The sequence below is a fragment of the Leptopilina heterotoma genome, unplaced genomic scaffold (assembly GCF_015476425.1).
Source record: "Leptopilina heterotoma isolate Lh14 unplaced genomic scaffold, ASM1547642v1 Lhet_47, whole genome shotgun sequence".
Classification (NCBI taxonomy): domain Eukaryota; kingdom Metazoa; phylum Arthropoda; class Insecta; order Hymenoptera; family Figitidae; genus Leptopilina; species Leptopilina heterotoma.
This window is the reverse complement of record NW_025111098.1, coordinates 589,419-704,085: the sequence shown is the minus strand read 5'-3', so window position 1 is coordinate 704,085 and position 114,667 is coordinate 589,419. Positions and strand designations below refer to the sequence as shown.

The following is a 114,667-nucleotide window of genomic DNA, read 5'->3' as shown; positions in this document are numbered from 1 at the left end:
GAGTGAGTTAGGTCTGACCACAGCGGGAGAAATGATAATTGAACTCACCTCTAGTGAACCAATTTATCGCAAACCTTATCGCATGGGAATGGACGAGCGTACAGAAGTTAAGGCAATAACAACAGATTTGGAGAAAAATAATATAATTAGGCCAAGTAACTCAAACTACGCAAGCTCCGCAGTACCAGTGCGTAAGAAGAATGGGAAAATACGGCTAGCAGTAGACTATAGGGGAGTAAATGGTGTAACGAAGAATACATTTTCCGATACCAATGATAGACGATCAAATTGATCAATTGTCGGGAAAATGCGTCTTTATAGTCCTTGATCTTAAATCGGGATTTCACCAAATCCCGATGATACAAAGGTATCATTCTTATGATCTAGAAACACTTGCCGTGGTCGTTGGACTAAAGGTCTTTCGGGTATACCTGCTCGGGATTAAGTTTATTGTAGTGACAGACTGCAGTGCCGTCCGAGCTACAATGAATAAAAAGGATATACAACCGCGCGTGGCTCGATGGTGGGTATACCTGCAAGACTACAATTTCGAAATTGTCTACCGTCCAGGGACTCAAGTGTCTCATGTCGATTATCTTTCGCGTAATCCAGTTGAATGTTTTTCTGTAAATATAACAGAGGTAGAATGTATAGAAGTTGCTCAAGCTCAGGATGGCGATATTGAAATAATTCGAAAAATTCTCGAAGCGGGCGACTTAAAGCCGGAAACAAAACAGTACTTTGACAAATATGACCTGAAGGGCGGAGTGGTATTTCGACGAACAGAGGAAGGAAACAGGTGACTGGTTCCTAAATTTGCTCGTTTTAACATTGTCAAATTATGTCACGACGATCAAGGCCATTTCGCGGTAGAAAAAACTTTAGAGAAAGTTCGTTTGAATTATTGGTTTAAGGGCATGAGAAAGATTGTTAATAAATATGTTAATTCTTGTCTCAATTGTTTGTATTATAAGTCAACTTCGGGAAGAAAACCAGGGATGTTGCACCCTATCGAGAAAGTGGCCATGCCCTTTCATACATTACACCTAGATCATGTTGGGCCCTTTATAAAAAGTAGGCATAAAAACACACAGCTCATCTCGATAATTGACGGTTTTACAAAATTTTGTATTCTCGAGCCTACTCGTAATACTTCTGTAAGAGGAGTGTTGAAAGCACTATGTCAGATCGTCGCAATATTCGGTGTACCAGCTCGAGTCATAACAGACAGAGGTACAGCATTCACATCTAATCGGTTTAAAGAATTCTGCACAGAGTATGGGATAAAACACGTACTAAATGCAGTAGCAACACCAAGGGCGAATGGTCAGTGCGAGAGACTGAACCGTACAGTCCTTAGCTCGCTGGCGACTACCTGCGCCGGTGAACCAGAGGACAGGTGGGACGAGAAGGTAAAAGTTGTTCAGAGCGCGATCAACTCAGCTGTCAATAGAACAACACGGATGTGCCCAACTCAACTTTTATTCGGGTATATACCTAGAAGTCCAGCTGATTCAAAGTTGCTGTCTGAAATTTAGGACAATTTGGACCAACTCAACTTGACTGAGTTAAGGAGGGCGGCGAAAAACGCTATTAAGAAGGAACAAAGCTCTCAAAAGCGTAATTATGATGCTCGTCGATTCAAGGCTCCAGCGTATGCAGTAGGCGATGTGGTTATGGTCAGTTCTAACCCTCCTGCGACTGGGGAGAGTAAGAAACTGGTGGCTGTGTTGCCTAATGACAGGTACGAGGTTCAGGACCTGCGGGATACCAAGGGAGCGAGGAATCGCAAAACTGTGGTAGCAGTGGACAGTCTCAGGAAGTGGGTCACGTTCGATGCCACTGAGTAACCTGGGTGAGTTGAGTCAGGCGGTAAGCCGGCTAAATTAGGGCCAAGTCTTGAGATCTCTAGTAAAGGAAATGGTCACCGATACATTTTGAGATCTTAAGGCGGGGGTCGGGACCAAGTTGCCAAGTCGAAGGTTCTCTTGCACCAGAAAATGGTCAGTCTGGTACAAAAGAGGAGACCTTAGGCGGAAGCAGGGACCAGGCCAAGTCAACGGGTCTGGCGCGAGGGAAGTAGTCAACCTTCGCGTGGGAAAGACCTTAGGCGGAGGCCAGGACTGAGTTAAAATTTTAGTTATTTATTTATTTATTTATTTAGATATAAGCTCCTAGGGCTAATAAGCCCTTCAAGGAACAAGATACAAATTAATTTCAATTACAAATTAAGGAAATTAACTTATAATTAAAGAAATTGCACTTAAAAATTTAAAATATAAAAATTGTATAACATATAGTAATTAAATCACGGCCAACCATGCTTGAATATAAAATAAGCAGTGGTATATCGCAGACAAGAAGTTTTCAACTCTATATCAAAGTAATGAAGAAAAATAATAAATTAATTATGTAAATATGTATATATGTTTCGGCTTCTCAACAATAGTGTCCCTACCAGTAGGTAACATCAAATAATGTGTTGTTGGTTCTAAATAATAAATCAAAAAATATTCTCTTAAAAATACATAACTTTGACGCATCTCTTATTGTAGAAGGGAGTTTATTCCACAGTCTAGAACCTCTGACTATAAATGACCTCTGCATCTTACAAGTTCTATGGGATGGAATTTTGAGAACAGATCCTCTCTCACGGAGTCTATAAAAGTCCGGATTATTATTAATTTTAAACTCAAAAAAGTCAAAAAGATAAGAGGGAACCTTATTTTGAAATATATTATAAAGTAAGTTACCCATGAAAAACTGTCTCCTCCCAGCAACATTTAGAAGTTTCAATTTAGACCTATATTGTGAGATATGTTCGTACTTTGGTAGATCAAAAACAAAACGAATGCAAGCATTTAAGGCTCTTTCAAGTTTATAGTTTAATTCATTCGTAATATCGTCATAAGCCACACAACAATAATCAAAAAAGGGCAAGATCAAAGTTTTTACTAATAGAGTGCGAGTTGAGGTTGGAAGAGAACCCTTGTTTCTATTTAGTTGTTGAAGAACCCTGAATGTCTTACGTGATATCCCAGAAATATGATCCCCCCATGAGAGGGTTGAATCCAATGTCAGACCAAGATCCCTAACAGTTTTACTAAATGTAATAGGTGACCCTTCAACCTTAAGTGGAGTGAGAGATGATAACGAATCCAAAGAGTAATTAGCTGAAGAAAAAACCATGGCTTGCGTCTTATCCGGATTAAGGCGTAGTCCGTTTCTGTTAGTCCACTGTTCCACAATCTTAATGTCAATTTGAATATGTTGTAATAAATTTGAAATATCAGAAAGAGGACCAGAAAGATAAAGTTTAAAATCGTCTGCGTATTTATGAAATTTACAATACTTAAAATCTTTTCCAAGATCAGAAACAAATAAATTAAATAAAAGAGAAGAAAGTGATGCACCCTGAGGGACCCCACACTTAAGTTCATCCCAATTAGAGATATTGCCATTAGCATCTATAACTCTTTGAGATCTAAACGTGAGATAAGACAAATATCATCAGATTTACTTTTATTTTTAATTATATTATAGTTATATTTATTATAGGCGTCTCTGATTTTTGTTTTAACTAAATTTCGAATTTTTTTAAACTGAAGTTGATCAGACTGATTTCTAGTTCTTTTAAAAATATTTCGTAATTTATTGCGCTTTTTAATAAGAATTTTAATTTCTTCATTCATCCAAGGAGAAAATCTTTTTTTGATATTAGATAGATGCAGAGGTGCAAAGACGTCAAACGCAGAAGTAATATAAGATGTGAGTTTATAAACTTTGACATTAATATCTGATTCAGAATAAATACTATGCCAATCATAATTCGCTAAATGTGACAAGAATTCAGTTTCAGGTAAATTGCGAACAAGATTTGTTTGACGTATAATACGTGGCTGACTACCAAGAAATTCGAATTTTACGTTTATTAGATCGTGATTAGAAAGAAAAGGCACGGCGTGTTGATGAGATGAAAGAACTTTATCTAAGCTGTCTACAAAGATTATATCAATACGAGTGCTTGAGGTGTTTACATGGTGTGTTGAGCTATGAGGGACAACACACATTCCCGCCGAATAAAACATAGATGTTAAGTAAGAGGTAATTGAAGAAGGGATATTTAAGTTGCAATTAAAATCACCTAAGATTATGATATTAAAATACTGAATCAATGAAAAAATCTGGGATTCTAGTGCGGTACCAAAAGACGCATTTGGGGGTTTATACACAACTCCCACTAACGCACTGTCATATTGCGACTGAATTTTAACAAACAAAAATTCAGCGGAAGGGTACGGTCCCTCAAAGCTCACAGATACTAGAGAACAAGTAAAATTTTTATGTATATATAAACATACACCTCCACCTCGACGATTTTCTCTATCACGACGAAAAAGAACATAATTATCTAATTTAACGAGGTTATTAGTGACATTAGGAGTCAGCCACGTTTCAGAAACGGCAATAACATGATAGTAGCCTGAATCGAAAAATTTCTTAAATTCTATAAAATGTGCACAGAGAGACTGTGCATTAACATGGCAAATGTTTATGCTCTCTTCTGATTCTTATAATAGCAAGTCATTATCAAAGTAGTATTTACAGTAAAATAATAAAAAACCAACAAATAAAGAGAAGGAAAAAAAGAAAAAACCAACAAACAACAAAAAACCAACAATAATGTGCTAATTTTATCTATTATAAAACTTTGTAAGGGAAAACAATAAACATATATAATAAATGTAAAAAATATGAAAAATAGTAAAATTAAAAAATAGGTTAAAATGAAATTCATTATGAATTGAAAGGAAATCAGATTATGCATTGCAAAAAGAAATAAGTAATTCAAATTAAAGTATGCAAACCAATTCCAAGTCATACAGAAAAATAGATTTACGACTTTTAACAATTTCATTATTTAATTTTCTTCAGGTCATCCAATCCTAGCAGTTGATAACGTTGTTCCCCATCATCCTTGCGGTAGAAGATTTTCCCTTTCGAAATCCAAACGTATTAGTTATAATAAAATATTTTATTAGTTATATTTTATTAGTTATAATAAAATTGATAGGGATATTACGACAAGAGCGGATGATCTCGGAATTGATCACTCCGAAATCTTCCCGACGGTCATTTGAACCCCGATCAATCACAGCAAGTGAACTGATTCTTTAATATATGTATGTTTTTACAGGAAATTGTTCGTCGAGGACGCCTCAATTGCAGTATGGCCGAATGTGGGAGTTATTCTTAGCTTGATGGTTGTTTAACGACATTTGCGCATCAGGCTAATTTCTTAAGGGGTTGTGCGCACGATGCGCACTGCAAGGGCCTGACAGGGTTGTTTTGGGTCCTTGCTGTCAAGGGACCACACTGTCGTTGAGACCCCCTGCTAGAGCGGATCGTTTTTAGTTTCATTGATCGTGATCTTGTAACAGTACAATAAATTGTGAACAGTTAAATTAAAATTGAAAGTTAATAATAATTATTTATAACCTTATCATCTCTACATTAGAATAATTTTTTTTGGATTCTGTATCGAAAAAAAATGAGTACATATTTTTTATATTGTGATTTGATGAAAATTACGGAAGTTATTAATTTTTGAAATTTAATGTTTTTGAAAACAGTGACTTTTCAAAACCGTTTTTCTCCCTCAATATTTCAAGTTAGAAAATAATATGGTACATGAAATTTGTCGGAAATTTCATGAACTTTTCAAATATGCTATTATTAATAATGAATATGTAAAGGGAGTACCTAAAAACTTGAAATTAAACTTAAGAAGTGTTATTTCTCAAAGATGGACACTTTCAATTTTTTTCTCTCCACTTAATCTTTAAAAAATGAGAAATTTTTTTCCTACTTATGAGAATGTATGGTGTTATTTCATTTAGTTATTATTTACAATATTCTTAAATCTAAATGCATGCATTTTTGAGGTACATTCTATGATTATGTAACTACACTCGAATCTCGCTATAACGAGAAGTTCGGGAGTCAAGTCTCCCTCTACTATTACGAGCGCAAGCGGAGAAATGAAAAATCCCCACTTTTAAGATTCTCCATTCATTTTGTTTTGTGTTTTAAATTTACGTAATGTCAAAATTACAAACGTAACCTAGTTTAATTTGAACTTCAACGTACAGAAAATTTATATAAGCTAAAATTTTGAAGATGTTCGACTCATTGATATAATTTAAAAAAAGAAGTGACTTTTTAGGCTCATTATGATATAAATAAAATTGATTTTAACCAAATTTAAATCAACAGAATGTGCATTTGTTTATGAATAGTGGGGGTAATGGGAAGAAAATTTTTCTTGTTATACCGAGAGACAGAGCCCTCGTTATAGAGAGCGCTCGTTAGAGAGAAGGTCGATCGTTATAGCGAGATTTGAGTGTAGTTTTATTCAATTTCTGTTGAATGTCATTTGTTTACTTTTTGTAGTGAAGTTTCAAAATTATTTGCAAATTATATAATTTATGATTATTTTTTTAATAATTCAAAAGGATAGCAAGAGCGTTTAATAAAACACTTTATTTATAATAAATAATTATATTTTATACAATTTGCAAATTATTTTGCACTTCTATGAAAATAAATAATATTATTATTCTACAAAAAAATGACATTCAATAGAAATTTAACAAAACTAAGATTTATTTATATAATGCAACTCCAAAATGCATGCATTTAGATTTAAGAATATTGTAAATAATAACTAAATGAAATAACACCATACATTCTCATAAGTAGGAAAAAAATTTCTCATTTTTTAAAGATTAAGTGGAGAGAAAAAAATTGAAAGTGTCCATCTTTAAGAAATAACACTTTTAAGTTTAATTTTAAGTTTTTAGGTATTCCCTTTGCAGATTCGTTATTAATAATTGCATATTTGAAAAGTTCATGAAATTTCCGACAAATTTCATGTGCCATATTATTTTCTAACTTGAAATATTGAGGGAGAAAAACGGTTTTGAAAAGTCACTGTTTTCAAAAATATTAAATTTCAAAAATTAATTTTAAAAATTCAAATTTAAATTTGAACGTAACTTTACAACATTTTAATTGTGAATCAAAATCTTGTATATCAAAAGGACACTTTACTTCAAGGTCACAAAATAGGCAAAATTTAACCTAAAATTTTCATGTATATTAACGAACGATCATTTTGACACATAGGTCAACAATAGGTCTAATGCATCCTAAATTTTAACGTAAAGTTTCTAGCCATGATGTAAAAAGAGTATGTCAAATTTCACCTATATTGTGACGTAAAAAAAATCATTTGAAAAAAAAGAATCATTTGGTGATGAAGATACATCGTCATTTGGTTCTATTTTGATACCAAAAATCAGCTCTAATTTAGAACCATTTATGAAAAAGTTCTCGGGAATAATACTATAATAAATTATCAAGTACATGAAATTATAACAATAGTTAAAAATAATTAAAAATCAAAGAGATATAAATTACATTTTTAAAAAATGAGAATCAATAAACAAACACAAAATACAATTCAATTAATATAATATTTTGCAAAATTGCAAATTTTTTAACCCTCTATCCGTCGCATGGTGAGAATTTCCCTCACCCAGCTTCTTTTTTTATTTATAACTTTTAAAATACAAAAAATTATAATTTCATATTCTCCTTTTACAGCACTCTTCTTCTTTACATTAAAAAAATTTTTGTGTTTTTTTATATTTTAATTTTTTTGTTATTGAATTTGAAAGCAGTTATAATGTCGGGTATTTTTGACGCGAAGTGCGGAAACTTCTCACCATGCGACTGACCGCGTATCATTAATTTACAAGAATAAAAAATTATAAAGCAAACGAGAACATTGTTTTAAATCATGAAACACTTGAAGCATTTAAAATCGAGTTTAATGTACATAGTAACTTAAAATTATTTTCCTCTATTTGAGAGCGTGGTACTGTACAAATATAATTTTTAATATCACTAGCTCCTCCGACGGCCGCAAGCGGCCGTCTACGGTGCTAGTTTTAATATGTCCATTGTCCAAGTCCATTATTTCATTAATAATAGTATTCAAATTTTTTCAATTAATAATTTGCTTATTTATATTTGAAATGTTGACGTTTTTTTTGACAATGCAAAATAAGATTTATTATGAGTACTTTCTCTTAACAAAAATAAAATTTATATATTCGCGCTCTTTTTAAATAACATACGACTGCAGCGCCACCTTCACATGTACAAACAATTTTAAAAACACCCTTCTATTAAGATTTTACATTCTCATTGCCCATTCTTTACTTCGATACTTTTATATGGCATTTTCAAAATTTTTGTCTTTTTTTTAAAGTGCTATAACTTTAGTTCTAATTAACCGATTTTGGATTTTAAAAAAGGATTTCTTTGGTTTTAAGTATATTTTAAGATAAAATTAATATAAAAAAAAATTCAAAAAAATTTTTTTTTTTTTGAAATTTTGAAAAATTAAAAATCTGTTTTTGAAAAAACATCATCTTCGATTTTTTCAAAATTTTACTAAATGTTATGGCAAATATGCTTTACATGTCCTGTAAATTTCATTTTGGGATCTCAAAGGGATTCAGAGTAAAAAAATAAAACGTAACCACAAATTATGAACATATGGGGCAGAATTCCTCAACTGCCCAGGTAGAACAATAAATTTTCTCTAAACTTTGCTAAAATGTTACTATTATTAGTAGAAGTGTAAATATTAATTTTTTTGAATTTGATAAAATATTTTTTGAGTTATGGAGTTTCAAAATTTTGATTTTTTTGAAAATATCTTTTTTCGATTTAATATATTGATAAGTACCCTGTAAAAAAAAGTATTGGGAGGTACGGGATTCCGTAATGCAAGTGCCAACCTGCCAATGCGGTATTCGCGAAATACCGCATTGGGTGTCGTGGTGAATACGGAAATCAAGGGGTCCCAATGCGGTGCAAGTTTTAAGCTTTAAAACAAACGAAAATACGTGACAGGAGGAAATAATTAGTGTCAGTGGAGAAATATGCGAGTTAAAGGAATGAGAAAATAATAATAGTGAGTGTAAAAATGAAACTTTAAGAAAAAAGGTAAGTTGAACTGTCAAATATGAGTCCAATGCGGCGTAGGCTGCTTTCAATGCGGTACACAATCGGTACATAGTGCAAGTCGCCAGTAGAGGGCAGAAGCAAGCAGAGCGAATCGAGCGAACACAGTGGCCCAGCTGACATATGATTTGCATTACATTACTTTCCAATTTTTTATTTTATAACCACGTTTCTGCATGAATCTAAACAATATTTTCGATTATTGTAATTTAGAAGATGCTTACCAATTGTACGTTGGCAGATTTAGTGAAAAGTGTCTGTGTACGGAGACAAATGTGTTAGAAAATGTTTGTTTACCTATTTCAAGCCATTTAAACCAGTCAAAGTTGCTTTTGCTGTGGCGCATTGAAATCAGCCTATGCCGCATTGGGCCCATATTTGACAGTTCAACTTACCTTTTTTTCTTAAAATTTCATATTTACACTCACTATTATTATTTTCTCATTCCTTTAACTCGCATATTTCTCCACTGACACTAATTATTTCCTCCTGTCACGTATTTTCGTTTTTTTAAAGCTTAAAACTGGCACCGCATTGGGACCCCTTGATTTCCGTATTCACCACGACACCCAATGCGGTAATTCGCGAATACCGCATTGGCAGGTTGGCACTTGCAATACGGAATCCCGTACCTCCCAATACTTTTTTTTTACAGGGTAAAATTAATCAAATTTAAAGTATGAATAGTGATTTTTAAATGGGTTTTCACGGGCTATAAGCTGGTGACCTTTTTTCTATGCGCCATGTAAAAATCAGAGTGGGACCATGAGAATTTTTGAGGAAAATAATAATTTATCATTATTTTACATAGAAAATGATGATTTATAATTAATTTCTTCAAAAAGTTCCATGGTCCCACTATGATTTTTACATGGCTCATATGAAAAAAGGTAAGCTTTCGATTGGGGTAGGTTACAAAAAAATAAAAAACACCAATTTTGAGATACAGTAGAACTTGGTTAATGCGATTCTGCAGGGACCGCACTAAGAATGCGTCTTATGCGGGAAAACGTATTAGGTGGGATATAAAATGTATGTCTTTAATTGCAGGGACCACCATAAATGAGCGTCTTAACCCTGTAAAAAAAGAAGAATTGGGTGGTCCGGGATTTCGAATTGGGATGTCGTTTCTTGAATTCGAGAAAACGACTTTTTCGAATTGGACTGATTTCTGAATTCAGAAATGTATGGTTCCGCGATCAACCCAATTCGACAGATATTTTAAAGATGAAAATAAAGAGTTTAACACTTCACTGGACATTGAACAGTAGTTAATTGAGACGGTGCACGTTATTCACGTAGGTGAATACATTTCTTTAAGCAATAATGTTAATTTTCAATAAAATAGAGAGAATTAAAAATTTGATGTGGTCTTTGTTTACAATAGAAAAAGTTTTCTACTTTTAGGGTTATTATAACAGCTTACTTACCGACAGCTGAGAAGTATTATGATAACAAATCAAATGATGATTTCTATACGAAAGTATCATTTACGTCGGTAATTGAATATTAATAAATTAATTTCAAATTTTTGTTTTTTAAATGTATTTAAAAGTAAATCGTAGAGAATTACAATAAAATTTTATAAAATATAATTAAAAACTTGATTTCAGTTTTTAATGATTTTAAGTATATATAATTTTGTAATCAAACTTGGAATTAATTTCATTTCCAGTTTTAGTATTTTAAAACATAGTTGATATTAAATTGAAAGTAGGATTTAAAAATGTTAAAAGGAGTTACAATATTTGTTTTTTAATTATAATTTAACAAATTAATGTTAAAATTTTATTAATTTTGTAATGTTATTAATAAATGTGTAAAACATTAGTTACCAATTTTTATTTACATATTTTTTCAAAACAAGACAAAAAAATATATGAATAATTAATTTGTAATTAGAAATAAAGAAAATTAAATTCATTTAATTAAATTCATTTACTTTTATTTATTTATTATCTTACACGGGAATTATAATAAATAAATAAAAGTAAATGAATTACAATATTTGTTTTTTAATTATAATTTAACAAATTAATGTTAAAATTTTATTAATTTTGTAATGTTATTAATAAATGTGTAAAACATTAGTTACCAATTTTTATTTACATATTTTTTCAAAACAAGACAAAAAAATATATGAATAATTAATTTGTAATTAGAAATAAAGAAAATTAAATTCATTTAATTAAATTCATTTACTTTTAGTTTAAGATTTTTTAAATTTATTAAATTTGTTTAAACATTTACAATACAATATTTTTTTATCATTATAAAATATATTTATATAAATATTTACAATATAAGCAAATCGTTTACGAACTTTCATCTTACAATTTTAACCGAAAAGTGACAGTGTTAAGTGAATATTTTTAAAATGGTGAATTTCCTGGTAGATTTCTAAAAACTTTAAAAATTCTTTTAGAAATTGTCAACAAGTTTGCTATGCAAGTTTTAAAAAAGTCTATTTTACTTTACGAGGAATTTTCCTTTCAACATTTTTAGTTTTGTTTCTGAATATCTAATGAAAAAATATTTACTTCCGTGAAGGTCTGTTGTTCTAGGACATTTCGATTTCAACTTTGGTGCTCATTTTAGTCTCCATAAGTTTTTTTAAATTTGATTAACAAAAAGTTATTCTTTAAAAAGAATTTGCTTTATTGTACAGCTTGATTTGATTTTTTTATGTTAATCAAGAAATGTTAAATTAAATATATAAATTTCTCTTTAGGGGCCATTCAAGTATTACGTAAGCATATTTTTCAGGTTTTTAGACCCCCCCCCCACCCCCATGTAAGATTTTTTATATGCATTAGCGCCATTTTTTCTAATGGAAATAAGCAATAGCTAGACCCCCCTCACCCTTAAATGCTTACGTAATACTTGAATGGTCCCTTAGTTCAAATGGAGCAAATTACAATAATAGTATCGTGAAAATAAATGAGGCTAAAACAGAATTATTTTTCTTTACTCTTTATTTCTCTTGTGAATATTTTCATTTAGGAATCATCCCCAGTAAGAAGCGAGGAATTGAAAAGAATTCAGAATTTCATTTCCTTTGAATGGGCGAATTTCCAAAATAATCCAATTCCTCGGTGGAGCAAGGAAAAGTAGCAAAATCTATTATTCTTAATTGACTTTACCAAAATATGAAACGCGCATTCAAAATTTCAAAAGAGTGAGAGTACAACAAATCAGTAGAAATTTCTATTCCACTGAATTGCTTTTACTATCACTCAATATTTCACTTGAAAAAAAGGTTAGGTTTTGAAAACTTGACGTTAAACATTGAACACTTGAAAATTTCTTTTATTTATTTCAATAAGAGAATTTTTTATTTTATCGTAAATATTTTTGGTGATTTTTAAAATTTTGTAAAAATATTTGGTGAAGTTGTTTATCACTATAAAAGTAATAAATTTACAAAAGTACAGCTAAATCCCAACAAGTCATGAAAATAAGTGTGTTGAACTGACGTGGAATCCACCAGCTATTACTCGGTAATACGCTATATTACTGACTGTTACGCACCATTACGCACTATTACGGGTATTACATAGCTATTACCAGGAATGTGTATGTACACTCCAATACGCAAAAATACCCCCTCGCCGCGTATATTCGATTTCATTTGTCATTAATTTTTTATTTAAATAATTAACAGAAAATAAAAGTTAATTTTACTGCCAATAGGTTGTTCAGAAATTCTAATGAACATTCAAAAAAAATTTGGCATTTTAGAACAAGTTTGAATCCGAATCCAGCAGCGTTTCCCCGAATTGTATTAATATCTCCAAAATTTCACGAGAGTCCAACAATTGTCAATTTACAGGCGCACCATTTTCTTGACCCCTTAATATAGGCAAATAATTTTCCTACATACCGTGAATTTCTCAGTAATGACTCGGTTCATATTATAAAATATGAAGGTAATGTAAAGATGGTTATCCTCATATTTTATAATAATGTTTTTTAAGTTTAACATTTTTTCAAATATAATTAACCACTTCACTGGCGGGGCGTTCCAAATGGCGTTCCACGCGCCGAGGCCCAGACTGGCAAAAACACCGAAATGGCGTTCCTAATAAAACTTTATTTTTAAAGAGTGTACACTACTTTTAACTTATACAAAGCAATATTTCTATAGTTTAGACATCAGGGAACAAGATTATCACAATGAAAATTTCAGTTTTTGGGATTTTCAATGTTTTTTCATACGTTGAAATAGTCCATTTTTACCACTTTTCACCAAATGGCGTTCCACTTTTTTTTAATTTTTACACAGTAAAACTAATATTTTTTATTTAAAAAATATATTTACATACAAAACATTATAATATAATAATGTAATAAGTAAAAAATAAATATAAATAATTAATAAATAAAATTTAATAATTATTAATAATAACAAAAGTGGAACGCCATTTGTTAAAAAGTGTTAAAAATCGACTATTTCAACGTTCGAAGAAACATTGAAAATCTCAAAAACTGAAATTTTCATTGTGATAATCTTGTTCCCTGATGTCTAAACTATAGAAATATTGCTTTGTAGTAGTAAAAAGTAGTGTACACTCTTTAAAAATAAAGTTTTATTAGGAACGCCATTTCGGTGTTTTTGCCAGTCTGGGCCTCGGCGCGTGGAACGCCATTTGGAACGCCCCGCCAGTGAAGTGGTTAAGCTTTTATCATACCTTGTAGCTTATTTGATAAAATATTTTATCTTCAATTGACAGAAATATTATGAACCAGTAAGATTTTAGAAAGTCAATTTTTGCTTTATAAAAATTTTCATTGAAAATCAGTAAATTTTTAAAACAAAAAATACTCACATTTCAAAATAGAAAAAATTTGGGTATTTCTTATTAATAAATTAAAACGCAGTATATTTGATTATTTTCATTTAGGTTATTGGTTAAAATGTTGCCTGTTTGAATTGATACCTTTTGCACTCTTAATCTTCGATATTTATAACATTTATTATAGGGTAGGGTGGGGCATTACTATTCCTGTTTGTATTATTGAGTATAAAAAATGTATTTAAAATTTTTTTTTTAAATTCTTCCCAGAGGGCACAGGGACGTCTAAAAAACGTCCCCAGTAAAAAAAAAGTATTCAGAATAGAGAAAAAGTATTGGTGGAGACGTTCGGTGAATGCGTTTTCGCGACAAAACCGTATTGGTGGGTTACGGTGAATAAATTTTGCTTACCGTGAATACATTTTATTTAAACTCTCGATTTAAAGATTTCTAAGCAAAGTTGAGAATATTTATAAAGAGCGTAAGTGACCTGAAGTATAAAAATGACGATTGCGAGAAGGAAATAAGAAATTTTGAGAAAAAACGAAAAATTAAATGTGACAAACCTACAACGTATGATGATGAAAAGGAACATTGACGATACCTACAAAAACTTGAGAAATCCAAGTATGTATGTGAAACAGGTGAAACAGTAAGTTCCGCCGGTAACGTCAAAGTTCCTTTTAATCATCATACGTTATAGGCACAGAAAAGCATTTGGTAATTGATCAACATTTGACAATCTGTTTGTCACATTTAATTTTTCGTTTTTTCTCAAAATTTCTTATTTCCTTCTCGCAATAGTCATTTTTATACTTCAGGTCACTTACGCTCTTTATAAATATTCTCAACTTTGCTTAGGAATCTTTAAATCGAAAGTTTAAAAAAAAAAGTATTCACGGTAAGCAAAATGTATTCACCGTAACCCACCAATACGGTTTTGTCGCGAAAACGCATTCACCGAACGTCTCCACCAATACTTTTTCTCTATTCTGAATACTTTTTTCTTACTGGGTCCCTTTTTGTCCACGGACAATTCGGGGACAATGATGGTAATGTCTCTGAGTCATCAAAAAGACAACTAAAAGACGATCTATATTTGGTCCAAAAGACGTCTAAAAGACATAAAAGGGACGTCTAGAAGACGTCTTTTTTACATTCCTTCAGATCTTAAATAGACATTTCTTTTATAACATTGTCTAAGTTGAAACACAGTAATATTACATTAAATTTATTTTAAGTTTAAGGAACCTGAATCTTCCTTCTCCATCCTTTGTAGATCCGGATCTATCCTTTGTGCCATCTCTAGTTCCTTAAGGTCCAATGCTGGTTCGATTTCGTGGACGCGGGATAAAGTATCAGCGACGACATTTTATTCCCCTGCAACATGTTGAATGTCAGTTGACAATTGTCCGATGAAGTCTAAATATCGGAACTGACGCAGGGTGCATTGTTTATGCTTCTTCTTAAACGCATACGTTATTGGCTTATGATCAGTGAAAATTGCAGTTGCTTCGAGCATGTGTCGAAAGTATTTCACAGCTTGGTAAATTGTGAGCAATTCTCTATCATAAGCAGCGTATTTGCGTTCAAAAGAACTCAATTTTTTTGAGAAAAACGCTAGCGGTTTCCAAGATCCATCCACCTATTGCTGAAGTGATGCTCCTATCGAAAAGTCGGACGCATCACAAAAAATCGCAAGCAAAGCAGCTTGCGCTAAGTCGATTTTAGTTTCGTCAAAAGAAAGTTCAGCTTCTTTAGTCCATGAAACTGGTGTTTTGCCTTTCACGTTAGCGCGGAGAAGTTCATTCAAAGGAGCTTGAATTTTTGCAGCTTTTGGTATGAACCTTCGATAGAAATTAATCATGCCCAAAAATTGCCGAAGTTGTTTCACTGTCTCTGGACGCGGGAAGTTTCTAATCGCCTCAACCTTTCCCGGTAAAGGTTGAGTACCACTTGCACTTACAGTATATTCGAGGAATTTAACACTGTTTTGTCCAAATACAATAGAATATCAAAAATCCATTATGATATTCGTGTTCAGCATTAAATTTGACTTTAGAAATAATTTTTCCGACCGTTTATCACTATTTACAATGGCAGACTAAATGAGTCAAAACAAGCAAGCGAGTATATCAAAATCACATTTGAGTACCTAACTCCTACGATAGGTGGCGCCAGAAGCTCAAATGTGGCGTACAATGTTCATTTCACATGACAAGTATACAGTGTAAAAGGGACTTTAATCGGATGAATAGTTTTCTCGCCAGGACTAAAGAATAATTTCGCCCCGCGAATAGTAATGCCCCACCCTACCCTACTATTGCTTATATTATTATTACCTTATTATTTCTATTACAACAATAAATATTAATAAACAGAATACTTTTAATTGAGTCAATTTTATTAATTAATTTTTAAATAAAATTTTAATAAACCTAAACATTTATCTCGACTAAAAATATCATTTTTTTTCTATGAGAAATAATTTCGGAATTTCATTGAAAAAATGAAAAAATTAAGAGAAATGGCACGAATATGTATGTCAATGGTGTATTTAAATATTTAGATTGTTTTCCAATAGTCAACTCTCAAATATGAACGATTAGTCCCTCCAAATGTTTAGTCCAATCCTCCAGTTTTCTCAGTGTAAAGTTTAGTATTTTTTATATCAAAATTTCGCTTATATTTGTAACATTTTTCCACAAATTGTAAAATACTTTTGTAAAATTTAATATATATTCTCTCACAACTCAAAAATAAATTTATTTATTGTTTAATTAAATTATAGAAAAATTCATGTCAAACTTTGCGAAAATCAACTATTTTCTTACCGTAAATTAAAAAAATTACCTTATTACAAATATAAGTTTTTTAAAACTGTAGATTTTTAAAGCAAAATATTTCTATAATATATTATGTATATTGTGCATTATAATTATGTAGAAATAATTAGATTTAATTAGAATGTAAGATTTTTTAAAAAAATAATATTTTAGACAACTGCGACCTGAATTTTCGTGTTGACCATATAATTACAAATAAGCCTCGAAAAGTAACCTAAATTTTCTTCAAGCGACATATAATAAATTTTTAATTAATTTCTAAACTTATTTTATTATAAAAAATTTTAAAAATTTAATGTTTCAGTTTGATACATAGAAACAAATTAAAAGAAAACTTAGCTTTCTCTGACAAACAGTTATTTAGAAATTTTTTTAAAAACTTGGAGAACTTTAAATACCTATATCGGGAATTGGGACATTGACCCTATGATTTTTAATGAAATTCAAAACAAATTCTATAATAGCAGTAACAAGCGGATTTTTAAGATTAAAAGTCGATTTTCGCCTGCATTTTGGCAAAAAAATCTACATAATTTCTATATAATATTGGAGGCTACTGATTTTTCTTTTTTTTAATTTAATCCTTGGAGTTTTGCGCATCAATACATCGTAATTTAATCTTTCAACAACATTGAGAACATTCTTCAATTTGCAATTGTTTAAAAGAATTGTTAATAACAATTATAAATTTTCATTTTTTAGCAATCGCTTTATTTAATCCTTAAAGTATAGACTTTAAGCTTTAATTTAAAAAAAAATTCACTTAACTATCTTTATTTGTTTCAAAGTAATAATAAAATGAAAATAAAATGACCCAAAACTTCAACACCTGATTACTTCAAAAATAAATTTTTTTTTTTTGAATAAATCATAGATAACTTGAAAATTGGAGACAAAAATTTTTCAAGTAGCCGATTTCACTTATTTTGGCCCAACTCTAAGACAAATATATAATATTCTAATACACCCAGTTGATGTCAAAGTACCTACGCTGCCAAGTCATTTCTATCAGTTGTCTCATTCTATCAACAAAGTATCTGTAAAAATTTATATGAAATCAAAGACTACAATAATTATACGCAGTTTTATAAGAAAATCTTAAGTATTTTTGAGGAAATAAAAAAAATTAATACGCCTAGAAATTGAAACAGAAATTTTATAAGAAAAAAACACGTCCTTGATATGAAACTGATATGTATTATGGATCTCAACATTCTCAATAGAACACCGGCACGTACGGCACCGGTTACTATATGTGTTTCCATTTCCTCCACACGCCCTTCCCTCCTCTACGATTCATTTCAGTTATGCTCGCAACTCCAAACATTTAGGAGGTTTCTTCGTCGCAGTAAAGTTCGACTTGTTTTGAACTTTCATCACTTTCCCCTACACACTATAATATATCGAAAAATCATGACACAAACAAAAATATCTTGTGGAATGTGAAGAGTTACGCTCTGTTCTATTTTTTTTAAAATGTAAGTACAATTCACTGAAATATCAATACAACTGTGTTCACAGTAATTTCTGAATATATAACAAATATATTTTTCACAAAGTTCACTTATTTATACATTCTGTATTATTGTCATGTCATATATATGAGAAAGTAATGACTTTTTAAAATGCGAAAGCGGTATCTTTCAGTTTCACTCAGAAAAGTATTCTTCTGGAATTTAATTAAGAAGTCTTAATTTTTTCATAAATTTTTCATATTAAAAACCCTTGCTTTTTAATTAGGAAATTTTAGAAAAAATTCTCTTTATAGTGTGAAAAATGAGAATAATTAAAAACATGAATTAACATTTATGAGCGCAGTATGTTAACTTATACTTCAACAAACGTTTTTACAAAATGGAGAATTAGTTTTATAATTAATCTGAACAATATATTCGTATATTTTTTTCTATTTATTCTATTTATTAAATTAATAATAAATTTATAGTTTCGTTAAAAAATTCATTTTTAAAAAAAGACTAGACGCATTTCTACTTTTATTTAAAATCAGTTATCTGAACTTCAGCTTTAAATAATATTTTCAGGGTCACATATATTGAAAGATTGCATATTTAAATTTATTACACTATAATCGTTTGCGTTGGAAAATGTACTGTTTCAATAGCTTTGATAATATGTAATTGTCTGATAAGTAAACTTTTTTATTTTAGCTAGAAACTGAGTTTCTTAATAATAATTAGAAACTTATGAACTTTGTATCAGTAATAAATTTTCAATTTTCTTTGTAAAAAAAATTAAATTATTACAAGGCAAATAAAAAAGTTGTTTGACTCAAATAGTCAGTATTATTATGTGGGCAATTCTCCTTAGAAGGATCCGTTTTCTTTGAAAAAATAAAATTTTTAATTTTCAAAAATAAATATATAAGTTACGCGCAAAAATTTATTTTCTAACTTCAACATTTTTTAAACGAATTTTTTTATTTTATTATCTTAATAGTTTTTAGATTTTTAATAAGTTTTTTTGTAAAATAGTTTTTAATTATATTAACTATATCAATACACAATATAAAAAAGTCCTCGTAAATGAGTTTTGTAAAAAAAAATATCTACACGTTTTTTTAAGATATTTTTTAAATATTTGTATTTTTTATAATGAAAATACACTGAGGGGGGGGGGAGTCAACTCTCTATATAATATGTAAATCACTAATGCCTTAATTTCTATAAAAAGTTGAATAAAGCCATTCATATAGTAACTAAAACTGGTTTCAGTTTGTTTATACACGCAAATTTTACAAAAGGTTAAAGTGCAATACGCTTTAAATATTTAATATATTGTGTAAAGTAATTTACATAAATGTCCAGTTTATATTTACATCTGAAATGCACTGTCAAGAAATTATTGTTTTGAACATTTTTTACTTTAATTAAATTTTAAATAAATTTCGAGCTACTCTAAAGATTTGATTAAATTTTTAAGTGGAAATGCAGTTTCCTTTTCAAGAAATGTAAAGAGTTGATGAATAGCTTATAGGTTATATTGTACCTCTTGTTTATAAATCTACAAAATATTAAATAAATATGTTGTAAAAGACACACTTCTGACTTCAATTAAAAAAAAAAGAGTAAATAATTACAAACTACACTGAAAAAAAAATTTTATTAGATTCAAATAACCGATTACTTGACTATTATCAATATTAAATATTTATAATTGAATGAAATAATGTTTAAGAGTCAATTAAATTGTATTTTCTTCAAATATACTGAAGTTATTGATTCAAATACCTTTTAATTGACTCCAATAAATATTATTTGATCCCAGTGAATATTTAATTATATAATAATTTTTTATGAGGAATTCAATGGTAAAAAAATAAACGAAATGGGAAAATATTTTGACGCTTTTTAAATTTCTATTTATCTTAAAAATTGATAGATTTTGAAATCCATGTTTAATTTTGTAGAATATATGTTTTTGAATTTACAAGAAAATGGACAAATGAAAAAATTTATTTTCATAATTTTTGAGGCATTTTTAAAAAAAAATCTTTGTTTTTAAGCTGAAAAAAACTAAAAAATACCATTATTATTCAATTTTTCAACAAAATTCATTTGTTTATTTTTCTAACTTATTTCAGACCTTAATTTAATCAGATTTTTTAAAAATATTTAAAAAATTTTTTTCTCTGAAATTCAATTATTTTCAAAAATTTTAATAAAATTCTTGGCAAAATTTTGATTATTTTCAAAAAAAAAAAAACTAAAACTTGTTTTAGTTTGTTTATACACGCAATTTTTAAAAAAAAAAAAATTTTTTTTTTCCTAAATTCAATAATTTTTAATATCTACCATTTTAATAAAATTTTCCAAAAGATTTCAATTATTTAAAAAAAATTTAAGAAAATTCTATACAAACCATTAATTATTTTTATAAAATAATAAAAATTTCACAGGAATTCCATTATTTACAAATTTTTTTTATAAATTCCTTCACAATCATTCAATTATTTTTATAAATAATAAAATTTTTACAGGGATTTAATTATTTTTTCAAATAATAAAATTTTTTTTTAGGAATTCAATTATTTTCATAAATAATAAAACTCATTGCAGAATTTCAATTATTTTTAAAACAATTTTAACCGAGTTTCTCGAAAAATGTAACTTAAAATTTTTATTAAAATTCATCGAAAAAATTCAATTATTTAAAAATTTGTTGATAAAATTCTTTATGAAAATTCAATTTTAAAAATATTCAATTATTCAATAAATTTATTTATTTTTATTCTTAAATACCTAATTGAATTCTAGTAGAATTTTCAAATAAAAATTGATAAAAAAACGAATCTCAGTTAAAATCTTAAATAATAATTGAATTTTAAAGGCCATCAATTTTCAGAAATAATTGAATTTTAAAAATTCCATTATTTTCTGAAGTAATAAAATTCTTCGCAATAATGCAATTATTTTCAAAAATAGTAACATTTGTTACAGGGATTCAATATTATTTTTATTAATAACAAAATTCATTTTTGTAATTCAATTATTTTCACAAATAATAAAATTTTTTTACAGAATTTCAATTATTTTTTATATAATTTTAATTGAATTTCTTGAAAAATGTAATTATTATTAAAAATTTTATTAAAATTTGTCGAAAGAACTCAATTATTCAATAAATTATTTATTTTTGTATTTAAATAATTGAATTTTAGTAGAATTTTCTAATAAAAATTGATTTAAAAATTAATTTCAGTTAAAATTTTAGATAGTAATTGAATTGATAATGATTTTATCACTGGGTCATCTTTAATTATTATAAAACATGAAGATATCGATCACTCCGAGTCGAAGACTCGGAGTTATGGATTTATTCATGTTTTATAGTTATAAAAAATTTAATTTAATATTCAAGTAATCAATTTGATGAAATTGATGAAATCATCAAATTGATGAACCATTTCTCTTTGGATTGATGCAATTTTTGTATGCAAGTTTGCAGAAACCTACCTCACTTGTTTGCAATAAGATTTTGATTGTGTAAACTTTGTATACTAGAAATGAAAAAAAATATTGATAGAATCATCGTGATAGTAATCTCTTGCCTTGCCGTAAGAAAACAAGAATTTTAAAAGACGTAAAACCCGCTAAAAAGATAATTATATTTTCAAAAGATTTTATCCATAATTTTTCTACAATCTGATAAGATAAGTACTTAATCACACTTGTGGTTATATTTGCGTTCTGCACGTGAAACGCGACCATTCACGTGCACAACATGCACGTTTTTGGACAAAATTAAAATTCCTTAAAAAAATTGAGAAAAAATCTTCAAAATATATTTTTCACCAAAAAAAAAATAATAATAATTTAATTATTTGTTACAGTTTTTTTCGTTAATTTTCGTCAACGAGAAGTCAATTAAAAATGTCTCTAGCAAGTAAAATTAAAGTTACATCTATTTTCAATAATTTGACAATGGTATCGATTCGAGCCTTCTCGGCAAAGCCAATGCTCAGTACAAAAGACGAAACTAAAGAAGTGATAATAAAATACCTCGATGGAAAGGACAATGGAATTGCAGTCATAGGATTAAATCGTCCAGAAGCTCGGAATGCATTTGGAAAAACCCTCGTGTCACAATTGAGCGAAGCGATTTCAACAATTCGTCAAGACAATAAAGTTCGAGTCCTGATTGTACGGAGCTTGGTACCAAAAATCTTCTGTGCTGGCGCAGATTTAAAGGAGAGATTGAAAATGGACAATTCCGAAGTAAATCCGTTCGTTTCTTCATTGAGGAGTCTCATGAACAATGTGGAATCATTACCGGCGCCTGTTATATCGGCAATAGATGGCTCTGCACTCGGAGGAGGCTTAGAACTTGCCCTCGCCACTGACATAAGAACGGCGGCGTCTGAAGCAAAAATGGGTCTAGTCGAAACCAAATTGGCCATTATTCCTGGCGCAGGTGGAACCCAGAGACTGCCCAGAGTTGTGGGACCTGCGAAAGCCAAAGAACTTATTTTTGCAGCAAAAGTCCTCGATGGCGAAGAAGCTCACAAAATTGGACTGGTGAATCAAGTCGTTCCACAAAATAAGGATGGTGATGCTGCCTATCAAGCTGCTCTGTCCATAGCCAGAGAAATTCTACCAAATGGGCCTATTGGAGTGAAGTAAGCAATAATTAATGTATTATAGTTATTGCAAAAATTCCTTTTGGATATTGTTACATATTCACACTTCGCACATCATCTGCTAAAACATACTATTTACTACCTTTTTTACGTTGGGCCACTACTGTAAATTCGCTAATACTAGAATTCAAAAAACTATTCTCAAAAAATATAATCAAATTCTTTAAAAAGATTCAATTACTTTAAAAAAATATTCGACATTCAATTATTTCCAATATCTAGTATTTTCATAAAATTTCGCAAAAGAATAGAATTATTTAAAAAAAAATTTATAAAATTCATCCAAAATTCAATTATTTTCATAAATAATAAAATTTCCAAAGCAATTCAATTTGCTCATCGAAGAATTTCAAATATTTTTAATACTATGTGTTTTTAATTAATTAATCAACAAATTCAATTATTTTCACAAATAAAGTTTTCCACAAGACTTAAATTATTTTAAAAAAAATTTTTTATTCGCAATTATTTTCAAAAAAATGTAAATAAAATACCACACAGACATTCAATTATTGATCCAAAAATTTGAATAGAATATTCTTTGTAAAATTTAACTATTTTTAAAAACTTTTCGCAAATCAATAATTTTCAGTCTACTATTTTCATAAAATTTCCAATCAGAATTCAATTATTTAAAAATTTTTTTTTTAATCTTTGTAAGAATTCAATTATTATCATAAATAATAAAATTCTTTACAGGAATTCAATTATTTTAAAAAATTTTAATAAAATTCTTAGCAACTATTCAAATATTTTCGTAAATAACAATATTCATCACAAGAATTCAATTATTTTTAATATATTATTATTTTAAATTAATTAATAAAAAATTTCAATTATTTTGACATAAAAATTTTTCATAACAATTAAATTATTTAAAATAAAATTTTCATAATATTTATTATATTTCGAAAAAATTATTTATTTAAAACAATGTTTATAAAATTTTCAAGGAAAATTCAATTCATTTCAAAAATTACAAAATTTTTTACAGAAATTCAATTCTTTTTAAACATTACAATAAAATTTTTCGCAATAATTCAATTTATTATTATCATAAATAACAATATTCGTCACAGGAATTCAATTATTTTTAATATTATTTTAAATTAATTAATAAAAAATTTCAATTATTTTCACAAATAAAATTTTTTATAAGAATTCAATTACTAAAAATAAAATTTTCATAATATTTATTATATTTCGAAAAAATTATTTATTTAAAACAATGTTTATAAAATTTTTAAGAAGAATTCAATTAATTTCAAAAATTACAAAATTTTTTACAGAAATTCAATTCTTTTTAAACATTTCAATCAAATTTTTCGCAATAATTCAATTATTTTCATAAATAATAAAATTCTTCTCAGGTATTCAATTATTTTTGAAAATTTTACAGTAATTGATCAAAAAATTTAATTATTCTTAACAATTTGATTTCAATTCCTCGAAAAAATCAATTATTTAAAAATAATGTTTTTTTAAATTATTTGGAAGAATTCAATTATTTACAAAAATATTATAATTTTTCACAGGAATTCAATTCTTTTCAATTATTTTAATAAAATTGTTCGAAAGAAATAAATTATTTTAAATCCAATTTGAATAAATTTTTTTCGAAGTAATTGAATTATTCTTTTAGATTTTAATAAAATTCTTCCCAAGAATTCAATTATTTACATAAATAATTCTTCAAAAGAATTCAATTATGTCGATAAATAACAAAATTATTCCTGAAAATTCAATTATTTTGAAGCATTTTAATAAAATTCTTTGCAAAATTAAATTATCTTTAAAAATAACAAAATTTTTAGCAATAATTCTATTATTTTTAAAAGTAATAAATTTCTTCTTGGAAATTTAATTATTTAAAAATAATTAATAGGTAATTAAAAGAATTCAATTATTTTCACAAATAATAAAATGCTTTTTAGGAATTCAATTATTGTGAAAAATTTCAATAGAATTCTTTGTATTTTTAATTTTTAAATTAAATTTAATTAATTTTTGCAATTTAATGATTTTCAATATCTACTATTTTCATAAAATTTATAAACAGAATTCGATTATTTAAAAAATTTTTTGGAAAAATCTTCTTAAGAATTGAATTCTTTTCATATATGTAACTCTTCTAATATTCTATTATTATCTAAAATTTTAACTGATAATTATTTGTAAATTTTATTTTGTAAGTAAATAAATTTTATTACCTATACAAATTTTATTAAAAATTTTTGAAATCCTAATATTGAATTGTTGTGAAAAATTTAAATTTTTTGTGAAGAAAATTTAATTCTTGCAAAGAATTTTATTAAAATTTATTTAAATATTCAAAAGTTTTGAAAAATTTTTTTAAATTTTGAAAATATTTCAATTTTTTTCAGGAATTAAATTATAATTGTATTAAAACTAGATGAATTCAGATAAATATTAGCAAATCGTTAAAATAAATAGTGAATAGTAGATTTTAGTAGATGAGTGTACGATGCCTGCAATTTTTACATTTCTGACAAATTAATGATGTCGCTAAAGTTTTGAACGTTTCAAATGAATGAAATTTTTTTGTTTCTTCCTCAAATTGAAATTTTATTGCAATTATATTGTGTCACGTATTAAAAACTAAATTTTAAAGATTCTAAATGTTTAATTTTTTTTTAATTTTTTTGCTTTTGATAATATAACGCATGCAGTCAGTAATTTTTGAAAATATTTGCAACAGGCAAAAAATTCCGTTCATTTAAACCATAAATTATTATTTAAACCATTTAAATCATAAATTATGAGGAATATATGTGACGCACTTCCAAGAAACAAACAAATTATTGGTTATGTTTATATTAGATTCATTATGATTAAAAGTTTCTTTTTAATTATGTAAATTTGAAACCAGTTTTCATTGAATATTTTGGATACAAGGAAGAATTGAGCATCAATAATTTCCAATAATAATTGATTCTCTTTCTGTATTTTTACTCCAAAAATTATAAACATAACCTCAAATTTTTTGCTGCTTTTTTTCTTGGGAGCGCGTCACATTTTTTGATAAGAAACATTAAATTTATCAATAGCATGAAACTTTATTGAAAGAATTCTCAGGACTATGACACAGCCTTAAATTCAGAGAATGTATTTGAAAAAAAATTTTCAAATTAAAAAATTGAATTCTAAAACTAAATTTTAAAATTAAATTCTAAAAAATTAAATGTTTTTAAGATAAGTAAAAACTATAAAAGAGAATCAAGTTTTTCCCATATACCTCATTATATAATTCGTTTTGCGGTTAATTTTATCACTTATTAAAAAGAAAATGTTTAGAAAATGCCAGTAATTGTTGTATATTTATTACGACACCCAAGGTCTGTCTAAAACTCATCGATTAACTTATGACAATGTATTCATTAGCATAAATTAATGACTCAAGTAGTTATTTTTAATCAACAACTCTGTGGCTTACGTTTCTCAGGGTTGAAATCGAAGGAAAAGCTTTGTTCTCTCTTTGCTATTATTATTTCAATAATACTATAATAACTCTGAAATTAATAAATTATTTTTTATTTCAGATTATCAAAAGTTGCCATCAGCAAAGGAATTGAAGTTCCAATTGAAGATGGATTTGAAATTGAAAAGCAATGTGTTTCTCAGCTTTTGGAAACGCAGGATCGACTCGAAGGTCTCGCGGCATTTACTGCTAAACGAGTTCCCATTTACAGGGGTTTGTAAAAGTGGACCAAAAGGAAAAATTCGTTAATTATTTGGAACCGACTTTTGTCCACGCAAAGAGTAATTTTTCAAGAACCAAAGTTCCAAGATTTATAATATCGCACAAACGTACTTTTTATTAACGAGGGAGTTGGTAATTATTGTAATATTTGTAAAAATTGTTTTCTACGCTGTACTTTTTATCGCAGAATATCATTGTTGTTGATTCGTAAAATTTTTAATTCTTTATAAATTGTTAATAATATTTTTAAACTGTAAATTTTATGACCTGTCTTTATAAGAATAAATCTTTATATTATTTTTTATTAAATAAAATGCGTTATTTTTACTACAATCGTTATTTTATGAATAAAAAAAGATTAAAAAACGATTTTGTCCAACAAATTTTTGGACAAAATATTTTTTATCTTTAAATAAAAAAAAATAAATAAAAAAAAATTTTAATTTAATTTTTTTAATTTAAATTTATTTTTTATCTTTCTTTTTCTTTAATTTTAATTTTTTTTTAATTTCAGTTTCAACGATTTGAAATTTGTAAAAATATTTACTGACTTTAAATTGAAAATGAAAAAGAGAAAAATTACTTTAATTTGGTTTTATTCATTTCATTTGAGGTATATTTAGACTATAAATAAATCAACACTATTTACATAAAAATTGAATTTAGAGAAAAATACTCTCTAGAATATACAAATTAAACGCAGTGCATTGGTGCGTTTGGACACTCTTTGTTTTGAGTGTCTTGCACCAAAATTTGCAGAACTTTTAATTGATTAACCGAATCTTCGGGACCGGTCACGCGATGTCCTATTGTAAGATCACTTTCATAAATTTCATAATCGTTTCCACCTTCTCTCACTTTATCTCCGAAAAAGTGTATTTCGTCGTAACCCTCAATATGCTTTAGGCAATAGGTTTTGTCCCATCCATTAGGAAAGACATCAAATGAGATTTGTCCACCTAGAAGTGAAATAAAAAAATTTAGTGATATTTCAATTTAACACTCGGTGGTTAATTATTAAGTAAAATTAAAAATAATTTTTATTTTTATAAATTAATTTATAATATTTATCGCAAAATTGAAAATTTAATTCAGTAGCAATATTTACTGTCGGAATAAAAATTTTCGGTACAAAAAATTTGAAATCCACTTTCATTTTCAGGATTGCCACAAAAATGGGATTTTGTTTCTCCCTGATTTCCAGGGAAAATTTTAACTTTTTCTCTGACCCTAAAGAATATTCTGATTCACTCAAAAAATGATTAGATACTCAAAAAAATGTTCTATTACTTATTTACGAATTTCTTTAATTGTAAAATTATTCGAAAACACCAATAACTAAATTTTTAAATAAGTATTTAAATATTATTTTTCCATAGGAATTAAAATTCTTCAAAAATTTGAAATTCAAAACCTTTTTGAAATTTAACAAATTTTAATAATTAAAGATGACCGAGTGATAAAATCATTATTTTATATTATAGAAATATTGTTACTACTGTTATTTCTTCAAAATTATTTTCATCATTTCAATTCAATTATATTAATTTCTAGAATTTTTAACTAAAATTATCCTTTAAATTAATTATTCATTCATTTTTAATAATTTTTGCAAAAATTTCTTTGAAAATTTTCAAATTCTTTTGTTTACAATTGAGCTCCCGCGGGCAATAACTCGATCTGCGCTCGGACGCAAGCGCTAGTACCAGTCGGGGAGCAGTGAGCGCCTCTGCGCCACTCACTGCCACCCGACTGGTATTAGAGAGTGCGTCCGAGCGCAGATCGAGTTATTGCCCGCGGGAGCTCAATTCAATTTTACGAAATTTCTATTATTCTGCAATTCTTTAATTAAACATATAATAGAAAATAAAAACTTCAAATAATTTCAAAACCAATTTCAATTAAACTTTTTCAAAAAAATTAAATCAACAGAATTGATGATTAAAAATATGCAGAGTTCCAATTTTCAAAGATTTTAATTTGAAACCATTGAAAATTAAAATTATTTCTAAAAATTCACGCTATAATGCTTTTAATATTCAATTATTATCAAAAATTTTAACTGAAATTAATTTTTAAATCAATTTTTATTAGAAAATTCAAAAATTCTACGAGAATTCAATTATTTAAATGCAGAGAAGAAAATTTATTAAATAAATAAATGTTTCTTAAAATTGAATTCTCATAGAGAATTTTATCAACAAATTTTTAAATAATTCAATTTTTTCGACGAATTTTAATAAATATTTAAAGAATAATTATGTTTTTCGAGGAATTCGATTAAAATTGTATTAAAAATAAAATTAAAATTCTGCGATGAATTTCATTATTTTTTAAAATAATTGAATTCCTAAAAAGAATTTTATTATTTATGGAAATAATTGAATCCCTGCGTAAAAAAATGTATTATTTATGAAAATAATTGAATTATATTGCGAAAAAAAATTTATAAACAATTTGTAAATAATTGAAGTTCTGTGAAATTTTTATTATATATGAAAATAATTAAATGTCAGTATAGAATTTTATTAAATTTTTTTTTTAAATAATTGAATTCCATTGAAAAATGTTATTAAAATATTAGATATTAAAAATCATTAAATTCAGGAGAATTTTTGAAAATAATTGTTTATAAAGATAATGGAAATTTTGATAAGAATTTTTAAAAATTTTTGAATATAATTGAATATCTGGAAAGAATTTTTTACTTTTGAAAATAATTGAATTTTTACTATCATTTGTACCTTCTCCAAAATTCAATTTTTTTTCGTTACTTTTAAAAATAATTGAATTCTTGTGATGAATATTGTTATTTAAGAAAATAATTGAATTTTGGAAAGAATTTTATTAGAATTTTTAAAAATAATTTAATTGTTTTGAAAAATACTAATATTTTTGTAAATAATTGAATTCTTCTAAAGAATTTTAAAAAACCATTTTTTTAAATAATTGATTTTTTTCGCGGAATTGAAATCAAATTTTTAAGAATAATTTCATTTTTTGAGCAATTCCTGTAAAATTATATTAAAAATAATTGAAATCCTGTGATGAATTTTATTATGTATGAAAATAATTGAATAGTTGCTCAGAACTTTATAAAAATTTTCAAAACTAATTAAATTCCTGAGATGAATTTTATTATTTATGAAAGTAATTGAATTATTGCGAAAAATTTTATTAAATTGTTTCAAAAAGAATTGAATTTCTGTACAAAATTTTGTTATTTTTGAAAATAATTGAATTCTTCATAACAATTTTATGAACATTGTGTTAAATAATTGATTTTTTTAAAATATAATAAATATTATAAAAATTCTTTTTTAAATAATTGAATTCTTGTTAAAAATTTTATTTGTGAAAATAATTGAATTTTCGATTAATTAATTAAAAATAGTATTAAAAATAATTGAAATTCTTCGATGAGTTTTATTATTTATGAAAGTAAATTGAATTTTTGCTTAGAATTTAATCATTTTATTAATTTTGCGAAATTTCATGAAAATACTAGATATTGAAAATAATTGAATTTCGAATACTTTTTGACAATAATTGAATCGTTTTAAAGTCTGGATAGTTCTTTAAGAATTAAGTAATTCTAAATGAAATTATTGCCAGAAATAGAAAAAATTGAAGGTTTTGTATTAGAATTCGTGGTAATTTCATAGTTTTATGAGACAAACAAAAAAAACACCAAAATTCAGAATTTTCTTATAAATTCTAAAAATTTAATATTTTCCTGTACTTTGAATAAAAATCCCTGACTTTTCCCCAAATTCCCTGACCTGTGGCAACCCTGATTTAAAAAAGGAAATTTATATTTTAAACTACAAAATCAGAGGGAAAATTAGTTTACAATTAAAATTTAATTTTAAAATTTTAATAATTTCATTTCTTGTTAAAAAAAGTATCAAAATATAAGAAATTATTATATTAGAAACATTGTATAATAGAGAAATGAAAATTATAGTTAAAAAGTTAAAACGTTAAAAAATCTTTTTAACTATTTTTAATTTTCTGAAACATTTTAGTTTTCTTCAATTTTTATAGACGTTTGCTTTGACTTATTTTCAAAATTTTATTTTGAGAATTTTACGGTCTGGCAAGACGAATGTTTATCTTGAATAAATGATTCTTATGCTTCTGATTGTACAAAGATAAATGAAATAAACTTACCAATACTGTACGTCAATGCTAAATCTGGAAATTCTTTTTTCAAGGCTTGAATGAATTTTTGGCGAATTTGATGTTCGTTATCATATTCATAGAATTGAAGGCGCTCTTCGTGTGAACAATTTCTTCCAACAGGAGAAATATTTAACATCCCCGTTCTAAATTCCACAAATGTTCCTCGCTTAAATGGCAACTTCAATTCGGAAATATATTTCAAAGCAAAATTTATAAAATCCTGTAGAACCTCTTCTCCAATCTTACTTTGGATGGACTAAAAAAATTCAAAAATACCATTTCATTTTCATAAATTGCAAATAATTTAAATTAGAGAATGAATTTATTTATTTATTTTTTTTTAATTTTGTAAAAAAAACATCAAAAATAAGTCTAAAATAGTTTCAAAAATAAAATATGACTTTGCAAAATTTAAACAATATTTTTTTACAATATTGCAAAATATAACTCAGGTAAAAAAATTCAAAAAAAATAAAAATAAAAAATAAAAAAAATAAAAAAATAAAAAATCGAAATAAATTTTCTGTTTGAAAAAAGAGAAAAACTAAAGGAGAAATTTTTTTAAGATTCAAAAAATGTTATGTCTAAAGTTTGAAAAAAGAGAAAATTTGTTTTTTCCACATAAACTGAAAATTCTGATGACTTAATAAAAGTGACAATTTTTAAAAAGTTTTGAAGGATTTTGTTAATTTCAGAGGAGAAAAAGGCAGATCAGATAAAAGAAGAGACGAAAAGTTATCCTTTCAATATTATTAAAAATAATTTTTTAATTAATATTTATATAGTTTTAAGAATAAAGTTCAATAAACAAAAAGTGAAAAATGAATACTTACTTCTGATGACAATTGTTTGCCATCTCTGAAAGACACTAATCCATTTTCAGAAAAAATATATTTATATTTCTTGAAAATCTCCTCGCCACCTAATTGTTTCTTAATTTTGTTAAGATCAGAACCACCAATAACAGCGATGTCGAACATTTTTTTCACTGACTCTTGCAAGAATTTATCAACACTAGGCTTAATTACCTGTAAAATTTTCAGTTCTATAAATAAGTTTCTAAATAATTATAAAATAGTGTAACGACAATAGCAAACGAACATTCTACATTTTGTACTTCCATATCAGACAAATTATAAAAAATTATTTTCATTTTAAAGTTCTTTAATTATTTTTCAAAATGTATTTTTTTTATTTTTTTATTTTAAAATTTATTTTGGTATTTTCAATGACCTTAATTTTTGTCAAATACTAAGGCCACAATTAACAAACAGTAGGTACCTACTTTCAAAATTAATAAAATTCAAAATATTTAATTTATGTTTTTGAAATACATACTTTAACATTTCATATTAAACTTTTCAAGAAAAATATATATAAATAATTTTTCTTCGAGCACATTATTGACACTATTTTTATATAAACATTAAGAACCACATGCTTTCAAAATTATATAAGGGGACAAATAAAAAGTATTGGCTTTAGAAAGTTATTAATTATTTAAAATTGCAAATTATTTTTAACCTATAACAAAAACAATGTTCAAAAGGTGGTCATAAAATAAAAGAGGACGGGAAATATTTTTTAACCCTTTTTAAATTTTTATTTTGTACAAAAATTGATAAATTTTGAAATCCATCCGTAATTTTGTAGAAAATATTTCTTTGAACCCAAAAAAATTGACAAATGAAAAAATTGATTTTCATAATTTTTGAAGCATTTTTTTTTAAACTTTATTTTTAGGTTGAAAATGTTATAAAAATATTATTATTCAATTTTTTTATTTCAAAATTCATTTAAGTTTCATTTTCTAACTTATTTCAAATGGCATAAGTTGTTAATTCACAGAAATTTTTTTGGCGGAATTTTTTTCACGGAAAAACAAAAGACGGTTGAATTGTAATTATTTTAGAAAAAATTGTGAAAATAGCTTTAAAGTCTATTCTTGTGAGTTTATAATTGTTAATTAATTTTTTAATTCCATATTTTTTTATTGATAATGTGTAAATCATGTAAATTTAATTTTTTAAAAAAATTTTTCATAAAATTCTAAGCAAGAATTCAATTATTTTCATAAATAATAAAACTCATCGAAGAATTGCAATTATTTTTAATACTATTTTCAATTAATTAATCGAAAAATTAAATTATTTTCACAAATAAAGATTTCCACAACAATTCAATAATTTAAAATAAAATTTTCATAATATTTATTTCATTTCGAAAAAATTAATTATTTAAAACAATGTTTATGAAATTCTTATAAAAAATTCAATTATTTTCTAAAATAATAAAATTTTTTCACAGAAATTCAATTATTTTTAACCATTTTAATACAATTTTTCGCAATAATTCAATTATTTTTATAAATAATAAAATCTTTCTCAGGAGTTCAATATTATTTTTGAAAATTTTAATAAAATTCTTGGCAACTATTCAATTATTTTCATAAATAATAAAATGCTTTTCAGGAATTCAATTATTTTTGAAAATTTAAATAAAATTCTTGACAACTATTAAAATATTTTTATAAATAATAAAATTCACCGCAGGATTTCAATTATTTTTAATACAATTTTACAGGAATTGCTCAAAAAATTTAATTATTCTTAAAAATTTAATTTCAATTCTTCGAAAAAATCAATTATTTAAAAAAATGTTTTTTTTAATTCTTTGGAAGAATTCAATTACTTACAAAAATATTAGTATTTTTTACAACAATTTAATTATTTTAAAATATTTTAATAAAATTGTTGGAAAGAAATCAATTATTTTAAATACAATTTTAATTACATTTTTTAAAAATAATTCAATTATTCTTCTTGATTTTAATAAAATTCTTCTCAAGAATTCAAATATTTACATAAATAATTCTTCGAAAGAATTCAATTATTAAAGATAAATAATAAAATTATTCATGAAAATTCAATTATTTTGAGGAATTTTAATAAAATTCTTTGCAAAATTCAATTTTTTTCATAAATGACAATATTCATCGCAAGAATTGGATTATTTTTAAAAGAAATAAAATTCTTCTTGGAAATTCAATTATTTAAAAAAATTATAATAAAATTTATCGCAGGATTTCAATTATGTATTTTTAATGCAATTGTACAGGAATTGCTCGAAAAATTTAATTATTCTTAAATATTTTATTTCAATTCCTCAAAAATCAATTATTTTAAAAAAATATTTTTAAACATTTATTGGAAGAATTCAATTATTTACAAAAATATTAGAATTTTTCACAGGGATTCAATTATTTCAAATACAATTTTAATTACATTTTTTTGGAAATAATTCAGTTATTCTTTTAAATTTTAATTAAATTCTTCCCAAGAATTCAATTATTTACATAAATAATTGTTCCAAAGAATTCAATTATTTCGATAAATAACCAAATTATTCCCGAAAATTCAATTATTTTGAGACACTTTAATAAAATTCTTTGCAAGAATTCAATTATTTTCATAAATAATAAAATGCTTTTTAGGAATTCAATTATTTTTAAAAAAAAGTTAATAAAATACCACACAGACATTCAATTATTGTCAAAAATTGTAATAGAATTCTTTATAAAATTTAATTATTTAATTAAAAACTTTTCGCAATTTCAATGATTTTCTATATTTACTATTTTCATAAAATTTCCAAACAGAATTCAATTATATAAAAAACATTTTGTAAAAATCTTTGTAAGAATTCAATTTTTTTCATGAATAATAAAAATTCATTGCAGGAATTGAATTTATTAGCAGGATAAGAAAGAAGTAAATATTTTTGATGAAAATTAAGAAAAAGTGAGGGAAAAAAATAAACACTTCACAAAACTGACAAAAATTATTTTTGTCAGTTTTGTGAAATATTTAAAACGAGTTTTGTTGATCAAGTTTTATTTTTCTATAGCTACTTTTTTTTTAGTTTGAAAGCTACTTTTTTTTATAATTAATTATCGAGTGTGAAGTCTGAGATTGAAAATAATTCGAAATTTTTTTCCTAAAATGTAATCTTTTTTCTTAATCATTCGTAATTTTACGGATTTAATTTTTTTATAGCCATTAAGAAATTTGTATAGACGAATAGTTATAAATGTTCCATAGATATTCCCATTTACATCAATAAGTAAATATCGATATTTGAATCACAGAAAATAATATTAATAAAATAAAATACCTGTTGAGGTGTTGTAAGAGTTCCATCGACATCGAAAAGGCAAATAATCTTTTTCGCCATAGTTACCTGAAACATCAATGTTACAATAAGAATTCAGAAAAATGCATTTTTATATCAAAATTTGAAAAATATTTCATAAACAAAAATCCCTTTTTTACTTTAATGAATGAAAAGCTTTGAATGACACGTTTCAAAAGCGTTTTATTGAACGAAAAAATCGAATTAAAAGGATTAAAAGCATTAAAAGATTCTAAATAACCAATCGGTTGACTAATGGGTACAGGATCACGTGCTTATCCCAGTTGTATGGTCATTTATAAACCCCTCCTATTTTTTATCAATCATCTCAACTGAGATATTCTTTTTGTTAAAAATTGTATGACAACTAAAATATGTTTCAATATATTTTCACCTTACCTCTATTCTGGACTATTATATGAAATAAAAAAAATTGTTTCACAATTTTTTAAATACTGAGACAAAATCAGAAAATGTCAATAATCTAGCCCCACGTCATTGACAACAGAACCACCTGTGGTGAATTAACGCTAAAAGAATTTTTTTCTACAAATCTCTATGAATTGAAAATCTATTTCCAAATTCAAGAACAAGAATTTGATACTTTTTGACGAAATTCTAAAAGTTTCAGAAATTTACCTTACTTTATTTTTTTTTAGAGAAAAAATCAATCTTAGAGATTTAGAATGACAGGAGACGACGTGGCCTATAACTTTCAGTTGCCGGTACTAATACAAACGAAATCTACTGAGCAAGGTATTGTGTCGTTCTCTCTTCCATCAGGAACGTAATTTAGAGGGGTTAACGAATTCTTCATTTTTCAACTCCACTACCAAAAAAAAAAAAAATTTATCCACCATTTTCGAAAATATTCAACATTTTACATGGATTTGAAAAAATTTTCCATTCGGAGTAGAATCCATTTTTTTTTATATTCAAATAATTTTCAGCTTTTTCAGGTACGTTAGTGATGAGTTTCACTTTTAATTCCAGCTTCACTGCTTCAGTGCAGCAACAACAGTTAGAAAGTTTTAAGATGTTGAAGAACTTTAGTTTCATTTTAATTTTAATTTTATTACTGGAATTCAGAAATTCTATTGGAAAGAAATCTCAAACACAACGAAATGTTGTTTTGCTCTTGGGTAAAATTCTTTTTTTCAACAAGTGGATATTTATCTTCAAAAAATATATTTCTTTCTCTTGGAATGTTTAAATGAAGAATTTTTAAATTTGTGTATTTTAAGCGAGTATACCAACAAATTTTGTTTCCGTATACCTTTTGAAAATATAGTTTATATTTAAAATTACAGCTGACGATGGAGGCTTTGAAATGCGATCCTATTTAAATAATATTTGCCAAACTCCCAATTTAGACAAATTAGCAAAAGAGAGTTTAATATTCAATAATGCTTATACTTCTGTTAGCAGTTGTTCCCCAAGGTTGGTAATGATTCTAATTTTTAAAGGAATATTCATCTTTCTAATAATATTTTATACTATAATTTCATTATTTTTTGCATCAATTTATTTTTTTTTTTTTGACATTATATAATTATAAAGATATTTTATTTAAATGACAAATTTTAAAAACTAAAATTAAAAGTGCAAAAATATTTTTTATAATTTTTCATAATCCTATAGTATTTTTTATTGGTTGAAAATTTTACTGGTGATTTTTTTCAATTCAATTTTTATTATTTTTCATCTATGTAGAATAAAGGAATCAATTACTGTGGATTCTTCAGTTACTGCATTTTTGTGATTATTTTCTATTATAAAATTATTTACTATATTTATAAATGTATTTCAAAATGTTGGTGAAATGACTTTAAAACTTACTAAATACAATTGTTTATGAAAATGTACTGTTAAAAAAAATATATATATATATATATATATATATATATATATATATATTTTTGGACAATTTAAAAAACTAAACAATAATAATTATTATTTAAAAAACTCTAAAAAATTTTTTGAAAATTATTCTTTTCTCCAATATTTGAAGAATAATTCTAAAAACTTTTATTTTTAAACAATTTGAAATAATTTAATTAAAAATAATTCTAAGAATTATAAGTGTTTTGTTATAAAAAAATAAAAAAAAATAAAAATATAATAAAATAATAATAATAATAATAATATAATAATTTTTTTTTTTAATATTTTTTTTTTATTTTACTAAAATCGATTAAAATTTTTAACAAAATCAAATTACTCTTAATAAAATTACTTTTATAAATTTTAAATTTTGAATTCAGTCGTGCTTCGCTATTGACGGGATTACCAAGTCACCAAAATGGAATGTACGGTTTACACCAAGGAGTACATCACTTTAATTCATTTGACGATGTTCCCAGTTTATCTAAAATATTGAAGCGTAAAAAAATACGAACTGGTAAGTTTCAGAAATTTCGTTGCCATTATTAAATTTTACAAGTTAATGAAAAAATGCATAACTTTTTTTTTTCTTTCAGGTATCATTGGGAAAAAACACGTGGGACCAAATAAAGTCTATCCCTTTGATTTTTCCCATACAGAAGAAAATGAATCGACACTCCAAGTAGGACGCAATATTACCAAGATCAAATTGCTTGTTAGGGAATTTTTATCGCAAAATAAATCACAGTATGTAACTCTTAACTTTTCTTATTAACTGCGAGAGGTTTATAAAAAAAATTCTGATGCAAAGTTCCCAATTTTACTAAAATAGAAATTTTAAATGAAATATTTTACTTTTTTCCCGCACGATATACATGAATCAGACTTCGAACTCGATAATTAATTTTAAAAAAAGTAGCAAAAAAGAGTTTTTAAACTTAAAAAAGTAGTCAAAAATAGCTATCGAAAAATTAAACTCCACGACCAAAAAAACTCGATTTAATTACAGGATTCCTACAGAAATCCGAATTTAAAATTCCATACCTTTTCCATGATTTCCAGGTCAAATTTTTACGAAATTCCAGTGGAATTTATAATCTAATTTCAATATTTTTGGGCTCTTTAAAAACACTTTACTTATTTAATAGTCTCTACCCTTTGGTAAAAATTCTAAAATTATCGAAAATTATCAAAAATTCAAAAATCCGAATTTCTTAAAATTCAACATTTTTTCCTCTCTTTTATGGGATTTAGCTTCATTATTTTTTTGCTCTTGGAAAATACTTTACTTATTTAATAGTCTTGACTCTTTGGTAAAAATCTAAAATTATCGAAAATTATTAAAAATTATCAAAAATCCGAAAAATCGAATTTCTTAAAATTTAACGTTTTTTCTTCTCTTTTATGCCATTTAGCTTTATTATTATTTGAATTTCTATTCAAGAGAAAAAATGAAAAAGAGAAAAAATTTAGAAACTTTTAAAAATTCTAGGCATTTTCCATGATTTCCCTGATTTCCAGAAGCCTTTTAAAAATTCCATACCATTTCCATGATTTCCATGATTTCCAGATTCTGTAGGAACCTTGAAATTTAGACACTTCACAAAACTGACAAAAATTTCATTCTATATTTTATTTTCCTGACTTTTTCCTAATTTTCATCAAAAATATTTACTTCTTTCTTATCCTGCTAATAAATTCAATTCCTGCAACGAATTCTATTATTATTGAATTTCTAAAAAGCATTTTATTATTTATGAAAATAATTGAATTCTTTTTAACGATTTTATTAGAATTTTTTAAAATAATTGAATTTCCAAGAAAAAATTTATTACTTTTAAAAGAAATTGAATTCTTGTGATGAATATTGTTATTTCTAAGAACAATTGAATTTTGCAAAGAACTTTATTAAAATGCCTCAAAATAATTGAATTTTCAGGAATAATTTTATTTTGTTATTTATCTTTAATAATTGAATTCTTTCGAAGAATTATTTATGTAAATAATTGAATTCTTCGGAAGAATTTTATTTAAATCTAAAAGAATAATTGAATTATTTCAAAAATATTTAATTAAAATTGTATTTAAAATAATTAATTTCTTTCAAACAATTTTATTAAAATATTTGAAAATAATTGAATTCCAGTGAAAAATTATAATATTTTTGTAAATAATGGGATTGTTTTAAAGAATTTAAAAAAACCATTTTTTTACATAATTAATTATTTCGAGGAATTGAAATTAAATTTTTAAGAATAATTACATTTTTCGAGCAATTCTTGTAAAATTGTTTTAAAAATAATTGAAATCCTGCGATGAATTTTATTACCTATTTATGTAAATAATTGAATAGTTGCTCAGAATTTTATTAAAATTTTCAAAAATAATTGAACTCCTGAGAAGAATTTTATTATTTATGAAAGTAATTGAATTATTGCGAAAAATTTTATTAAATTATTGTTTTAAAAAGAATTGAATTTGTGTAAAAAATTTTGTTATTTTTGAAAATAATTCAATTCCCGAGAAGAATTTTATTATTTATAAACATAGTTGAAATAGTTGCTAGGAATCTTATTAAAATTTTCAAAAATAATTGAACTTCCGATAAGAATGTTTAAAAAGAATTGCATTTCTGTGAAAAATTTTGTTATTTTTGAAAATAATTGAATTTTTCTATTAATTAATGTAAAACAGTATTAAAAAAAATAATTGAAATTCTTTGATCAGTTTTATTAGTTATGAAAATAATTGAATTCTTTCTTAGAATTTAATCAAATTTTTTTTTTTTAATTTGAATTTTCAAGAAGAAATTTATTAGTTTTAAAATAAATTCTAAAGAATTAAAAAAAACAATCTTTTAAATAATTTTTTTTTTTGAGGAATTGAAATTAAATTTTTAAGAATAATTACATTTTTCATGCAATTCCTGTACAATTGTAATAAAAATAATTGAAATCCTGCCATGAATTTTATTATTTATGAAAATAATTGAATAGTTGCTAAGTATTTTATTAAAATTTTCAAATTTCTGTGAAAAATTTTGTTATATTTGTAAATAATTGAATTCTTCATAAAAAATTTATAAACATTGTTTTAAATTATTAATTTTATCGAAATATAATAAATATTATGAAAATTTTATTGTAAATAATTGAATTCTTGTGGAAAACTTTATTTATGAAAATAATTGGATTTTTCGATTAATTAATTGAAAATAGTATTAAAAATAATTGAAATCCTTCGAAGAGTTTTATTATTTATGAAAATAATTAAATTCTTGCTTAGAATTTTATCAAAAATTTTTTTAAAAAATTGAGTTTCCATGAAAAATATTATTAGTGAAAGTAATTAAATTATTGTGAAGAATTGTATGAAAATTTTGTTAAATAATTGATTTTTTCGAAATTTTTTTGAAAATGCTATTCTAACTTAATTGAATTCAGTGGAAATTTTATTATTTATGAAAACAATTGAATTTTATAAATTTTTTTTTAAATAATTGAATTGTTTTGCGAAATTTTATAAAAATACTATAGATATTGAAAAATAATAAATTGAATTTCGAATATTTTCTGAAAATAATTGAATCGTTTTAAAGAATTTGATTATAAATTTGAGAATAGCTTTTTTATTTCTAGTAATTGCGAATTTAAAATAGTGAGAGTTCTCAAAAAAAAATAACAGAAATAGTAGCTTTTTAGTAGATGAGTGCGAAGCCTGAACTTTAATTTTTTATAAAAGTAATTTTAGTTAATTTCTGAATAACTTATTATTATAATAATTAATAATAATTTATTTCTTAATAGGAATATTTTCTAAAAATGATTAACATTTTTTAAAATGTGCTAAACTTTCATTTAATTTCATAGACCATTTTTCCTGTACGTTGCATTTCACGATCCTCATCGTTGTGGACATACAAATCCAAAATATGGAAACTTTTGTGAAAAGTTTGGCAATGGAGATGTGGGAATGGGCACAATTCCAGACTGGTCTCCAATTTCTTATCAGTGGGAACAAATAAAGCTTCCGTATTTTGTGCAAGATACTGAAGCTGCAAGAAGAGATATAGCAGCTCAATACACAACTATATCTCGATTAGATCAAGGTTATCACACATTTAATAATTTATATTCCAATTTTTTTAGTAACAAAAATTCAAGTTCAAAATTAATTCAAGTTTTTTATTATCAAAGAATTCTATTAAATGTCAAATGCTTCAGGGGTAGGATTGATCCTCAAAGAATTAGAAGATGCTGGATTTAAAAATAATACCATGGTGATCTACTCGTCTGATAATGGAATTCCTTTTCCGGGTGGAAGAACGAATTTGTACGATTCTGGTAACTACTTTCCACTATGTATTTATAAAAACAGATTAAATTTTAAAATTAAAATTAATTTTTTTTAATTTTTTTTTTTTTAATTTTTATTTTAAATTGTACTTTAATTTTTTAATACTTTCTACTTCCATTTTCAATGAACATAGTCATATTAATGTATATTTTTGCTTCTTTATATTTAGATTATAGGTTGTACAAAGAAGATGCATAAATTTGTACATCTAAGTTGTACAAACTGAAGATGACCTAGACGATGAAATGTTGGAGAATAATGTTTATTTCCAAAATTTCTAATAACTGATTAATGATACGATTGTTTTTAACAGGCATTGCTGAACCAATGATGATTTCTTCTCCGTTCCACAAAAAACGGAGAAATAGTGTAACACACAGCATGACTTCATTGTTAGATGTCGTTCCTACTATTCTCGACTGGTTCAAAGTCTCATATCCAAATCGAACTCGTTATCCAAATCAGACTCAATTCACTTTAACTGGAAAATCGCTCCTTCCATTATTGACCGAAGGTAAATCAACTATTTTAAATTCATTTAAAAAAATCTTATTCGCTAATATTTTTCACTAAATGTTTTATGCATTTGATTTTCTAATACTTTCTATTTAAAATTTAAAATTGACCTTGCCGTATCTATCAGGATTGCCACAAAAATTTAATTTTGATTTTCCCTGAAGTTCTTAGGGAATTTTCAAATCCATTTGATAACAGTTCAATTTTACGAAAATTCGATTATTCTGAAAATTTTCAATTAAATTAAAATTAGAAAATAAAAAACTTCAAAGAATTTAAAAAAAATTGAATTAAACTTTTTCAAAAAAAGTCAATTCTACAGAATTGTTAGTTAAAAGTAGGAAAAATTCAAATTTCCAAAGATTTTAATTTGAAACCTTTTTAAAATTCAATTATTTCTAAAAATTCATGCTTGTAATGCTTTTAATATTCAATTTTTAATTAATTTTAAAATCAATTTTTATTGGAAAATTCCACGAAAATTCAATTATTCTGCGATGAGTTTTATTATTTATGAAAATAATTAAATCCAAATGTTGTTATTTATGGAAATAATTGAATTATTGCAAAGAAATTTTTTTAAATAATTGGATTTTTTTTTGGAAAATTTTATTAAAGTAGTAAATATTGAAAATCATTGAAAATAATTGAAAATATTATGAAAATAATTTAAATTTATCCAAGAATTTTATTAAAATTCGAAAATAATTGAATTTTAGAGAACAATTTTATTATTCATTAAGATAATTTAAATTATGAAATAATTTTTTTAATTTTCAGAATTTTAAAATTTTTTGAACATAATTGAATTTCTGCAAAAAATTTTGTTACTTTTGAAAATAATTGAAATTCTGCAATCATTTTTTAAATTCTTCAAAATTCAATTAATTTTTAGTATTTTTAACTAAAATTCTTCTATAAATCCATTATTTTTAATAATAATTAAATTCACAAAAATTGGAATTATTAAAATTTTTCAAAAATCTAAGTTCTTTAAAATTTCTAATCAAACTTGAAATCTCATAAAGAATTTTATGAATAAATTTTTAAATAATTGAATTCTTCCGACAAATTTTAATAAAATTGAATTATTGCGAAGAATTTTATCAAAAAATTTGTAAATAATTGAATTCCTGTGAAATTTTTATTATTTATGAAATAATCAAATGTTTGCGTAGAATTATATCAACATTTTTTTTAAATAATTGAATTCTTTTGCAAAATTTTATTAAAATAGTATATATCGAAAATCACTGAATTAAGGAAATTGTTTGAAAATAATTGAATTTCAGAGTAAAATTGTATTATTTATCAAGATAATTGAAAATTTTTTTAAATTGTTAAAAGTATTTGAAATTTTGAGAAAAATTTTGTTACTTTTGAAAATAATTGTATTTCAGCAATCATTTGTAACTTCTCCAAAATTCAATTTTTTTTTGTTTATAACTAAAATTTTTCTGTAAATTCATTATTGAATAAAAAAATGAAATTGTCAAATATTTTAAATTGAAACCTTTTCAAAATTCAATTATTTCTAAAAATTTATGAGCATGATGCTTTTAATGTTCAATTACCTATTATCTAAAAATTTTTACTAAAATTCATTTTTAAATCAATTTTTATTAGACAATTTTAAGAGAATTGCATTATATAAATACAAAAATAGATAATTGAATGTTTCTCAAAATTGAATTCTTATAAAGAATTTGATAAAAAAAATTTGTAAATAATTGAATTCCTGTGAAATTTTTATTATTTATGAAAATAATTAAATGTTTTCGTAGAATTTTGTCAAATTTTCTTTTAAATAATTGAATCGTTTTGCAAAATTTTATTAAAATAGTAGATTTTGAATATCATTGAATTTAGGAAACTTTTTGAAATTAATTGAAATTTTGTCAAGAATTTTATTAGGTAAATTTTTTGAAAATAATTGAATTAATTTTGAAATATTGATGTAAAATTATTCATTAATTAAGTTATTTGAATAGAAATTATTATCAGAAATAGAAAAAATTGATGGTTTTGTATTAGAATTCGTGATAATTTTCATAGTTTATGAGGCAAACAAAAAAGACTCAAAAATTCAGAATTTTCTTATGAATTCGAGAAATTTAATTTTTTCCAGTACTTTAATAAAAATTCCTGACCAATTCTACTTTCCCTGATTTTTCCCTGACCGGTGGTAACCCTGATGTTAGAAAATGTTAGAAAAAAATGAAAATTTTTAGAGCCACAAGAAAAGAATACAACAGCAATATTTGCGAGTCAGACGCATCATGAAATTACCATGTACTATCCGATGAGAGCTATTCGAACAAAGCGTTATAAACTTATTCACAACATAAATTACAAAATGCCGTTCCCTATTGATCAAGACTTCTATCTGTCACCAACTTTCCAGGTCAGTCTTTTTATATTTTAAATATCTTATAATACAGTTCTTTTATTTACTGATACCAATAATCTATATTCATAAACGATTTTCCTTCTTGAAAAATTAAAAATGCATCCAGGTACAAATGTTCAATTATTTTTAGAAAATGTTTATGAATATTTTGTTACTATTCAAATTGAAAAACGAGAATTTTTTCTTTTCAAAAAACAAGACTAATTAACACTTCTTTATAGGACTTGTTGAACAGAACACAATCAAACCAGCCTCTTCGATGGTACAAATCATTAAAGACTTACTACTACAGAGATGAATGGGAATTATATGATCTGAAACTTGATCCAGAAGAAACGAAGAATATTGCTTTCAAATCATCAACTAAGGTAAATTTTTTATTTTCAATATTTTTACTCATTTTTTTTACCAATTTTGTTGGGTAGTACCGATTCTACGCAATTAAACTTTAGCTACGTCTAGAAAAAGAGTTTTAATGACCAAAAATATCGAAATTTCGTTAATAATAATTTTTCATAGCTAAAGATCTGAAAACTGAATTGCAAACATTTTTAAGAAAATATTTTTTTTTAAGATCCATTTTTCAATCGCAATTGCAAATTATTATTATTCATTTTCACCATTTCAGGCAATTTTTACTCAATTAAAAAAACAACTGTTCGACTGGCAAAAAGAAACAAAAGATCCATGGCTTTGTGCTCCAGAAGGAGTGTTTCAATCAGTTGGAGACTTTAAGGACAATCCTCAATGCATGCCTTTATATAATATGAATTATTAAATTTTTCTCTGATTATTTTGTAATGAAACAAAATTAAAAATTAAAAATGTTAATAGTGAAAACGAATAACGACAATAAATGAAATTAGAAAATTTTCACGACGCATGTATATGTAACTTCTTATTTTTTAATAAATATTTTTACAAAAGTTTTAATAAGAACAGAAAAATTTTCAGTACTTACGACGATTTTTCAAAAATTTCCCAAATGAGACTGTGTAATATTCTTAACTTTCCTTTCCCGCTGTTTGAAAATTGCCTCGTTAAGTTGGTGTATGTAAGTTGAAGATTTATTGGCAGACTTTTCAATTTCACTTAATTCTTCAGATATCTCGTGCATCTGTATTAAAATAAACCACATGTTACGATAGAAAAAATCCAACATATAATGAATAATATAACTTTGTATATTGAAATTCAGACTTCGCACTCGATAATTAATTATAAAAAAAAGTAGCAAAATGTAGCTTTCAAACTAAAAAAAGTAGTAAAAAAGTAGCTATCGAAAAAATTTAACTTGACGATCAAAAAAACTCGTTTTAGACCGTTCACAATACTGACAACAATTCCATTCTATATTTTATTTTCCAGACTTTTTCCTAATTGGCATCAAAGATATTTACTTCTTTCTTATCCTGCTAATAAATTCAATTCCTGCAACGCATTTTATTATTCATGAAAGAATTTAAATATTTATAAAAATAATTTAATTCTTGACAGAATTTCACAAACGAAATTCTGCAACGAATTTTATTATTCATTAAAGAATTTAAATTTTTTATAAAAATAATTTAATTTTTCCCAGAATTTCATAAAAATTTTTAAATAATTTATTTCTTTTGACTAATTTTATGCAAATTCAAATTTAAATAATTGAATTCCTGAGAAATTTTTATTATTCATTAAAAAAGAAATGAATTCTTAGGAAGATAAAATTCTTCGCAAAAATTCAATTGTGTTAATAATTTTTTAAAAATTCTCAATTCAAAATTTCAATTTTAATCAATCTTAATTCCAAATTTAAATTATCATTATAAATAATAAAATTCTTTTCCAAAATTCAATTATTTTCAAAAATTTTAATAATAATTCAACTATTTACAAACTTTTTATAAATTTCTTCGCAATAATTCATTTACTCTTATAAATAATAGAATTTTTAATTTTTTCATTTTAATTTTTAATTTTTCATTTATTTTCAAATATAATAAGATTCTTTTTAGAAATTCAATTATTTTTATGAATTTAATAAAACTTATCGCAGAATTTTAATTATTTTTAATGCAATTTTAATACAAATTCTTCAAAAAATGTAATTCTTAAAAATTTTATTAAAATTCGTCAAAAAAATTCAATTTTTAAAAAATTTGTTAATAAAATTCATTATGAGAATGCAATTTTGAGAAACATTCAATTATTTAATACATCATTTATTTTTTTATTAAAATAATTGAATTCTCGTAGAATTTTTTAATAAAAATTGATTTAAAAATGAATTTCAGTTAAAATGTTAGATAATACATTGAATATAATTGAATTTTTAAAATAGGTTTCAAACTAAAATCTTTGAAAATCTGAAATTTTTATTCTTTTATCTTTACTCTTTTCTGTAGAATTAATTTTTTTTTTAAAATTTAATTGTATTTTTTTTTTGCAATGATTTAAAGCTTTCATTTTACATTATATATTAAATTGAAGAATTTTCGAATAATCAAAATTTAGTGAAATTAAATTGTAAATAAATGAATTTGAAAATTATAAAGGAACTTTTGCAAAAACTATTAAATTTACTATCAATTTATAGTTGATTTCTTTTGAAGAATTTTAATAAAATTTTTAAATAATTGATTTCTTTCGATTAATTTTATGCAAATTCTAATTTAATAATTGAATTCTTGCGAACGTTTTTATTAGAATTTTTGAAATTTATTGAATTTCAAAGAAGAAATTTGTTACTTTTAAAAATAATTGAATTCTTGTAATGATTGTTATTTATGAGAACAATTGAATTTTGCAAAGAATTTTATTAAAATTCCTCAAAATAATTGAATTTTCATGAATAATTTTGTTATTTATCTTTAATAATTGAATTCTTTCGAACAATTATTTCTGTAAATAAGTGAATTCTAGGGAATAATTTTATTAAAATTTAAAAGAATAATAATTGAATTATTTGATTAAAATATTTGAAAATAATTGAATTCCCGTGAAAAATTCTAATATTTTTGTAAATAATTGAATTCTTCCAAAAATTTGTAAAAAGATTTTTTTGAAATAATTGTTTTTTGAGGAATTAAAATCAAATTTTTAAAAATAATTACATTTTTTAAGTAATTCCTGTAAAATTGTATTAAAAATAATTGAAATCCTGCTATGAATTTTATTATTTATGAAAATAATTGAATAGTTGCTAAGAATTTGATTAAAATTTTCAAAAATAATTGAAATCCTGAGAAGAATTTTATTATTTATGAAAATAATTGAATTATTGCGAAAAATTTTATTAAAATGTTTTAAAAGAATTGAATTTCTGTGAAAAATTTTGTTATTCTTGAAAATAATATTGAATTCTTCATAAGAATTTATGAAACATTGTTTTAAATAATTAATTTTTTCGAAATATAAATTTTATTTTAAATAATTGAATTTTTGTGAAAATTATATTTGTGAAAATAATGGAATTTTTCGATTAATTAATTTGAAATAATATTGAAAATAATTTTAATTCTTTTATGAGTTTTATTATTCATGAAAATAATTGAATTCTTGCTTAGAATTTAATCAAACATTTTTTTAAAAAATTGAATTTCCATGAAAAATGTTATTATTAGTGAAAGTAATTGAATTATTGTGAAGAATTGTATAAAAATTTTGTAAAATAATTGATTTTTTTGAAAATGCTATTCTAAATTAATTGAATTCCTGTGGTAATTTTATTATTTATGAAAATAATTGAATTTTTAATGAATTTTGTCAATTTTTTTTAAAATAATTTAATTCTTTTGCGATTTTATGAAATTACTAGATATTGAAAATAATTGAATTTCGAAAATGTTTTGAAAATAATTGAATCGTTTTAAAGAATTTGATTATAATTTTTGAGAATAGTTTTTTGATTTCCAATATTAACAAATTTAAAGTAGTGGAAATTCTCAAAAAAAATAGAAATAGTAGCATTTAGTGGCTGAAATTTTAAAAAAGTACCCAAATAGTAGCATAACGTCAAAAAGTAGTAAATAGTAGGTTTTAGTAGATGAATGCGAAGCCTGTAAATTAAAAGAAGGAAATACATAGTAATAAAGGTAATAAATAACGGAATAACTTTTATGCAAATAACTTAACCTCAATACTTACAAATTGCTTATAACCTTGAAGTCGATTATTTTTCTCGTGATTATTGTAAATCTGCTTAAACTGTAACATTAGCATGAGACACAGTACAAATCCTCCGAGGGAAAGTAATGTATTGACATTTAAAATGCCACGTATAATTAACATAACAATTATTATAGGTTATACTTCATGAATTCTGCAAAAAAAACGGATAACTTGTTTTTTTACATTTTAGCAAGCCTTGCAGGAACTGCACAATTTCACAAAAACTAAGTTCTTTATTATTGTGAGTAAATACGACTCAATTAATAAACATTACTTTTTTTAAACTAAAACATTATTTTACAATTTAAACTTTAATGTTTATATTATGAGATAACTGACGAAAATGCGTGCGCGCGCCTCTAGTGTAGAATTCCGAAACTAGTTTTGACGTTTTAACAAAAATATGTGTCAAATAAACAATATAGTCACAATATAGTATTGTAATTTACAAATCAAGCTACACTTATGTATTCTTAAGCAATTTTAAAGAGTGCAGTAAGTACTTATGTATATTTACAAATGCTAAGAATGATATATTATTTATAGTCGAAAATCGCAGGATAAACTTTTTGATTTTATATAGGTTATAATCACATTTTTCAATTTTACACTTTTTTTAAATTAAAATTCTTATAAATTTATCTAAAAATACCTACCAAACCAAATATTTTTAAAAATTTTTATTAATATATTGACATTTTATATCTCAATTACAAAATTGACGTAATATCAGTAGTGCAAATTTTAATGTTTGATGAAATATTTATATTTTGCAGATTATTAGAGACTGGACCTTAAAATGTTATAATAAATTGTTGATTACCTTGTGATAAAATAATTATTAATAAATATTAAAAACAGTAATTTAAGATGCCGGAAAAAATAGAAGTTGGTAAGAAATGTATTTTTATTTTAAATTAGGTATATATACGTTCAGATTTGTTTGTTTATAAAAATATTCGTAAGGCATTTTATAATTAAATTTTAATAATACATGTTTTGAAAAAAATTTTCAGATGTTATTCCTCAAGACTTGAGACATGAAGAGACGATTATTCAAATTGCAGATGCTTTAGACAGTTTAGAATTTGCCGTTTCTCATATTTTCAACTGTATCAATAACAGAATATCCGAAAATGGCAAAAAGTTCGTTTATTATTATAACATTTTTATCACTAATCAGGGAAAAGTCAGGGAAAGTAGAATTGGTCAGGGAATTGTGAAAATTCAGGGATTTTTATTAAAGTACTGAAAAAATTTAAATTTTTAGAATTCAAAAGAAAATTTTTTAATTTTTGTATCTTTTTTGTTTGCCTCATAATCTATGAAATTACCAAGAATTCTAATACAAAACTTTTAATTTTTTATATTTCTGACAATAATTTTTTTTAAATAACTTCATTCTTCAAGAACTATCATAAAGTTCTTACTTATAAATTATTTAATGAAAAATATTCAATATTTCAAAATTAATTGAATTTTAAAAGAGTTGCGTTTACAATTTTCATAAATAAGATGAACTTTAAGAGTTTTCAATTTGAAATATTTCAATTTTGAATGAATTCAATTAGAAATTTTAAAGAACTTAGATTATTGAAAAATTTTAATAATTCAAACTCTTCTGAAATTATAGTTAAATTTGTTAATATATATTTAATTAATTATTAAAAATAATGAATTTTTAGAAAAATTTTAGTCAAAAACACTGAAAAAAATTAAATATAATATTTTCACAAATTTAATTAAAATTCTTGGCAAAATTTAAATTAATTTCAAAAAGTTTTCTCAGTTCAATGATTTTCAAAATCTACTATTTTCATAAAATTTCCCAAAAGAATTCAATTTGAAAAAAAAATTCTACGAAAACATTTAACTATTATTATTTTCATAAATAATACAAATTTCAAAGGAATTCAATTATTCACAAATTTGTTTATAAAATTCTTTATGCGAATTTAATTTTGACAAACATTCAAGTATATTCAATAAATTATTCATTTTTGTATTTAAATAATTGAATTCTCATAGAATTTGACAATAAAAAGTTTTCTAATTTAATTAAATTTTCTAATTAAAATTTTAAATAATAATTGAATAATAAAAACATTAAAACATAATTTTTTAGAAATAATTGAATTTTGAAAAGGTTACATTTATTAAAATCTTTAAAAATCTGAATTTTTTGTAGTTTTCAATTAAAAATTCTGTAAAACTTAAGTTTTTGAAAAATTTTAATTGTAATTCTTTTGAAATCAGTTCAATTTTTTAAAACTTGTTTAATTATTAAAAATAATGGATTGATAGAAGAATTTTAGTTAACAAAACTAAAAAAAATTGAATTTTTTAAAAATTGATTTAAAAATGAATTTCAGTTAAAATTTTAGACAATAATTAAATATTAAAAGCATTATAGCGTGAATTTTTAGAAATGATTGAATTTTTAAAAGGTTTTAAATTAAAATCTTTAATTTGAATTTTTCATACTTTTATCTAACAATTCTATAAAAGACTGAATTTTTTTAAAAAAGTTTAATTGACTTTTTTTAAAACTATTTGTAGGTTTATTTTGTAATATATATTTAATTGAAGGATTTCCGAATAATTGAAATTTCGTAAAATTAAATTGTAAATAAATGGATTTGAAAATTCTCAAGGAATTTTGCAAAAATTATTAAAAATAATTCATAACTGATTTCTTTTGAAGAATTTTAATAAAATTTTTGAAAACAATTACATTTTTCGAAGCATTTGCTTAAAATTTTATTTAAAATAATTGAATACATGTGAAGAATTTTATTTATTTATGAAAATAATTGAATTCTTGCAACGAATTGTATTACATTTTTAAAACAAAATTAAGTCTTTTGAGTAATTTTATTGAAATAGTAAATTTTGAAAATATTTGAATTATTTCAGCAAAGAATTTCATTATTTGTGAAATATAATTGAATTCTTGCAAAAAATGTTTGAAAATAATTACTTTTTTCGAGGAATTCATTTAAAATTGTAATAAAAATAATTGAAATCCTATGGAAAATTTTATTATTTATGAAAATAATTGAATTCTTACACAACGAAAATTCTTACATTTTTTTAAATAATTGAATTCATGTGAAAAATTTTATTGCTTATAAAAATAATTGAATGAAGAATTTTATTAAAGTTTTTGTAAATAATTTGATTTTTTCTGAAAAATTTTATAGATATTTAACTTATTATAAAACATGAAGCTATCGATTACTTAGTCTATGATTAGACTGCATCATCTTTTCACCTTTTTTTAAATTTTGACACCTATTTCGCCTACTTTTTAAATTTGTCAAATATTTACAACCAGTAGTTATTTAATCCTTTACTATTTTTACTTTGTTAAATTAAAAAAAAATATTTATTTTCTCCGATAATTTACAGACTAGACACGATTAAATCAAGAGCGGAAAAAATTCACGGACAACTTGATTACCTGCAAACAAACTTGAGCTTGAAGGCTGTAAAAATGTATTCAGCACCAAAATATCCAGCCAGTCACGTCTACAAAGAATACGAAACTATCATGAAACCAAATTTAAAGAAAGACACTTTGCCATCAATTTACAAAAGTTCAGTTCCAATTTCCGACACGATTGATATGCACTTGACTGCTGGCATTAAAACCGAAAACGGACAATACGCTTCTAATATCAATCTTCAGGAAAAATTGCAATTTTACTACGTCAAGTCGAAACCCTACAAACGAATAACAACAAGTAACGAAAAGAATGATAGACGTTTAATGCCTGGGCCATCTTCCGTGAGTGCTCTCATGCTTTTCGACAATTATAAACAATCTCAAGATCGTTCCGCTCATCTGACGCAAACCAGTGATAAGCAGGAACTTGAAGATGCTCCTGACTCTATTCTTCAACCCTGGCACTCTTCTGAAATTGAATCACCTTCTTATTTATACGCGCCTGCTTTGGGAGAAGTGAGTAGTTTGCAATTTTATTAAACTAAAAGAACCCGGGATTTTGATTTTGTTTTTCCCCGATTTCCAGACCAAATTTAAAATTTTTTACCTAACCTTAAAGAATATTCTGATTTACTCTAAAAATTATTAGATATTAAAAAAAAAAAGTTCTATTACATTTATTTACAAATTTCTTCAATTGTAAAATTATTCGAAAACATAAATAACTTCATTTTTCAATAAATATTTCATCATTATTATTTTTCCACGGGAATTAAGATTATCAAAAAATTTCAATTTTCAAACCATTTGAAATTTAACAACTCATATAAAATATTTACTATAAAAAATGAATATATCGATCACTCCGAGTCTTAGACTCGGACTAATCGATATGTTCATGTTTTATAGTAATTTAAATATCCATAAAATTTTTCAAAAAAAAATTAAATTATTTATACAAAAATTTTAATAAAATTCTACGCGAGAATTCAATTATTTTTATAAATAATAAAATTTTTCATAGATTTCAATTATTTTTCATACAATTTTAAATGAATTCCTAGAAAAATGTAATTATTTTCAAAAAATTTTTCCAAGAATTCAATTATATTTCACAAATAACGAAATTCTTAGCTGAAATTAAAATATTTTAAAAATCTACTATTGCAATAAAATTTCTCAAAAGATTTCTACTTTTTAAAAAGAATGTAATAAAATTAGTTGGAAGAATTCAATTATTTTAACAAATTAATAAAATTTTTCACAGGATTTCAATTCTTTAGAAGAGATGTAATAAAATTAGTTGCAAGAATTCAATTATTTTCATGAATAATAAAATTCTTTACAGAATTTCAATTATTGAAAAAAATTTCATAAAATTCTTCGCAAGAATTCAAACATTTTTATAAGTAATAAAATTTTTCACATGAATTCAATTATTTAAAAAAATGTAATAAAAATTCGTTACAAGAATTGAATTGTTTGCATAAATAATAAAATTCTTTGCAGGATTTTAATTATTTTTAATAAAATTTTAAGTAAATTCTTCGAAAAATGTAATTGTTTTCAAAAATTTTATTAAAATTCTTTAAAAAAAATCAATTATCAATTATTTTTAGTAATTTTTGCAAAAGTTCCTTGAGAATTTTCAAATCCATTTGTTTACAATTTATTTTTACGAAATTTCGATTTTTCGGAAATTCTTCAATTAAATATTTTTAGAAAAAAAGTACTAATATAAACATAAAATAAAAAAAAATTCAATTCAACTTTTACAAAAAAATTAATTCTACAAAATTGTCAGTTAAAAGTATAAAAAAATCCAAATTTTCAAAGATTTTAATTCGAAGCCTTTTTAAAATTCAATTATTTCTAAAAATTCAAGTTATAATACTTTTAATATTCAATTATTATCTAAAGTTTTAACTGAATTTCATTTTTAAATCAATTTTTATTAAAAAATTCTACGAGACTTCAATTATTTTATTACAAAAATAAATAATTTGTTGAATAATTGAATCAACAAATTTTCAAATAATTAAATTCTTTCGACGAATTTTAATAAAATTTTAAAAAATAATTACATTTTTCGAGGAATTTGATTAAAATTGTATTAAAAATAATTGAAATTCTGGGACGTTTTATTATTTTTGAAAATAATTTAATTCCTAAAAAGAATTTTATTATTTATGGAAATAATTAAATCCCTTAAAAAAATGTTATTATTTATGAAAATAATTAAATGTTTAAGTAGAATTTTGTAAATATATTTTTTTATATAATTGAATCCTTTTGGAAAATTTTATTAAAATACCTAGTAGATAATTGAAAATCATTAAATTTTGAGAAAATTTTTTTTTTTAATCATTAATTAAATTAAAGTTTTTTTTATCTAATTTCAGAAGAATTTGAATTATTAAAATTTTTCAAAAAACTAAGTTCTTAAAAATTTCTAATCAAATTCATTAAAAATTGAAATTTTATAAAATTTCAAATTAAAACCATTGATCTATTTAATTGATCTATTTAATTTTACGAAAATTGTAAACCCAACTCTTTTATAATTTAATTAATTAGAAATATTTAAGAAAAATTATTCATTAAATAATGTTTTAATTTAATGATAGTAAAAAAAATATTTTCAGAAATAGAAAGAATTCAAGGTTTTGAGAATTGTTAGATAAAAGTATGAAAAATTAAAATTGTCAAAGATTTTAATTTGAAACCTTTTCAAAATTTAATTATTTCTAAAAATTCACGCTATAATGCTTTTAATATTCAATTATTATCTAAAATTGTAACTGAAATCCATTTCTAAATCAATTTTTATTAAAAAAATTCTACGAGAATTCAATTATTTAAAATGAAAAAATACATAATTTATATTGAATAATTGAATGTTTCTCAAAATGGAATTCTCATAAAGAATTTTGTAAATAATTGAATTTCTGTGAACTTTTTATTATTTATGAAAATAATTAATGTTTTCGTAGAATTTTATCAATTTCTTTTTAAATAATTGAATTCTTTTGGGAAATTTTATTAAAATAGAAAATTTTGAAAATCTTTGAAATTTGAATCGAGGAAAACTTTTGAAGATCATTGAAATTTTGCCAAGAATTATCATTAAAACATTGAAAACTGCTGACAAACAAGAAATTTAAAAAAATAAATAGCACTTTATAATGAGACGATTTTTCATTCGCAGGTTCCACAAATAAACGTGCCGCTAACGCTTCCAGATCTGCCTGGAATCGTCGACGACGAAAAATTTGTTCTCGATTTAAATTCACAGAGTCCAATTGCACCGTCATCTGCAACAGCAACTCCCACCGTGAGAATAGATCTTCCAACTCCAGTCTCGACGACGGACGAAATAGACGTTCCCTCTGTGTCAGATCAAACTGCACAAAATCTACCAAACTTTTCTGACAGCAAAACAACCACCTCGGAGGTCAAGACATCACCTCCTCCACCACCACCTCCGCCACCTTCGAATCAAAATCTTGAACAGCAGACAATAGCTTCTCAAGCTTCTGCTCAGGCCCCGCCGCCACCTCCACCTCCTCCACCACCTCCGCCACCATCAGTTCCACAATCAGTTGACGGAGAACAGTCGAAGCAGGCGGAAAAGAAACCAGCAGCCGCACAAGTTTCAAAAGGTGCAGATGATCGGACAAATTTGATGGCAGCTATTCGCGATGCTGGCGGAATTGGTAGAGCCAAACTTCGTCCCACTGCAGAGACGGAAAAACCAAACAATCGCTGGGCATCAGCTTCTGTTGGTGGGGATTTAATGGCCGATCTTCATGCGAAATTATCGCTGAGAAGGAAAGGTATCGCTGGAGGCGGCATGAATGCTTTTGAAAGAATGTCCAGCATGATTCCTCCACCTCCGAAGCCAAATGAAATTTCCGACCGGAACTCGGCGACCAGTGAAGGTGATTCACAACCTGATAATGATGAATGGGAGGAATAATTTCTTTATTACACATTCCAGTTTGTATCATATTTTACGTATTAAATAAGTTAAGAAAAGACAACTAGCGTTCTCAATTAATGGTAGATCAAGTAAATCAAGAACTTTCATCTTTTTGAAAGGCTCTAAAATTTTTATCTATGTGACGCTCCACGGTGAAAGGAACCTATCTTCCAAATAACATAAGGCTCAGTTTCATAGAGGTTTTTGATGATAATGAAACAATTTATCAAGAAGTAGATGAAATTGATGATGATGACGTGGAATTAAATGAAGAAGAAAAAGAAATAATAAACAAAACTGAACAAGATTTCGATGAATTAATGCGTGAGTTGGGACTTGAAGTTAAAGGGGTAAAAAAAAGGTTTAGGCAAAGTTGCGTCTCAGCAAAAAGAAAATTTTAATAAATGCACAACTGATAGAGCTAAACTTAAAAAGAAAATTGAACAAAATGAAAGAGAGATTGAACAATTGAAAATTAAATTAGGTGGAAAAATGGACCCGAGTGTAGAAATTAACAAACGACAATATGAAAAATTAAAGTTAAACGTTGATAGCGATACTGGATAACGAACTTAAAATTTTAAATATTCAAAAAAATCAAGAATTATTTGAACAAAGAATTAGTAGATTAAAAACAACAGGACTTGAACCAGTAAAAGTATTTAAAATTACCGACTTTACGAATCAAAAATTAAAAATTACGGACCAATTTCTGACAAAAAATATAACCAATTCGAGTCAAATAAAAGAACATTTTACTTAAAACTATAAATTTAATTTTGTCTTTATTATAAAGATGACTGAGTGACAAAATCAATATTTTATATTACAAGTAACCTATTTTTACTGTAACTTCTTCAAAATTGTTTTTATCATTTCAATTCAATTTTTATTTTCTAGAATTTTTAACTAAAATTCTTCTTTAAATCAATTACAAAATTATTAGTTAAAAGTACATATAAAAATTGACATTTTTAAAGATTTTAATTTGAAACCTTTTCAAAATTCAATTATTTATAAAAATTCACGCTATAATGCTTTTAATATTTAATTATTAGCTAAAGTTTTAACTGAAATTCATCTTTAAATCAATTTGTAATAGAAAATTCTACGTGAATTCAATTATTTAAATAAAAAAATAAATAATATATTAAATTTTCGAATTTTTATCAAAATTAAATTCTCATAAAGAATTTTATTAACAAATTTTTAAATAATTGAATTTTTTTGACGAATTTTAATAATAGAATTATTGCGAAGAAAATTATAAAAAATTTGTAAATAATTAAATTCCTGTGCAATTTTTATTATCTATCAAAATAATTATGTTTCCGTAGATTTTTATCAACATTTTTTTAAATAATTAAATTCTTTTGAAAAATTTTATTAAAAAAGTGGATATTGAAAATCATTGAATTGAGCAAATTTTTGAAAATAATTGAAATTTTGACAAGTGTTTTGTTAAAATTTTTGAAAATAATTGAATTTCGGAGAAGAATTTTATTATTTATAAAGATAATTGAAATTTTGGCCAGAATTTTAAAAAATTTTTAAACAGAATTGATTTTTAGAATTAATAATTTAATTTCTGCAATCATTTATAACTTCTCCAAAATTCAATTCTTTTAGTTTTGTTAACTAAAATTCTTCTATAAATCCATTATTTTTAATAAATTAATAAGTATTAAAAAATTCAACTAAATTCAAAAGAATTTATAATTAAAATATTTCAAAAACATTAGTTTTACACAATTTCTCATTGAAAAGTGTGAAAAATTCAGATTTTCAAAGATTTTAATTTGTAACCTTTTAAAGCTTCAGTAATTTCTAAATTTTTATATTTTAATGCTTTTAATATTCAATTATTATCTAAGATTTTAATTAGAAAATTTAATTAAATAAGACAAATTTTTATTGGTAAATTCTACGAGAATTCAATTATTTAAATACAAAACTAAATAATTTATTGAATAATAGAATGTTTCTTAGAATTGAATCCTCTTAAATAATTTTATCAAATTATTAAGTAATTGAATTCTTTTGACAAATTTAAAAAAAAACTTTTTAATAATTACATTTTTCGAGGAATTTCATTAAAATTGTATTAAAAATTATTAAAATTATTAAGCTTTTATTATTTATGAAAACAATTAAATCTCTGTAAAATTTTGTAATATTAGGTATGAAAATAATGGAATTATTGCGAAGTAAATTAAAAATTTGTAAATAATTGAATTCCTGTACAATTTTTATTATTTATAAAAATAATTAAATGTTTGCGTAGATTTTTATTACATTTTTTAAAAATAATTTTCTTCTTTTGGAAAATTTTATTAAAATAGTAAATATTGAAAATCTTTGAATTGAAGGAAATTTTCGAAAATAATTGAATTTCGGAGAAGAATTTTAATACTTTTGAATATAATTAAAAATTTGACAAGAATTTTTAAAAAATTTTTAACATGATTGATTTTTTGCGAAGAATTTAGAAATCAGTCTCTTGAACACTATAATCATAGAACGTTTTTCAAAAATTTTACCATCAAAGGTGTTAAGAGTATGGAAAAAGGTAACTACAAATTAGTAAAAAAATCTCATTTTTTACTTTCATAAATTACATGCGCGCAGGCAGTAGAAATATTAAATCATAATTGTCTTTTTTACACAAAAATTATAATTTACATTTACTTTAGCATATTATAAACTTATTAGTCTAAGTTCTTAAAAAATTGTTCAATATCAAAATTTTAAAATAATTTGCGCATTATAATAATGAATTAATAAAATGAATCAAAATTAAATTTCCTTAAATTCTAAATGTAATTTTGTTGCAAATACTACTAATATATAACACAAGCCTTTATATTCGAATTTAAAATGAGGAAACAATTTTTTACGAAATGTTTCTGAGCGTAAGTTGATATGTATGTATGTACATTATTTATTACATATTTTAATTTAATACCTAAATTGAAATATGTACATACACGGAGAGAATTATTTTCTTGGATCAAAAATATTATATTTAGTTCGATTTTCTTTTATTTTTCTAATTTAAACTTGCTTCGAACACATTTTGTGGTTGATTTAACACTTAATTTAAACGTACATTTTTATACTAAACTGGCAAATATTTTCTATCTTTTAAAATTAAACCTATAAATCGAATTAAACACAATTATTCAAATTTCTTTTTAAATTAAGAAGAATAAGAATAATTGTTTCTCAGTGTATGTCAATATTAGGAAGCCTGCATTTTCTAATTAACAATAGATAAACTTTTGATATTACAAAACTTTATATACTTTCAAATACTTTCAATAGCAATTTTTATCCATTAAAATTTTATAAAATCCAATTCTTAATAATTATACATTTCATTTTAACAAATGGTAATTAAATATCATCTGACGAAGGAATGTTTCACTATTAATCCTTCTTCTTTTAAAGAAGAGTCTGCCGACTATTTTAAATTTTATCCTCTCAAAAAACTTTTTCTCTAAATATTTATTTCTCAATACGATTTTATCGATTTTAAATAAAATCGTATTTTTAAACAAATTTATTTAAAAGCGTAAAAAATTCATCAGATCTTTACTTTCAATTACAAATATATTATGAATAAAAAAATCTTAATCTAAGGAAAAAATTAATTTTACAGTTTAGTAAAGATTTTATAGTTAGACATCAAAAATTGAAAATAAAAAATAAATCGAGTATATTTGATTATTAATGAATCAGTGATTTAAAAACAAAATTTCTATTTACACAAGTAATGAATAATTTTTTTAAATTTCAATAATCGACATTTTGGAAATAGACATAGTAAAAAACAAGCCTTCTTTCATTGAGGAATAAATTAATTGTTCGAAAAAACTAGTATAATATTTACAGAATTTTTTTTTATAAATTAGGCGCGGCCCAATTTAAAAATTTCATGGCCATTTCGAAGCCAAGGAAGCACGCAGCATTTGCCGGAAATGCTCGCAACATTACAGGAACAACTCCTCTGTAAAGGGCAAGAGCTCCGTCTTCTTTTATCAATTTAACAAAGACTTCACGAATTCCTCTTGTATACGTTCCCTCAGGCGCTGAAAAAATACGATGACAATTAATACATAATAATATCAATTTCAATGCATACTGATTTTTAACTTTCAGAAATTCAAAATTCAAAATGGCGGATCCAATATGGCGAACAATTTTCTTAAATTCATTGAACTAGCTTGAAACTTGATACTCGCGAGGGTTTTTGGGGTCACTGATTACGAATCTGATGTTAGTTTTTCAAAATTCATTTTAACGTTCGAGTGGTTTTTATCATTCTTCAGGGACATTTTCTCTGTATTTAATAATAATTTTTAGAATGAATCAGAATATTTTTAGAATCTGGAGAAAAATCAAAATTCTCTCTGGAAATCAGAAAACAAAGTCATGAAGAAACAAAACGAAAATTTTGTGGTAACCCTGAAAAATTTTAAGCGTGTTTGTTTATTTTTGAAAAATGAGATAAAAACTCGTTTCGGACAAGTAAATTTTAACACTATCATATAAAATCGAGGTTTTTATTTTTTAATTTAAAATGGCACAATTTTAGGGTATCCGGACAAGAAGTCCAAAAACAAAAAGTCCAAAACAAAAAATTTTTTGTCAAAAAAGTCCAAAGAAATTAAAAATCCAATGAAAAAAAATTGAGATAATATAAAAATTTAAATGTTTGCCTTGAATGAAATTGTCCTTTTCTTGAGTTGCTCATTTCGATCACTGTGAATCGAAAGTAGGTAAACTTATGAATTTTAAATTTCTGAAAATTGTTGTAAATAATTGTATTTCTTGGGATAATTGTTATAAAAATTGTATAGAATAATTGAAATTTTTTTATTTAAGAAAATAATTGAATTTTTGTATTTATGAAAATAATTGAATTTTTGTGAAGAATATTAATATTTATGTAATTAATTTAAAATCTTGCAATTTTAACAATAACGTTTTAAATTCCAATTTTTATAGCATAAAAAGTAAAAAACGTGGCTTTTTCACATGTTTCATTATTTATTTTGGACGTTTTTATTTATTTTGGATTTTTTGCCTTTGGACATTTTTATTTTGGATTTTTTGTCCTGTAATACAATTTTAGGAATTCAATGTTTTCAGGGTTGCCAAAGGTCAAGGAAAGTAAAATTGGTCAGGGAAATCAGTAAAAAGTCAAAGATTTTTAGTAAAAGTACTGGAAAAAATTAAATTTTTAAAATTCATGAGAAAACTCTGAATTTTGATGCTTTTTTTTGTTTGCCTCGTAAACTATGAAATTACCACGAATTTTAATACAAAACCTTCAATTTTTTCTATTTATGGCAATAATTTCTTTTTTAAATATTCTTTAAGAACTATCATAAAATTATTACTTAGAAATTATTTAATGAATAATTTTTACAATTTTCATTAATACTAGATTGATACAAGAATTTTTGTTAAAAACACTAAAAAAATTGTATTTTGGAAAAGTTACAAATGATTCCAGAAATTCAATTATTTTCAAAATTTTTAATAAATTTCTTCGAAATAATTCAATTATTTTCATAAGTAATAAAACATTCACAGGAATTCAATTATTTAAAATACAAAATTTCATAAAATTTTTCGAAAAATATCAATTATTTAAAAAGATTTTTATAAAATTCGTCCCAAGAATTCAATTATCATATAAATAATAAAATTTGTCACAGAAATTCAATTTTTTTTATAAACTTGAATAAAATTCATTGCAAGAATTCAATTATTTATATAAATAATAAAATTCTTCACAGAAATTGAATTATATTCAAAAACTAAAAAGAAATTCTAGAAAAAATTACAAGTATCTTTATAAATAATAAAATTCTTGGGAAAATTTGAATTATTTTCATAAATAATAAAACTCATCGCTGGATTTTAATTATTTTTGATACAATATTTTAATCAAATTCCTCGAAAAATGTAATTATTCTTAAAAATTTTAATTAAAATTTGTCAAAATAATTCAATTGTCTAAAAATTTGTTGATAAAATTCTTTATGAGAATTTAATTTTAACAAACATTCAATTATTCAATAAATTATTTATTTTTTAATTTAAATAATTGAATTCTTCTAGAATTTTCTAATAGAAATTGATTTAAAAATGAATTACCGAACAATGGATTTATTATTTATGAAAATAATTGAATTATTGCAAACGCATTTTATTACATTTTTTAAAAATAATTGAATTTTTTAAGAAATTCTACTACTTGCAAAAATAATTGAATTCTTGCGAAGGATTTTATTAGGATTTTTGTAAATAATTAATTTTTTTTTGAATAATTTTATGGTAATTTAAATTATTACAAAACATGAAGAAGGCTATCACTCGGAGTGATAATGTTTTGTAATAATATTTTTATAAGTTGTTGAATTTCAAAAAGGTTTGAATTTGAATGTGTTGAAGAATTTTAATTCCTACTGAAAAATAATAATGATTAAATATTTATTTAAAAAAGAAGTTATTGATTTGGTCTGGAAATCAGGGAAAAATCAGGGAAAATTAAAATTAAATATTTGTGGCAACCCTAGTTTTTCAGAATTGAAAATGTCGATCAAAAGTACGAAAGCATAGATCTAAACAGTTCGCAAGAATCGTCAATTTCATGAGCATGGCAAAATTTTTTGAAACTCGGTCCGACATATTGGATCCGCCATTTTGAATTTCAAAAATTTGACATTGAATTCCTAATCGGCGATCCTAAAATCATCGAATAATGATTTTTGTGAACTTTGTTTAACTCAATTTTATAATTTGAAATTATTTTTATCAAATTTGAGCTCTCGGATCAAAAAACTCGATTTGCCGCTAGGACGGCTTAAATTATGTAAAATATTCAGTTTCAAAAAAAAATACTTCTAAGCAAAAAGGAGTTTCACTTTTTCATTCTCTGCAAGGATACGTATTTGAAAAATTTTTCGATTTTATTTTTCTTTATTTTTTCACGGGGTCCTGACTGGCCTGGAAATTCTCTGTCCGAACGGAAATCGAGTTCTTTGATCCGGTAGCTGATTTGTGTTTAGTTGAATTTTCGAACGGATTAAGTTATTTTCGTCAATTTTTTAGTATATTTCTTTACTTAAAATTTTAAATTGACTTTAAATTTACCTGTTTGCAATCGACTCTTCAAAACATCGGGAGGCATTCCAATAATCCAATTGGCAACTCCAGCGAAACCTCCGGCGATTATCGTTGAAAGTAAACTAAGTTTTCCATCCTCTGGTGTCATCAGTCTCTGGAGTCCTTCATAAGTCATAAAATACATTCCTGACGCTGGCATATCTAAAAATCCCCCCCAAAAAAACAGAAGAAGAAAATTTTTACCATTACTATTTTCCTCGGGAATTAATAATAGAGAGTAAATGCGTGTGGGTTGAACAGATAGTTTGACATCCTGCTTGATAGGAAACATCAAGGCAGACAGATAAGAGTCAACAAAACTCAGTTTCTCTTTAGTTACATTCATATAATCGAAAAGTCATGAAATTCGTCTTTTAATCGTCCAAATATTGGAAATATGGCAATTTTCTATTTCATCTTTACTTTATTCACACTGGTACGTCTTATGAATCAAATTCTCTTTTTCTTTCTCCTAAGCTTTCATTTTCTCTTCTCATTTCTTTTTTTTTTTTGACATTCTGAAACTATAAATTCACCTAAATGCTAATTGTAAGTTTATTAAAACTGAAAATTTTTTCAAAAAACTAATAAATATTTTACTCTATTTCTCGTAGTTTTTTTCTATTTTATAAATTTTTGCCAATCAATGAAAATTGAAAAATAGTTCTTTTTCGTTTATTTAGTGAAATAAAAAAAATTTATCGCATTTTGAAAATAAGAAATTGAAATGTTTCGAGAAATGTAGTTATTTTTGAAACACTTTCTTAAACTTTTCAATTTTTAATTTTAATTTTTTTTTTTTAAATTTTAATTTGCAAAAATTTTGATAGTAATTTTAAACTTTAAAATCCATTCAAATGTGGGTGGAATTTTGCAAAAATTCATAACAATTGATTCAGTTTTTTTCCTCCGCTAAAGAAATTTTGTAAAGTTTCTTATTTATTCTGTAAATATTTTCAGTTTAATAAACTAGATTATCTTATTCTTTGGTTGATTTTACTTCTTCTTATTATCTTTATGTAAAAAATGATATTCATATTTTATGTAAACCACTTTCACTTGTAATCTAACTAAAGTTTATTATAAGAAAAATGAAAAATGTTTGTTGATAAGTGAAAAAGATTGGAAATAAATTTAGTGTTGACTGCATGTGTCGATTAGGGACAGTATGCAGCACAAGTAGTTGATATCGGTGGCGTTTGGGAAATAAAATGTCCACAGGGATGCTCCTGCCAAATTCTGAAATTCGCTGACCTATCTCTTCATCAGTGGCTCGATCCGAGGTCACAAAATCAGGTACGGATAAGGAATAGCCGAAACTCGTTTCTCGAAATACATAATCTATTTTTTGGAATTAGGCGGTGGACGATGCGGACAAGGATGCCGACTCCATTTTTGCCAATGAATTACTCAAAGTGGCCACGTGTGTCGTATCGGAAAATCCGTCGGAACTTCTTCACAAGCTACCCTCCGATCTGCAGGTCCTTCAATTACTTTTTCATTTTTTTGTCACTTCAATTATTAATATCTATTATATTTCAGGTTTTAAATATACAATTTTTATTCTACTAAAAATTATAGATAATTTCTGTTTTGAAAAATTTAATTATTTTTTACGATTTTTTAATCTAGTTTTATTCTACAAACGTCCAAGAAGTTGGCAGTGCCATTTTACTTTCGACAAAAAAGAAAATATGTACTAAACTGTGCTAATTTTCTGACACAAAATATTTTTCAAAAAAGTTAATTACTAAACATGAAAATGAAATAGGTACAAAACTTTTAAAAAGGGGGGCAGTGAAATTTCAACCCATCTAAATTTTTTATCTTTGGTACAATGTAAATTAAATTCCTCAAAAGAATTGAAACTTCTTCGAAATAATTGAATTTATATTTGTACAAATTTCATTATTTTCTTTTTATTTTTTATTTCATTATTTTCTTTAAAAAAAAGTGCTTCGCAGGAATTCAATTATTTTCAAAACAATATTAATAACATTTCTCGAAAGAATTCAATTATTATTTTCAAAAATTTCGATAAAATTTATTTACTAGAATTGAATTATTTCCAGAAATTTTAATAAAATTCTTCGCAACAATTGAATTACTTCTATAAAATAATAAAATTCGACGGAGGAATTTAATTATTTTCAAAAATTTTGATAAAAAATAAAATTCTTCATAACAATTGAATTATTTTCATATTAAGTGAATTTTAAAATTAAATTATGATTTTTAATTCAAAATATTAATTAATTACAGTTATTATTTAATCTTCAAAACAGTAAATAATAAAATTTTATTAATTTCAAAATTCAAAACGTTTGAAAAGAAATATTATCAAAAAATTAGGAAACAAAAACAACTTCAAACTGCGAACAGACATCCGGAAGACAAGATTATTAATATAGAAGATTAATCAGTGAAATTTCTAGAAATGACACTTTTTCAAAATTAATTTTTGAACTGAATTGCGCTCCTCTAGCGTAAGAATAAAAACGTGATCCCTTCTAAAAATTGTATTAATTATACAATATTTTTTAAATTTTATTACTAGTTTAATTTAATTAATTTAGATTTTTTAAATTAATTAATTAATTAATTTAGATTTTTTAAATTAATTAATTAATTAATTTAATTCTTGAGAACGATTTTATTACTTTTTTAAAATAATTGAATTGAAAATTTTGCAAATATTTTTATTAAAATGACTCAAAATAATCGAATTCTGTCGAAAATTATTTATGTAAATAATTGAATTCTTCTGAAGAATTTTATTAAAATCTAAAATCCTGTAAAATTGTATTAATAATAATTGAAATCCTGCGATGAATTTTATTATTTATAAAAATAATTGAATATAGTTTCTAAGAATTTTTAAAAAAATTTTCAAAAATAATTGAAATTCTGAGAAGAATTTTATTTATTTATGAAAATAATTGAATTTTTGCTAAAAATTTTATTAAAATGCTTAAAAAGAATTGAATTTCTGTGAAAAATCTTGTTATTTTTTAAAAGAATTGATTTCTTGCGAACGATTTTATTAGAATTTTTTAAAATAATTGAATTCTTGTGATGAATATTGTTATTTATAAAAATAATTGAATTTTGCAAATAATTTTATTAAAATGCCTCAAAATAATTGAATTTACGGGAATTATTTTGTTATTTATCGAAATAATTGAAATCTTTTGAAGAATTATTTATGTAAATAATTGAATTACTTCAAAAAAATTGAATTAAAATTGTATTTAAAATAATTTCTTTCGAATAATTTTATTAAAATATTTGAAAATAATTGAATTCTTGTGAAAAATTCTAATATTTTTTGTAAATAATTGAATTCCTAAAAAGCATTTTATTATAATATAAAAATAATTGAATTCTTTCGAACCATTTATTAGAATTTTTTAAAATAATTTAACACCAAAGAAGTAATTTATTACTTTTAAAAATAATTGAATTCGTTTGAAGAACATTGTTATTTATAAAAATAATTGAATTTTGCAAATAATTTTATGAAAATAATTAAAATTTAAAAAATTCAATTAAAATAATTAAACTTTCGGGAATAATTTTGTTAGTATCGACATAATTGAATTTTTTTGAAGAATTATTTATGTAAATAATTGAATTCTTCGTAAGAATTTTATTAAAATCTGAAAGAATAATTGAATTATTTAAAAAAAATTAATTAATATTTTATTTGAAATAATTGATTTCTTTCGAACAATTTTATTAAAATATTTGCAAATAATTGAATTCTTGTGAAAAATTCTAATATTTTTGTAAATAATTGAATTCTTCCAAAGATTTTTAAAAACATATTTTTTGAAATAATTGATTTCTTCGAGGAATTGAAATTAAATTTTTAAGAATAATTACATTTTCTGAGCAGTTACTGTAAAATTATATTAAAAATAATTGAAATCCTGCAATGGATTGTATTATTTATGAAAATAATTGATTTCTTTCGAACAATTTTATTAACATATTTGAAAATAATTGAATTTTTGTGAAAAATTTTGAAAATAATTGAATTCTTTATAAGAATTTTATAAGCATTGTTTGAAATAAATAAATTTTTCGAAATATAATAAATATTATGAAAATTTTATTTTGAAATAATTGAATTCTGGTGGAAAACTTTATTTGTGAAAATAATTGAAATAATTTTGTTAGGGAAAGTAAGTGAATTATTGTGAAGAATTTTATGAAAATTTTTTTTAAATAATTGAGTCTTTCGAAATTTTTTTGAAAATGCTATTCTAAATTAATTGAATTCCTGTTGAAAATTTATTATTTATAAAAATAATGGAATTTTCGATGAATTTTATCAATTTTTTTAAGTAAATGAATTCTGTTGCGAAATTTCATGAAAATACTAGATATTGTAAATAATTTAATTTGGAATATTTTTTGAAAATAATTGAATCGTTTTAACGAATTTGATTATAATTTTTTCGAATATTTTTTTGATTTCTAATAACGAATTTAAAGTGGTGTAAATTCTAAAAAAAAAAAAGTTGCTTTTAGTGTCTGAAATTTTAAAAAAGTTTCTAAATAGCAGCATAATGTAAAAAAAAGTAGTAAATAGTAGATTTTAATAGATGAGTGCGAAGCCTGAATTTACGTATAAATGTACTAAATAAATTTCTAATTTTAATTTTTTGAAAAATTTTGTTCTCTTCTTGGACGTTATAATGTGACGATAGTTATCATGTTTCTTTTGCAGTTAACATTTATTTTTACGTTCAAAAAAATGTTTTCAATTTGAAGGTATTCACAATATTGGAATCTGGAAATGGAGAGTCAGATATAGTTCTCCACTCTTCGGACTTTGAGCGTTTTCAGTATTTAATTTCCCTTGAAATTCAGGGCCTGGAAAATGTCAATATCACAAAAACAGTGAATCCTTTAAAACGAGGAGGAATAGTCCTTTCGGCAGACACTCTCCTACCATTAGGAATGACACTACTCTATCTAAATCTTGAACGAGTGACCCTAACAAATTTAAGCCTGACGAACAAAAATAAAGCGAATTTAGTAGTGAAACCAGCAGTTCCTCCCAATGAGGACTCAACTGATGGACTATTTCCAAAAAATGGTTCGAACCTCGCAGGACATAGACTGATTTTCCTCAGTCAGCAAGTGAACGACAGTAAGGATGACATGGAAATTCTTCCTTACGACATCTACAAACAGGAAGTTGAAGGACGAACGGATTCAGGTGGACTTTTCACTGGACTGAGAACCCTAACTCACTTGAGAGTTTACGACTGCAAACTCACGGACATTTCCTGGCACATGTTTGATGGCTTGGAGAATTTGATTTATCTCTCGTTGGAGAAGAATGACTTGAAAGTAATTCCCGAATTTTGCTTCTATGGAACGCCGAATTTGAAAAAATTGTCTCTCGCCGAAAATCAACTACTCACTCTAACCAGTGTCGATCTCGCGGGACTTTTGACTCTCGAACATTTGGATTTAAGTGGGAATAATCTAACGTTTCTGTCAGAGTTGACATTTCCTCCATTTCCAAATCTTCGAGTGGCAAATTTTGAAAGAAATCCACTGGACTCAATTTTTCCCAGGTAAGCAAAATTTATTAACAGAGTTGCTTCGATTATAGTACAAAATGTCCGAATCAAAATATCAAAACCGAAAGTTCCAAGGGACGGAATATCCAAAAGACTATAAAATCAAAGAAAAAAAATTATTTCCAAAAGAAATAAAATTGAGCGCTCCAATGCAACAACTCGTTCGACGCTCGAAAAATTTTCGAGCGTCGAACGAGTAAAAAAATTCTTTTTAGGAATTCAACTATTTTCATAAATAATAAAACTCATCGCAGAATTTCAATTATTTTTAATACAATTTTAATCGTATTTCTCGAAAAATTTAATTATTCCTAAAAATTTTATTAAAATTCGTCAAAAGAATTTAATTATTTACAAATTTCTTGATAAAATTCTTTATGAGAATTCCATTTTGAGAAACATTCAATTATTCAATAAATTATTTATTTTCGTATTTTAATAATTGAATTCTCTTAAGAATATTCTAATAAAAATTGATTCAAAAATAAAATTCAATTAAAATTTTAGAAAATAATTGAATATTAAAAGCATTATAGCATGGATTTTTAGAAATAATTGAATTTTAAAAAAGTTTCAAATTAAAATCTCTGAAAATCTGAATTTTTCATACTTTTAACTGACAATACAATAGAATAAATTTTTTGAAAAATTTTAATAAATTTTAGTTAAACACACTAAAAAATTGAAATTTGTAGAAGTTACAAGTGATTGTAGAAATTCAATTATTTTCAAACATAATAAAATTTTTCTCAGGAATTCAATTATTTTCAAAAATAATAAAATTCTTCTTAAAGAATTCAATTATTTTCAAAAATTTTAATACAATTCTTCGAAAACATTTAATTATTTTCATAAATAATGAAAATTTCATAGGAATTCAATTATTTATAAAATTTTTATAAATTTCTTGTCAATATTTAATTATTTTCATAAATAATAAAATTTTCTACAAGGATTCAATTATTTTCAAAAATAATAAAATTCTTCTTAATAGGAATTCAATTATTTAAAAAATTTTTATAAATTTCTTCGCAATATTCAATTATTTTCATAAATAATTAAATTTTTTACAAGGATTCAATTATTTTCATAAATAATAAAATTGTTTTCAGAAATTCAATTATTTTAAAAAATAATAAAACTCATTCAAGAATTTCAATTACTTATTAATACAATTTTAATCGAATTCCTCGAAAAATGTAATTATTCTTCAAAATTTTATTAAAATTCGTCAAAGAATTCAATTATTTAAAAATTCTTTGATAAAATTCTTTAATTTTAGCCTTTTTGAAATTTAACAATTTAACAAAACTATTTAACAATTTAACTATTTTACAAAAACTATAATTTTTCCAAAATTCAATATTTTTTTTCTTGAAATTTGTAAATAAAATTGATGAAAACTTTAATGATTTCATTTTAAAAATTTAAATATTATTTCAGTTTTACAACCATTAAAATGTTCAATGATTTCAGTTCAGAAATCTTTTGAAATTTAATTATTTCTAAAAATTCAAACTATAAAGCTTCTAATATTGAATTAATATCTAAAATTTTAACTGAAATTCAATTTTAAATCAATATTTATTACAGAGTTCTACGAGAATTCAATTATTTAAAAATGAAAATAAATATTTTATCAAATAATTGAATATTTCTGGAAATTAAATTCTATTACAGAACTTTATCAAAAATTTTAAAAATAATTGAATTCTTTCAAGAATTTTAATAAAATTTTCAAGAATAATTACATTTTTAGAAAAATTAATTTAAAATAGTATTTTTTTCTAAATAATAATTAAATTCGTTTGAGAAATTTTATTAAAATAGTAGATATTAAAAGTAATTGAATTTCAAAATCTTTTGAAAATAATTGAATTCCCTCGAGCAATTTTCAAGGAATTCATTTAAAATTCTATTGATAATAATTTAAATTCTACGATGAGTTTTATTATTTATAAAAATAATTGAATTCTTGCAACGAAGTTTATTAAAATTTAAAAAAAAAATAATTGAATTTATGTGAAGAATTTTATTATTTATCAAAATAATTGAATTCTTGCGAAGAATTTTATAAAAATTGTGTTTTAATTATTTGTATTTCTTTGAAAATTTTGCAAAATATATTAAAATAATTGAATGTTTACAAAGAATTTTGAAAAAAAAAATTTTTTCAATTAACTGAATTCTTCGTTAAGAATTTTATAAAAATCTTTTTAAATAATTGATTTTCTTCGAAAAATTTTATGAAAATTGTGTTAAAAATAATTCTTTGCAAAAATGAAATTATTTTAAATATAATTTTAAAAAAATTTCATGAAAGAATTCAATTTTTTTAATTTTTCATATTTTTTGAAAAAGTTTCACTATTTCTAAAAATTTTAATGAATCCTTCGAAAGAATTCAATTATTTTTATAAATAGTAAAATTCTTTGCAAAAATTCAATTATTTTCAAGAAAATTTCACGAAAGAATTAAATATTTTTCTTAATTTGTTATAAAATATTTCAAAAGAATTTAATTATTTTCTAAAATTTTAATAAATCCTTCGAAACAATTCAATTATATTTATAAATAGTAAAAAAATTTTAGCAAAAATTCAATTATATTCAAAACAATTTCAATAAAAAATTCAATTTTCGTTATAAAGTATTTGAAAAGAATTCAATTTATTTTAAAAAATTTTAATAAATTCTTGGAAACAATTCAATTTTATTTATAAATATTAAAATTCCTTGTAAAAATTTAATTATTTTTAATACATTTTTAATAAAATTTCATGAAAGAATTCAATTCGTTTTTTAATTTTTCATATTTTTCGAAAAAATTCCATTATTTTAAAAAGTTTTAATAAATCCATCGAAACAATTCAATTATTTTTACAAATAAAAATTTCCTTAAAATTATCGAAAATAATTTAATTATTGCGAAGAATTTTATTAAATTTTTTTTCAATTATTGAATTCCCGTGAAAATTTTATTATTTGTAAAAATATTTGAATGCTTGACAAGATTTTTATAAAATATTTGCTAAATAAGTGAATATTTTTTTAAATTTCATAAAAATTGAATTTCAAATATGTAATTGACATCCATTTAAAATTGTGCTATTTATGGAAATAGTTGAATGCTTCCGAAGAGTTTTATGAAAATTTTTTTTAAATAATTGAATTCTTTTAGTAAATTTTATTTAAAAAATATAGATAGGGATAATAATTGAATTTTGAAAATAATTGAATCGTTTGAAAGAATTTTTAATTTTAAATATAATTTCTAAGAGTTTTGTGAAAATTTTTGGGAATAATTTTTTTATTTCATCTATTAGCGAATTTAAAGTAGTGCAAATTTTCAGAAAAAGAAAAAAGTATCTTTTAGTGTCTCAAATCGAAAAAAGTATTCAAATAATAGCAAATCGTAAAAAATAGTAAATAGTAGGTTTTAGTAGATGAAATTTAGAAAGCCTGAAATTTATAAATTATTTCTCTGATCAAGAAAATTAATTTTCAAGATTTTTTCAGCACTTTTGAAATAATGAACACGACTTTACAACTTTACGTTGGAGGCGATGGATCAAAGTTAAAACTTCAAAAGAACTCGTTCCTGGGTCTACGAGTGCTGGAAGTCTTGCATCTACTCAATCTCGAAATGGAGAGTCTCGAACGCTTTTATCTGCAAGGGATGCCCGCCCTCAAGGAACTCAAAGTACGAGGAAACATTTCGAAAATAGAATTCGACGCGTTTATCGATTTAATTCAACTCATCGACTTGGACTTGAGACATTGTCATTTAAGGCAAATTTCGATGGACGCTTTTTACGGTCTAGAGAATGTAAAACGCATCGATTTGTCCTACAATGACTTGGAATTCATTCCCCCAGGTCTCTTTGCCGTTCAACAGCAAAATAGTCTCAAAGAAATTATTCTCAGCAAAAATCGACTGACTACACTGCCACACGATTTCTTCAAAGCCCTAAGGAATATTAACAGACAGACGCAAATTCAAAATCTTCGCTTGGACGGAAATCCCTGGGATTGTTCCTGTGCAATGGAAAACTGGAATCCTCATGTTGTAAGTTTTGCGAACATTCAAAATTTACAATTTTAAAAATAAAGGTCCTAAAAACAGAAAAATAATTTTAAAATAAAGACAAATTTTCAAGTTGAGTAGAATTACAGGCCTCGGATCGATTTTAAGGAGCAAAAAAAGTCGCTTTAGTCGATTAAAAATACAAAAAAGTCGAAAAAGTCGTTTGTTTAATTCAATGATGTCACAAAAATTTTATCTCGTATTTTTCTGACTTTTCACTGATTTCTAATTTTAATTATTCAAAACTTGAATAATTTTGTTAAATAAATATTTAAATACTTCTTATTTGTTTTTCGACGGGAAATTAAATTTAAAACCTTTTAAAATTGAATAATTTCTAAAAATTAAAACTATAACTATTACAAAATTCAATTATTTTCTACAATTTTTAACAAAACTTCATCTCTAAATCAATTATTTTTAATAATCTTCGGAAAATTCCTCTTGAATTCAATTATTTAAATACAAAAATTAAATTTTTTTATGATAAAATTGTAACAATTATTGTCCATGTGTCTTTAAAGTTATTGATCCAAACACTTAAAATTTGCTAAATTAATTATTTATAATTAATTAAATCTTGAAAAAAATATAAAAAAATAATAAAAGTGTTTAAGAACTTTTAATTATAAACATGAACAAGATTTTCAAAAAATTTTATTAAGTCTAAAAAAGTAAATTTTTACAAATTTCAATTTACTTCGTTCTAAGACAATTAAATCTTAAAAAAATATGATAAAACAATTCTAAGAAATAGTTTCATTGTAAATATTTAAAATTTACTTCAATAGATTAAATTTATTATTAGAAAATAAAAAATTCAGATAATTACAAAAAAAAATTGAATTAAACTTTTTCAAAAAAATTAATTCTGCAAAATTGTTAGTTAAAAGTATGAAAAAATTCAGATTTTTAAAGATTTTAATTTGAAACCTTTTCAAAATTTAATTATTTTTAAAAATTCACGTTATAATGTTTTTAATTTTCAATCATAATTTGAAATAAAATTTTTAAATTAATTTTTATTAGAAAATTCTACGAGGATTCAATTATTTAAATGCAAAAATTAATATTTTGTTAAATAATTAAATGTTTCTTAATATTGAATTGCCATAAAGAATTTTATCAACAAATTTAATAATCGAATTCTATCGACGAATTTTAATAAAATTTTTAAGAATAATTACATTTGTCAAAGAATTGGATTAAAATTTTATTAAAAAAAATTGAAATTCTACGATGACTTTTACTATTTATGGAAATAATTGACTTATTGTAAAAAAATTATTATTTAATAATTTCAGAAGAATTTGAATTATTAAAATTTTTCAAAAATCTAAGTTTTTTAAAATTTCTAATTAAATTCATTAAAATTCTGCGTTGGAGTTTGATTATTAATGGAAACAATTGAATTCCTAAAAAGAATTTGATTATTTATGAAAATAATTGAATTATTGCGAAGAAATTTATACCTAAAATGTTAGTAAATAGTTGAATTCTTGTGAAATTTTTATTATTTATGGAAATAATTTAATGTTTTCTTAGAATTTTATCAGAATTTTTTTTAAATAATAAATTGAATTTTTTTGAAAATTTTATTAAATTACTAGATATAGAAAATCATTGAATTGAGGAAAATTTTTGAAAATAATTAAAATTTTGACAAGCATTTTATTAAAATTTATGAAAATATTTCAATTTCGAAGAGGAAGTTTATTAGTTTTAAAAATAATTGAAATTTTGACGAGAATTTTAGTAAAATTTTTGAAAATAATTGAATTTCAGAGAAAATTTTTATTATTTATAAAGGTAATTGGAATTTTGAAAATAATTTTTTAAAATTTTTGAACATAATTGAATTTCTGAGAATTTTATTGTTTTTGAAAATTATTCATTAAATAATTTCCTTGTAATAATCTTATGATAGTTCTTCAAGAATTAAGTTATTTTAAAGGAAATTATTGTCAGAAATAGAAAAAATTGAAGGTTTTGTGTTAGAATTCGTGGTAATTTCATAGTTTATTACAAAAAAGACACAAAAATTCCGAATTTTCTTATGAATTATAAAAATTTAATTTTTTCCAGTACTTTTAATAAAAATCTCTGACTTTTCCCTGAATTCCCTGACCTGTAGCAAACCTGTAATAATTTATTTTCAAAATTTGCAATTAAAATTCTTCAAATGTTGATTTTCAAAAATTTTAATAAAATACTTGAAAGTGTTGAAAGAAATCAATTAATTTCAATTAAACTTTACAGAATTTCAGTTATTCAAAATGTTTTTGAAAAATTGAATTAAAAAAATTATTCAAAAATAATTTTTGAAATATTTGTCTATAGTTATTTTTGACACTATATAAAAATAGAATTTGTATTTTTCATTTTATACTAAAAATATGGTAATTTGTTGGAATAATTGGAAGAAAAGTCGAAATTTTTGAAAATAATTCGAAAAAAGTCGCATTTTTTTAAAATGGTCGAAGATAGTCGAGAAAGTCATAAAAGTCATAAAATATCCGAGGCCTGGAATTATTATTTAAATAATTTATTATTGCAGGTAAATAAAACTCGAGAGACAACTCCGAGATGTTTCACGCCGAAAGCAGTTCAGAACTGGGGAGTTTTTCACGCCCTACGCAAAGGTGGACTTGCGTGCAAAAGATTTAAGAGAAGACACATCCGCAAATTGGCTAAACTACCAAACTACGAGGAGAATAATATTAGTTAATTTTCCTTAGCACATAAGTTAGCAGTAAGTCTCAATATTGATAGGAAAAATTATCAAATAAATTAGAATATAAACGAGAAACTTTTTCACGTACCTCTTAAAAGTGTAGCACAGGTTCCTTTATAAATACTTCGAATTCCTCCCTCTCTGTACAATTGTCTAACTACATCCTTTGGACCACTATACTTTGGTTTCGCCTCTCCCTGCTGAATTTGTAAAAGACACTTAATTCTTTCGCCAGGAGCCATGATGATGGTTGTGAAAATACCGCTAAAAGCCCCGGCGTAGAATAATTGAGCAAGTGTTAATTTTTCATCCGGTGTTTGTTGCTGTAATTTTTTTCCCAATCCGTAACCCAAGAAACTCATCGCGAAAATTGGAGCGACTCCAACAAGTGGCGCTGCCATTCCTGTAATGTAAGTAAGTAACAAAAACATTAAAAATTAAAAATTAATTAATAAAAAAAATTAATAAAAAAAAAAATTAAAATTAATTAATTTTAATTAATTAATTTTAATTAATTAAACACAAAAACATTACAGAAGACTAATATAATTTTTCTCCAAGAAATAAAATATAAGTTTTTCAATTTTATATGGAAAATAGATTACTTTTGTCTTTTATCTCAATCTTCTTTGAAAAAAAATTAAATTCACAATTTTGAAACAATTTTTGTCAAAATTTCAATTATCTTTAAAAATAATTAAATGCTTTTCCGAAATTCAATTACTTTCAAAAAATTAAATAAAATTCTTGGCAAAACTTGAATATTATTTTCAAAAATTTTCCTCAATTTAATGATTTTCAATATCTATTTTAATAAAATTTTCCAAAAGAATTCAATTATAAAAAGTTGTTGATAAAATCCTTTATTAGAATTCAATTTTAAGAAAGATTCAATTATTCATAAAATTATTTATTTTTATATTTAAATAATTTTTAAATAGTAAAATCTTTGCAAAAATTCAATTATTTTCAAAAAAATTTCACGAAAGAATTCAATTTTTTTCTTAATTCGTTATAAATTCCCAAGTAGCACGTAATATTTGAAACATCCCAGCAATATGCCACAACATTGAGGCAATATTGGTAATGTTAAGGCAATGTTCCCAATATCGCTGTAATATTACGTGCTACTGGGGTTATTTCAAAAGAATTCAATTATTTTCTAAAATTTTAATAAATCCTTAAAAAGAATTCAATTTTACTTATAAATAGTAAAATTCTTTGCAAAAATTCAATTATTTTTAATACAATTTTAATAAAATGCCAAGAAAGAATTTAATTATTTGCAAATTTTTTGATAAAATTCTCGTCAATAATTCAATTATTTTTAGTACAATTTTAATCGAATTCTTCGAAAAGTGTTGTTATTCTTAAAAAATTTATTAAAATTGGTTAAAAGAATTCAAATATTAAATTTTTTGATAAAATTATGTATGAGAATTTATTTTTAAGAAACACTCAATTATTCAACAAATTATTTATTTTTGTATTTAAATAATTGAATTCTCGTAAAATTTTCTTATAAAATTTAATCAAATTAAATTAAATCCCTGTGTTATAGCATAAATTTTTAGACATAATTGAATTTTGAAAAGGTTTTAAGTTAAAATCTTTAAAAATTTGAATTTTTCATACGACTCTGTAGAATTAATTTTTGTGTTAAAGTGTAATAAAATTTTTTTGAATTCATTTGAAGTTTTTATTTTGCTAAATTCCTCGTAAGAATTTAATTATTTTTATAAATTGTAAAATTTTTTGCAAAAGTTCAATTATTTTTAAACAAAATTTTAATAAAATTTCATGAGCGAATACAATTATTTTCTAAAATTTTAATAAATCCATCGAAATAATTCAAGTATTTCTAAAAATATGTAGTAAAATTCTTTGCAAAAATGCAATTATATTCAAAACAATTTCACTAAAGAATTCAATTTTTTTCTTAATTCGTTATAAATTATTTCAAAAGAATTCAATTATTTTCTAAAATTTTAATAAATCCTTAAAAAGAATTCAATTTTACTTATAAATAGTAAAATTCTTTGCAAAAATTCAATTATTTTTAATACAATTTTAATAAAATGCCAAGAAAGAATTTAATTATTTGCAAATTTTTTGATAAAATTCTCGTCAATAATTCAATTATTTTTAGTACAATTTTAATCGAATTCTTCGAAAAGTGTTGTTATTCTTAAAAAATTTATTAAAATTGGTTAAAAGAATTCAAATATTAAATTTTTTGATAAAATTATGTATGAGAATTTATTTTTAAGAAACACTCAATTATTCAACAAATTATTTATTTTTGTATTTAAATAATTGAATTCTCGTAAAATTTTCTTATAAAATTTAATCAAATTAAATTAAATCCCTGTGTTATAGCATAAATTTTTAGACATAATTGAATTTTGAAAAGGTTTTAAGTTAAAATCTTTAAAAATTTGAATTTTTCATACGACTCTGTCGAATTAATTTTTATGTTAAAGTTTTAATAAAATTTTTTTGAATTCATTTGAAGTTTTTATTTTGCTAAATTCCTCGTAAGAATTTAATTACTTTTATAAATTGTAAAATTTTTTGCAAAAGTTCAATTATTTTTAAACAAAATTTTAATAAAATTTCATGAGCGAATACAATTATTTTCTAAAATTTTAATAAATCCATCGAAATAATTCAAGTATTTCTAAAAATATGTACAGTCAACTCTCGATAAGACAAACTCGAAGGGAGACCGAAAAAACTTTGAGTTATCGAAAAGTTTGAGTTATCAAATGTTAATAATGCTTATAAGGAATGAACGGGACCCAAGAATTACTTTGACTTACCGAAAAATTTGAGTTATCGCGCTTTGTCTTATCGAGAGTTGACTGTAGTAAAATTCTTTGCAAAAATGCAATTATATTCAAAACAATTTCACTAAAGAATTCAATTTTTTTTCTTAATTCGTCATAAAAAATGTCAATACCTATGTACAATTCAATTATTTCTAATATTTTTCGAAAAAATTCAATTATTTTCTAAAATTTCAATAAATCCTTCAAAACAATTCAATTATATTTATAAAAATAGTAAAATTCTTTGCATAAATTCAATTATTTTCAAAAAAATTTCACGAAAGAATTCAATATTTTTCTTAATTCGTTGTAAAATTTTTCAAAAGAATTCAATTATTTTCAACAAATCTGATAAAATCCTTAAAAACAATTTAATTTTCTTTGTAAACAGTGAAATTGTTTGCAAATTTTAAATTATTCTTAATACAATTTTAATAAAATTTCAAGAAAGAAATCAATTTTTTAAAAATAGCTAATAATATTTTTCGAAAAAATTCAATTATTTTCTAAAATTTTAATAAATTCTTCGAAACAATTCAATTATTTTTTTTATTTTTATTAAATTTTTTTGAAAGTATCCAATTATTTTCAAAATTTTTAATTATATTTATTAAAGAAACTCCATTATTTTAAAAGAATTCAAAAAAACAAGATTCAATTATTTTTCTAAATAATAAAACTCTTTGAAGAAATTAAATTATTATCAAAGTTTTTGATAAAATTCTTTGCAACAATTCAATGATGTTCAATACATTAATTTTAAAATTGAAAATTATTTAAAAAGAAAAATTATTAAAAAAGTTAAGAATCGAAAAAACAAACAACTCACTTCAAACTGCGAACAGATTACCGGAATACAACGATTATTAACATACTAGCAACAATTCGCGCGCTAAAGCGCGCGGCTAATTTTTTACTTTATTTTTTAAATAAAATTAATAATTTTAAAAATAATAGAATTTAAAAATTTTAAATTCAATTTTTTGTTTAAAATACTAAAATAATTCAATTTTGGAGAAATTGTAAATAATTTATTGCAGAAATTCAATTATATTCAAAAGTAATAAAATTCTTCTCATAAAATTCAATTATGTTTAAAATTAGAAAAAAATTCTCGTCAAAATCCCAATTATCTTTGTAAATAACAAAATTTTTCCCCAAAGTTCAATTATTTTCAAAAATGACAATAAAATTCTTATCCTAATTTCAATTATTTTCAATATCTACTATTTTAATAAAATTTTCAGAGAAAAATTCAATTATTTAAAAAAAATTTAATAAAATCGTACACAAACATTTAATTATTGTCAAAAATATTAAAAATTCCACAGGAATTCAATTATTTACAATTTTTTATAAATTTCTTCGCAATAATTCAATTATTTTCATAAATTTTTAATTATTATAAATTATTATAAAACATAAAGAAATCGATCACTCCGAGTCTTCGACTCGGAGCAATCAATATTTTCATGTTTTATAACAAAATACTTTTATAAACTGTTTAATTTCAAAAAGGTTTGAATTTGAAATTTTTGAATGTCTTAATTCCTGTGGAAAAATAATAATAATGAAATATTTATTTAAAAAAGAAATTATTGATGTTTTTGAATAATTTTACAATTAAAGAAATTCGTAAAAATGTAACGGAACATTTTTTTTTGAGTAAAATTTTTTCCTTTATTTTCTAAAAATTCAAAAATTTTCATTTCCAATGAAAATTTGTAATTGACAAATAGAATTTCGTTTATTTTTAAAAAAAACTTTGAATTTTATTAAAACAATTGTAATTAAAAAATTGAAATAATGTAAATTATTCCCTTATGAAAATTGAAAATTTTCTACAAGAATATTAAGAAACGGGAATATGTAATGTTTTTTTTCCCCAAAATAAAAGAATGAGTTTGTGAACGATATTGTTATTGAGAAATAAAAATTAGTTAAAAATTCTAGAAAATAATAATTGAATTAAAATGATGAAAATAATTTTGAAGAAGTTACAGTAACAATATTTTTATAATACAAAATAATGATTTTATCACTTGATCATCTTTAATTATTATAAGTTGTTGAATTTCAAAAAGATTTTAATTTAAAATTTTCGCAAATCTGAATTCCAATGGGAAAATAATAATAATTAAATATTTTTATTTAAAAAAGAAGATATTGATGTTTTCGAATAATTTTCTAATGAAAGAAATTCGTCAATAAATGCGATAGAACATTTTTTTTGAGTATTTAATAATTTTTAGAATGAATCCGAATGTTCTTTAGAGTTAGGGAAAAAGTCTAAATTTTGTCTGGAAATCAGAGAAAAAGAAAATTAAATTTTTCTGGCAACTCTGTATAAGTGTCAATTGAAGTTGGCTGGTTCCACATGCCCTTAAAAATTTAAACAAACCTGAAAGAACATTGTTTTGCAAAACAAAAGCATGCAGAAAACAATGTCAACAGTAAACTCATTAACACACCTTTATATAAACCTAGAAACCCTTCCTTGGTAACCGTTTTTTTAGCACAGTCGAAAGTTCCTTTATAAAGGACAGATTCATTTGGACCTGGTTTCGGCATCGTTTGCAGTCGAACCTAATAAGAATACATTTTTAAAATTTTTAGAAACTGTCAGACAATATTTATTTTAACTTTTAATGAATCAATTACATAAATTAAAGATCAAAAGACTTTATATAAATTAAATAATTACAAGTAAATAGAAAAAAGTCGGCAAAATATTATGAAACAAACAAAAAATATATTTAATAATATATTAATATATTAATAATATATAATAAATTGAATTTTTAATAAAATTAATAAAATAAAAAATAATTAAAATTGTAATTAAAATATAGCCATAAATAATTTATATATAAATTAAATAAATAGAAATAAATTGAAAAAAGGCAGCAAAATATTATGAAACAACCAAAAGAAAATATCGATATAAATTAAATCTTTAATAAAATTAAAATCGCAATTAAAATTTGTATAATTAAAATATAACCTCACTTTTATTGTGTCGAGAGGATGACCTGTTACAATTGTACAGATTCCTCCAAATCCTCCACTCAAAAAATATTTCACAGGGCTCACGTTTTCAGACATTTTTCCTGCTTGTTTTATTTCTTAAAAGAATGAATAAAAATATAGTGGAAATTAAAAAACTCCGCTACAATTCAATAACTATTTCACTATTTGTGAGTTGTGTGCCAGAAGAGAGCATAGAATATTTGCAGTACGTCCTCTCCTCTGACGGTCAAAGTCCATTTGTAATATATTGAGTTGATTATCCTCTCTGTAACACATATTTCATTCATTTTTATTAGAAGCAATTGATATGTACTTGAATTGACAAAGGGAAACAAAATTTGCATATTCCTTCTATTATTATTCTGTGCAAAATTGCCTGTTTATTTTAAATATAACCTACAACATTGTATTACATTTTTCAGATAATTTGTAATACATGTACGCCTAGTGTAAATAAATCATTCCGTTCCTATACCTGCATTTCTTTCGATAAACCAATTAATTGTTAATATTTTTAGAGATAAAAATAAATTTTACGAAGGTATAAATATTTGGCCCGTCAGCCAAATAAAAAAAATTATTCGGCCTAGAGATGCGAAGAGGTAATATTACCCCTGGACCGGAGAACGGTAACGAGAACGAGAATATAACCGACCAAAATTCTTCAAGAGAATTTATGAGAATTTGTTATACGCATTATAAAATTCTAATAAGTTGTGAAAGATTTTAATTTGAAGAAATAATGCAATTAAGTTAAAAAAATTATATTTTTTATGTAATAAATTACCTGATATAATATTAAAAAATTCACTTATTAAGTACATAATATTAAATATTCTTGTTTATTATTATTTAAAAATTATAATAAAATTTGTCGCAAGAATTTAATTATTCCCATGAATAATCAAATTCTTTATAGAGCAATTCAATTATTATTTTTAAAAATATTAATTAAATTCGATTATTTTCAAGAATTGTAATATAAATTCAATTATTTTCGACAATTTTGATTATATTCTTTTAAAAAATTAATTTTTCAAAATTTTTAATAAAAATCCTACAAAAAATTCAATTATTTTCCAAAATTCAGATAAAATTCTTTGAAACAATTCAATTATTTTTATAAATTGTAAAATTTTTAGGAAAAATTCAATTATTCTTAAATAATATAATAAAATGCTTCTGAGAAATTAAATTATTTTTAATACAATTTTAATAAAATTTCTCGAAAGAATACAATTATTTTTAAAAATAATAATTAAATTCGATTATTTTCAAGAATTGTAATATATAAATTCAATTATTTTCTACAATTTTTTTTAAATAATTCAATTATTTTTATAAATTGTAAAATTCTTAGCAAAAATTCAATTATTCTTGAAAATAATAAAATTCTTCTGAGAAATTCAATCATTTTCAATACCATTTTAATAAAATTTCTTGGAAATAATTCAATTATATTCAAGATAATTTTAATAAAATTTCTCTAACAGGTTCAATTATTTTTAAAAATTGTAATAAAATTTTTCTAAACAATTCAATTGTTCTCAAAAGTTTTTAATAATATTCTTTGTAAATTTCTATTATTTTCAAAATTTTCAATTAAAATTACTTTAAAAAATTACATCATTTTTACGAAATTTAATGAAATTCTTTAAAAAAAATATTTAATTTAATAATATTAAAAAAATTTAATTATTTACAAAAAGTATAATACAATTGTTTAAAAGAATTTAATTTTCTATGAATAATTTAAATATAATTTAATAGGAAAATCGTTAATTACAATTAATATAATAAACACGATTATTTTAATAACTTAAAAGGAAAATCTTTTATAAAATTCAATACATTCAAACTTTTTTGTAAAAATTATTAATAAAAATTCCATTATTTTCAAGAAAATTTAAAAAAATTCTTCAAAACAATAAAATTATTTCTTCTTTGCATTTTCAGTTTGCTTCTAAATATAATTTTTCAATTTTTTACCCAAATTAAAAAAATTGAAATTAAGGGCATTTGAACCTTGATGACGTTACAGATTGTGCAAAGCATGTGTGACGTCATCAAGGTTCAAATGCCCTTAAACGTTAATAAATTTTATTTCATTTTTAATTTTTTTTAAAGTAAATTTAATTTTTCGATTTTTTTTCTAATTCCATTTTCAAATAACAAAACCGAACTTTATTAAATTTTTTCTTAATTTTCAATTGTTTTTCAATTCAATTTAATTCAATTTGCCAAACTAGCAAGTTGAAAATAATTGGATTTTTTAATTTTTTAATTTTTTTGTAAAATATAAATTTAATTTTTCAATTTTATGTTTTTTTCTAATTCTATTAAATTCAATTTTCAATTAACAATATTCCGAGCTTAATATAATTTTGTTTTTATTTTCTAATTACCTTGTAAATTTAAATTTTCAATTTTATATAAATTTTTATTTTTCCATTCAATTCAATTTTTTATTCTAAAAAATTTTAATTAAATTTTTTGTCATTTTTAATTTTCTTGTAAAGTAAATTTATTTTTTCTATTTTCTAATTTTATTCAAATTTATTTTAATATAATTTGTAATCAACAAAACCAGACTTAATTCAATTTTCTTTTAATTGTTAATAACTGTAAATTTAATTTTCCAAATTTTTTTGCTTTTCAATTTAATTCAATTCAATCTATCAATTTGAATTTAATTAAAATTAAATTAATATTAGTTTTAACCTTTTGAATATTTATAAATATTTTTTTAAATATTTAATTTATTGAAATAATTTTATTTTTCGAAATAATTACAATATTTTCAATTTTTGCAGTGAATTAATTAAAATTTGATGTTACGAAAAAGAATTCTTTCTGTTCTATATGATAATAGTAAATTATTTTTAAATTTATTCGACAATTGATGAAATATATTTGATTTATTTTGAAGTTTATTGTTATTGTTTCACCTCATATTTTGAAAAGGTTGATAAAATTTGTGAAAACAAAAATAATAATCAGTTTAATGTTTCCTTGGATTTAGAAAAGATCGCTGAATCTATTGGAAATTTTCTAAATTTATAATATATTTTTTTTTCTTTTTTTGTGATGAAAATTTTTGAAATTTTTACTTTCTATTTTTATTTATATAATAAAATTGTAATTTGAGGGTGTGAAAAAAAAAATTAAAATTATTTCTTGAAACTAAAAAAAGATAAAGTGACAAAATGACTTATTATTTTCCACGACCTGGCAATTTTCGTAAGTAATCAAAAAATGTTTTATTATTTAATAAATTATCTTGAAAGAAAAAAAAAATATAAAAATATGAAAATGTAAAAATAGATATATAAATAAAATTGATAAATTTATAAAAATTCATAAAAATAAATAAATATTTATAAATTTAGTAAATTTTATTAAATTTTTTAAATAATTAATAATTTGCAATATTAATTACCTATAATGAAAAAATTTAATTTAATTTTTAAAATTACAATGAAAAATAAAAGATTCTAATTCAATTATTAACTAAAGTAAAATTATTAATTTAATTAATTGAATTAGGTAACTTGATTAATTTAATTTAATTTAATTTAATTTAATTTTTAAACTTAAAATCTAAAAATCCCCAAAAAAATAAAAATTCCTCTTTTCCAGCGCCAAACGCAAATTTTTTAGTCGAAAACAATTTTCATCTACACCTTGAAATTGAAAAATTAAGATCAGAAAATAATAATTTGAAGAACACAATTAATCAGCAAGTGAGTCAAATTCAACAGCAAAATGCAATTGAAAAGAAAATCATAAATCTTAAAAATGATTTAATTACAATGAATTCAGACTTTCGAGAAAATTTTGATAGGAAAATCAAAGAAATTAAATGTGAACAACAATTGGGAATAAAATTAATTACCGAAATTTGGAAATTTCACATGTGCATGGCAATTATAAATTTACAACAAAAATCATCAAATGACGAAAAATTTACTCAAACTGATTTGGAAATTGATGACGACAATAGTGATGATGACGATAATGATAATGAAGAAAATGATGATGATGATGATGAAAACGAAGATAATGATGATGATGATGATGATGGTCAAGCATCAAATAATTCAACGTTAATTTTTAATGATCATCAAGAGCAAATTGTTCCTCAATCGGAGCAAATTTCAAATGATGAATATCATCAAACTGAAATGGAAACACAAACTGTTGAAATGACCAACGAAATTCATAATCAACACGAAGAATTTGATGATTATCATAAAATGGAAACGCAATTTGAGGAAATTTCTAATAATAATTGTCTTCAACAAGAAACGGAAAATGTTAAAAACCAATTTCTTCAGATGAGAATGGAAACGCAACCATTGGAGAATTTAATGAATCACCATTATCAACAATCTAGTGGAATATTAATTGCAAACAATTGTTTAACGTCATCAATTAGTCCCAGACTTCAAGGAAATTCCAATTTCTGTCAAACACCGGTAAATATATTTCAAAAAATTATTTTCGTTCCAACAATTTTTTTTTATTTATTAATTTGTTTTATTTATATTTTCTATTTTTTTAACAAATAAATTTTTTAATAATTAAATAGTTAAGTGACTATTTAATCAGGGCTCGAACCAGTGAAAGTATTTAAAAATACGGATTTTACGGACAAAAATTAAAAATTACGGACCAATTACTGACAAAAATATAACCAGTCCGAGTCAAATAAGACAACATTTTACTTAAAACTATTAATTAAATTTTGTCATAACTATAAAACATGAAGATATCAATAACTCCGACTGATAAAATCATTATTTTATATTATAAGAATATTGTACTTTTTCAAAATTATTTTCATCATTTCAATTCAATTATTATTTTCAAGAATTTTTAACTAAAATTCTTCTTTAAATCGAATTATTTTTAATAATTTTCGAAAAAGTTCTTTGACAATTTTCAAATCCATTTGTTTACAACTTTACAATTCAATTTTACCAAAAATTTGGATTATTCGTTTATTTAAAAAAAAATTCAATTAAATATTTGGAAAAAAATTAATTTCACAGAATTGTTAGTTAAAATTTTAAAATTCAAAGATTTTAATTTGAAACCTTTTCAGAATTCAATTATTTCTAAAAATTCATCCTATAATATTCAATTATTAATATTCAAATATTATCTATAAAATTTTAACTGAAATTCATTTTTAAATCAATTTTTATTAGAAAATTCAACGAAAATTCAATTATTCAATTACAAAAATTAATAACTTATTGAATAATTGAATGTTTCTTTAAATTTAATTCTCATATAGGTTTTTATCAACAAATTTTTAAATAATAATTGAATTCTTTTGTCGAAATGCAATTCAATTTTTGAGAATAATTATTTGAATATTAATTAAAATTATTAACAATATATAGTAATTGAAATTTTGCAATGAGTTTTATTATTTGAAAATAATTGAATCATTGTAAAAATTTTATTATTTATGAAAATAATGAAACTATTGCAAAGAAATTTATAAAAAATTTGTAAATAATTGATTTCCTTGTGAAATTTTTATTATTTTATGAAAATAATTAAATGTTTGCGCAGAATTTTATTAAAGATTTTTTAAATAATTGAATTTTAGCAAAAAATTTTATAAAAATTATTTTGAATAATTGATTTTTTTCAAAAATTTTTATGAAAATTGTGTTTAAAAATAATTAAATTTTTGTGAAAATTTTATTATTTATGAAAATAATTGATTTCCTAAAATTAATTTTATTATTTTACGAAAATAATTGAATCCCTGTAAAAATTTTATATTATTTATATTCTGCATATTCATATTCATAGAATTTTCTCAAAAAATTTGATAATAATTGAATTTCTTCGAAGAATTTTATTATTTATGAAAATAATTGAATGTTTGGGAAGAATTTTATTAAAATTTAAATAATGTACTTTACTTTGAAGAATTTCTTTAAATTTTTTTTAGAGAATAGAGTTTTTTTAATAATTTTAATTGAAAATTGTGACAGTAATTGAATTTTATAAACAATTTCTTACAAGTCTTTAAAATAATCGTATTTCTTAATAATTGAAATTAAACAATTAAATTATTGAATTTTATTAAATGATTTTAGAAAACAATTTATTTCTTTCGTTTCTTTAATAATTTGTTAATACTTGTATTGAAAATAATTGAATTCCTGGGAAGAATTTTATTATTTATGAAAAATAATTTAATTCTTACGAAGAATTTTACTACTTATAAAAATAATTGAATTGTTTTCAAGGATTTATTAAAATTTTAGAAAATAATTGGATTCTTTCGAAAAATGTTATTAAAAATTTTTTAAAAATTAAATTCTTTCATGACATTTTATTAAAATTGTATTAAAAACAATTGAATATTTGCAAAGAATTTTTCTATTTATAAAAAAAGTGAATACCTTTAAAGAATTTTGTTATTTCTCTAAGCAATTGAATTTTTTCAAGAATTTTATTAAAATTTTTAAAAATACATAATTGAATTTCAGAGAAGAATTTTGTTATTTATAAAGATAATTGAAATTTTGATAAGAATTTAAAAAAATTTTGTAATAGAATTGAATTTTTGCAAAGAATTTTATTACTTTTGAAAATAATTAAATTTTTGCAATTATTTGTAACTTCTCAAAAATTTTCTAAATTATATCGTTAAATTTACGAACTTTTCGTCTTTTCTTAATCAAATTACGGACCTTTTTAAAACAAACGGACTTTTACGGACTTCAAGAAAATTTACGGACCTTTATTTGATTTACGGACCTAGTTCGAGCCCAGATTAATTGATTAATTAATTTATTATTTGGTAAAATAAATTTATTAAAATTTATACCAAGAAATAAATAAAAAATTTACGAAAAAAAAAATTAAAAATTAAATTAAATTAAAATTTAAAAAAAAAAAAATACGAAAAAAATTTACGAATTTACGTTAATTATTAGTTAATTTTTTTATTTTAATAAATTCAGGCTTTGGACTGAATAAATTAAATTCATTAAACTGGTATATTAATTGATTAAAATGAATTGAAATATAAAATTTTTTAAATTCTATTTTTTTTTATTTTCCAGTTAACTGTGAACCAAAATATTTTCGGTAATTTGACGGCAAACCTTCCCCCAAAAAAAGAAGAAGTTGATTCCATTTTTAGTAATAATAATAATAATATTAATAAAGATGATGATGACGATTTAAAAATTCAAAAAAGAGAAAGGTTAATGATAACAATGTTCGCTTGCGAAAAATGTGATAGAAAATATGTATCGAAACAAAAATTGAAGATACATAAAAAAATGCTTCATGAAATGAAACAATGTAATCATTGTCAAAAAGATTTTAAATTAGGCTACATTAATCGACACCAAAAGTTCTTTTGCAAGGAAGCATTAAATTTTTTCCCCTGTCAAAAAAGTTATACAAGATAAATTATTTTACAAACTAGAAAAAAAGAAAGAAACAAACAAAATATAAAAAAATATTTTTAATAAATTAGGTTTAAATAAATATATTTATAAATTCAGAAAAAAATGCGGTTTTTGATACAATTTTCACTCTAAATTGCAAGAATATTATAATTTACAAAAATTTACGGTACCAAAATTTTTTGTAATTGTAAATATATGCAATTAAGAATGTAAATTTACAAATTCATTTGTTTTCTCAATGTAAAACGGTTTCAAAAAGAATTTGAATCAAAGAGAATAAAATTAAAAAATTAAAAAAGAATAGAATAAAAGAAAACAGATTTAAAAAATTAACGAAAAAAAATAGAATAAGAAGTATATGTTAAAAAAATAATATATTAATAAACAGAAATCTAAACAATTATTTAGTTTTGAATATTACTTGATTAAAATTAAAGCCGATAATCAAATGTAATTGAACAAAAAATAAAAATGTTAAAATTACGACAAAAATACAAATTCTTCATTTCGTTAAACAATATTTTTTTAAAGGTCTTTGTAAAAAATGCATTAATATTGTTTTAATTGCAAGAAATGGAAAATTTTATTTTTCTTAAACTTTACATTTTTTGAGACATTTTTTGTCAATTTCCATAACGAAATCAAAGAAATATTCAAACTAAAAATGAGTTGAGATTGATCAATAATAAAATATATAAACAAAAACAAAGGACGAAAAGTAAAAGAATTTAATTTAAAATTAATATACGAGTGAACTTAAATTTACTAAGTTTTTTTTATTTTATAACAATATTTAAAAAAAATATATATGTTTTTCTCAGTTGTGTCCTAGAAACGAAAACATATGTGATTTTATTTTACTGTAACATGCAAAATAAATGTTATTTAAAAATTGAAAAAAAAATTTCTTCATTTGTCTTCCTAAAATTTTTTTAAAGTTGAATTCCTGCATCGAATTTTATTATTCACGAAAGAATTTAAATATTTATAAAAATAATTTAATTCTTGCCAAGAATTTTATTAAAATTTCTAAATAATTCATTTCTTTCGACAAATTTTATGCAAATTCTAATTTTAAAAATTAAATTCCTGAGAAATTTTCATTATTCATGAAAAGAATTGAATTTTTACGAAGATTTTTACAAAAAATGTTTCAAACAATTGAATTCTGTTTGGAAATTTTATGAAAATAGTAGATATTAAGTCATTAAATTGCAAAAAGTTTTTAAAAATAATTAAATTTTACTAAGAATTCTATTAAAATTTTCGACAATAATTGAATGTCCGTTTAGTATTTTATTAAAATTTTTTAAATAATTGAATTTCCAAGAAGAAATTTATTACTTTTAAAAATAATGGAATTCTTGTAATGAATATTATTATTTATGAAAATAATTAAATTTTGCAAAGAATTTTATTAAAATGCCTTAAAATAATTGAATTTTCGGGAATAATTTCGTTATTTATCGACATAGAAAAACTGAATTCTTTTGAAGAATATTATTTATGTAAATAATTGAGTTCTTAGGAAAAATTTTATTAAAAACTAAAAGAATAACTGAATTATTTCAAAAAAATTTTTAATAAAATATTTGAAAATAATTGAATTCCTGTGAAAAATTCTAATATTTTGATAAATAATTGAATTCTTTCAAAGAATTTAAAAAAAGATATTGTTTTAAATAATTGATTTTTTTTTGAGGAATTGAAATTAAACTTTTAAGAATAATAACATTTTTTGAGAAATTTCTGTAAATTTGTATTAAAAATAATTGAAATCCTGCGATGAATTTTACAATTTTTGAAAATAATAATTGAATAGTTGCAAAGAATTTTATTAAAATTTTCAAAAATAATTGAATTTCCTGAGAAGAATTTTATTATTTATGAAAATAATTGAATTATTGCGAAGAATTTTATTAAAATGTTTAAAATGTATTGAATTTCTGTGAAATTTTTTTTTTATTTTTGAAAATAATTGAATTCTTGTAGAAAATTTTATTTGTGAAAATATGCGATTGAAATTTTCTATTAATTTAAAATAGTATTAAGAATAATTGAAATTATTTTATGAGTTTTATTATTTATAAAAATAGTTGAATTCTTGCTTAGAATTTTATCAAAAATGTTTCTTAAAAAATTGAATTTCCATGAAAAATGATATTATTAGTGAAAGTAATTGAATTATTGTTAAGAATTGTATAAAAATTTTGTGTAATTGATTTTTTCGAAATTGTTTTGAAAATGGAATTTTTAATTAATTGCGAATTCCTGTGAAAATTTTTTATTATTTATGAAAATAATTGTATTTTGGATGAATTTAAAAATTTTTTTTTTTAAATAATTGAATTCTTTTGCGAAATTTCATGAAAATACTAGATATTGAAAATAACTGAATTTCCAATATTTTTTGAAAATAATTAAATCTTTTTAAAGAATTTGATTATAATTTTTGAGAATAGGTTTTTGATTTCTAGTATTAGCGAATTTAAAGTAGTAGTGGAAATTTTCTAAAAAAATTATTATTTACATTCTTTGTTCAAAAAGTTGAATGTATAATCATTTTTTTTTACTTTTTCTATTCTTTAGGATAATTAAAATTTTCGTAATGAAGATTATTTTTAATTTGAAAATGAAAGTATCAAATAACAATATTTTTGCGAAATTGGATTATTTCCTTGTACAACAAGAAAGTTCAATTATTTTGAATTTAGAAAATTTGATGTCAAATTTGAAATTAGAATAAAAATTTGTTAAAGTTTTTTATTGTATACTTTAAAGTTTTTAAAATAATATAAATTGAATATTTAATTCTAAATAATTTTTCTGTTGTATCATAATTATTTCTTTAAAAATTACTTAAATTAAAATGACTTGAAATTGTTTACAATAATCAGCGCAATACAACAATTCCAACATAATTTGGCTAGTACTTAAATAAAAGGCAAATAATATATGTGTATTATTTATATATAGCAAACAAATACTAAAAGAAATCCTAAGATTTTAGTTTGAACCGTTTCAATTTCAACCGTAAAATTGTTAACCTATAAATTAAATTATATAATAATAATAATATCGTCTATTTTCATTTATTAGGAGACTTATTGACTAGAAAATCCGCAATGAAAATATAATTTGTGTCACGTGTATTTAATTCATGCATTCTAGTGTGCATCAATAAAAAATGAATAACAAAAGTAAACATACGAAACACCTTACGACAATTCTTGTTAACGCTTGTTACTGATCAGCTGATCGTCCGGACAAACAATTAAGTGTAAAATAAAAATATAAAATAAAACTAGCTCTCCATTTGATACTGTCTATCTTTAAATGTGCTCCAGCGAAATAAATTTTAGTCAAAAAATTCTATAAGTTACATACGGATGAAAAAACATTGATTCGTCTCTTTTGCTTTTTGAGGTTAGGGTGTTTAGTACTTGAGAAAATGTCATGTTTGTGGCGAACATCTGTTCATTGTTTATGACGAATTCGTATATATGATTATAAAAAACATGTAAATAAAGTGCCAGTAATTAAAATTTTCTCAGGAAGTGTTGATTTAGGTATTAAAAAACAGTTTTTCGTTTATCGTAAGAGAAAATTTAACGAATCAACTTCATCGAAATCAGAAATAGAAAAACATTTTCAAAAAAATCGAATTCATAATTTAATTAAAGAAGGGAATAATTTTTTTCTGTCGTTTTTTTTATAAAATTTTCCGCGTTATGTAAAAAAGTGAATTTTTATTAAAAAAAAAAAGTTATTGAGAAATATGTTTTTTTGTGAATCATATTTATTTAAATTTCTCTAGAAGTGACACTTTTCATATTTTAATGAATGAATGAATGAACTATTTCTCAATCTAGTTACATATATATACATTAATCCACAAACATGAGTTTGAGAGGAATTTTTTAACGGCAAAACGAATTGTTTAGTCTATTAAAAGCAATTTCACTTGGAATAATTTTAATAATTTTCTTAATATTTTTACAAATTTACAGAAAATAATAAAAAATGACGGACAAAATGCAAAGTAGTCAATCTCAGCCAATTGTTAAAATTGGTCATTATACTTTAGGCCAGACTCTTGGTGTTGGGACTTTTGGCAAAGTAAAAAGTGAGTAAAATTTTTTTTTACTGAAACTAGAAAAATTCTATAAGAAACTAAAAATTTATTTTTGTTAATTTTCTCCATTATTAGTCGGAGAGCATGTGTTGACAAAACACAAAGTGGCAGTGAAAATTCTCAATCGGCAAAAAATCAAGAGCTTAGATGTCGTTGGAAAAATACGAAGAGAAATACAAAATCTTAAATTATTTAGGCATCCGCACATTATTAAATTGTGAGTTGGAATTTTTAATTAAATTCAAAATTATTATTTATTTATGGTAATAGTAGGCTTCGCACTCTTCTACTAAAACCTACAATTTACTATTGACTTTTTTTACTATTTGCTACTATTTGGATACTTTTTTTAGATTTTAGACACTAAAAGCTACTTTTTTCTTTTTCTGAAAATTTGCACTACATACTTTAAATTCGCTAATAGATGAAATAAAAAATTATTCTCAACAATTGTAACATAATTCTTATAAATAATTAAAAAATAATTAAAATTTTAACAAAATTCTTTCAAACAATTCAATTATTTTCAAAAAATTTTCGAAATTCGATTATTTTCAATATCTACTATTTTAATAAAATTTACCAAAAGAATTCAATTATTTAAAAATAAAAATTTTGATATAACTCTTTTCAAGCATTTAATTATTTTCATAAATGTCAAAATTTTAACAGGATTTCAATTTCTAAAAAAAAAAAAAAAAAAAAAAAATTTTTTTTTTTTTATAAAAAAATTTTATAAAAATTTTGATATAACTCTTTTCAAGCATTTAATTATTTTCATAAATGTCAAAATTTTAACAGGATTTTCAATTTTTTTTTATTTGAAATTTTATTTTATATTATTTTTTATTTTTATTTTAATGTATATACGGGCTCAAAGGCCCTTTGAAGAGTAATATAAATACAATTTTTATGAAATATAAGAAAATTTAATTATGAAAAAAGGTGTATTATACCGTAAATAAACTAAACTAAAATATTCAGTTATTTAGAAATTTTTTTATAAAATTCCATTTCAATTCAAGAATTCAAATATTTTCACGATTAAAATTTTTTCACGGGAATTCAATTATTTAAAAAAATTTTAATAAATAATTTTTCGCAATAATAAAATTATTTTGAAAATTTTAAGAAAATTTTTTACAAATAATTGAATTGTTTTGATGAATTTATTTAAAGTTTTAAAAAATAATGAAATTTTTTCAAAAAATATTACAAATTTAAAAACAAATAAATTCAATTCTTTAGTGAAATTGTTTGGAATGTAATTGAATTTCTGCGAAAAATTTAATATTCATAAATATAATTGAATTGTTTCAAAAGATTTATTAAAATTTTAGAAGATAATTAAATTTTTTCGAAAAATATCACTAAAATTTTTTTTTAAATTTAATTAAAACTTTACTATTTATAAATAAAATTAAATTGTTTTGAACGATTTATTAGAATATTAGAAAATAATTGAATTCTTTTGAAAAATTTTATAACGAAGAAAAAAATTGGATTCTTTTTTCTGTAGCGCAGATTTTTTTGAAAATAATTGAATTTATGCAAAGAATTTTAATATTTATAAATAAAATAGTACAGTTTTGAAGGATTTATTAAAATTTTAGAAAATAATTGAATATTTTTTAAAAATATTAAAAATTTCAAAAAAATGTAATTCATTTATGCAATTTTATTAAAATTGTATAAAAAGTAATGGGATTTTTGCAAAGAATTTGACTTTTTATAAATATAGGTGATTGAATTTTTTCAAAAAATTCTATTATTTAAAAAACGTTGATAAAATTTCCCAAAAGAATTGAATTATTTAAAAACATGATAAAATTCTTCACAGGAATTCAATTATTTTAAAGAAATTAATAAAATTCGTTGCAAGAATTGAATTATTTCCATGAAAGTTTTGAATATAATTTTATTTGGAAATTAAAAAAAGAAAAATGATTGAATTTAAAATATTTATTCTTTGTGGAAAAATAAACAAGTGTTTTTAAATATTTATTCAACAAAAATTGTTCAAGTTTTGTATAATTTAATTTAGAAATTAGAAAAAAGTTATTTTTTCGAATAATTGTAATTAAAATTTTTTTAGTTAAATTCCTTTAAAAAAATTAAAAGAGTAAATAAAATTTTCAATCCAATTAGAAATTTTGTCAAATTTATTTGTAACAAATCTTATATTTTAAAGATTAAGATAAGAAAAAAAGTGAATATTTTTTTATGGAAATCAGGAAAAAGTCAAGGAAATATTGAATCAAATTTTTGTGAATCGACTAAAATTTTTTAGTCATTAAATTTAATTTTTCTATTGCTCGCTACTTTCCACTAGTTTTTTCTGTTTTAAAAATACTTTTTGATTCTTTTTTAAAATTAATTATCGAATGCGAAGCCTGTAGTAGGGCAATAAAAAAATGTTATTAATATGAAAGATGATGAAAATATTTGAAAAAAATTATATTGTCAAGTCGTATGAAATTAAAGATTTTAAGATACAATTGGATTTTTGAATTTAAATTAAAACAGGTATCAGGTGATCAGTACACCGACAGATATATTTATGATAATGGAATATGTTTCTGGTGGTGAACTATTCGATTATATTGTAAAGCACGGCAAACTAAAAGAATACGAGGCGAGAAGATTTTTTCAACAAATAATTTCTGGAGTGGATTATTGTCATCGTCACATGATTGTGCATCGGGATTTAAAGCCTGAAAATCTTCTCCTCGATCACAATTTACATGTTAAAATTGCAGATTTCGGTAAACTTCACAAGTGTTTTTTCAAATTCAAACGCTTTATTTTAAACTACTTTTCAAATAATTTATTTGAACTACTTTTCAAATATTTTATTTGAACTACTTTTCAAGATGAAAAAATATATAATTTTAATTTTTAGGAATGATTTAATAATTCAGATGTAATTAATATTCTTTTTTTTAAAGGCTTGTCAAACATGATGATGGATGGGGAATTTTTGAGAACTTCTTGTGGATCTCCAAATTACGCCGCACCGGAAGTAATTTCTGGAAAGTTGTATGCAGGTCCTGAAGTGGACATTTGGTCATGTGGAGTAATTTTATACGCGCTATTGTGCGGCACATTGCCATTTGACGACGAACACGTACCTACTCTCTTTCGAAAAATTAAGTGTAAGCTACCATTTTCATTATTTCGATTTTCATAGTTTGAAATTCCAATTTTTAGTTATTTTAATGTGCCGATTTGAAGGGAATTATCTACTTAACTTTTAATTAAGAATAATTGATTTGAAATTAAAAAAATAAACAGATTAAGTTTTTTTTAATAACAAAAATTGAATAACAGTGGTATTCTCTTTACTATTTTTAGCACAATCACAATTTTTTTTTTTAAATGCTTCAAAAGTAGTAAGATTCAAATTTTTTACTCCACAATTTTTTTAAAGACGTCAAAAATGGTTCGGTAAAATAGATGAATTTTATATTGTAAAAATTAAAAAAAAATGTTTAAAAATGTATTTATTTGATTTTAAAAAATTATTTTTCTGGTAAAGAAAAATTTTTACCAAAATACTGATTAATAAACTGAATTCTACATTCAATAAAGATTAAAATCAGTGTTTTCACAGGTCAGGGAAGTCAGGAATTTTTATTAAAAGTAATGCAAAAAATTAAATTTTTAGAATTCAAAAGAAAATTCTTAATTTTTGTGTCTTTTTTGTTAGCCTCCTAAACTATGAAATTACCACGAATTCTAATCTAAAACCTTCAATTTTTTCTGTTTCTGACAATAATTTCTTTTTAAATAACTTAATTCCTAAAGAAATATCATAAAATTATTACTTAGAAATTATTTAATGAATAATCTTAATTCAATATTTCAAAATTAATTGAATTTTAAGAGACTTTCGTTCACAATTTTCAGAAATAGATTAACTTCAAAAGGATTAATTTTAAATTTTATAGAATTTTAATTTTTGAATGGATTTAATTAGAAATTTTAAACAACTGAGATTTTTGAAAAATGTTAATCACTCAAATTTTTCTGAAATTCGTTAAATTTTTTAATATATATTTAATTAATTATTGAAAATATTGGATTTATAGAAGAATTTTAGTTATAAACACAAAAAAAAATAGAATTTTGGAGAAGTTACAAATGATTGCAGAAATTCAATTATGTTCAACATTTTTTAAAATTTTTTGATAAAATTTTTTATGAGAATTTAGATAAATTTATTATGTATTTAGATAATTGAATTTTTGTAGAATTTTCTAACAAACATTTTTCTAATTTAATTAAATTTTCTAATTAAAATTTTCTAATTGAATATTGAAAGCATAATAGCGTCAATTTTTAGAAATAATTGAATTTTTAAAAGGTTGCAAATTAAAATCTTTGAAAATCTGAATTTTTCATACTTTTTAATAAAAATTCTGTAAAACTAATTTTTTTGGAAAATTTTAATAATTTATAATTATAATTAATAATTAATAATAATAATAAATTATAATTAATAATTTATAATTATAAATTTATAATTCTTTTGAAGTCAGTTGAGTTTTTTAATACTCATTTAATTATTAAAAACAATGGATTTATAGAAGAATTTTAGTTAAAAACACAAAAAAATTAAACTTTGGAGAAGTTACAAATGATTGCAGAAATTCAATTATTTTCAAAAGTAATAAAATTCTTCCGAAAAATTCAATTATGTTAAAATTTTTGTCAAAATTTTTATTATTTTCATTAATAATAAAATTCTTCTTCGGAATTGAATAATTTTTAAAACTTTTAATAAAATTCTTGGCAAAATTTGAATTATTTTCGAAAATTTTCTTCAATTCAATGATTTTCTATATTTACTATTTTAATAAGATTTAGAAGACAATTATTAAATAAAAAATTTAACAAAATTTATTACAAATATTTAATTATTTTTATAAACAATAAAAATTTTACAGTCGGAATTTAATGATTTACGTATATTCTTTTATAAAGTTCTTCACAATAATCCAATTAATTTCATAAATAATAAATTTTTTTACAGAGATTCAATTATTTTCATAAACAATAAAACTCATTGCACAATTTCAATTATTTTTAATAAAAATTTCAACCAAATTCCTCAAAAAATAAAATTATTTTTTAAAAATTTTATCAAAATTCGTTAAAAAAAATTCAATTATTTAAAAATTTATTGATAAAATTCTTTATGAAAATTTAATTTTAAGAAACATTTAATTATTCAATAAATTTTTTATTTTTGCATTTATATAATTGAATTTTCGTAGAATTTTCAAATAAAAATTGATTTAATAATTAATTCAGTTAAAATTTTAGATAATATAATTTAATATGAAAAGCATTATAGAGTGAATTTTTAGAAATATATGAATTTTGAAACGGTTTAAAATTAAATCTTTAAAAATCTCAATTTTTCATACTTTTAAGTAACAATTTTGTAGAATTATTAATTTTTTTGAAAAAGTTTAAATATTTTTAAAAATTATTTCAAGTTTTTATTTTCCAATATATATTTAATTGGAGAATTTCTGAATAATCGAAATTTCGTAAAATTGAATTTGAAACAAATGGATTTGAAAATTCTCATGGAACTTTTGCAAAAAATTATTAGAAATAGTTGATAATTGATTTCTTTTGAAGAATTTTAATAAAATTTTTGAAATAATTACATTTTTGGAAGAATTTACTTAAAATTTTATGAAAAATAATTGAATACCTGTGAAGAACTTTATTATTTAGGAAAGCAATTGAATTCTTGCAACGAATTTTTATTACATTTTTTTTAAATAATTGCAATTCTATGAAGAATATTATTATTTATGAAAAAAATTGAATTCTTGCAACGAATTTTATAATATGTAGGTATAATAATTATTTTTATAAGTTTGTTGAATTTTAAATGGTTTGAATTTGAAATTTTTCGAAAATCTTTATTCTATAGAATAATAATAATTAATAAATATTTATTTAAAAAAGAAGTTATTGATGTTTTCGAATAATTTTACAATTGAAGAAATTCGTAAATAAATGTAATGGGACATTTTTTTGAGTATCTAATAATTTTTAGAGTGAATCAGAATATTCTTTAGGGTCAGGTAAAAAAGTCAAAATTTTATTTGGAAATCAGGGAAAAACAAAATTAAATTATGGCAATCCTGAAAATGAATCCAAAAAGGTTAAAAAATATTAATTAGTTTCGGAGAAATTGAAAAATTAAGAAAAGCAGGAAAAATTAATTGTTTTAGTTCTTATAGTATTCGAGATATTTATGAAGCAAAAATAAGACATATTTTTATCAGAGGAAAAAATGACCGTATTTTTTGTCTTGAAATTTCAGCCGGTATTTTTCCCATACCAGAATATTTGAACAAAACCGTCGTGAGTCTTCTTTGCCATATGTTGCAAGTGGATCCAATGAAACGAGCAACAATCGAGGACATCAAGTAAGTTTAATGAGATAAAATTCTAGACAGTTGATGAAGTAAATAAAAACAATTAATTCTCTTTCAGGAAACATGAATGGTTCCAAAAAGATTTGCCAACCTATTTATTCCCTTCGCCCGTCGAGCAAGATTCGTCTGTGATAGATATTGATGCCGTTAACGAGGTTTGTGAGAAGTTCAACGTCCAAGAATCAGAAGTGCACTCTGCATTGCTTAGCTGTGATCCTCACGATCAACTGGCAATCGCCTATCATCTTATCATTGATAATAAGAGAATTGCGGATGAAGCTGCAAAAGCCGAATTGAAAGATTTCTACGTTGCCTCAAGTCCTCCGCCTGTTGCCTTCAGTCCCAGTGAGTCCAACAACAGTCCCTTGCGGCCTCATCCTGAGAGAATTGCTCGTAAGTGTTGAAAAAAAAAGAAATTTCCCTTCTATTTGAAATTAAACAAATTTTTTTTTCGAAACCTGAATTCCATTAATTTTTATTTTTTTCCTGTAGAATTTTCATGAAGTTGATAATAATTTTTAAATTCTTAAATTTCTGTGCAAAATATATTTATTTTCATCTAAGCTTTCCGCGATCGTCAAGGTTCTTTAGGCAGTGCTACGGCTCAAGTTCCGGGAAACAGGAACACTCCCGTCAAGAGAGCGAAATGGCATTTAGGAATCAGGTCTCAATCTAAACCTCATGACATTATGAACGAAGTGTACCGAGCGATGAAGGCTCTTAACTTTGTAAGTCTACTCTTTTCTTTTTACTTTTTTTTGTACCTATTTAATAATTTTTTCAAAATATTTAAGTACCTCAGACTTCGCACTCATTTTTTAAAACATACGATTTACTACGTTTTTACGATTAAACACTAGTTTGGTACTTTCTCAGATTTGTGGCACTAAAAGCTACTTTTTTCATTTTTGGGGAATTCGCACTAGTTTAAATCCACTAATAGTTGAAATAAGAAAGTTAATATTTATTTTCTTCAAATAACCGTCCGAGTCACATAAGAGAAAATTTTACTTAAAACTATAAATTAAATTTTTTCATTACCATAAAATACATAAAACATGAAGACCGAGTGATAAAATCATTATTTTATATTATAAGAATACTGTTACTGTAATTTCTTCAAAATAATTTTCATCATTTCAATTCAATTATTATTTTCTAGATATTTTAACTAAAATTCTTCTGAAAATCAAGTATTTTTAATAATGTTTGAAAAAGTTATTTGAGAATTTTTTAAATCCATTTGTTTACAATTCAATTTTATGTAAAATTTTGACAATTTTGAAATTCTTTAAAATAATTATATTAATTTAACTAATTTTTTTAAAAAATTCAATGAAACTTTTTCAAAAAAACTAATTCTACAGAATTATTAGTTACAGAATTATTAGTCAAACATTTTAATTTGAAACCTTTTAAAAATTCAATTATTTCTAAAAATTGACGCTATTATGCTTTCAATATTTAATTATAAAATTTTAACTGAAATTCATTTTTAAATCAATATTTATTAAAAATTTCTACGAGAATTTAATAATTTTAATACAAAAAAAATTATTTATTAAAAAGGTAACTGAATGTTTCTTAAAATTTAATTCTCATAAAGAATTTTATCAACAAATTTTTAATTAATTGAATTCTTTTAACGAATTTCAATAAAATTGAATTAAAAATAATTGAAATTCTCCGATGAGTTTTATTATTATGTAAAATTGTTATTAAATATTTATTAATTCTCTTCTTTTAAAGAAAATTTTACTGAAATAGTAAATATTGAAAATCAATGAATTTAAGATAATTTTCAAAAATTAATTCACATTTTGACAAGAATTTTATTAAAATTTTTGAAAATAATTGAGTTCTTGCGAAGAATTTTATAAAAATTGTGTTTTAATCTTTGCAAAAATTCAATTATTTTGAATACAATTTTAAAAAAATTTCATGAAAGAATTCAATTTTTTTAATTTTTTATATTTTTCGAAAAAATTCCAGTATTATTAAAAATTTTAATAAATCATTTGAAAGAATTCAATTATATTTATAAATAGTAAAATCCTTTGCAAAAATTCAATTATTTTCAAGAAAATTTCACGAAAGAATTCAATATTTTTCTTATAATTTGTTATAAAAAATTTCAAAAGAATTTAATTATTTTCTAAAATTTTAATAAATTCTTCGAAACAATTCAATTATATTTATAAATAGTAAAATTCTTTGCAAAAATTCAATTATATTCAAAACAATTTCAATAAAAATTCAATTTTCGTTATAAAGTATTTCAAAAGAATTCAATTATTTTCTAAAATTTTAATAAATCCTTCAAAACAATTCAATTTTATTTATAAATATTAAAATTCTTATAATATATAAATAAAATTCTTGCGCAAAAATTTCCTTAAAATTATCGAAAAATTTTATTATTTGTGAAAATATTTGAATTCTTGACAAGATTTTTATAAAACATTTGCTAAATAATTGAATATTTTTTTAAATTTCATAAAAATTGTATTTCAATTATGTCATTGATATCCAGTTAAAATTGTGCTTTTTATGGAAATAATTGAATGCTTCCGAAGAGTTTTATGAAAATTTTTTTTTAAATAATTGAATTCTTTTAGTTAATTTTATTAAAATTTAAAATAGAAGATTTTGTAAATAATTAAATTTCGAAAAATTTTTGAAAATAATAATTGAATTTCTGCAATCATTTGTAACTTCTCACAAAATTAAATTTTTTCAGTATTTTTAACTAAAATTCTTCTATAAGTCCATTATTTGTAATAATTAAATAAGTATTAAAAAAATTCAATTGATTTTAGAAGAATTATAATTAAAATTTTTCAAAAAAATTAGTTTTATAGAATTTTTAATTAAAATTTAGATTTTCAAAAATTTGAAACCTTTTCAAAATTCAATTATTTCTAAACATTTATGTATTAATACTTTTAATATTCAATTATTATCCAAAATTTTTGTTAGAATATGTAATTAAATTAGAAAAAATTGTTTAGGAAATTTTACGAAAATTCAATTATCTAAATACAAAAATAAATAATTTACTGAATAATTGAATGTTTCTTAAAATTTAATTCTCGCAAAGAATTTTATTAACAAATTTTTGAGTAATTGAATTCTTTTGATGAATTTTTAAACAATTTAAACAATTTTTTAAGAATAATTACATTTTTCGATGAATTAGATTAATTATTGTATTAAAAATGGTTGAAATTTTGTGATGAGTTTTTATTATTTAAGAATTGAATTCCTTAAAAAGAACTTTATTATTTATAAAAACAATTGAATCTCTGTAAAAATTTGTATTATTTATGAAAATAATGGAATTATTGCGAAGAAAATTAGAAAATTTGTTAATAATTTAATTCCTGTAAAATTTGTGTTATTTATAAAAATAATTAAATATTTGTGTAGAATTTTATTCATTTTTAAAAAAAATACTTGTCTTCTTTTGGAAGTTTTAACTACAATTCTTCTCTAAGTCAATTATTTTTAATAATTTTTGAGAAAGCTACTTAAAAATTCAATTATTTGACGAAGAATGTCAACTAAAATATTTTCGAAATTCACTTTTTTATAATTTCTTTTTCAATTTCAATTCTGTAAAGTTCAATTATTGTCAGAAATAGAAAGAATTTAGAGGTTTTTGTATTGAAATTCGTTGTAGTTTTAAAGTTTATGAGGCAAACAAAATAAATTCAAGATTAATATTATTTAAATATCAAAAAATTATTAATTTATTATAATTCTAAAGAATTATTAAAGTTTTTAATAATTTTCCTTAAAGATTCTAAAAAATAAATTTAATTTTGGAATAATTATAGTTTGTAATTTTTTGAAATATTTAAGTTTCAGAAGGATTTACAGTGAAATTATTTTGAAATTTTTATTCCTGTGTACAAATAAATACCAAATTAAAAATTATTTAAATATTTATTTACTAAAAATTATTTAAATTTTAAATAATTTAATTTAGAAATTCTGAAAAATTTAGGATTTTGAAAAATGGTAATTAAAATTGTTTAAAAATAGTTGAGTATCTGTAAATAATTTTAAAAAATTGAAACAATTGTAAATGTTGCCATTGAAATAAATTTTACACTTTAAAGAATTTTATTTTTTAAATTTTAAACATTTTTTCAAAAATTGTAACTAAAAATTTGTAAAAATTTAGAATTGAAGTTATTTCCAGGATGAGGGAAAAAGTAAATATTCTTTTTGAAAATTATGGAAATATATAATAAAATTGGTATCCGGACAAGAAGTCCAAGGCAAAAAGTCCAAACCAAAAAATCGAAAGTAAATGAAATCCAAAAAAGTAAAAAAAAAAAATAGTTTCACTTTGGACTTATTTTTTTGTGTAAAATTTTATTATTTATGTAAATAAATAAAATCCTTCGATTTTAACATTAACATTTTAAATTCCGATTTTATAGCTTAAAATGTAAAAACGTGGCTTTTTCACATGTTTCATTATTTATTTTGAACTTTTTTTTCTTGGATTTTTCGATTTTTCGACTGAAACGAGTATTTTTAGTCGTTAATTTTAATTTTTCGATAGCTACTTTTTTACTACTTCTCTTAAGTTTCAAAGCTTTTTTGTAATTAATTAATGAGTGCGAAGTCTGATTTAAACACTAAATAATTCTTAAAAAGAAATTCTCAAATTCTAAATATTGTAAATAGAGTAAATTTTGATGATTTTTGTGAACTTTCAATTCTTTAACACTAATAATAATCTTATTGCATTATTCAATCACAGGAGTGGAAGATTATCAACGCATACAGTGTTCGAGTCCGACAAAAGAATCAAGTCGCAGACAGATACAGTAAAATGTCTCTTCAATTGTACCAAGTAGATTACAAAAGTTATCTTTTAGATTTTAAATCACTTTCGAGCGAAGAAAGCGAAGACATGATGATTTTAGGTGAAATTAAATCGTCAATCAAAATTTTTAAACTCATTTCTTTTTTTTTATTTCATAATAATTTATATTTTATTATATTTATTTATCTTCTTTTTATTTTAGATCCTACTCTTCCCCCTCCACAAGCGACTGGTCACCACACAATGGAGTTTTTTGAAATGTGTGCTGCTTTAATTACTCAACTGGCTCGATAAAAGTCAAACTACAAACTAGGTAAAAGGGGTGTCGGTTAAGCAAAATAATAATGAACAGAAAATTTAAAAAAAAAGTATTTTACGAGTCAGTAGTCATCTTATTTCATGTACATAGGTTTTTATAGGCTTAATCTTACACAATATTCTCATTTGAATCAGAATTTATCGTGACCTTTCATTTCTGTTTTTAATTATTTTGAAAAATTGTATATTAACAAATTGATAGCAATATTTAAATATTGAATTTTAACTTATTATAAGAACATAAAACAAACAAAAAAGACACCAAAATTCAGAATTTTATTATGAATTCTAATTAAATTTAATTTTTTACAGTACTCAGGGCTCGAACTAGGTCCGCAAATCTCGTCAAGCTCCGAAAATTTGCTTGAAGTTCGTAAAAGTCAATCTTTTTTTAAAAAAGAACCGTAAAGTCCGCAATTTGATTGAAAAATGACGAAAAGTTCGTAAATTGTACGATATAATTTGGAGAATTTTAGAGAAAATACAAATAATTGCAGAAATTCAATTATTTTAAAAAGTAATAGAATTCTTCGCAGAAATTCAATTATATTCAATTTTTTTTTAAATTCTCATCAAAATTTCAATTATCTTTATAAATAATCAAATTCTTCTTCAAATTATTTTCAAAAATTTTAATAAAATTCTACGCAAACATTTAATTATTTTCATAAAAAATAAAATTTTTACCTAGGGATTCAATTATTTTCGTTAATAATAAAATTCTTTTTATGAATTCAATTATTTGTAATACAATTTTAATCAAATTCCTCAAAAAATGTAATTATTCTTAAAAATGTTATTGAAATTCGTCAGAAGAATTCAATTACTTAAAAATTTGTTGATAAAATTCTTAATGAGAATTAAATTTTAAGAAACATTCAATTAGTCAATAAATTATTTATTTTCGTATTTTAATAATTGAATTCTCATAAAAATATTCTAAAAAAAATTGATTTAAAAATAAAATTCAATTAAAATTTTAGAGAATAATTGAATATTAAAAGCATTATAGCATGGATTTTTAGAAATAATTGAATTTTAAAAAAGTTTCAAATTAAAATCTTTAAATATCTGAATTTTACATACTTTTAACTAACAATTTTGTAGAATTATTCATTTTTTTGAAAAAGTTTAATTGAATATTTTTTTTTAATTATTTCAAGTTTTTATTTTCCAAATATATTTAATTTGCGAATAATCGAAATTTCTGAAAATAGAATTGTAAATAAATAAATTTTGAAAATTCTCAAAGAACTTTTTTAAAGATTATTAAAAATAATGGATTTATAGAAGAATTTTAGTTAAAAAACATTTTAAAAAATTGAATTTTGGAGAAGTTATTGCAGAAATTCAATTATTTTCTAGAGTCATAAAATTCTTTGCTGAAATTTAATTGTGTTCATAAATAATAAAATTCTTATTATAGAAATTCAATTATTTTCATAAATAATAAAACTGATTGCAAAATTACAATTATTTTTAATACAATTTTAATCAAATTTCTCAAAAAAAGGTAATTTTTCTAAAAATTTTTGTATTAAAATTCGTCAAAAGAATACAAATTTTAAGATAATAATTGAATATTAAAAACATTATAACGTGAATTTTTAGAAATAATTGAATTTTGAAAAGGTTTCATATTAAAATCTTTGAAAATCTGAATTTTTCACATTTTTGTAACTAACAATTCTGTGGAATTAATTTTTTTGAAAAAGCTTAATTGCAGATTTTTTGAATACATTTAAAGTTTTTATTTTCTAATATATATTTAATTGAAGAATTTCCAAATAATTGAAATTTTGTAAAATTGAATTGGATAGCTGTCAAAGAATTTAAGAAAAAATACCAAAAATAATGGATTTATAGAAGAATTTTAGTTGAAAACATTCAAAGAAATTTAATTTTGGAGAAGTTTCAAATTATTGCAGAAATTCAATTATTTTTCAAGAGTAATAAAAATTTTTCGCAGAAATTTAATTAAGTTTAAAAATAATGAAATTTGTTCTTATGAATTCAATTATTTTCACAAATCTCGAAAAATGTATAATTATAATTTTTAAAAATTTTATTAAAATTCGTCGAAAGAATTTATTTATTTAAAAATTTGTTTATAAAATTCTTTATAAGAATTACATTGAAACATTCAATTATTCAATAAATTATTTTTGTTTTTAAATAATTGAATTCTCGTAGAATTTTCTAATCAAAATTGATTTAAAAATTAATTCTAGTTAAACTAAAATTTTTAGGTAATAATTGAATATTAAAAGGAATTTAATAATTTAATTTTAAATATAATAATTATTAATAATTTAATAATTTAATTTTGAAATTAATTTTTTTGAAAAGTTTAATTGAATTTTTTTATATCATTTGAAGTTTTTATTTTCTAATTTACAAATAATTGCGAAATTTCGCCAAATTGAATATTGTAAACAAATGAATTTGAAAATTGTCAAAGAACTTTTTCGAAAATTATTAAAATTAATTGATTCGAAGAAGAATTTTAGTTAAAAGTTCTAGAAAATAACAATTGAATTGAAATGATCGGACTGGTTATATTTTTGTCTGTAATTGGTCCGTAGTTTTTCATTTTTAGTTCTTAATTTTATTTTTTAGGTCCGTATTTTAAAATACCTTTACTGGTTCGAGCCCTGAGTACTTTGAATAAAAATCCCTGTTAATAATTGATAAATTCTGACTCATTTATCAAAGGCAAAATTATTGCGTCAAACATATGATTTTATTTAAAAAGAATTGTATTAGTTACCAAAAATTTTTTCCCTCAAGTAGCGCAACACTATTGTAAATAGTTTTTAATAGCTGTTTTATTGTTTTTTCTTTGTTTATTTTTTTACAAAGGTTTGCTTTTTAATAATAATAATATTGCATTAATTAAAATTTTTGAAATCCTGGAAAGTTGTGTGTACTTATAGCGCGGAATACTGCTGTTTACATATTAACTGTAAATTTTATTATTATATACGAGACGAATTCCGTTACATTGTAATATCATTTGTTATATATAATACGACTATTCGACGTAACGGAGATTAATTAAAAATTAATCATTTATCAATAAAATTGATTTGTTATAAAAAAGAAAATCCATGCTTAGAAAAATATACATTGTCCTAATGATCATACAATTGTTTATCTTTTTTTCATGTATACATCACACATACAATTATTATAATTCCTAGTCTAAAAAATATATATAATATATATAATATATCGAATACAAAGAAATGCAAACTACAGATGTGTATCGTAACAACTGTGGTCAATAATTCGTTAAAAATCTTCAAAAAAAAAAAAAATTAAATTAATGTACAGTTATGCATTAAATTATAATGAGGTGACTTTTCTCTAACTCATTTTATTTGGTGATTTGGCTTTCAAGATATTATTCTTGACATTCAATTAACAAAATGTACAATAATGGCACCTTCACTTCCTTTCCCTTTATACAATCATCGTTTATGGCTAAAATTCTCCGTTAAATGCTGCCTCAACATAACTGCCAAAATTTCATCATCACTGTTTTTTTTTTAAAAACACCGCTTAAATAAAATCCATTTTGCGCACATTTATTATTGATATGAAAGTTTCTCTAATCCTAATATTGTGCTCGCTTTTTATTGGAAGATCTACAAATTGATCTCTGGGGAAGCGTTTAAAAATCACTCTTTTAGGCTGGGTGTGTTGTTAATTAAAAATTGACGTTCGTCAATGTTTGTTTAAGGCTCGAAATTTTCAGCAAAATAAAGTTTGCATTTACCACACAATACTATCTATATGTTGTTAATCACAAATATGCCCTCTCATAATGTGTGCTGGTAAAATTATACTGACTAATGAACATTTCCATCACACATTTTTTTTAGTCTTTTCGATAACTTTCACAATTTTTCCTTCTTCTAGGCTTATTAGCGAAAAATTACTTTTATAAATACTTGCCAACGTTTGCTAGAGTTAAAATATAATCGCGAGTATATTTTAAAATGATGTTTGTTAAATTTCCTGCGCCTCTTCATTGGGGTCATTGTCGACAAATTCCACATGCGTGAAAGGAAAATGACCAACTTTCCCGTGCAATTCACCTTCCCATTGACCGTTAATATTGGTTTTTGTTACTTTTATTATGTCGCCGACTTCAAGTTTCAGAGCCGTTTTATCGTAAGCGTTCGGCTCTCGAGCTTGTTTCACTTTTGCGAATGCAGGCAGTGGTCTTTGAATATTCGCTCGACGATTTGTCGGTGTCACTGAGAATTCCGGATGTGTGGCCTGAGTTGTCGACAGACCTAAATTCGAACTAGAACTGGAACTTCCTCCACTTTCGGGTCGTTTGCTTTCAACGGGTCCGTCTTCGTCGTATTTTTGTACATAGGGAACTGGCACTGAACCCGCTTGACCGAGACTGTTTCTTGCTGTCCACCATTGTTCCTCGTCCTTTGATATTATCGTCAAAATGTCTCCTGTTTTCAATTAAGCATAACAAACAATGTTAAATCATTTAAAAGCAACTAAAAATAATAGGAAGGCAATTATTGTTTAAAATATAAAATTTATTCCAAATTTAGGGTTGCCACAAATATTTAATTTTAATTTTCCCTGACTTTTCCCTGATATTATTATTTATGAAAATAATTGAATTATTGTGAAGAAATTTATAAAAAATTTGTAAATAGTGGAATTTCTCTGAAATTTTTATTGTTTATAAAAATATTTTAATGTTTGCTTAAAATTTTATCAACATTTTGCTAAAATAGAATATCTGCTCGTGGAACAAGTTTAAAAAAGTATCCAAATAGCAGCGAATCGTAAAAAAGTATTAAATTGTTGGTTTTAGTAGATGAGTGCGAAGCCTGTAATAGTTTATTTTATTTTGTAGTAAGTTATCAATTTTAAGTGTTCAAATTATAATATTCAACATCTTTCTCAAAGAAAGTAAAGTTTTTAATTAATAAAACTGAATATTGAGTTAATATTCTAATTTTTAAAAAATTCTAAACTATTTAATTCTTGTAAAAGAATATTATTTTAATTTAGATCATAAAATACATAATATATTAAGTTTCAGTAGTTTTCTATTAATTTAAATGATAAAAATAATAAGTTATTTCATAAAGAATAAAAAATTACCTTTTCTGAAAGGCAAATCATCAGGATCGTTTCCTTCAAAGTCATATTTTGCAATTACCCTGTGCAATTTTTTGAGTGCTGGCCTAATAAGTGGCGTTGTATCAAGGTAATGAAGTTTGTAAAATGCTAAAAGATTGGGAATATCGGAGAATGTCTGATCGCCTATTCGATATCGAATCTGATCGCCTTGTTGCATTTTGTTTATGATGTAATGACTAACTTTGCTGTCCTCTTTAACGCAAAGTACGAAATCGCCGTGTATGGACTTGCTGTCTCGAACTAGAAAAACACCGCCTTCCTTTTCGCTCATTAGCAAGTCTGAAGCATCCTGCCTCGACATCGCTCCAAAATACCAACTGAAATATTTGTTTTTTCATTAAAAGTCTATTGAATAATTAAATTTTAGAGAAAAATAAAGTCAAATTCAGGCTTCGTACTCGTTAATTAATTTTAAAAAAGTAGCAAAAATTAGTTATCAAAAAATTAAATCTGACGACACAATTTTTTTCATAATTTCTAAATTCAATTATATTCAAGAATAAAATAATTTTTTTAAAATAAATAGTTAAATAGATATTTATTTTCCCACAGGAATCAAAATATTTTAAATGACTTCAATGTAAAGCCTTTTTGAAATATTTAACTAATTCTAAAACTTAAAATTGTACTTCTTCCGAAATTCAATCATTTTTTTGTTGACAGTTTTAAATAAAATTATTCAAAACTTTAATCATTTTACTTCAAAATAAAAATTTTAATATATTATTACAGTTTTACAATTAAAATTTTCAAAACTTCAATTTAAAAATCTTTTGAAATTTAATTATTTCTAAAAATTCACACTATAACGCTACTTCTAATATTTAATTATTATCTAAAATTTTTAATTCAATTTTAAATCAATTTTTATTAAAAAATCGTACGAGAATTCAATTATTTAAATACAAAAATAATTTATTTACTCAATAATTGGATATTTCTTAAAATTCAATTCTTATAAAGAATTTTATCAAATTTTCAATTCAATTTACTAAAATGTTTTTGAAAATAATTGAATTGTTATAAAGAATTTCATCAAATTCTAAAAAATAAATTACATCAAATTTTTTTTAAATAATTAAATCCTTCAGAGGCATTTTAATAAAATTTTTAAGAATAATTTTCTTTTTTTATAGAATTCATGTAAAATAGTATTAAAAATAATTGAAATTCTAAGATGAGTTTTATTATTTATGAAAATAATCGAATTCTTGCAAGGAATTTTATTGAAATTTTTAAAAATAATTGAATTCATGTGAAAAATTTTATTACTTGTAAAAATAATTGAATTCTCACAAAGAACTTTATTTCTACTATTTTTAAATAATTGAATTCTTGCAAAGAATTTGATAAAAATCTTTTTAAAAAATTGATTTTTTTCGAAAAATTTTATGAAAATAGTTGAATGTTTGCAAAGAATTTTATAAATTTTTTTTTAAAGTATTGAATTCTTTTTATTATATATTCAAAATAATTTAATTTTTACGAAGATTTTTACAAATTTTTTTTTAAATAATTGAACTCTGTTTGAAAATGTTATGAAAACAGTAGATATTGAAAATCATTTGAATTGCAAAAAGTTTTTAAAAATAATTAAATTTACAAAGAATTCTATTAAAAGTTTTCAAAATAATTGAATTTCTGTGTGGTATTTTATTAAAATTTTTTTAAAACAATTGAATTCATAAAAAGTATTTTACTATTTATGAAAATAATTGAATTTTTGCAAATGATTTTATTAGAATTTTTTTAAATAATTGAATTTACAAGAAGAAATTTATTACTTTTAAAAATAATTGAATTCTTGTGACGAATATTTGTTATTTATGAAAATAATTGAATTTTGCAAAGCATTTTATTAAAATGCTAAAATGCTTCAAATAATTGAATTTTCGGGAATAATTTTCTTATTTATCGACATAATTGAATTCTATTAAAGAATTATTTATGTAAATAATTAAATTCTCGGGAAGAATTTTATTAAAATCTAAAAGAAAATAATTGAATTATTTCGAAAAAATTTAATTAAGTATTTAAAATAATTGATTTCTTTCGAACAATTATAATATTTTTGTAAATAATTGAATTCCTGTGAAGAATTCTAATAATTTTGTAAATAATTGAATTCTTCGAAAGAATTTAAAAAGACATTTTTTTAAATAATTTATTTTTTCAAGGAATTGAAATTAAATTTTTAAGAATAATTACATTTTTTGAGCAATTCCTATAAAATTGTATTAAAAATAATTGAAATCCTGTTATGAATTTTATTACTTATAAAAATAATTGAATAGTTGCTAAGAATTTTATTAAAATTTTCAAAAATAATTGAATTCCTGAGAAGAATTTCAATATTTATGAAAATAATTGAATTATTGCGAAAAATTTTATTAAAATGTTTAAAAAGAATTGAATTTCTTTGAAAAATTTTGTTATTTTTGAAAATAATTGATAATAATAATAATTCTTCATAAGAATTTTATAAATATTGTTTTAAATAATTAATTTTTTCGAAATATAATAAACATTGTGAAAATTTTATTTGAAATAATTGAATTCTTGTGGAAAACTTTATTTGTAAAATTAATTGACTTTTTCGTTTAATTAATTTAAAATAGTATATTAAAAATAATTGAAATTCTTCGATGAGTTTTATTATTTATGAAAATAATCGAATTCTTGCAAGGAATTTTATTCAAATTTTTAAAAATAATTGAAAATCCATGAAATTATTTATTAGCGAATTAATTATTATCAATGAAAGTAATTTAATTATTCTGAAGAATTGCATACAAATTTTGTTAAATAATTGATTTTTTCGAAATTTTTTTGAAAATGCTATTCTAAATTAATTGAATTCCTGTGGAAATTATATTATTTATGAAAATAATTGAATTTTTGATGAATTTTATCAATTTTTTAAAAAAAATAATTGAATTCTTTTGCTAAATTTCATGAAAATACTAGATATTGAAAATAATTGAATTTGGAATATTTTTTGAAAATAATTGAGTTTCGAATATTTTTTGAAAATAATTGAGTTTCGAATATTTTTTGAAAATAATTGAATCGTTTTAAATTTTGTTTAATTTTTGAGATTAGTTTTTTTTTATTTCTAGTATTAGAGAATTTAAAGTAGTGAAAATTCTCAAAAAAAAAAAACAGAAATAGTAGCTTTTAGTGGCTGAAATCTAAAAAAAGTACCCAAATAGTAGCATAATGTAAAAAAGTAGTAAATAGTAGGTTTTAGTAGATGAGTGCGAAGCCTGTATAGAATTGAATAATGTAGTCAGTCTCTTAGAAATTTCTGACAGTCTATTCAAAACTAAAACAAAATTCATGCAACAAGTTTGACAGAAGAATTAACCAATTTCATTAACGATCTTTCTAAGTGTTTTGAAGAAAAGTTACTGCAAAGAATATCTCAAAGTCTTTGAGTGAGTCGTGAAGTAATATTAAATAAGAATAATCACTGTGAGAGTTAGAAAACTGTCGTACGAGTTACAAGGTTAACATAGAATTACGTGAAAGACAATACCTAGATTTATCATACTGATCGAATGTAGCAGCCATTTTTTAAAACCTGTTCCACTTATCAAATTTCACTGATAATTAGCAGCCTCCGGGTCAATTATGATGCGTCTAAATGATTAAAGTGACAGAAAACACAGGCGAGATTTTCGGACAGACAGCATGTCGGAAGGTAAAGAAATGTGCGAATATAAAATTACTTTGAAAACGAATTCTCACATCTAAAAGTGAAAAAAAATTATTATTAATAAATCACTGGTTGTTTAATACCTCGAGTTTAGTTATATCCAGGAAAATTCACTGTAAATATACAATATAAAAATTCTCACTGAGTCAAGGAGTAGCGTTTTGAGGTAGTCTGTAAACATTCCAAACACTTGTACTTATAATTCATGGAGTTTCACTTTAACGCATTTTTTATTTACAGTCAATTTTTGTCTAGAATTGTTGCACATTATATTTACAATTCAAACTTTTAAGATATGTAATCCAGTGTAAACATATCTTCCCAAAACGGAGTGTTGGAAGTTTGCCCACAAAAATGGCTGACATCTGCCGCTTCTTTTATGTCAAGTTCACATGCGTGTTGAATAAAAATAAAAACTTAAGGCGCACTCACAGCTAGTAGGCAGCAATACAAATTTGAATTTACTGTCTCTTTCACTCTAATTGACTTTCTCTCTTACTCCAATTACTGCCTGCGCAGGCAGGCAGAGCTGTGAGTGCTCCATTAATCTTTTTTCCGCGCGCTTTTTAAAAATTGCTAAATGACCGTCATTTTTACTTTTCGTAATATTTATGTAGAAAATTTTCAATTTTCAAAAGAAAATAATTTGCATCATTTCAATTTCTTAATTACAATTATTTTAATAAAATTCAAAGTTTTTTTTTAAATAAAGGAAAAAAATGTTTATAAATTCTATTTGTCAATATTACAAATTTTAATTGAAAATAAAATTAAAAATTTTTAAATTTTTAGAAAATAAAGGAAACAATTTTAATTAAAAAAATGTTCCGTTACATTTATTTATCAATTTCTATAATTGTAAAATTATTCGAAAACATCAATAACTTTTTTTAAAATAAATATTTAAATATTATTATTTTTCCATTAATCTTCCGAGGACGACCGAGTGATAAAATCAAGAATATTGTTACTTTAACTTCATAAAAATTATTTTCATAATTTCAATTCAATTATTATTTTCCAGAATTAAATTTTTTCAAAAAAATTAATAATTCAAATTTTCAAATATTTTAATTTAAAAATTTTTCAAAATTCAGTTACTTCTAAAAATTCATGCTATAATGCTTATTTTAATATTCAATTATTATTTAGAATTTAAACTAAAATTTATTTTTAAATTAATTTTTTTAGAATATTTTTACCAGAATTCAATATTATTAAAATACGAAAATAAATAACTTATTGAATAATTGAATGTTTCTCAAAATTGAATGCTCATAAAGAATGTTATTAACAGTTTTTTATGTAATAATTATTAAATTATTAATTATTTTTAAAAGTATTTTCT

General features: G+C 22.7%; 9 protein-coding genes across 23 annotated transcripts; 6 read left to right on the top strand and 3 right to left on the bottom strand.

The window, feature by feature from the left end:
* Positions 1-18,029: 18,029 nt before the first annotated feature.
* Positions 18,030-26,928, top strand: LOC122507451 (methylglutaconyl-CoA hydratase, mitochondrial). The gene is made up of 3 exons (XM_043620165.1): positions 18,030-18,219; positions 22,092-22,877; positions 26,459-26,928. Exons 2-3 carry the CDS (start codon positions 22,132-22,134, stop codon positions 26,616-26,618), a joined length of 906 nt encoding a protein of 301 aa, XP_043476100.1. The 5' UTR covers positions 18,030-18,219; positions 22,092-22,131; the 3' UTR covers positions 26,619-26,928.
* Positions 26,929-27,198: 270 nt separating this feature from the next.
* LOC122507409 (phosphomannomutase) lies at positions 27,199-48,623 on the bottom strand. Of its 5 annotated transcripts, none has more exons than XM_043620098.1 (6): positions 48,293-48,623; positions 45,123-45,278; positions 34,978-35,043; positions 31,638-31,832; positions 30,793-31,060; positions 27,199-27,578 (listed from the first exon to the last, which is right to left on the bottom strand). In XM_043620098.1, exons 3-6 carry the CDS (start codon positions 35,035-35,037, stop codon positions 27,313-27,315), a joined length of 789 nt encoding a protein of 262 aa, XP_043476033.1. In that variant the 5' UTR covers positions 35,038-35,043; positions 45,123-45,278; positions 48,293-48,623; the 3' UTR covers positions 27,199-27,312. The 5 variants fall into 5 exon arrangements, with proteins under 5 accessions (XP_043476033.1, XP_043476034.1, XP_043476035.1 ...); XM_043620099.1 differs by lacking the exon at positions 48,293-48,623 and adding an exon at positions 48,143-48,160; XM_043620100.1 differs by lacking the exons at positions 45,123-45,278; positions 48,293-48,623 and adding an exon at positions 35,640-35,736.
* LOC122507407 (N-sulphoglucosamine sulphohydrolase) lies at positions 35,951-45,050 on the top strand. The gene is made up of 10 exons (XM_043620094.1): positions 35,951-36,137; positions 36,306-36,435; positions 37,260-37,396; positions 37,476-37,626; positions 40,749-40,987; positions 41,103-41,222; positions 41,549-41,749; positions 43,983-44,155; positions 44,383-44,529; positions 44,790-45,050. The coding sequence occupies exons 1-10, from the start codon at positions 35,966-35,968 to the stop codon at positions 44,937-44,939; spliced, it is 1,620 nt and encodes a 539-aa protein (XP_043476029.1). The 5' UTR covers positions 35,951-35,965; the 3' UTR covers positions 44,940-45,050.
* Positions 48,624-48,674: 51 nt separating the features above from the next.
* On the top strand, positions 48,675-55,807 carry LOC122507408 (WASH complex subunit 1). 3 transcript variants are annotated; one of them, XM_043620095.1, is made up of 5 exons: positions 48,675-48,811; positions 49,093-49,208; positions 49,333-49,462; positions 51,728-52,280; positions 54,973-55,807. In XM_043620095.1, the coding sequence occupies exons 2-5, from the start codon at positions 49,187-49,189 to the stop codon at positions 55,741-55,743; spliced, it is 1,476 nt and encodes a 491-aa protein (XP_043476030.1). In that variant the 5' UTR covers positions 48,675-48,811; positions 49,093-49,186; the 3' UTR covers positions 55,744-55,807. The 3 variants fall into 3 exon arrangements, with proteins under 3 accessions (XP_043476030.1, XP_043476031.1, XP_043476032.1); XM_043620096.1 differs by having other exon boundaries at positions 48,810-48,899; XM_043620097.1 differs by lacking the exons at positions 48,675-48,811; positions 49,093-49,208 and having other exon boundaries at positions 51,726-52,280.
* Positions 55,808-58,649: 2,842 nt separating this feature from the next.
* Positions 58,650-92,063, bottom strand: LOC122507392 (congested-like trachea protein). Of its 6 annotated transcripts, none has more exons than XM_043620073.1 (6): positions 92,045-92,063; positions 81,186-81,471; positions 80,648-80,762; positions 75,434-75,748; positions 62,914-63,087; positions 58,650-59,837 (listed from the first exon to the last, which is right to left on the bottom strand). In XM_043620073.1, exons 2-6 carry the CDS (start codon positions 81,279-81,281, stop codon positions 59,650-59,652), a joined length of 888 nt encoding a protein of 295 aa, XP_043476008.1. In that variant the 5' UTR covers positions 81,282-81,471; positions 92,045-92,063; the 3' UTR covers positions 58,650-59,649. The 6 variants fall into 6 exon arrangements, with proteins under 6 accessions (XP_043476008.1, XP_043476003.1, XP_043476007.1 ...); XM_043620068.1 differs by lacking the exon at positions 92,045-92,063 and adding an exon at positions 91,875-92,013; XM_043620072.1 differs by lacking the exon at positions 92,045-92,063 and adding an exon at positions 91,880-92,012.
* LOC122507389 (carboxypeptidase N subunit 2-like) lies at positions 63,116-75,420 on the top strand. The gene is made up of 6 exons (XM_043620062.1): positions 63,116-63,361; positions 64,087-64,221; positions 64,284-64,406; positions 67,705-68,519; positions 72,044-72,593; positions 75,169-75,420. The coding sequence occupies exons 1-6, from the start codon at positions 63,323-63,325 to the stop codon at positions 75,337-75,339; spliced, it is 1,833 nt and encodes a 610-aa protein (XP_043475997.1). The 5' UTR covers positions 63,116-63,322; the 3' UTR covers positions 75,340-75,420.
* Positions 84,197-88,711, top strand: LOC122507391 (protein PFC0760c-like). Its single transcript, XM_043620067.1, has 3 exons — positions 84,197-84,446; positions 84,846-85,684; positions 88,304-88,711. The coding sequence occupies exons 1-3, from the start codon at positions 84,413-84,415 to the stop codon at positions 88,655-88,657; spliced, it is 1,227 nt and encodes a 408-aa protein (XP_043476002.1). The 5' UTR covers positions 84,197-84,412; the 3' UTR covers positions 88,658-88,711.
* LOC122507390 (5'-AMP-activated protein kinase catalytic subunit alpha-2-like) lies at positions 91,815-104,920 on the top strand. 4 transcript variants are annotated; one of them, XM_043620065.1, is made up of 10 exons: positions 91,815-91,937; positions 92,668-92,783; positions 92,868-93,009; positions 95,319-95,557; positions 95,741-95,947; positions 99,142-99,247; positions 99,315-99,649; positions 99,821-99,984; positions 104,034-104,199; positions 104,302-104,920. In XM_043620065.1, exons 2-10 carry the CDS (start codon positions 92,681-92,683, stop codon positions 104,391-104,393), a joined length of 1,554 nt encoding a protein of 517 aa, XP_043476000.1. In that variant the 5' UTR covers positions 91,815-91,937; positions 92,668-92,680; the 3' UTR covers positions 104,394-104,920. The 4 variants fall into 4 exon arrangements, with proteins under 4 accessions (XP_043476000.1, XP_043475999.1, XP_043476001.1 ...); XM_043620064.1 differs by lacking the exon at positions 91,815-91,937 and adding an exon at positions 91,953-92,083; XM_043620066.1 differs by lacking the exon at positions 91,815-91,937 and adding an exon at positions 92,090-92,226 and having other exon boundaries at positions 99,839-99,984.
* Positions 104,921-107,028: 2,108 nt separating this feature from the next.
* Positions 107,029-113,697, bottom strand: LOC122507446 (adapter molecule Crk). The gene is made up of 4 exons (XM_043620158.1): positions 113,462-113,697; positions 113,140-113,353; positions 109,563-109,918; positions 107,029-108,895 (listed from the first exon to the last, which is right to left on the bottom strand). Exons 2-4 carry the CDS (start codon positions 113,172-113,174, stop codon positions 108,432-108,434), a joined length of 855 nt encoding a protein of 284 aa, XP_043476093.1. The 5' UTR covers positions 113,175-113,353; positions 113,462-113,697; the 3' UTR covers positions 107,029-108,431.
* Between the last annotated feature and the right edge of the window lie 970 nt (positions 113,698-114,667).

Bases quoted from the DNA above. Each gene is read 5' to 3' on its own strand.
- LOC122507390 (XM_043620065.1), top strand. From the start codon at position 92,681: ATGACGGACAAAATGCAAAGTAGTCAATCTCAGCCAATTGTTAAAATT. The intron at 95,948-99,141 runs GTAAGCTACCAT...TTGAAATTTCAG, and splicing joins TCTCTTTCGAAAAATTAAGT to CCGGTATTTTTCCCATACCA. The intron at 99,650-99,820 runs GTAAGTGTTGAA...TTTTCATCTAAG, and splicing joins TCATCCTGAGAGAATTGCTC to CTTTCCGCGATCGTCAAGGT.
- LOC122507408 (XM_043620095.1), top strand. From the start codon at position 49,187: ATGCCGGAAAAAATAGAAGTTG. The intron at 49,463-51,727 runs GTTCGTTTATTA...GATAATTTACAG, and splicing joins ATATCCGAAAATGGCAAAAA to ACTAGACACGATTAAATCAA. The intron at 52,281-54,972 runs GTGAGTAGTTTG...TTTCATTCGCAG, and splicing joins ACGCGCCTGCTTTGGGAGAA to GTTCCACAAATAAACGTGCC.
- LOC122507446 (XM_043620158.1), bottom strand. From the start codon at position 113,174: ATGGCTGCTACATTCGATCAGTATGATAAATCTAG. The intron at 109,919-113,139 runs GTATTGTCTTTC...CAAATATTTCAG, and splicing joins GATCAGTATGATAAATCTAG to TTGGTATTTTGGAGCGATGT. The intron at 108,896-109,562 runs GTAATTTTTTAT...AATTGAAAACAG, and splicing joins TGATTTGCCTTTCAGAAAAG to GAGACATTTTGACGATAATA.
- LOC122507389 (XM_043620062.1), top strand. From the start codon at position 63,323: ATGGCAATTTTCTATTTCATCTTTACTTTATTCACACTG. The intron at 64,222-64,283 runs GTACGGATAAGG...TTTTGGAATTAG, and splicing joins ATCCGAGGTCACAAAATCAG to GCGGTGGACGATGCGGACAA. The intron at 68,520-72,043 runs GTAAGCAAAATT...AGATTTTTTCAG, and splicing joins CTGGACTCAATTTTTCCCAG to CACTTTTGAAATAATGAACA.
- LOC122507407 (XM_043620094.1), top strand. From the start codon at position 35,966: ATGAGTTTCACTTTTAATTCCAGCTTCACTGCTTCAGTGCAGCAACAA. The intron at 37,627-40,748 runs GTATGTAACTCT...TTAATTTCATAG, and splicing joins TTATCGCAAAATAAATCACA to ACCATTTTTCCTGTACGTTG. The intron at 40,988-41,102 runs GTTATCACACAT...CAAATGCTTCAG, and splicing joins TATATCTCGATTAGATCAAG to GGGTAGGATTGATCCTCAAA.
- LOC122507392 (XM_043620073.1), bottom strand. From the start codon at position 81,281: ATGTCTGAAAACGTGAGCCCTGTGAAATATTTTTTGAGTGGAGGATTT. The intron at 75,749-80,647 runs GTGTGTTAATGA...CTTACATTACAG, and splicing joins GTTTCTAGGTTTATATAAAG to GAATGGCAGCGCCACTTGTT. The intron at 59,838-62,913 runs GTAAATTTAAAG...GTATTTTTTCAG, and splicing joins GAAGAGTCGATTGCAAACAG to CGCCTGAGGGAACGTATACA.
- LOC122507451 (XM_043620165.1), top strand. From the start codon at position 22,132: ATGTCTCTAGCAAGTAAAATTAAAGTTACATCTATTTTCAATAATTTG. The intron at 22,878-26,458 runs GTAAGCAATAAT...TTTTTATTTCAG, and splicing joins AATGGGCCTATTGGAGTGAA to ATTATCAAAAGTTGCCATCA.
- LOC122507391 (XM_043620067.1), top strand. From the start codon at position 84,413: ATGACTTATTATTTTCCACGACCTGGCAATTTTC. The intron at 84,447-84,845 runs GTAAGTAATCAA...CCTCTTTTCCAG, and splicing joins TCCACGACCTGGCAATTTTC to CGCCAAACGCAAATTTTTTA. The intron at 85,685-88,303 runs GTAAATATATTT...TTTATTTTCCAG, and splicing joins CCAATTTCTGTCAAACACCG to TTAACTGTGAACCAAAATAT.
- LOC122507409 (XM_043620098.1), bottom strand. From the start codon at position 35,037: ATGGCGAAAAAGATTATTTGCCTTTTCGATGTCGATGGAACTCTTACA. The intron at 31,833-34,977 runs GTATTTTATTTT...AAAATTTTACAG, and splicing joins CTCTTACAACACCTCAACAG to GTAATTAAGCCTAGTGTTGA. The intron at 31,061-31,637 runs GTAAGTATTCAT...GAATTTTTTTAG, and splicing joins GCAAACAATTGTCATCAGAA to TCCATCCAAAGTAAGATTGG.